Source organism: Papaver somniferum, chromosome 10 (assembly GCF_003573695.1).
Source record: "Papaver somniferum cultivar HN1 chromosome 10, ASM357369v1, whole genome shotgun sequence".
Taxonomy (NCBI): domain Eukaryota; kingdom Viridiplantae; phylum Streptophyta; class Magnoliopsida; order Ranunculales; family Papaveraceae; genus Papaver; species Papaver somniferum.
Window position 1 is genome coordinate 137,277,743 of NC_039367.1, and position 143,472 is coordinate 137,421,214.

A 143,472-nucleotide genomic window follows, 5' to 3' on the forward strand; every position below is an offset into this window, starting at 1 on the left:
GATAGTAAAGAAGGTAGTCGGACAAGAAATCGCGGAATGAGACACATGAGGCACATTTTCCAACAACTCTCCATCATGAGCGGAGCCCTTTCCATATGCAGATCCTTCCTTTGACATCAGATCCTCCTCCTCCCTGACTAAACCCCCAGCTTCATCGAACAGATATTTATCATCTTCATCATCATTAGAAAATACAAGTACAACACCATCGACGATAGTGACACCTCTACCAGTAGACTGCTGGGGCACAACCTTCCCTGGGCAGACTAATCAACCTTCGATTCCTTACCCTTTCACTGGGCTTACCACCTACAACGGTAGACGAAACATCATAAGTTTTCTGAGGCGACCTCCTCATGAAATGAGATAAAGGTAGTCGATCCTCGGGATCCTCAGTCACCATCTTTCGATCCTCCAGGTCCTCCCTTATCAACTTTTGACTTCTGCACATGAGTCTTCGTTAGATCCATTCAAGGCAACAAATAGGGGCAAGTACATGTACTGTGAATAAAATAGTATATTTGTTACCTTTCCTGTCTCTTCCTCGACTCCTGTGCTAGGACCTCTATCCTTCTTTAGAAGGCCGAGAGCCTCAAGCTGGCTACTCTGAGACTTGAACTACAAAATAAAAATAAATTAAAACATCATTCCACTGAACTGATAGGGCTCGGCCGGAGGAGGAAACTTGCCACTAAGAAGGGGACCATGAATAGCAAGAGGAACCCTATCCCAAGATACATCACTCGTATGACGGGCATGCTTATTAGTTGTCTTCCCCTCGGGGTCCTCGTCCAAGAGAAGCTTCTTAAAACCCTCAGGGAGAATATTGTTGCGATGAGGACTAGTAGTGAAGCCAGCAAGATCAGCATTAGTAGAAGTTCCACTCCGGTTGTTGGCAGCAAAACTGGAGGGAGTATAATCGCCTGCTTGAGAAGAATCATAGGTCGACCAGGTAGTGGGAGTGCATTCGCCTCACCCTCGCCTCTCCCACTCGTTTATGAGATGGAAGGTGTTTCCATTCCATTGACCTAAAGCACGAGATGGATGAATCTTTGAAAGAGCTTCATACATGAAGGGACGGCTAGGATCGTACAATGGAAAGCGTAGCCCGAGCTCCAACTGACCCTTGGTGATGACGGTCGCCTCGGCCGAGTGAGGGAAATTCATGATGTCACCTTTTTTTCTTTCCAAAACACCTTTTTGGCCCGATAAGAGTCTGATGTCATAACCATGGAGATCAAAATCATCTTTTAACTTCTTGATGAAATGTTCATCAGTCAAATCCTTGGCAACTCTCTTGTCATTCCTACATGAAAATGAAGGAGAACCATCAGAAAGGATAGAGTTAAGGGCGCGATGATCACGGTGCGAAGGGATTTCAACAATAAACAAAGAATCAACGGAAACACCTTCATCATAAAAGGTATAACTAACACACCTCTTCTCTGTCATGGAGGGAGTCGAAGAAGCCATGAAAGAAATTTTGGGGAAGAAACCTCGAACTAAAGAAGGTAACAAGCAGAAAAAATCGCAACAGCAACAAGGGGAAAGTAATGGAAGGATCAAAGGGTGATTGAAGCTTTTAGAGGATTAGAAGACAAAGGTATATCAAAGCAGCAGTTGAAATAAGAAACTAAGGAAAGAGAGTGCAAGTTTTTGGAAAAGGTAAAACTGAAAAACAAAGGGTTGATGGCTTGAATTTGTAGTCTCAACAATTGTAACCGGCGAAGAAGGTCAACAGGTCATAAAGACGAGTGTAGTGGGAAACAACATGGCGTGAAACACGGCATGGCAGCGGACGTGGAAAGCGAAGCGGTTTCTTCCCCTCGTGTCAATAACACGAGTGAAAGAAGGGGAATAAATGTAGGTGTAAATAATCCAAATATCCAGGTGGAGCAATCCTAGGTAGTGGGGCATCGACAACAGATGAAGTGTGAAGCACCAAATCATTTTACCGGGCCTTGGCGCGAGAAAAGAAACACCAAGGGAACCCATGAAGACAATACGTGTAAAGGTCGGAGGTGACGGAAGAGATAGCCATCAAGTACAAGAGCAATAAATGAACTGATGAAGTAGTTGAGAAGATAAGGATAATCTGGTCAAAGTAAGACTCGGCTAAGAATATCAAGGGAGACATCGTTTATACTCAATAAGCGATCGATATCGAATGAATGGATGTCGGGAGAAGATATCACTAGGCTTAGCCCTACATATTAGAAAAGATATCGCCTGCTACCCGAGAAGGACATCAAGGAAGATACGCCGCGACTCACACTGTAACTTGGATGTATCATCACTTGTAGATATAAATAGAGAGCCATGTAGAGAGCTATAAGGGAAAGTAATCAGTGAGGGTGGAGAGAATATCAAGAACTTGAGAGAGTGAATAGAGTGCTTTTTAGTGAGATACATACTTTGTAACCTTGAATCGAGTAATAAGATCATCCTTTTACCCCCATGGACGTAGGTAATCATACCGAACCACGTATATCTTGTGTTCTTGTGCATCTCTTGCTTTTTTACTTCATTAGGTGTGTGTTTGTGATTCTTTATATGTAGTTCTAGGATTTTCCACATCTACACTCATATAACACACTATAATAAAAATCCCTGGCGTTGCTTATATTCTTCCATGTTTCCCAAGGATAAAACTTGTGCAAAAAAGCTCAACAAACGGCCGAAACACTACATAGAAACCACCTTCTCACGGTTCTTCAAGTGGTGGGGCCCAAAAGTTCCCCTGCTAGCTCAAGTGGAGTGGGTCCCATGTGTGGAGGTGGTTTTCACTCGGTTTTTCTGCGCGATTCATGTAGAATATATAATACATGAGATAAAATCGATACATAAATACTCCCATGTTTCTCGAAAAAATTACTTTCACTTTTTCAATTTTACCTATTTTTAGACTAAAATGAAAAAAATGAAAGTACCTCTTTTTCAGAAACGGATGTAGCATAATGCCTAATGGAACATATAATTTCAAAATTTCCATGTTGCACATTAGGTTTTTACCATCAGGAACAATGAGTTTAGGATAAATCGTCCGAGCATCATCATGTTTTAGGGGGTCTGTACGTACGTACCAATAATCAATAAGAAATTAATTCGAAAAATAGATTCTTATAAAATAAAAAATATACTTATATTAGGGTTTAATAAGTTCACAAAATTGGTCAAAAAGACCAAAACAGAAAATTCATGGGTGAAATAGACTCTTAGGTTTAAATACTGTTTATATAGCCAAAAATTAGAAAAATACTGTTCATTTAGCCAAAATGGATATTTGACTCAGAATATTTTTTATTTATTAACCTGAAGAGACAATTATGTCCCTATCTTCTACAAATGTTTACTGGGATGGAGAAGAACAAAGAAATTTATAAAAAAACAGAGTATAACAACAACAAAAAAAACAGAATTAGTTTGCTCTGTTTTGCTCTGTTTTACGAGTTAATTGCAAGCAAAACAGAGTACTCAAACAGAGAAAGAAAATAGAGCACTAAAACAAAGTAAAAAACAGAGCTTGTACAACAAAATACATAGTACGTAAAACAGAGCTTGTACAACATTCAACCACTGTAACTGCAAAATCCTTCCAGCTTCCCTGTAAGCAGTTACAAGACCACCTGCAGTTCACTGCCTTCTCTGCCAGGTTATGGAGTGTAAGAATATAGTGTTTCAACAAAGATCAAAATTCCAATGTACTGCAGGTGAACATGCAAAAACCTCATGATAGGTACCTAAAGATGTAACGATAGAATGAGCATGTTTATCTGCAATTATACTAGAACTGGTTTACCTAGAACCACAATGAGCATTAAGAAAATCAACATGCTTCTGCAAGTTATATCGAGGAAACATGCTAGAACATCTAATTATGTCGACAATTGTTCCAGCAACTGTGATATGAACCAGGATGATCACAATCATGACACGACTAATGTTCACTAATAGACAAAGTAAGAAATAATTGCACAACAAAAGTCGTCTTCAAAAAGGGTGTCTCACAAAGAAGGATAATAAACAAAGTTGATCAGAGAATCTAATCACGTGGCGTACCTTGGGTACAGGAAGCTAGTTTGATCTGCACCATTCAGGTATTCCTGAAGCATTTGGGGATGATACTCCAATATCTGTTGATTTTAAGAAAATAGTTATATTACAAAGCATCTATCAAATGAAAGATGTAAAATAATTGAGATCAAGATGTTCAGATACCTCTCGGTAAATTAATTCTCGTACATCTTCCTTCGACAATTTCATCCTTTCAAACTCAAACTCAAATTTTGAGATGGGTTGCGTTGATGGTTCACGGTCCACATTTGCCAAACCATGAAAATATGGATCAGCTAATGCCTGTGATTACAACCAACAGTTAAAAAAAAATAAGCACATAAATAATTTGGATGATACGTTTTTTCATTCAAGGAATCAACTTTGTTATACATATTGAAATATATCGTTTATAAAATCTGAATTCTTCAGCGGTTTAGTATAAGATGAAACCGTTTTCATCCTAGTTTAAAATGGGTGAAACCAAATTCAACCCAATTTAGTATAGGATGAAACCAATTGCATGGTAGTTTAAAATGGGTGAAACCAAATTCAACCCAATTTAATGTAGGATGAAACCCAGTTTCATCCTTGTTTACAATTAGTGATACCTAATTCAAAAATCATAGATTCATCCTACCTATAGATGAAACTGATTTCATCCTATTTTAAAATGAGTGAAAGAAAATTCAACCCAGTTTCATCCTTGTTTACAATGAGAGAAACTAGTTTCATCCTTGTTTAAACTTAGATGAAAACAACTTCAGCTCAACCCAAAACAGGATGAAACCAGTTTCATCCAAGCCTAATTCAATTAATCTCAAACTAGTTTAAGCAATTCAATCCAAACCATAAACATGGATGAGAAACAATTCAATCAAATTCAAAACATGATGATGCCCATTTCATCCATGTTTAAGTAATAAGGAAAAATAAAAAGTCTATAATGCATTCATCTCATAGTTTTTGGGTTTAATACAGGATAATACCGGTTTCGTCTATAACAAGATGATACAAGTTTCATACTTATTTAGACAGGGATGAAAGTCATTTCAACCAAATTCAAATTAATGATAACATTTGCATCCAATTATTTCTGACTTGAAGCTTGTATGTAGAACAAAATCACTTCATAAAGTGTTTATGCAAAATAGCTAGATACATGCATATCTCTGAATCTACATCAAAAAATTCAGTTTTGTAATCAATCTAAACATCCAAAAAACCCTCTAATTTAGCCTTAATCTTTCGCACAATCTCATAGATTGACAAAAAAAAACTATCAATTCATAATAAATAAATGAAGAACTTGTAATCACTTACCTCGTCAAAGACGAATCAACGAAATTTATCATCATCAGATTCAAGATGGAACCATCTTATTCATCTTCATCGATCGATTGCAATTTCTTCACTTCTCTAAAACAAACCCATCCATCGATCCCATCTCAAATTCATCTTCTTTGATTCTTACAGCCAAGAACTGAATAACACCACCACTAAATCAAACCAAATACCACCATAAAACTTGAACTCTTTTCTCCTCACTGCCATCAACACAATCCATGACAGCAGCTTCAAGTCAGATCCCAAATTCGATACCCACAACATCGACCACCAATACCATTATTCTCCAATAATCAATATCACACCCTACTTCTCCACAACTTAACCTATTCATCAAATCGCAGTAGCAAACCCTAGATCTTTTAAATCAATCAACATGAACAATATAATTTATCAGATTTAAACGCAGATTTATTTTCGGTGGAGAAGATGAAGAAGATGATACTTGTTTTGTTTGGTAACGGAGATGATGGAAAACAAGAAAGATGAGGTGCACAAGTGATGGAAAATGAGAGATTTCTTTTGGGTTTTTTAGATCTGGTTTATGTTTGAGGAGACGGAGAATACGAGAAGAAGATATCCCTTCCAAAAGGGTATTAACGTAAACTCCTCTCCATTGGCTATTTGACCCAGGCCGAATCCTAACTGTCTATTTGGCCCAGGAAACATCTAATTTTGGCTATATAGCCCATTTCCTGTTAAGATTTTACCTGCAGCGGAAGAGAAGCCAGGTTCTTGGTTCGTCAATTTCGACTGCTCGATGTGTGTTTCAGTCAACGTATGAAAAAACGATCGACTGTCCAGATTTTTTCTCTTTGTCCAGACTAAAAATAATAAAACCACTATACATACATATATTATATATTGTGAAAAATCCTTGGCATGTCCGCCATGCCATGCCAATTTGTTTATGAGTTGCATGCTATAACAAGTACAAAAAAAAAAAAATGTATAGATATATATCCCTCCATTTCTGGAAAAGAGATTTTCAATTTGACCTATTTTTAGACTAAAATGAAAAAGTGAAAATATATCTTTTCCAAGAACAGAGGGATCATTTTGAAACGGAGGTAATATATACTAGTGACATGAACTCTTGGTAAACTAGAATTATCATCAAGATCTATCAAGTGGTCCATGTTCTCAAGCTTCCTTTCAAAAGGGAGGTTGGGGATTGTTGATACATGAAAATAGTTACCTCGTAATAGGAAACGGTTTTTTGGGGACCAAACTTTTTCTGTGGGACCATTGTTTTATTTTGGGTAAGACACTAGAAGTAAATCTAGGTCACCCCTTATCTAAATATTTTTATTAATACCAAAAGTATCTTCCTGATTATTTTTGCGTAATGATTAGTTAGTGTGATTAATCATTGGTTAAAGTTAAATTAATAGATGATGTTTTTTTAAAAAGAAGTAGAATTATTGAGTGACTAAAGTAATGGAAGAAGAAGAAGATGGAGAAAAAAATTATTTTGAAATGGGTGAATACAGAGAAAAAACATCCTCTAGGTACTGCAGTATGCTTGTAACTAAGTGAATGTTGCTATAAATGACTTAGAGTATCTTCAAAATCAAAATTGTAACAAAAAATTTCAACAAGGTAAACAAAGTTCGGTTGTATTATATGAAGAACATGTAACCGAACTTTCTGCAAATGCAGTTCGGTTAATAAATCCAAAATCACAGGCAACCGAACCAGAGCTTTAATGGAGTTTTTGTTTGTTCGGCTAGATGATGAAAAATCAAATGTAAACAAACTACTATGCTCGAGTTTACAAAATTTTGTTCGGTTTAGTCGACCCAACACGTTGTAACCGAACTTTAAGCAACAAAGTTCGGTAGGTTCACAAAATCTCTACGAACCAGTCATTCAGCCGAACCCTTAGTTTTTCCGTGCACTTAAAATCTATAAGTTTGGCATGATCACAACGTTTATAAAACATTTCCGAACTCTACGTTCGGTTAGAAGAAAAAATTGCGAGTTGACCGAACTCATTATGTAGGTTTTCAGAGTAAAGTTCGGTTAGGTTTTTTTTTTTTTTTTTTTGCGATTAAACCGAACTCTACATTTGTCTATACAGAGAAGAGTTCGGATTTGAAATTATTTTTGTGACTCAACCGAACTCAGGTGTTCGGTTAGGAAAAAAGAAATTCTTAACCGAAGTGTTCTTCGTGTTCTTCATTTTTAAAAGTTCGGTTGTAAAACTAGGGTTTTTGTCAAAAATATCCTAACCAAACTTACTACTGTAACCTCCAAATTCGACATATTTTGATGACTACTGCTCAAAATTTCAATCAAAAACGAATTAGAAGTAATGGGTTTGTGGGAAAATACTTATAGACATCTTTTTTTTATAAAATATTGATTAATCGACGATGAAAATTCAATGAATCCACGACGATGGAAATTTGATGATTTTGATTAGATTTGTATATGATCAGCTTTAGATGATCATAAATTTATGAAGAAGAGAATAAGAAAAATTGTAGAATAAAGGAAGAAGAAGTTGTAGATTAGTTATAATTTAAATTAGGTCAAAGAGTAAATTAGTCATCTCTACCTTTTAGGAAACCCCTTATAATTATAGGGAAAGTGGCCTAACCAAATTGTAGTGATCTACACTAAAAATTAGCTTAGAAGCAACTCAGAATCTGTAAGGATAGATATTAGACTGGGTAGAAAAGAAATTGAGAAAGGAAAGTATTTTTGATTAATAATTTTTCATAAGCCAAAGAAGAATCCAAAGAACAAACTTGTACCAACACACAAAGCAGGTGTGAACATGACGTGTGAATGGCACAACCCAATTAACAGTTAATCAAATTTTAAAACAACATTAATTAAAATAACTAAAAGGTGCCTAAATCCGCTGGGGTGCCCTTAACTAATCAGGCATGGAATAGATTCATGACAAACCCCCTTCCTTCTCCAGATTCTTGTCCTCAAGCATCAATTTTGGAAACTGTGCTTCCATGAAACATTTATCCTCCCAAGTGGCTTCATTGACATTCATGCCTTCCCATTGAACAAACACTTGAGTCACATCTTGGTTGTTCTTCATGGTCCTTCTAGTATGCAAGAGTAGCAATGGCTTTACTTTCATCTCCCCATCTTTAGTCATGGTTGGCAGCTCTGTCTGGGGTAAGATTCCATTTCCTAGCTTGGGATTCAGTTGAGAAACATGGAATGTATGGTGAATTTAGACCCCACTGGTAATTTCACTCTGTAATCTACTTGTCCAATCTTCTCTTCAACTTGATAAGGCCCAAAAAACTTGGCTGAAAGTTTGAAGTTCCTTCTTAGATGTACTGATGTTTGCTTGTAGGGTTGTAGGCGTAGATACACCCAGTCTCCCACCTCAAAGGACCTTTCTGACCTCTTCTTGTCATCCTGACTCTTAATTCTATGATGAGATGCCTCTAAAGATTCCTTGAGTAAGAGCTTCATGGATTGCCTTTGGTCTATGTAATCATCCACATCAGTACTAACACCCTGAGCAAAAGAAGAGACTCCAAACTGTGGGGGTGCACAACCATACAATGCCTTAAAAGGGGTGAAGTATTGAATCCTTTGTGTTGTTGACAGATATCACAGACCCTAAAAGATTCTTGGATATCTCCCTTCATCCCAAACCAAAAGAAGTACAACTTGGATCTTTGATATGTAGCTTGCACCCCTGAATGCCCACCAACATAAGATAAATGTGTGGATATTATAATTTTCTGTCTCAAGTTTCCATGCTTTCCAATGTAAATCCTTCCCTTGTACCCTAGAACACCATGTTGGTAGTTATAATTATCTACAACTCCTTCTTGTACAATCAGCTGGGGAATTAGAGATTCAGCATGAGGGTATTCCTTGTAACTCTCTTGCACCTCCAGGTACCATTCAGGTTGCAGTTGAATTAAGCTTTTGCAAGAGGCTTGATCACCTAAGTGAACTCTTGATAAGGCATCAACTACCTGGTTCTCAGTTCCCTTTTTGTACTTTAGAACATAATCATACCCCACTAACTTACCCAATTCCATTTTTTCTCCAATAAGGTATGCATTCTCTGTTCCATGATATGTCTAAGGCTCTGGTGATCTGTGTAGATAGTGAACTTGTTTCCAAGTAGATAAGATCTCCATTTTGTTACTGCCATCACTAATACCATTAGTTCCTTATCATAAGTGGACATGGCTAAGTACCTTGGCCCCGTGCCTTTGCTGGAAAAAGCCATGGGCCTTCCTTCTTGAATTAATACTGCTCCTACCCCAGTATCACAAGCATCAGTTGATAATTCAAAGGGCTTACTGAAGTCTGGTAACACCAAGACTGGTGTAGTTGTGACTGCACTCTTCAACTTTTCAAAAGCCTCTTGTGCTGTAGTGACCCATTGGAAGTTGTTTTTCTTCAACAAATTTGTCAATGGCTTTGCTATGAGCCCATAATTCCTTACAAACTTCCCATAGTAGCCAATTAGACCTAGGAAAGCCCTTAAGTCTTTAATGGTTACAGGTACATGCCATCTTGTCATGCAGTCAACCTTAGATAGGTCAGCAACTACTCCTTCACCATAAATTATATGCCCTAGATACTCCAGTTTACTTTCACCAAATGAGCACTTGCTGAGATTTGCACATAACTGATTATCTTTAAGGGTCTGCAGAGTCAGCTGTAGATGCTTCTTATGAGACTCCATGTCTGGGCAGTACACTATTATGTCATCAAAGAACTCCAGTATAAATTTTCTCAAGTAAGGCCTGAGTACATCATTCATTAAGGCTTGAAAACTGGATGGGGCATTAGTCAACCCAAATGGCATAACCATAAATTCATAGTGTCCTTGGTGAGTTTTGAATGCAGTCTTTTGGGTGTCACTTGGGAAGACTCTGATTTGATGGTACTCAACCCTTAAGTCAATCTTGAAGAAAACAAATGATCCTTTGAGCTCATCTTGTAATTCCTCAATCACTAGAATGGGATATTTGTCCTCACTGTTATCTCATTAACCTTCCTGTAGTCAACACAAAATATCCAACATCCATCCTTCTTTTTGACTAATAGTATGGGTGAGGAAAAGGGGCTATGACTAGGTTTAATCACTCCGAATTTGAGCATTTTTTCTACCAATTTCTCCACTACTTCCTTCTGTACATATGAAATCCTGTAGGGCCTTTGGTTAGGTGGAACTGCATTGGGTTAGAGGGGAATATGGTGATCATGAGTTCTTAAGAGAAATCATTGGGCTCTTGGAATATGGAAGAGTATTGTGTGAGAAGTGGTTCAAAATTTTTTGGAATCTCAGGTTTGGGTTCCACTGTTGTAATGGAGAATAAGTGGCCTGTAAGACCATGTTTTTTCTTCTTTAAGTATTTCTGACAAGATCCCACTAACATAGAGGATACTCTCACTTCTTCATTAATTCCCTTAAGCTCCACTTCCTTTCCTTCCTAAGTGAAGGATATTGTCATCTCCTTGAATTCAAACTTCACACGGATGATGTTTTTCATCCAGTCCACTTCCAAAACCATGTCATAGCCTCCCAATTCTAAGACCCTAATATAAAAAAAAAAGGGTGCCCTTGCATCTTCCAGCTAAATTGTGGGAACTTAGCATCACTGAGTACCTTAACCATCAGCTACAACTACTTGTAAAACTGTTGTGGGTTTTATCGATGCCCCACTAAGCCTAGCAATTTCTGGATCTATGAAGCTATGGGTGTTGCCACTATCAATCAAGACAGTAAACGTCCTCTTATTTTTAGTAGTTCCCTGAATTTTAATAGTGTTGTGGGACACATTACGAGATAGAGCATGTAGTGATACTTCCACCTCTTCTTCCAGTTCTTGTATGACTTGTGAGCTTCCAGGAGAATCTTCTTCAGTTGAAGATGCTTCCTCTTCATCATGCCAACCAACATATAAAGTTGTTTCTTAGTACATTTGTGACCATATTTTTACTCTTCATCTCAGTTATGGCACAATCCCTTCTCCCTCATTTTCTTCATCTGAGCATAAGTCAATTTCTTGATGGAAGGTAACTTTGAGGTGCTTCTATCTTTGGGAGATGGTGAATTGGACTTTGGAGGAGTTACAAAGCTTCTAGAGCTGCTGCTGGCCATTGAGATTGGAGGAATCCTTGAGACAAACTTGGCCTTCCTGGCGATCTTCTCCAACACAGCTTCCTGCATCCTAGCCAAGTACATGGCCTGGTTAAGTGTAGATGGTGAGTGCATTTGAACTGCCAATCTGATTTCTTCCTTAAGCCCACTGACAAAGCTGGATGTAAAGTAAGCTTCATTGAAATAACGATTCTTAGAAATCATAGAGCCTTGAGCTCTTCAAAAATCTCTTGATATTCAAGAACCATACCTTCCTTGCTGAGTTTGTTGAATTCACCCACCACATCATCATGACATAACTCTTGAAATCTAAAATTGATATCATCCCAGAATTCTTCCCATAATATAATCTCCTTCCCTACTTGATAATCCTGACACAACTAAAAGGTGCCTAAATCTGCTGGGTGCCCTTAACTGATCAGCCATGGAAGAGGTTCATGACACAATCATGGTCCCCCAAAAACACAGTGGTGCCCAAAAAACCGTTCTTAATAGGACTAGGGAGTCCTAAAGAAAAGACAAGCCCATCGGATAATACGGGGACCCATGGAGTATGAGGGGTAAGGATGGAGTTAATAGAGAAGTTAATGGTTTTCTTACGAGAGAGAGGTGGCAATAATGGTAAATAAGAAGGTATCTATGACATATGGCATGACATGAAAAGAAAGGACACAATATAATGGAAAACAATCTCTCTCTCCTACTATTCTAGGAAAAGGTGTAATCATTATTGTGGCTAAGACATACATGACCTATATCATATTTACGTCTCAACAGGGATCAATCCCTGTCATGCTGCTGCACGAGACATGGCAAGAGTATGGAGAAGAGACAGTAAGATGAAGTTGTTCTGCTGACCTTCAAACTTGTCAACTGTAGTAACCTTGTTAGGTGGTCCAGTGAAGGGATGTGCATACCGATATACCCACTTGCTATTTACTCAGCCTCTCCTTCATTTTGATGAAACCAAGGAGATGGGGCACTTTCACCTCTCCCGTGATATTCAGGAACATCTAACAGCTGATAATCATAACAAAAACCGGCATTTGCTGCTTTGAATATAGCTTGCTCTTGCACAATTGGCAGGTCTCCAAGATCCCTGTATCTCCAGTTATACAGCGTGACTATATTTGGCCTAGCTCAATCAGTACATTTCTCTGAGATTATAGTTGATCCATCTGTCAGGAATTGAAAAAGGAAAGGTAAATTAGAAACACAGCAACCGGCCTTTAAGTAGAGCCGACTTTAGTACCAGGAAACTATGGAGGTAACCGTGGAAGATGTAAATATAACAATGAACCTCTCCCTGTTCATTGTTAAAAGCTAATAGGAAAAATAAACCCGTATCTACGATCCCAATTAGTGAATTAGGAATTGGAAAAACAAAATCCTACAGGGTACATGATCTTAAGCACATAATGGATTGTTTACCAATATATTTATATAAATATATACTTGTGGAATATCTATTGATATCAAAAGAATATGAAATCTAAACTAGGCAGAATGAGCAACACGGATCATAATCATGTATGACGAATGTTACTTGTAAAATACTTGCTTTTAAGGCCAAATCACAATTCAAAAGTTGCAACATTTCTACACACTTACGGTAGATTGCTTCAGAAGAATAAGACCATGTTTGCAGATAAGAGGAGAGGCCTTTCTAGCAGGCATGAATCCTAGTATGTAATAAAATAACAGAAATAAAGAGCCATGAATCCTAGTAGGCAATAAAATCTTAAGCACATAATCCGAGAGGCCTTCCTCACAGCCATGAATCCTAGTATGCAAAATGGTGGTAAAGCAGTTACCTGCTTCAGGATTCTGGTTTCCTCTTATACTAAATTATAGTAGAATGCCTGTAATAAGGAAATAAAAAAACATGGTGGTCCTTACTGTGTGTTAGAGAAGATTGGAAGCGTTGCTTATAAACTGGACTTGCCTTCCCATTGCAGGGTCCATCCAGTTTTTGAAACTCAAACTGGGAGCTAATGTTACTGTTGATGTTTCCCTACCTACAACCGTTGACCATTTTGAATGGGAGCCTGAATCAATTTTGGAAAGAGGGATGTTCAAGCGTCATAATCATGCTGTCACTCATTGGTTGATTAAGTGTCAGGATAGCCCCATTGAAGAAGCTACTTGGGAGGATGCTACTGAATTCCTACTCCGGTTTCCAGAGGCTTGAGGACAAGCCATGTTTACAGGGGGTTTCCTTACTGTTAATTCGTGTTCTCTTTATTTAGTGTCGGCAGGGTATTTTCTTTATTTAATGTGATTGCTTTATTTAGACTTGCTTGGATTAAGATTTGCTAGACTATATATATATCTATGCTGTAGAACATAATTCAAATATTAAAGCTTGTCTTATAGTTTTGGTGCAGGATCCTAACACAACCCTAAGATAAAAATATCTTCTCAAATCTCTCAAGAAAGATTTTTTTTTTTTCTTTCTTCTAACCGTCTTTTATCTCTACAGAGAGGGATTAAAAAGGGGTTCGATGGATCACTTCAAGATTCTTCCATTGGAGATTGCATTAGATATTTTGACTCGTCTACCAATTGAATCAGTGCTTGATTGCGAATCAGTATGCAGAAATTGGAGAAATCTTGTTTGTCATCCATCATTCTCCAAATGCACTTACATCATCATCTTACTTATCCTGCTTCTAATTCGGGTAAGTTAGGTTTTATTGCTACGAGTAATGCGTATAAGAAACCAAAATATTATTATTTTGAATATAATCAGAAACCCATTGAAAGAATTACAAGATTTAACTTAACCTCTCCCCTTGAGTGTAGCAGCTTATTGCTCGGTTCGATTAATGGGTTCATCTGTATGGCTCCATTTTGGTTAGGATCACAACCTTGTATCTGTAGCCCTATTACCAAAGAATATGTTGAGCTTCCAAAAATCAATTGTGACATTTCTCAGTATGCTGATTGCTCGTTCGGGTTTGGTTACGTTTCTTCCCGTGACGAGTATAAAGTTGTAGGAGTACATATGTTTAAGGAGACCCGGATTGTACAAGTCCACGTGTATACTCTAGGTGGTGGCAATGGATGGAGAAATCTTGGGAACTTCAATTTTGGAACCTCCGAATATTAGGGAGAAGGTATCTTTGCCAATGGAGTTGTTTATTGGATGTGCTTAGAATCAGAAATGATCATTGCTTTTGATTTGGCTGAGGAGAAATTTTCTGAAAATCTTTCACCACCTCCTTTGCCACCAGACAGTTATTGGAGTCGAAACACTATGGGAGTTTTGGATGGCTGTTTGTTTTTTTGTGTTTATCTAGATGGGGTATGGGGAAGAAGACGAATGTTATGAAGTATGGCTACTAAGAAGGAAAAATGATGATCATGACATGAAAGAGCGAAAGGAACATCAGTCATTTATTTGGTGTATAAAGAGTTTAAGGTTGATAATAGCGATTTATTCACCGTTACGAAGACTAAAGGTGTTTTAACATACATTAAGAACTATCTCAACATTTACGACACTAAAGCTTCAACCTCAAAAAGCCTTGTGGATTTTAAGGAAGAGATTTGGGGAGTATTTCTCCACACGAACGCCTTAGTACCTTAGTTTCTTTGAAAGAATTAGGGAAAAAAGATATGAAGATAATGGAGTTGATTGAAATCAAGGAGACAGAAAGTCGTGATAAGCCTTCAGTTATTGGTGGACGAAATCCCTGCATACATGCTTATCAACTAGTCAGATAATCTTTCTTGAGTTTCGTTTTGAAATTAGATAACAAGTAGCTTTTATGTTAACCTAAATGTTGTTGACATCGACTTAGTGATATATGTAGACGCCTATTATATTCTATCTTTTTATCATCTACCCAACTGTATGCGAGTGTTTTTTACTATGTTATTTTGCTTCGTTAACTCTGCACTTTGTTAATTACCTCATTGGGATAATATGATGTGTACTTTAGTAATTTAATTCGTTTATGCATGGGAGACGAATAAGTGAATGCAGGCATAGTTGTGGAAATTGAGGGCCATTTATGTTACTGTTGTGCACTAATGTTTGTCTTCATTTATTCATAAAATTTCTCGTGGGTGGGTCTGATCCTGGATCCAGCAACATAAGCTGCTTCCCCAACCCAATTATATTTGGATAGTTCTAGAAAAAGGAAGTCTTGAGTGGTATCTGTTTTGGGAAACCTCCTCCCAAAACTAAAGGAATTATTTATAAATATAGGCCAACCTTTTCACCCTAGGTTACAATTCTAGGCCACTTTTTTTCGCATTACAAAACTAGACCTCCATGCATGATGCCATCCAAATCCGATAGTTTTGTCAATTTCTCGGTCAATTCGGTCAATTTCTCCTCATATGAGATGAGATAATGACGCTCAAATTACCCATATACCCTTTATACATGTGTATGGTTAATGATGTTTGATCTTATAACAGGGTGGATCTCGGAAAAATTTAACGGGTTAGATTAGATGGAATATAAGATCGCCACGTGTTGTAAGGATAGTACATCTCTACGAAATGCAGCTGCTCCCAATCTAGTGTATCTTATCAACAACTTGTGAAGGATCCAGCGAAGACAAATTCTCCGAGTCGATTCAATATTTATCATTAAAACCCAAATATGAGTATCAATTAGCACTCAATTTAGCGACATTCAACATGCATACAACCTTAAAATCGGCATCAACTCGATTTCAATCTCCTGCTGTACTTTTAATTTAATCGAATATAATGTACGAACCAACATCGTGTTGTAATTGACTTGAATCTATGAGTGTTTATGTAGAGATTGAAACAAGAAAATGAAGATCTGAGATGTTTAATGATGAACAGAGTGAATCGATGCTGCTGACAGTCTAATCAATGTTTTCATTAATGGGTTTCTGTTGATGAATAAGAAGATGGGTATCTCAAATTGAGTTTGAAACCATAAGATTTTTTGATTTCAGAAGGATGTTTGATTGATTGTTAGTGCAGAGAAAGATAGTGTTCGCTGCAGAAAGGGTGGTTCATATCGAATACAAGCTGAGAAAGGGGTTTCAATTGTGGTTGTTATGAATTTATTACAGAATTAGAGTGAAATGGTTGTTGTGGTGGTTGAGATCGATGGGATATGTGCTGCGGAGGTTGAGATCCAGAAGAGGTTGTGTAATTTAAGAACCAAAATTGAGACATAGATGAAGAAGTGGAAGTTGGGTTTCAATTGAATTGAGAGATCGAAAAGGTGTTGGTTGTTTGACCTTGAAGTTAAGAAAAGGATGGTGCTGTAAGAGAGTTGTAATGATGTTGATGTGAAATAGGTGATGGTAGAATTGATTTGAGACCGCTGTTGTTGTTCCGAGCAGTATCTGAGAGAGGGTTATGTTGCTCAGAAATGTGGAGAGCTGATGGTTTGAGAGAGAGAATGGATGTTACAGAGGAGCTGGAGGCACTTGTGCAACTGCTGAGTGGGTGAGGTACTGTGTTAATTGAATGAGTGCAGTTTATAGTGAACTGGTGGGTAAGTTTGATGGATGAAGGGATGAACAGGTGGAGTTGTTGATGCCGTGCTGCAGGAGTTCCTGCTGTGTGCATCACTGATTTCAGCTGAAATTGCAGGCATGTTGCAGCTGCAGGAATTGATATTAAAAGGCTGGTTGATGTTGGAGTTGTGCTACAGAGAAGTCACAACTGGTGATAAATGGGTTTGTGTGTTGTGGCAGAGAATGTCAGATCTAAGAAAACGGAACAAGCAAGAATTGGCTTTTGTTGTTACAGGAAAGTCTGTGGAGAATAGTTGTCTTGTGTTATTGAATTGAGTAGGAAGACAAAGATTATCATGCTGGGATGGTCGAAAGAACTGAAGCAGTTGAAGTGCTGCAGTGAACAAGTAGTAGCAGGTGGTATTGCTAGGTGTAGCTGGGAGAACAAATGGTGCTATGAGTCTGAGATGGAATTGCAGGAGAAGGTGTTAGCAGTGATGTTGGCTTGGAACAGAACTAGCGGTGCCAAAAAGGTTGAAGTTGAAGTTGCTATCGATATGTATATGGATGGAAAGGTTTTGATCTTGACCGAAATAAGAACCAGGTGATACTAAGTTTTTTAAGTTCATTTGTCTTCGTGTTTCTTTTATTGGCAGTCATGTTTCATTTTTTGGCAGTCGCGCACTGTTAACTTGAATTTGTAAATCCATTATAAAGTCAGATAGTGCTACTGTCGGGTTTGATGTGGGGTCCATTTTTTACTGAGACGTGGCTAGATTGATGATGTGTACTAGTACACGTGTATACCCAATCTGAGTTATTGTGCAAAGTCGGCGAGTTAAAATGCAACTCGACTTGTTGAATGATTCCAAGGGCTCATAAGTATTTTTGCCACAAACTAACGGTGGCAAAAAGGTGGATAACCACTGTTAGCCATTTTGGTCAAAACTGGCCTAGTTTTGTTATGCGAAAAAAAAAGAGGCCTAAAATTGTAACCCTCAAAAAAAAGAGGCCTAAATCTGTATTTCACCCAAAACTAAAAATAAGTCGTGAGTCGGTACTAGAGCTGCCAAACAAGCCAAAACCCGCGGGTTTGCCCGGCCCGGCCCGGCCCGTAAAAAACCCGCACCCGGCTCGGCTGGTGTCTAAACAAGCCGGATTAGAGTTGAAGAATTGTCGGCTTGTGAGTAAACGGGTTAACTCGCCCCGGCCTGTGAAACCGCGGGTACAACCCGTAAGCCTGTCAACAGTAACTAATTAATAATTTATATATAATCCTGTCCGTAGGGTTAATCACATCCATACGTTTAATGTATAAAAGGTGAAACCCTAAAACTAAATGAAGAGACACCTTTTTTTTTCTCTCTCTCTTTTCTTCTTCTGCTCCTTCCCTTCTTCTGCGTTCTTCGACTGGTGGAGAATTAGAGATGGTAAAGAGAGATTGAGACCCAATGTTGAGGGGAAAGGTTCAATTGGTGTTAGTAATGGTGTTATTAAAGTTAATTAAGTAAAAAAGATGAAGAAGTTGTGAATTGAAAAGGAAAGAAGTTAGAGTTTTCTATGTGTTGGTAGAGAAGAAGACAGTGAAGATTTTTTAAATCATTATCGTCTTGGAGTCAGGTTCGATTTGATTGATATTTCTCAATTGAGAAGCAACATCGGCGGCGTCAGGTTCGAGATGGGTTAATTTTTTGCGATGGAAGAATTAGATATCTGATATGTTAGTGACAGTGGTGGTCTCTCTATTTATTTGCAACAGAAAAATGGATTTGGGATCTCGTATGGTCTTAAATAGGGCATAAATGAAGTGTTATCATGGTTGCAAGGAAGTGTAGATGAGTGTATTATACAAATGCATTTTGTGTGTTGGATTTATGTGCAGTATTTCAGGCGTAGAGGGAGATGAAATTGTTGCCTGAGATGGGATTTTTAAGTCAACAACGATGGAAATTAATTGGGAGTTGTTTAATGGTCTGGGCATTTCTATTTGGCAACAACAAGACATGAGGTTGGTTGTTCTGGATGATTGAATGGAAGGTAGTGGTGATGTTACAAGTACCTGGAATGGGTTTGTCTTGCTGGTGGGGATTGAATAAGGTATAACTGGTCATCATGAACTCTTGGTTCTGTTGATCGCACAAAGATGGATTTCGATGGGACCAAAAGTGGGTTTAATTGATAATTCAATAGAAATGATGCCAAGTTGTTAACGGAACAAGAAGGATGCTGTCTGTGATTGGATTTGAGAAAGCATCGAGCTGATTTCATAATTTTGAGTTTAAGTCATAAATGTAATTGATTTTCAGCTAAACCCCTTTGATTAATTTGGGAATTATGTCATAAAATTATATTAACGAAGTTTTAATTTTTAACATTTAATTTACGGGTTAATCCGCTACGGGTGCGGGTTGAAGAAATGACCACCCGTGAAGAAAACAACCCGCAAGCTTGAGCCCGTTCTAACCCGTAAGCCGCGGGTTCGTAACAAGCCAGCCTGGCCCGCCCGTTTGCCAGCTCTGGTCGGTACGGGAGTTGTATATAAACAATCCATGCCGGTCTTGTCCTTTACTTTTCTATCTCTCACTCAGCACATAAAGTCTTCGTCTCTCTTTATTTCCATTAATCACAAGATAATCTACTGAAACCCTAAGCCAGTTCTAATCCAAGACCTCTTTTACACAGCCCATTCAACAGAGGTAGAAGAATCACAATTACATCTTAAATTACCCTATTCTCATAATGCCTAAAATTCATGGAAATGATACAAACTCATACCCTTTCAAACGGCAGCGAGTTTCTGAATCAATTGTTTCAGATTGGATTACCCTAGGCGACATCCAAAGAGATGATTCAACGAAGTTAGCATCTGGCAATTGGTCGAAAACTAGTGCGGAGTTGAACAAACCTTTTGATCCTGATTTGGTGAAGCAGATTTATGAGTCTGAGCTTTTGGCGAAAGAAGGTGATCATAAGACTGTTTCCTTACATAGAGTTATGATTTTAGAGGTTTCAGAGTACTTAGAAAACTATCTCTGGCCTAATTTTGATCATGAGACTGCTAGCTTTGAGCATGTTATGTCGATGATGCTTATGATTAATGAAAAATTTAGAGAGAATGTAGCTGCTTGGGTGTGTTTGTGTGATAAGAAAGATTTGTTTACATCGTTTTTAAGAAGAGTTCTCCGGCTTAAAGAACAGGGAAGGGCTTTAAATATAGCGGAGAAGACCAACTATTTGATTTTCATGATAAATGTCTTCCAGAGTTTGGAAGATGATACTGTCAGTCGTACAATATTGAAGCTAGCTGGTCTGCCGGTATGGAATTGCTTGTCATTGGGCCGGTTAAAGATGGAGATGTTCCACAATCCTGAATTACTGAAGAAATTGGAAAGGATGAAAAAGAAAGAATCCAAGCTTGAAGTAAGATTTGTGAGGAATTTGATTCAGGAATTTTTGGAGATACTCGATTCTCAGGTTTTCCCCCAGAAGCAGTCGGATCAGCAAGTTGACATTGGCTGTGTGTTGTACTGTGAGAGGTTCATCGAGTTTCTGATTGATTTGTTAAGCCAACTGACCACAAGGAGGTATTTGAGGGCTGTTGTTGCTGATGTTGCTGTTATCCCCAAATGTCATTTAAGTGCTCTTTATAACCACCCAAAGGGAAGGCTTTTCGCACAGTTGGTTGACATGCTACAGTTTTACGAAAGGTTTGAGATTAATGATCATACTGAGACTCAGCTGTCTGATGACGATGTACTTCTTGCTCACTATTCTAGCATACAAGCTTTCCAGTTATCATGTTCCAGACAGTTCCCAAGTTGAAAGAACTTGCATTGGCTAATGTTGGTTTAATTGAAAACCGTGCTGATCTGGTTAAGATATTATCCGTGCTTTCTCCCGGGGAGCTATAAGACCTGGTTTGCAATAAGCTCGAATTAGTGTCTTGTAAAGATCCCTGGGCTCAGAGGGTTGATTTCCTTCTTGAAGTCATGGTCTCCTTTTTTGAGAAACGCCAGTCTCAAAAGGAGGCCATAAATGCACTTCCATTATACCCAGATGAACAGATAATGTGGGATGAAAGCCTTATTCCAAGTGCTAATTACTCTGGGGAAGGGTGCCTGGCACTCCCAAAGTTAAATCTTCAGTTTCTGACATTTCATGATTATCTTCTGAGAAACTTCCATCTTTTCCGTCTTGAATCAACATATGAAATTCGAGAAGACATTCAGGAGGCAATCCCACGTCTTCTTCCATACATAAATGTTGAGGTTGAAACTTCTTTTCGAGGTTGGTCAAGGATGGGAGTGCCGATCAAGGAATTTAAGATTAAAGAGGTTAAAAAACCCAATATAGGAGAGGTCAAGCCAGCCTCTGTAACGGAAGATGTTACATTCAGCATTTCCAGTTATACAGCACAGATTAGGTCTGAATGGAATTCTCTTAAGGAGCATGATGTGTTGTTTCTGCTCTCCATCCGTCCTTCATTTGATCCTCTCAGTTCAGAGGAAGCTGCAAAATCAACTGTGCCAGAGAGGCTTGGGATCCAGTTAGTACGAAGCTGTGAAGTTATTCGCGATGAGGAGGGAAGTCTGATGAATGATTTCACTGGGAAAATCAAAAGAGATGAATGGAAGCCTCCTAAAGGTGAATCGCGGACTCTTACTGTTGCCTTGGATACAGCCCAGTACCATATGGATGTGAACTCCATATCGGAGAAAGGTGCACCAGATGTCTATGGGACATTTAATATATTGTTGAGGAGGAAGCCCAAAGAAAATAACTTCAAAGCAGTTCTGGAAGCTATAAGAGATCTAATGAATGAATCTTGTACTGTCCCCGACTGGTTGCACAAGATATTTCTGGGCTACGGGGACCCTTCTGCAGCACAATTTAAAAATATGCCTGACCTTCTTGATGCAGTAGACTTCAAAGACACGTTTCTTGATGCTGATCATTTGACAAGTAGTTTTCCAGATTACCAGGTTTGCTTTACAGGTCCAGATGGCAAGGAGGTTTCACATCCAGAACCGCCGTTCAGGTTGAAGTTTCCGGAGTCCCTGAAATGCAGTACTCCTGCACTTCCAGGGAATAGAAAATCAGATGCAGAGAATGATGTGCATATGGTCTAGGCATGCTCCGAGCTTGAAAAGCTAATTGTTGAGGCATATGTTCCCCCTGATCCGGCTCCATATCCTCAAGATCAGCGTAGGAAAAACTCTGTTAGATTTACTTCCAGTCAAGTTGAAGCCATCATCTCTAGTATACAGCCAGGTATGTACTTCTCCAACACAGTTCAACCAGTCTTCTCAGGACAGTCCTTCGAAAAAGACATGCGTGCAGCTAAGGGATATTTCCGTCATCTTCAAACAGTGTGCACGTCTCAAACGCTGCATATTGATTGGTGATCACCACCAGTTCCTTCCAGTTGTGAAGAATGTGGCTTTCCAGAAATTCAGCCACATGGACCAGAACTTGTTTACAAGATTTGTTCGTCTAGGTGTACCGTATATTGAGCTTAACGCACAAGGTAGAGCCAGGCCAAATATCCAAGCTGTATAACTGGAGATATAGGGATCTTGGAGACCTGCCAATTGTGAGAGAACAAGCTATTTTCCATTGTAGTTGTGAGAAATCTCACAACCACACCCTTGATAAAATGTATAGAACAATCTAAGTAATCTCCATGAGAATCACAAGAACATTCATTAAGATCTTCAAATTGGATACAAAGTGATGAAGAAACCCTAACTTGCTCTCCAAATAATCTTTCTCTCTCCTAAATATCTTGTCTAAGCTCTCCAAAAGATCTCTCTCAATACAAGGTCGCTCGGCTCCTTATATAGGAGTTTACATAGTGGATGACAGCTAATAAAGCCCCTAATTTCGGATCTGACGTGCGTCAATGTCGCGTGGACTTTATCCTTGACGCACGACTCTTCACACTTTACTCGTGATTAAGCTTACGTCATTCTGGATAAGCTTCATGCGGTTGTCTTCGCTCTGTCTTAATGATCATTATTTTGCATGCTTATTTGGTGTGCGGTATTTTGTATCCACATTTTTCCTCTTCTCATATCGTTCTTTTGATAAAGAGAGCGGTATGATAATTTCCAATTTATTCTGCCGCACCTGTTCACCTTTTCGTATTCTTATCTGCCGACACACTTCCGTGATTTCAGTTTAACCTTCTACACGTGTTGACTTCCTTCCCCTTTTACTGGCACGTCCGAGTTTAACCGGTCAACTTTTCACCTATTTATTAACTGGGTTGAGGAGAGATAATCTTTTTTCTGCTTCTTCTTCCCTGCTCGTCTCTGTAAATCTTCTGCAGTTCCTCTCCTTCTTCATTTCCTGCAAAATTTTGATTTTCTTTATCCTCTCGGAATCTTAATTTTCATTTTGCTGATGTTGTTATGGATTCTCTCCCCAAGTTAGTATATCTTATCACCATTGTTTTTCTTTTTTTTTCCCCTTTCTTCATTGTTGTTCTTCTAATTCCCATACTGGTTGTTTTTGCAGCAAAAGTTCTTCCTCTGGTAACACCGAGATTACGATTTCTAATCCTAGAATTTTTTCGAGCTTGAAAGACAAGGAATCTCTCAAGAGGAAGCCTTTGCACAACAAAGGAGTACGAAATACTGTCTTTTTTGTAGAACAATATTGTTGCCTCTATTTCTTATCTACGTTGTTCTTCACATGATTCTGAATGTGAGATTGATGGTGGGAAAAAGATAAAGATCAAAAAGGTTCGCAAAACCCCATTGCTCAACACTAGTCTTGTCATTCCCGATTTGTATTGTAAAGAAAAGGAGATTGATACTTATCCTCACGTCAATGTTGATGCTCCCATACAAGACTTGATTGCCTCAACTCCTTGGAATGTTTCTACTTCTCCAAAGGAAATTTTCGCTCCTAAAGATGATGCCCTAATTGACCATGCGGTAAAGGAAATCTCCGCTTCTGCGACTACGACCGCACCTACGGTGGATCAGAGCGTTTCTACCTTTATAAATGTTTCTTTATTTGCGAATATCCCCGTATCTGTGGAGAATATTGCTATTGCCGCACCTGTGGAAAACATCGCCTCTTCTGCATCCGCTCCTTCTTTTTCTAAGGTCATTTCTTTTTCCGTTGAAGATGCTCGCTTGGATAATGAGAAATTGCAGCACCACGTAGATCAATCAAACAATGATCATTCATACTCGCTTGATCAGATTGAAAATATAAAAAATGAAAATCTTTGTTTAGCTAGTCAAAATGAGCTGCTTGGTTCTCAAGTTTCCCATCTATCTGGATTATAATATAGTGTTGATTTAAGACATCAAACTTTATCAAATGAGAATCAGGTTTTGTTCAAAGAAAAGCGGTCTTTCTTAAAGAAACAAGCGATGTTTACGCGTCAATATCTCATTCTCCAAAAGATTTGTGATGACCAAGAGGAATCTCTTCGCACATTCAAGAATCAACATGATGAATCGACGAGGGAATTAACCATTCAGAATGAAAGGATTATTCAGAGTAAGATAAACTTGACTGTGAAGATGAACCAACTTCGAGAGCAACACACGTAACTAAAATAGTCTCATGATACCCTTATGAAAGAAAAGGCCTCCATTTCTTCGGATGAAAAGAAGATTCGATACCGTCTTAAGGGTTTGGTTGGTGATGATTTTGATAAGGCTATGTATAATATGAAGAATACTGGTTTCTCTTTAGCTCAATATCTCCTTTCTTAGAGGGAAGGTAGTCACACGGAGCTGACTGCCTCAATTTACCTGTCTTTTTTGATTACTTATATCTTGATGCTGCGAAAATTTCGCTCTGGTTATAATTCTATTTTTATTCTTTTGTAGAATCTGATAAATTGCACCAGTCCACAGTCTCTCAGTTGAGGTCTGATCTGTCCATAGTCCGTAAAGAACGTGCGAAACTCTCAGTTGCACTTACCTCCTCTCGAGACCGAGCGAATAGGAGATGTTCATATCTTGAGATCTTCATGGAGGTTGGCGTCAGGAATGCTGAGAAAGGTGTCGCTCGTGAAGCTCATGTTAAGGCTCAAGCTTTTGTAAACAAAATTCTCCTAGACAACTCACTTCCTTTAGTAAACGTAGCGCCTCTTGACATAAGCGAAGACGAGAAGCTTCCTGAGCCTGACATTGATTATGAATATGTAAGCGATTATGAGGAAGATCCTGAAGTGCCCCTTCAAGAAAATCAGCCTGAAAAGGACGAGTCTGGTGATGGTCTCTCCAAATATCCAAGTTCTGATATCAATCTCGGCAGCGAAGTTGACGCTGAATCTTCTGCGATTATCCAAGATGCACCTTCTAATGATGCTTAGATTTTCCCCTTCCTTGGTCTTTTGTGTTTGATTATGAGGTTTTGCAAATGTATTTTTGAAGCACACTCTTATTTCTGCTACTCGTTTCTTAGCAAGGAAGATAATATCTCTTTTGTTTAAATTCCCATACTTGCCTCTTATTATTTTCCTTGCAAGAAATATTCCTCGACTTTTCATTTTGTGGGTAAGTCTGTGCGGCATTTTCCCTTTCAATATCTCCTGACAAAACAATGTTAGTGCGAATTATATTTTTATCTTGAGGTCTTATTGGTCCTTCCTAAGTAAAGGTCTTATTTAGCCTAATATGTGATTTTTGCTTCTGTGCCAAGACGAAATCGCAGGCAGTCCTTACATTTTCATGTAATGACCCATTGATCTCGCCTTATCATCTTCTTGTATTATTGCCTCTGCAGGTTTTATTGACGCGCAAATACGACAAGCCTTAGGACCCCCGTGAGTAAAAAGCCTCATGATATTTGCGTCTTTTGACACAATTCAGCTCCCTAATTGAGGGTACCGTCCTTATATTCCCCCTGGTTGCCCCTTCAAAGGAGCTTACCCCTACCGGGTTGGGGTGGGCTCTTCCCATCCAGTGATGCAACAAACAGTTGTTTTCGCGGCCTCTTATCCCTCCGCCGATATGGCTTGTGGTTACAAGACCGCACCCTAAGTGGGGTTTCTTTGGACCGAGTGCATCATAGTCAATACTTGTCAAGAGCGGCCACGTACGCTCCAAACGCCCCAGGCACTCTTGACTCAACCGTGTACCCCGGCGCGCTGATCGAGTTTCTGCAGTCCTTAGGAGAGACCTTGTCACCTTAATCTTTCGATTTAGGCGCATCTCCTGGATGGGCTTTCATTTCACCCCAAATCTCCATGACTCAGGTTTCAAGGTCGGTGTAGATTTCCCCTAAGTCATGCTAACTAGGTTTTCCCCAATAGTGACGCGCGTTAGGACTTATTATTGCCTCTTGTTGTATGCGAACTAGGGTGCACGCCACAATTGGATGCCTAGCCTCCCTAGTTAGATTCTTTACTTCTGTTGCATTCTATTAAGGTCTTATTTTAAGGTCTCATTTTTTCCTTTTTATTAAGATATGGGTTATGTATTGAAAAAGCGGGGGCACAACAACCACACCAATATTTCGCTTAGAAATATGTATGGAAAAACTCCAATATACTTTCTAGAGAATCAACTAGACAGTCAGACTCAATCTAGATAAAAAGTATATCAAAGAGTATATATCTCAATCTCTCGATTTGGTATATACTCAAGCAAACAGAGATCTCCGAGTCTTTATCAAATACTAGAGAGATAAATTGGATGGTACCAAAGAACAATATCCAAGTGTCAATCAATTTAAATCAACAACCAAACGGTCGGATATTCTTATTGAGTGAACAACGCACAACCTTTGATATTTCAGTTATATTACAAAATATAATGCGGAAAAGAAATAACACAGACACCAGAATTTTATTAACGAGGAAACCGTAAATGCAGAAAAACCCCGGGACTTAGTCCAGATTGAAGACACACTGTATTAAGCCGCTACAAACACTTTCCTACTCCAAATTAACTTCGGTCTGGACTGTAGTTGAACCTCAATCAATATCACACTGATCCAAGGTACAATTATGCTCCTACGTCTCTGATCCCAGCAAGATACTACGCACTTGATTCCCTTAGCTGATCTCACCCACAACTAAGAGTTGCTACGACCCAAAGTCGAAGACTTTAATAAACAAATTTGTATCACACAGAAAAGTCTACGGTTATAGATAAATTCGTCTCCCACGAATATACCTACGAGTTTTGTTCCGTCTTTTCATAAATCAAAGTGAACAGGAACCAATGGATAAACCGGACTTATATTCCCGAAGAACAGCCTAATATTATCAATCACCTCACAATAATCTTAATCGACGCAGCGAAAAAAGATATTGTGGAATCACAAACGATGAGACGAAGTGTTTATGATTTCTTTTATATCTTGCCTATCGGAGATATCAATCTCAAGCCAATTATTATAATTGTACTCTTATGATAGAAACAGGAAGATCAGATCACACAACTATGAGAAACTAGTATCGGTCTGGCTTCACAATCCCAATGAAGTCTTGAAGTCATTAACCTGGTTTAGAAGAAGAAACCAAAGGTTAAAGGAGATTCGACTCTATCTTAGCACAACTAGTATCACACAGAAGGTGTGGGGATTAGGTTTCCCAGTTGCTAGAGTTCTCCCTTATATAGTCTTTCAAATCAGGGTTTGCAATCAATGTTAGCTTGGTAACAAAGCATTCATTATTTACCGTTATATGAAAACCTGATTAGATTCAAGCTAATATCTTTCAACCGTTAGAACGAAAACTAGCTTGTTACACATAAATTAAATGCACGTTTACATGCTTGTGTATCCGTACACAAACTTGTACATTTGTTGGTTCAACAATAGTCAACCAAATGGTTAGCCATATGATCACTTTCATATCAACCATATTCTTCTTCACCATAACTAGTTCAAGTGACTCAAATGAACTAGTTAAAGATTTGTTCAATTGCAAGGAAATCTTATGTAACTACACAATACACAATTGAAGCAAAAATGATTTGATTCAATCGAATCGGTTCATGAACTATATAGCCACGGTTTGCAATTTGCATTCCTTAGTTTATATAAAAATAAGTTCACAAACATCATTTTTAGATATAACCTACTCAAGTTCGCGGACTTGGCTCACGCCACCATGTCGGTTCTCTTGATCAACAAAGTTCGCAATCTTCGGTTCAAGGAATAAGGACTTATACATATATGTGTTTCCACAACAATGCTTATATCCTCCAATGGTTATATAATCTAAACTCTCATTTAAATCATTCAAACATTCTTAGAGGACGTTGATATTCTATAATTGTTATTCACAAACTATTTTTCGTCAAAGTAAGCAATTTTCAAAGTGATTGAAACTTGTCATGACTTTCGTCACTAGGTGAAGATGAACTTGGCTAAAGCGAAAGCTTACCAACACATATTTCTAGAAATAAATAGGCGAGATAAACTCGGCTCGAAATAGCAAATGTGTATAATCTAAGTCTATATAGAAAAACGACTTTTGTCTCAAGATAGGAGATAAATAGACTTTTGCGTGATAGATAAGTTCAAGTCTCCACATACCTTTTAGTCGATGAAGATCCACCGGTTCCTTGAGCAGTCCTTCATCTTGTATGATGATTTCCATGGAGTTCTTGAGCTCAACTACACTTTCTATCCTAGTCCGAGACCTTAGCTATAGTATACTATAAATCAAGACTTATAGTTTTGATCACTAACATTGATAAACATGCTTGAGATAGCAACGCATGCGAGTTCGACCGAGCAATGCTCTAACATGTATAAAAGATCAAAGTCTTTATTTTTATTCATATGCTTGAATATTACATCCTTGTGGAAAAATTTGCATCTTCATGTGCATATACTTCACTTTCAGGTGCATGGGATTGCCTTCTCCATGTGTGCGATGACTACCACATGACTTATGGATAGTATTTCTTAAAATATAATCTGTTCCATGGATGCTCAAGCTTGCGACCCATGTTTCTTCCCTCAGGATCCATCAACTTGTATGTCCCATTTCCAACTAACCTCTTTATTATGTATGGTCCATCCCATCTTTTCTCCAGCTTTCCATCTCCTCCTCTCTGATAAGGCGGTATCTCTCTCAACACTAGCTCTCCTGGTTGAAATTATCTTTCTTTGACGCGCTTGTTATATTCTCGAGCAATCCTTTTGTGGTAATTTTCCATATGTTGTAGAGCAATTTCTCTATTTTCTTCTTGATCATCAAGTTTTGTTAAAATTAAGTCCGCACTCAAATTCTTTTCCCATGCTTCTTTCTTAGTTGTAGGAATGAAGACCTCAGTTGCAAATACCGCTTCTACTCCATATTTCAAAAAAAAGATGCGATTCATGTAGCTTCTCTTTCTTATGTATGCCCATACTTCATTATGCACTTGTTCGCACCACCCTTTGTTGTATCCTTCCAACTTCTTCTTCAGTATATCTGTAATTGTCTTGTTAGTTGCATCTACTTGTCCATTACTATGTGGATATAAAGGAGTAGATTTTTCGCTTTGAATTTTGAATGTGTTAAGCAACATTTATATGTTTTCGCCCTCGAACTGTTTTTCATTATCAGATACTAATTGCACGGGAATGCCAAATTTGCATATGATATTCTTAAATATGAATGTGAACACATCTTTATCCCGAATATGTTGTACTGCTTTCACCTCTGCCCATTTTGTAAAGTAATTTGTTGCTACTATTAGGTATCTCCTTTGCCCTGTTCCTGGTATAAATTGACCTACAATGTCTAAGCCCCATTTTCCAAATGGCCACACACTTGTTGATGAGTTTAGCATCGCTCCAGGTGCATGTATCTTTTTTCCGTGACGCTGGAATTCTTCGCACCGCCTCGATACTTATTTTGCATCCTCATGCATATAGGGAAAGTAATACCTTGTATCTTTGTTCTGTATGCTAAAGACCTTCCTCAACTATTATTCCCAGCATCTCGGTAGTGTAATACCTTCAATATTTCCATTCCCTCTTTTCGTGTTAAGCATCTTAGGTATGGTCCAAGGAATGATTTTCGATATAATACACCATCTCTTAGTTCATAATTTGTCGCTATACTCTTTAACTTGTGTGCCTCCAACCTATTTCTTGGGACTTCTAGCTACCTTCTTTAAGTATAAATGAAGTTGGGTTCTCCAATCTGCGTATTTGTTCGCTTGCTCTTTTGCTGTGTTTTCTACTATCATTACGTCTGCGTATTCTTCCTCTTCCCTCTTAACTGAAGGCGAAAAAAGCATCTGTATCTTTATATACCTTGCAGTTGGATCCACTAGCATAGAAGGAAATTAAAGCCAGTTCGTCCGCGAATCGATTGTCTTTCCTGCATATGTGCCTCCAACTTATTTTTGGAATTTGTGCTACTAACTCTGTGACTAGCTTCTTGTATTTCTGTTAAGATGGCTCATTTGTGCTATATGTTCTTTCTATCTGAATGAGTAAGTCATTCTTGCCCCTGTTGGTGAAATAAAAACTATTCCAATTCCATTTCCTTCTCCATTTGATGATCCATCCACCAGTATCTCCCATCTATTTGAATTATGATCTGTCAATAAATCTTTAGGATTCCCATGTTCTTCATCCACATCCATCATTTCTTCAACATGTTCATCCTCTTCCAATGGAAATTCTGCCAAGAAATCTGCGATGACTTGCGATTTTGGTGAAGATAATATTTCATACTTGATATCAAAGTCCCCTACTTGTGCATTCCATCTTTCGATTCTTCCTGATCTTTTTGAATTTTTCATCACAGACTCAATTGGTACTTTTGTCAATACCTTAATCTTGTGGGCTTGAAAATAAATACCGAGTTTCTGTGTTGCATAGACGTGCGAGAATTAGCTTTTCAATCTTTGAGTAATTTTTCTCTGTGGCATTGTATGTTTTACTTATGTAGTATATTGGATTTTCTACTCCTTGATCCAAACGTAGCAAGACAGTAATTAATGCGTGCGATGTTGATGCCAAATATATTAACAATTATTCTCCTGGCACTGCTTTCTGCAAAATAGATAAATTCATTAGGTAATTCTTTATATTTTGCAGTGCTTTGTCGCATTCTTCCGTCCATTCGAACTTGGTCCCCTTCTCCAAGATGTTGAAGAAGTGTTTGCACTTGTCTGATGAACGCGAAATAAACCGCCCCAATGAAGCTAACATTCCATTCAATTTATGTATATCTTTCACAGTCGCGGGTGATGGCATGTCACGAACCGCTTGTACCTTTTCTGGGTCGACTTCTATTCCCTCCTTGGATACAATATAACCTAAGAATTTTCCTGACGCAACTCTGAAAATGCACTTTTCTGGGGTTTATCTTGATGTTGAATTGTCGTATCTGCTCAAAGATTTCTCTCAAGTTGTCAACATGATCTTCCTACTCTTCACCAACATATCATCGACAAAGACATCCAATGTTGTATGTATCCATTTTGTAAACATTTGCTCTACCATTCTTTGATATGTCGCTCCTGCATTTTTCAGACCGAAAGGCATTTTTGTATAACAATATAATCCTATGGGCGCGAAAAAAGCAGTATGTACGTTCTTTGTCTTCCTCATCCAAAGGAATTTGATTGTAGCCTTTATATCCGTCCATTAGTGAGAGACTATCATTTCCTGATGCTGCTTCAACCATTTGTGGTATGTATGGTAATGGAAAGCTTTCCTTTGGACATACCTTGTTTAAGTCACTAAAGTCGATGCAAATCCTTATTCCATTATTTTTCTTTGGTACCACCACCATATTTGCTATCCAATTTGGGTATTTTGCTGGCCTTGTTATTCCTTCCTCAAGCATCTTCTGTAGCTCTGCTTCTATTTGAGGATGATATGTGGTTGCTATCTTCCTTATCCTTTGATTGAATGGTCGTGCGTTCTTGTTGATTTACAATTTGTGGCATGCGACAAAAGGATCTATTCCTGACATTTCTTTCATGCTCCATGCGAAAATGTCTTTGTATTCGCGTACGATGTTGATTGTTCGCTCTTCTTCTTCTTTGCCCATCTTTGTTCCAATTTTTAATATCTTTGGTTCATCCTTTGTTCCAATATTTATTTATTTTTTCGGCTCTGCTGCGGTAAAGTACGCTTTTGGTTCTCCTAGTGGTGTTGGTTCTTTTATTTTTTGCGTCGGTGCGCCCTATTCTTCTGGAATTTCACTTGGTATTCCTCTTCCTTATCGTGCTCTTATCATATATATTCTTAATTCTTCTTCCTTTCTTAGCTCCTTTGCTTTTCTATACCGATCTTTTCGCTTCCTCGCGCCTCCTTCGTAGTTTTTTACATCTATCTGGCCGTAGATCTTCGCACTCTTTGTATCTCCTTTGATTTCTCATATTCCACTTGGTATCGGGAATCTCACACATTGATGGAGAGTTGATGCTGCACCTTTTATCACATGCACCCATGGTCGCCCCAATAGCATGTTGTATGGTTAATCTACATCGACCACACACAATGTTACCTGCATTTCTAATTTCTCCCAATAGTATTCACACGGTTATTTCACCTTTTGGTTTTGTTATCTTTCTGTTAAAACCATGAATGTTGTATGTAGAACGCATCATATCCGCGTCCTTGTATCCCATACCTTTCAATGCGCGATAGAACAAATTAACTACCGAACTACCCGTGTCTACTAAGGTTTTGTCTATCGCCCACTATTCTGATTCTTTCGCTCCTTCATTTTTTTCTTTTCGCTCTGCAGTTATTGTAATCACCAAGGAATCTGTTCGCCTTAAGTTTTCTTCCGTGATCTCGTCCGCTGCAAAAGTTATCTTCCTCTTTTCCCATTCTTTTAAGGGAGATATTTTATCCACTGTCATGATCTTCCTTCCTTCATAATCGCGCTTGTGTATTCTTCATGTTATTCCTGCATGGAAATATGCATCAGAGATATTCGTTTTAGTTATTGAATTACATTGTATACTTCTGCCTCCACCTTTCGTTCTGACTATCCTTATTTCCTCTGTAGATGCTTGCCGTTCCATCTTTGTTTTCTTGTTAACAAATTAACGAAAATTTGTCCCTTAAAGAACTGAAAAACTGAACAATGAAGATTTTTTTTCTGAGATTAAAACATTTGGTGGAATTTTTTAGATCTAAACTTCAAAAACTTTCAAAGATTCCTAACGAAACGTTGATATACTATGAGGAATTCAACACTTGTTTTTAAAGAAATTCACCAACAGGGTATATCATTCCGAATTGTTTTCTAGCGCCAAAATGTAATTGTGAGAAATCTCACAACCATAGTCTTGATAAAATGTATAGAACAATATAAGTAATCTCCATGAGAATCACAAGAACATTCATTAATATCTTCAAATTGGATACAAAGTGATGAAGAAACCCTAAATTTCTCTCAAATAATCTTTCTCTCTCCTAAATATCTTGTCTAAGATCTCCAAAATATCTCTCTCAATACAAGGTCGCTCGGCTCCTTATATAGGAGTTTACATAGTGGATGACAGCTAATAAAGCCCTAATTTCGGATCTGACGTGTGTCAATGTTGCGTGGACTTTATCATTGACGCACGAATTCTTTACTATCGCACGACTCTTCACACTTTACTCGTGATTAAGCTGACGTCATCTAATACGTCATTCTGGATAAGCTTCATGCGGTTGTCTTCGCTTTGTCTTAATGATATTGTGGAATCACAAACGATGAGACGAAGTGTTTATGATTTCTTTTATATCTTGCCTATCGGAGATATCAATCTCAAGCCAATTATTACAATTGTACTTGTATGATATAAACAGGATGATCAGATCACACAACTATGAGAAACTAGTATCGGTCTGGCTTCACAATCCCAATGAATTCTTGAAGTCGTTAACCTGGTTTAGAAGAAGAAACCAAAGGTTAAAGGAGATTCGACTCTATCTTAGCACAACTAGTATCACACAGAAGGTGTGGGGATTAGGTTTCCCAGTTGCTAGAGTTCTCCCTTATATAGTCTTTCAAATCAGGGTTTGCAATCAATGTTAGCTTGGTAACAAAGCATTCATTATTTACCGTTATATGAAAACCTGATTAGATTCAAGCTAATATCTTTCAACCGTTAGAACGAAAACTAGCTTGTTACACATAAATTAAATGCACGTTTACATGCTTGTGTATCCGTACCCAAACTTGTACATTTGTTGGTTCAACAATAGTCAACCAAATGGTTAGCCATATGATCACTTTCATATCAACCATATTCTTCTTCACCATAACTAGTTCAAGTCTCAAATGAACTAGTTAAAGATTTGTTCAATTGCAAGGAAATCTTATGTAACTACACAAGACACAATTGAAGCAAAAATGATTTGATTCAATCGAATCGGTTCATGAACTATATAGCCACGGTTTGCAATTCGCATTCCTTAGTTTATATAAAAATAAGTTCACAAACATCGTTTTTAGATATAACCTACTCAAGTTCGCGGACTTGGCTCACGCCACCATGTCGGTTCTCTTGATCAACAAAGTTCGCAATCTTCGGTTCAAGGAATAAGGACTTATACATATATGTGTTTCCACAACAATGCTTATATCCTCCAATGGTTATATAATCTAAACTCTCATTTAAATCATTCAAACATTCTTAGAGGACGTTGATATTCTATAATTGTTATTCACAAACTATTTTTCGTCAAAGTAAGCAATTTTCAAAGTGATTGAAACTTGTCATGACTTTCGTCACTAGGTGAAGATGAACTTGGCTAAAGCGAAAGCTTACCAACACATATTTCTAGAAATAGATAGGCGAGATAAACTCGGCTCGAAATAGCAAATGTGTATAATCTAAGTCTATATAGAAAACGACTTTTGTCTCAAGATAGGAGATAAATAGACTTTTGCGTGATAGATAAGTTCAAGTCTCCACATACCTTTTAGTCGATGAAGATCCACCGGTTTCTTGAGCAGTCCTTCATCTTGTATGATGATTTCCATGGAGTTCTTGAGCTCAACTACACTTTCTATCCTAGTCCGAGACCTTAGCTATAGTATACTATAAATCAAGACTTATAGTTTTGATCACTAACATTGACAAACATGCTTGAGATAGCAACGCATGCGAGTTCGACCGAGCAATGCTCTAACATGTATAAAATATCAAAGTCTTTATTTTTATTCATATGCTTGAATATTACATCCTTGTGGAAAAATTTGCATCTTCATCTGCATATACTTCACTTTCAGGTGCATGGGATTGCCTTCTCCATGTGTGCGATGACTACCACATGACTTATGGATAGTACTTCTTAAAATATAATCTGTTCCATGGATGCTCAAGCTTGCGACCCATGTTTCTTCCCTCAGGATCCATCAACTTGTATGTCCCATTTCCAACTAACCTCTTTATTATGTATGGTTCATCCCATCTTTTCTCCAGCTTTCCATCTCCTCCTCTCTGATAAGGCGGTATCTCTCTCAACACTAGCTCTCCTGGTTGAAATTCTCTTTCTTTGACGCGCTTGTTATATTCTCGAGCAATCCTTTTGTGGTAATTTTCCATATGTTGTAGAGCAATTTCTCTATTTTCTTCTTGATCATCAAGTTTTGTTAAAATTAAGTCCGCACTCAAATTCTTTTCCCATGCTTCATTCTTAGTTGTAGGAATGATGACCTCAGTTGGAAATACCGCTTCTACTCCATATTTCAAAAAAAAGATGAGATTCATATAGCTTCTCTTTCTTATGTATGCCCATACTGCATTATGCACTTGTTCGCACCACCCTTTGTTGTATCCTTCCAACTTCTTCTTCAGTATATCTGTAATTGTCTTGTTAGTTGCCTCTACTTGTCCATTACTATGTGGATATAAAGGAGTAGATTTTTCGCTTTGAATTTTGAATGTGTTAAGCAACATTTATATGTTTTCGCCCTCGAACTGTTTTTCATTATCAGATACTAATTGCACGGGAATGCCAAATTTGCATATGATATTCTTAAATATGAATGTGAACACATCTTTATCCCGAATATGATGTACTGCTTTCACCTCTGCCCATTTTGTAAAGTAATTTGTTGCTACTATTATTTATCTCCTTTGCCCTGTTCCTGGTATAAATTGACCTACAATGTCTAAGCCCCATTTTCCAAATGGCCACACACTTGTTGATGAGTTTAGCATCGCTCCAGGTGCATGTATCTTTTTTCCGTGACGCTGGAATTCTTCGCACCGCCTCGATACTTATTTTGCATCCTCATGCATATAGGGAAAGTAATACCTTGTATCTTTGTTCTGTATGCTAAAGACCTTCCTCGACTATTATTCCCAGCATCTCGGTAGTGTAATACCTTCAATATTTCCATTCCCTCTTTTCTTGTTAAGCATCTTAGGGATGGTCCAAGGAATGATTTTCGATATAATACACCATCTCTTAGTTCATAATTTGTCGCTCGACTCTTTAACTTGTGTGCCTCCAACCTATTTCTTGGGACTTCTAGCTACCTTCTTTAAGTATAAATGAAGTTGGGTTCTCCAATCTGCGTATTTGTTCGCTTGCTCTTTTGCTGTGTTTTCTACTATCATTACGTCTGCGTCTTCTTCCTCTTCCCTCTTAACTGAAGGCGAACAGAGCATCTGTATCTTTATATACCTTGCAGTTGGATCCACTAGCATACACTAGTACAAACCTTCACATAGGCCACGTTTTTTAGTGTACAGTCCAGCCACGTTTCAGGTTATTTGTGTGGCTATTGGTCATCAGTATAACTATAGCCACATTTTGTTTTACCATGTAGCCATAGTGCACCATTTAGTCATGGGTTTATTCCTAAACCCATCAACTGTATCCATAGGGTATCGTTTGGTCATGGTTTTCAGTTAATCCAATCACATGTAGCCATAGATGCGTATATGGCCACATTAAATAATTTTGTATGTGTCAAAAGTGTCGGATGACAATAGACACACCTTTTAGACTGTGACGGAAAGAGGATTTATGTAGCCACATTGGTTTGTTTATGTGTCCATAATATCTGGTTTATTAGACATGCATATACTAAGGAATTGACACATTATATCAAACATGACAAAAGATTGACATATGGTTACTCCATATTTTTTTTTGGGAGGATTATGATATGGCTACACGAAAAACAAATTGTGAACATAGCGTCGGATCCATTAGACACATGAGATTGAATTTTAACTTTTAAAGTACTAGCCATGGTTGTTACCGAGTCTTTTCTAGGCCAAATGCTCCTAGTATGCTTAATTTTCAAGCAACATATGCTAGGGTAATGTTTATGCATGTTCACTGCAATAAAGAAACCTCAAGCTCTGGTGTATAGAAGGATACATTACAAGTGATTGTGGCTTCCAAGGTAATTGCAATACAGCGGGTGCAGCCGGGTGTTTTGTGAAAATAAAACATGTATAGTGGAGTTCTGTTGTGTTACTTTCTCCCAAAATTCCCGATATATAACCATGCCAAAATCCAAAATAGGAAACCATATCTTAAACTTTTCATACAAATCTAGAAGGACTGCAAACGACAGGAGCCATCTGTGAGACCAACCAAACCTGTTTAACTTATCAATTCACAAAAGCTTTATATTTTTAGCCAATATATTTAATGAAAAAATTTAGATCTACAACCAATATTTTTTTATTTACCTCTTTCCAAAAGAAAAAAACAAAAATATTACATCAAATTGATTTTGGAGCCAGCCACTCCAAAACTACGATTGCAGTAGGAATGCATTTCTTTTGCTCTTTATATAACAAGACAAAACAATCCCATAATCAAATTCTTGATGTTTTAGATGCAGAGTTCGTGTCCTACAATTCGAGTGTCAAACTTATAGAGGCATCTGATGGCATAAAAATGACTTCGTCAAAGCTCAGGACAATGTAGAGTGTTGAATAGCCACAACGAACCTGCAACAGGAAAATAGGGTTCTGAGTTCAAAAAAAACAAGGAAGAAAGAACGAGGGCACAACAATTAATACAAGGTGTCAGCCCAACTCAACATAAATTGTGGTCAAGACTTCTTACAAAGAGGACTTTCACAAGATATGGGAAAAACCCTGTCAAGTATGGTATTCAAAACGGTTGAGGGTTAAATTGGAACAAGGAAAATGAGATTAAAATTCACTATTCTTCACAGGCTACACAATACAAACTCCTCACACAAGCAAGTGAACCGCTCCATGCAATTCACTTAGGAAAAAGCATCAGTCCGCCCCCAAATGCTTTCACCATAAAATTGAGAACCATAAGACCTTTAGCACCATCATTTTAAATGTTTTTTTTTGTTAATGAACTGGAGTTTCCATCATATATCTACAGGGTTACGAATCTAATTTGGGTACTTGGAATTCAATTTCACCATATGCTTTGAGTAATGTTATGAAGTGTATAAAAGATTTCTGAAATACAAGTACAACATGTAGTTATAGTGCATGTGCCCATAAATATATTCAAGCAATAGGACAAAAACATACCAACTCTCATTCTCTTGGATATCTATTTAAAAGTGACCAGAGTAGCAAGTTGTAAAGTACAGTAAGAAATTTCAATTGAAGTTCCATATGAGACACGGATAAAATGATGTTATTCATTTTACAAAGAATAAAGCACGCAAACATACAGAAAGCATGCTAAGGAACAGGATTAAACATAAGTTCCATCTTTATCGTTCTTTCAATATCATGTCACTAACCGAATAACCACAGATTAAAGGAAATAAAGCGATGTACCTGCGGGAGTGTGTCATTTTGGCTTGCGTATAAGTAAACCTCGGCAGTCAGTTCGGAAGTAATCATTTCGGGATTCTTTACCCAAGTCTTGTGGATCTACAGACGGCAAGATATTATCATTCGCAGAAAAGATTACTGTACTGAATTCCTCATCGTTGCCATCGTCATCTCTATAATTTTTGGGAGGTGTCACAAAAACAATAGACTTTTTCTTATCTAACTGGTCTTTGACATAAAATACCTGCTTAGCTTGTGAGGCTAAAATAAAAGGATCATTTTTGTATCCCAACATAGTAAGGTCAACAATCTTGTAGCCAAGAGCATCTCTTTTGACCCCACGTTTATTATCAACCCAATTGCACTTGAACAGATGAACTTTTCTTTCACAGTAATCTAACTCCCATATCTCTTGCAAGACACCATAATAAGAGGCTTTACCATATGTAACATCATCATCTCTAGATATGTGCATGTCATTTGCTGCAACGCTAACCCCACTATTCTGGTGAATTCTACCATCACGGGATCTTGTGCGGAATAGATATCCATTGATGCGATATACAGTGTATTTCGTTACCTCGTAGTGCGGGCCGTGTGATATCCATCTTAAGTTCTCTGAGATACTTTCTCTTCGTCTGCCAACTCTTTTTCAACCTGAAATTCATTATTAGGATGAACCTTGAGTTTAAAGGAATATAACACATCAAACAAGACACTTTTTCTATGACCTATTACCTCATTTTTTAACCAAGCGCCAAAAGTGTTAGAGTGCTCTTTCTCTAGCCATGCTCGCTTTTTAGTAGAATAGTTAGTTTCCAAATATAGCTTGTGTCGGCTGGTATGTACAATAACCAAATGTTATTATACTTTGTACAAAAAAAAAACAGGAAAAAAACAGGAAAAAAAAAACAAATTAATACTTACTCTATGTAAGGCTCAATTTCAGGCGTGTTCTGCATTACATAGAAATGTGCTTGTCTCAACTGTTCAGGGGTAACTATACACGGCTCTTCAGCTGATAACGGTTCTCCCTCCTGAGATGTATTATGCCTATCTAGTGGAATACCAATTGTCCTGATGCTTTTATGGTACTCACAATATATCTCAATCGTCTCTTCTGCAACATTCTCTTCGGCAATGCATCCACAAGGTTGATTCTTGTTTCGCACATGCCCCTTTATAACCTTCATACACCTTTCGAAAGGATACATCCATCGAAAGCAAACCGGACCGCATAACTTCACTTCCCTGGTAAGATGTACAGTTAAATGAATCATGATGTCAAAGAAGGATGGAAGAAAATACTTCTCTAGTAAGCATAACGTCACACAGAGATCCTCTTGCAATTTATCTAGCTCTTCCACCATGATTTCTTTGGCAGATATTGATCTGAAAAAGAAACAAAACCTGATAATAGCATATCTCACAGGTGTAGGCATAATTGATCGAATAGCGACGGGCAAAAATTGTTGCATAAGCATATGGTAATCATGTGATTTGAGTCCGATCAGCTTACGCTCTTTTAGGTTCACAAGGGTGGAAAAATCCGAACAATACCCTTCTGGAACTCTTAACTCGGATAGTGTCTCCAAGAATATGTCTTTTTCTTCCGTAGTTAATGTATAACATGCTGCGGGAAGTATCGTTCCTTTGTCATCTGTCTTAGGGTGTAACTCCGATTTTAACCCCAAACGCACCAAATCCTTTCTGGCGTTTAATCCATCTTTTGTATTCCCGTTGTGCAGCAACGTTCCAACAAGACTTTGTCCCACATTCTTTTCGACATGCATGAAATCAATACAATGTTGGACATCATTATAGCGCCAATATCTAAGTAGTCGCTGCCATATGTTGTACTTGCTCCAGTAAGTGGTTTCCCTGCCTTCCTCTTCCTCACCTGACCTATCGACTTCTTTTGATATTTTTCTGATGCGCTCAATTTTCGTTTTTCCGATGCGCTTCATCTTTCCACCTTTTCCAGGTGTAGCCTGCACGTCTTCCCCTTGAGTATTCGTCCCCTTCTTTCCCCATGAATTCTTTATACATTTTACCTCCTCATATATTTCTTCCCCATTGGTCATTGGTTCTGGAGCAGTCTCCCACTCTTGTTTTCCGCCAAATGCCCCCTTCTGCCTTCTGAACGGATGCTCATAGGGTAAAAATCTTCTATAACCAACATAAACATTCTTGTTTGAGTCATGAAGCCTAATACTGTGCGTTTTTTTACGACACACCACACACACCATGATATCCAGCGTAGCGACAACCACATAGTGTACCAAGAGCAGGATAATCGTTTATCGTCCACAAAACAACTGCACGTAGAGTAAACATTTCTTGGGCATATGCATCCCATGTTCTCTTTCCCTTCTCAAATAAGAATTGAAAATCTTTAACAAGAGGTTCTAAAAAGACATCGATGTTGTTTCCTGGCGCACCATCTATAAGTAACGACAACATGATGAACTTTCTCTTCATACACAGCCCCGGTGGAAGGTTGTAAATCACAACCAAAACTGGCCATACACTGTGATGTTTGGTGCCTGTGTTTACATCAACTCCATCAGCCGAAACAGCTAACCGCAGATTTCTTGGATCACCTTTAATTTCTGGGAAATTGTTATCTATCTCTCTCCAAGCATGTGAGTCTGCCGGATGACGTAAAACACCGTCTTTGTTTCTAGTGGTATCGTGCCATATCAAATCTTTTGCTGTGTGCTTCGATTGAAACAGCCGCTGAAATCTTGGGATGATGTCGAAGTACCACAATACCTTTGCTGGAACATTCTCGTAAACTTTACCATCCCTGTCAACTTTCCATCTGGGTTCTTTACAAGTAGGACACACTTTTTCATCCTTGTACTCATTCCAATAAAGAATGCAGTTGTTGATACATGCATGTATCTTTGTGTACCCTGAACCCATTGATTTCAATATTTTTTTTGCCTGATATGTACTCCTCGCCATTAAATTACCTTCTTTGGGAAGCATGTCCTTTAACAAGGGTAACAATTCATTAAAAAACATGTCTGATGCACCGTGCTTACTCTTCAACTTAAACAACTGCACAATTGCAGACAACTTTGTGAAGTTGGGACATCCTTCGTATAAGGGCTTTTCAGCATTTTCAAGTAACTTTTTAAACTTTATAGGGTCATCTGCGAACTCTTCTGCAGCCTGCATCATATCTATAGTGTCTGGAGCATCAGTGGGAGTTCCCATTCCAAAATCTTCGTCTGGAGCATCAGTGGGAGTTCCCATTTCAAATTCAGCGTGCATACCATTGTTGACGTTAACTGGCTTACTACTAGTTATTGCCTCATCCTTTTCCCCATGCTTATTCCAAATAGTATACGTTTGATCGATTCCATTTACGAATAAATGATCTTCTACGTCGCCAACGGAGCATGCACAGAGATTTAAACAATTTGTACACGGACACAACATAAGAAATTCATCATATGTCTCACCCTCCTCCTTGAGATGGTTGACAGCATACCGCAGAAACGCCGCAACTCCTTCTCTATAACGTTTCTTCGTTCTATCAGTACTCATCCAGGATTTATCCATTCTGAAACGCAAAGAGACCAGTAGATCCATCAGTTGCACTCCAATGAAAGCAAAAACTGATAAATCAATTCAGAAATACAAGCTTAGCATTAACTAATATATGTTTCATTTCAAAATAATAGTTATCCCCTAACTTGACAATTTAGACATACAAGTCTTGAAATTACCAATAAATTCAGCACCATTTGAAACATAAAAAATTTATATGGACAAACATGGTAATAACAGATGAAACAGGCAATATGCAATTTCCCTCATACAAACCGATAATCATGCCACACAAACCCATAATTAGACATCCAGTATTAACTCAGGAAAATTGGTCTAGTACTTTCAGTAAATGGAGTCATTTCAAGTTTTGGAATAACACATACTGAAGGGTCTGTATGTCAGCCGCAGTTGGGAGATTTCGCGAGAATGAATTGCAGCAGCTCTAGGGTCAGTGTGTTTGTTAAATTAGAGTAAACACTGATCTGTGCTCTAATTGATTAACTTAGAAATCAAAATGTCATTTCAAATAAGTACTCTAATTGATTAACTTAGAAATATCAGATCATAAGTAGTATGTCCCTAGTTCTATAATTGACATAGTTGGCAACTTTTATATCTCTGGGAGCTCAAATCTTCTTCTTTAGACAGATGTGAAGTCACATCTGTCGAGAAAGAGCTCTAATGTTCATGAAGAATGATTGCACAATGACAATGAGAAAAAAAATACGAAGTACTTAACACTGGTGCATAGTACATCAAGGCTTGAAAAACATACCTATAAGTAACTTTGAGTCAGTTTTAGTGATTCAGTTTCTGTCTCTCATGGAACTGGAAACTCAATGCTTTCACTGAAGAATAATGACACCCCTGAAACAGATTGAAAACAAATACATGTACCTACAATACATCACCCATTTAGCTACAGATTCAAAAACAAATAGGATAACATCAACCATTTAGTTTTATGAAACATCACCAGATTGAATGAAACATCACCCATTCAGCTACAATACATCACCCATTTATCTGCCCATTTTACTAGTCCCTCTAATAGGATAACATCACCAGATAAGTTCTATGAAACATGCTCACAGATTCAACATGATGTACTGAACAACAAAGCAATAGTGAGCACAGATTCTATATGTTGCAGGAAAAAAATAGACACAAACTTTAGTGCAGCGAAAAAGAATTTTAGTGCACAAACTTCAGACACAAATTTTACTCAACAGATTCTATATGTTGCAGGAGTTAACAACATTTCAGGCAAACATGGGGTATATCATTCAAGACAGAGCATGAAAAGTTCAGAGGTTTAACTAAATTACAATGAGGTTACAGTTCAACAAGCTATCATGATAATTATCAGAGATAATAACTTTAAGGTTTTAGAATGATACCTCCAGTATAAACTGGGTTTAGGCACTACCACATATTGTGATGCTCCTTCTTACCCCCTCCTTGGTTTGTATTTCAGCCTCACAAGTACCTGGTTGCTCAAAAGAGATTGTCAGGACTAACAAATTCAGAGAGCATCAATGTTGACTAACATCAAGGGAACCAGATGAAGCTAACACAGAGTGCAATGGGTTACAACAAAATTCAAAAAGCTAACATAGTAACACTTATTACTACGCAAAAATCATCTAGTATAATGAGAATTTCAGCAATCTAAGAATGAATGCTACAACATACCTAAGATGGGAGTAAATCAGACTGATTTTAGGGTTGAATCTACAGATATTCTAAAACATCAAGGGGCAATAATCCCGCCCAAAAGTTATTTCTTTTGATTTCAACCCCAAAATAAAAAGGTTAGGGTTCAAATAAAAAAAAATTGACTGGGATTATTACCGCTAGATGTTCTCAATATTCTTGATTTCATCAGATTTTCATCCTATGGAGGTGCAGAAATATTTCCAAAATTGAAGACTAAATCTTCCCTAAAAATCCCCTTATTTTCTGCCAGAATATCAGTTGGAGAATTTTTTTCCTTAAGATAGAGAGATATGGATGAATGAATTAAGGATTTTAGGGATGAACTGATAGGCGTACATGCCTGTTTGAGAAGATACCCATTTTACATTGTTAACATCAAAACCGAGCATGTGTTTGTCTTTTTTTTTTAAAGTTAAATTATTTCCCCACACAAATTTAATTAAATTAAATTATAGTTAATTATAAATTATTCAATTAAAATTAAAATTAAATTATAAATTATTCGATTAAAATTAAATTAGTACTCGAACTCGTTCCGAATCAATCAATATTTCAGGTGAAGTGTCGAGTCTTGATTATGTAACTAAATTTTGATCATGTTATAACCAAATTTTGATTATGTAATAACTAAATTATGATTATGTAATAACTAAATTTTTCCGTGTCTCGATTCCAAAGGACGAAGTTCCGTTTTCATCAGTTTTACTCGAACTCGTTCCGAATCGATCAATATTTCAGGTGAAGTGTCGAGTCTTGATTATGTAACTAAATTTTGATCATGTTATAACCAAATTTTGATTATGTAATAACTAAATTATGATTATGTAATAACTAAATTTTTCCGTGTCTCGATTCCAAAGGACGAAGTTCCGTTTTCATCAGTTTTACTCGAACTCGTTCCGAATCGATCAATATTTCAGGTGAAGTGTCGAGTCTTGATTATGTAACTAAATTTTGATCATGTATAACTAAATTTTGATTATGTAATAACTAAATTATGATTATGTAATAACTAAATTTTTCCGTGTCTCGATTCCAAAGGACGAAGTTCCGTTTTCATCAGTTTTACTCGAACTCGTTCCGAATCGATCAATATTTCAGGTGAAGTGTCGAGTCTTGATTATGTAACTAAATTTTGATCATGTAATAACTAAATTTTGATTATGTAATAACTAAATTATGATTATGTAATAACTAAATTTTTCCGTGTCTCGATTCCAAAGGACGAAGTTCCGTTTTCATCAGTTTTACTCGAACTCGTTCCGAATCGATCAATATTTCAGGTGAAGTGTCGAGTCTTGATTATGTAACTAAATTTTGATCATGTTATAACCAAATTTTGATTATGTAATAACTAAATTATGATTATGTAATAACTAAATTTTTCCGTGTCTCGATTCCAAAGGACGAAGTTCCGTTTTCATCAGTTTTACTCGAACTCGTTCCGAATCGATCAATATTTCAGGTGAAGTGTCGAGTCTTGATTATGTAACTAAATTTTGATCATGTAATAACTAAATTTTGATTATGTAATAACTAAATTATGATTATGTAATAACTAAATTTTTCCGTGTCTCGATTCCAAAGGACGAAGTTCCGTTTTCATCAGTTTTACTCGAACTCGTTCCGAATCGATCAATTATTTCAGGTGAAGTGTCGAGTCTTGATTATGTAACTAAATTTTGATCATGTAATAACTAAATTTTGATTATGTAATAACTAAATTATGATTATGTAATAACTAAATTTTTCCGTGTCTCGATTCCAAAGGACGAAGTTCCGTTTTCATCAGTTTTACTCGAACTCGTTCCGAATCGATCAATATTTCAGGTGAAGTGTCGAGTCTTGATTATGTAACTAAATTTTGATCATGTAATAACTAAATTTTGATTATGTAATAACTAAATTATGATTATGTAATAACTAAATTTTTCCGTGTCTCGATTCCAAAGGACGAAGTTCCGTTTTCATCAGTTTTACTCGAACTCGTTCCGAATCGATCAATATTATTTCAGGTGAAGTGTCGAGTCTTGATATGTAACTAAATTTTGATCATGTAATAACTAAATTTTGATTATGTAATAACTAAATTATGATTATGTAATAACTAAATTTTTCCGTGTCTCGATTCCAAAGGACGAAGTTCCGTTTTCATCAGTTTTACTCGAACTCGTTCCGAATCGATCAATATTTCAGGTGAAGTGTCGAGTCTTGATGTAACTAAATTTTGATCATGTAATAACTAAATTAGTATGTAAAACTAAAATGATTATGTAATAACTAAATTTTTCCGTGTCTCGATTCCAAAGGACGAAGTTCCGTTTTCATCAGTTTTACTCGAACTCGTTCCGAATCGATCAATATTTTCAGGTGAATGTCGAGTCTTGATTATGTAACTAAATTTTGATCATGTAATAACTAAATTTTGATTATGTAATAACTAAATTATGATTATGTAATAACTAAATTTTTCCGTGTCTCTCGATTCCAAAGGACGAAGTTCCGTTTTCATCAGTTTTACTCGAACTCGTTCCGAATCGATCAATATTTCAGGTGAAGTGTCGAGTCTTGATTATGTAACTAATTTTTGATCAGGTAATAAAAAATTTTGATTATGTAATAACTAATATGATTATGTAATAACTAAATTTTTCCGTGTCTCGATTCCAAAGGACGAAGTTCCGTTTTCATCAGTTTTACTCGAACTCGTTCCGAATCGATCAATATTTCAGGTGAAGTGTCGAGTCTTGATTATGTAACTAAATTTTGATCATGTAATAACTAAATTTTGATTATGTAATAACTAAATTATGATTATGTAATAACTAAATTTTTCCGTGTCTCGATTCCAAAGGACGAAGTTCCGTTTTCATCAGTTTTACTCGAACTCGTTCCGAATCGATCAATATTTCAGGTGAAGTGTCGAGTCTTGATTATGTAACTAAATTTTGATCATGTATAACCAAATTTTGATTATGTAATAACTAAATTATGATTATGTAATAACTAAATTTTTCCGTGTCTCGATTCCAAAGGACGAAGTTCCGTTTTCATCAGTTTTACTCGAACTCGTTCCGAATCGATCAATATTTCAGGTGAAGTGTCGAGTCTTGATTATGTAACTAAATTTTGATCATGTAATAAAAAAAAAAAAAAAGAAAAAAAAGGAAAAAAATGAAAAAAATTTAAGTAAAAAATGAAAAATAATGAAAAAATTTATGCCACATTTATGTCCAGCCCAGTCAATTACATGGTTTAAGCTAACACTCCAGCCCAGTCCATTACATGGTTTAAGCTAACACTCCAGCCCAGTCCATTACGATTTTACTTATGTTATTTCAAAATGCATCGAATAGGATGTCCATAGTAAATCTAACGGTGAATATATTTATCACAAGCCCAACCAATAGTTAGATTAATAGGGAAGAACCTCTTATCTTACGCTATGTAACACCTCAAAATTCTGTTCGTTTTATCTTTCCTCCTAAACCAGAGTTACAGAGCGGAGAGAACTAGAGAAACCTAAGCAGAGTAAAAAGGGGATAAAGTTCTAGGCTTAAAATCAGGGAAACATTGAGATTTGTTAGAGTAAAAAGGGAAATCGGATTTCTAAAGTTTGGAAATATTTTTAGGTCTACCGTAGGATCAAAATCAAATGGTATTTTCTTAGGAGATTTTTCCGAAAAAAGGAAATCGTAGACCAAACTCAATCGATTTTTCAGTTCACCCTAAATAATTTTGAGCGGGATGAAAATGAAACGCAAAATATTTTCGGCGGGATTATTCAATCTGTGCGACTTTATAAAGGGCCGTATGGTGTTGAGGAATTGCATGGCTAAATCTTATAAAGGTATATCCTGTTCTCAATCTTTCTTTCGTCTAAAAAGCTTAGTTATTCAAACCCTAATTGATTCAAACCTTAATTTTTGAATCAGACCCAATTGATTCAAAGGTTAAGTTTTGACTCAAACCCTAATTCTTAATTTTTGATTCATTGAAAGCAGGGTTTATGCACCTGTTTATTTCTTATTAAGAAGAACAATGGTGTGCATGCATGTTTAAGCTTTTCCTATGTTATGCTTAGGATCTTTATGCAGATTGTATTCTAAGTTGCATAGTGGCTGGATAACAACTCAGTCTTCTATGGTTATGGAAATGCTATTCTTTTATGTTTTTTTCTTTCTTTTCCGATGAATCTGATTAATGTTTTTCACACTGCAAACAATAGTTTAAGCTTCTGTGGTTCTCCCTGAAACCACTCGACATCACATTCTTATCTCATTTAGCTGGCCACATTCTCTGTCGTGTATACTCCCGTGTCATTGACGTTTTGTATAATGGGATTATAATTATGTCAGAGCTAGGTCAATTGAATGTTATTCCTTGGTTTTTTTATCTGTCTATTCTGATGAATGTTTTTCACATTGCAAACCAATAGTTTAAACTTCTGTGGTTCTCCCTGAAACCACTAGAAATCACATTTTTATCTCATTTTCATCAACTTTAGCTGGTCAGTAAGCTTCCGTCGTGTATACTCCCGAGTCATTGACATTTTGTATAATGGGATTATAATTATGTCGGAGATCGGCATCCGTCGTTTGTTTTTAGGGAACTTGGTAGGTTTACATAATTGTGTATGTTTGAACTGGAGTCTTGCTTGAGTTCTTTCAATGCTCTAGTAAAAACCTCAGCGATTAATAATTTTTTAATTGTTATATCTTTTAACAATTCTGAGACGGCATCCTGCTCTTGCATCTAATCATACTAATCAAGACCATGTTAGTACTGACATAATCAAGACCATGTTAATTGACTGTTATAAATTTTGCTTGTGTCTAGCTTAATAACTTTTGACTTTTGATTGAAAAGAATTCAGACCTTATTTGATTGAATCATATACATGTATATGCAGTTTCCTATATGACTACACAAGAGAATTCGAGTTGGGAGCCAGAGTATGATGATGATGAGTATGCTGAAAATGAGACTGCAGCCCTGGAGGCTCAAGCCTTGCAGAATTTAGGAGAGTCAGAGGATGAAGACGAAGATTCCGATGGTAGTCGCACCGGTTCCGATGGTGATAGCTCCAGTTCTGATGATGAATCGACTGAAAGTCCTGAACAGCCTGGTAATGCTATACTAGCTTGTCTGTTTTTGTTTGCTTTGGACTTAAAAAATATGAGTACACTCTTACACCATGTTTACTCTTATTTTGGGTTTTTGAACTATAAAAAGACACAGGAGCTCCAAACAATACAGTAGAGTCTAAGGAGAATAATGTTCGAGGTTTAACAAGATTGAAGAAGCTAAAGAAAAATTTTGACGGCGAGAAGCATGTGATAGAATTTGATAAGTTTGGTCGATTTAAGGGGAAATATAAAGCTGAAATTGCTAGTTACATGGGTGTATTGGTACGTCGAGACGTTGGTCTAAGGCACTTGAAGTGGAAGGAAGTGAATTCAGTGATGAGGGATAAGTTATGGCACGAACTATTGGTATGTATATGCTGATCTATATTGATTTTTAATACTATATTTGTTATTAATTTGTTACCTGCCGTTAACATCTCCATATTTTGGCAGCGGTTTTATGAAATTGAGGAGACTATGAGAAGACAAATTATGAAATATTTTGGGGAACATTTGCGCAACTTCAGAAGAAAGTTGTATGTAAAGTTCATAGTGCCCAATTTGGGTAAACCTGCTAAACTAAATATTGTTCCTAAACAATATCGTGTCATTGTGAACCAAGAACAATGGGACAAGTTCGTAAAGTGGAGGTTGTCTGATAAATGCAAGGTTGTATATTGCACGTTTTAGTTTGAAAATATTGATATTAATTTCATTAATTAGTCTAACTTTTTTATGAATGAAATTCTTTAAATCTGTATGCTCAGGAGTTGTCCATTAGGGGAGCTAAGGCGCGTAAGAACCACAAATATAACCACAGGACGGGAAGAGCAGGGTATGCAGGGCTGTTGGAAAAATTAGTAAGTCCAGTTTGTTATACAAAATTATTATTATTTCCAGTTTAAATTATAGTATTATCTATCTAATTTTTCTTCTTGTGTATTTTATAATTACTAGATTAATGAGAAAGAGATCCTTGAAGATGAAAATCCTTCACGGTCTTTACTATGGAGGAAGGCACATCAAAACAAAAATGGAGAATACGATGACGATGATGTTAGGGAAAAAGCAGCTCAGCTTGTAAGACGACTGAAACTATCTAGCTATTTGTTTTGTGCTTGAGTAAATGTGAAAATAATTTTGATTTAATTGATTATCACTTCTAATCCCTTAATTCTTTTTTTGTGCAGGAGGATTTTGATAAGCAGCTGGAAGATGGAACTTTGAGAAAACAACCAGGCAATGATTCTATCACCCTTGTGTTTGGGGAAGAACATGCTGGGCGTGTAAGATGTATAGGCAAGGGAGTGACTCCAACAACGTACTGGCACCTGCCACGGAAAGGAGCATCCAAGGAGCACATTGAACTGAAGAAACAACTGGAAGATGAAAGACGCGCGAACCAAATGGAGAGAGATAGGAAGGATGCAGAAATGAATGAAATGAAGGCAGCAATGAAGGCACAAGAAGAAATGATGAGCAGCTTAATGTCTCAGCTAAAATCTCAAGGCATATTGAAAAAGAAAATCAAAAGCAAAAAGGCACGGGTATGTTTAACATCATCCAAGTAATTTTGATTAAGTATGTATTTCCTAATAATTCTGCAGTATCTAATATGTCAACTGCACTATATAGAAATCTCCTATTAGAGAGAAGTCTCTTATGCTTGAATTCCCTGTTACAAGCATTTCTCCGACTGAAAGGAATGAATCTAATACAAATAGAAATGACCCTGAATCTGAAAATGTATCTCAGTCTACGGGATCGAAAGATAGTTCTGAACTCCAAATGGTATGTTTCTTTTGCAGGTATTTAAAATATATAGTGCTTTGAGAGTTCCATTTTTTGTTGATGTTAATATAGCGTATATTTTTGTAGTCTGGAAAATACAAACAAAAGTCTCCTGCATCTGAGCATCTACCCCTTAGTTCACCAGACAATTCTCAATCGAAAGACAAAACTGAACTTTCAACGGTATGTCCTTCTCACAGGCATTTAAGCATTTTGAGATTTGAATCTGTTGATTTCAATATAACATTTCTGTTTTGCAGATTGGTAAATGCAAACTGGCTCATGCTTCACTGAGAAATATCATTGCATGGGGTTCGGTTCTTCCATCAGTGCCAGGTCAGAAGGTTCATGGAGATCCACTCCGGGATGATTGTGTCAGAGTGACGGTTGAAAAGTCGATATTAAAGAATCATTGTTTGCCAGTCCCATCTACTCATCTCAAAACAGTAGAGGATGCTGAAAAATCTATAGTAGCTTGGCCTAAAGAGTTTGTGATCTCTTGCTCTAGTGTAAGTTGCTTTATTATACATGTTTATTACCTTCTGCATCCTTACCATATAACTGTTAACATGGTTTTTTCCCTTAATTATACATCCACTGGCTTGCTGCAGGGCCATCCACTTTCAGACCCCGGTGAACATGATTCTGACCCAAACGATGAATATGATTCTGACCCAAACACTATGAAGACAAAGAAGAAGAAACCTTCATATATGAAGAGCGGGGAACTAAAGTCTCGGAGATCCAGCAAGAGACTCAAGACTGCAGCCTAATTATTAATAGAAATAATCGTGGACTATAGGATTTGGATGTTTAAACTTTTAAGTCTCTCTTTGAAAGTTTGTTTTCTCAAGGTTACTGCACAATTATCAGATTGAGATGTTTATTATATTGTGAAATGAAATTATTTTGGTACAATTCTAATTCTAGTCTTCATTAATTTTTTATGGATGGTTATTTAGGTGATTTTTGAATAGCTACATTGAAAACACTTGATGTGTCCAAAAGGTGAACAATAGCTACATTCAAAACACTTGATGTGTCCAAAAGGTGAACAAAAGCTACATTCAAAAAACTTGATGTGTCCAAAAGGTGAACAATAGCTACATTGAAAACACTTGATGTGTCTAAAAGTTGAACAATAGCTACATTCAAAAAACTTGATGTGTCCAAAAGGTGAACAATAGCTACATTGAAAACACTTGATGTGTCCAAAAGGTGAACAATAGCTACATTCAACACACTTGATGTGTCTTTCGAAAAAATTTAGCCACGGTGCTACAAATTTTTAGTAGCCATAACTTATTAATTGGCCATGTAAAATGTTTATCATGTGTCCAAAAATATGGATGGCCATGGTACCATAGATTAAACGTGACTACAAATCATGTATTAGCCATGTTAAATTATTTTCCGTGTGTCCAAATGATAGAGATGGCCATGGTTGAGAAAAATTAGTGTGACCGCAACTCATGAATTGGCCATGATAAAATGAATTTTGCGTGTCCAATTGATGACAAAGGCCACGACTATAATAAAATTTACGTGACTTTAAGGTAAACTTTAGCCACATATAATTAAATTGTGTGTCTATAAGGATCCTATGGCCACGGTGATAGTGAAAATGCTTAACTACCAAAAAAATATTGAGTACCATATAGACACAGTTTTAGAGTTATGGCCATGGTTAATCATATTTTATAGCCACTCAAAGTTTATGCAGCCATAGGGATACCTTTTTGTCTCGGCACCTTATGCCACATTTTTGGAGTGAAAAAAATCCATGACCAAAAGCCTATGGACACGGTGATTAAGTGTGGCCAATGTAAAGATTTGTACTAGTGATAGAAGGAATGAAAGCCAGTGCGTCCGCGAATCGATTGTCTTTCCTGCATATGTGCCTCCAACTTATTTTTGGAATTTGTGCTACTAACTCTGTGACTAGCTTCTTGTATTTCTGTTAAGATGGCTCATTTGTGCTATATGTTCTTTCTATCTGGCGGATTACCAACTGTGAGTCACTAGTTATTCTTGCATCTCCTAACTTCATATCAAATGATAACTGTAATGCGTGCACCACCACCTTATATTCAGTTTCGTTATTGGTGGATGCGAATTCCAACCTGAATGAGTAAGTCATTCTTCCCCCTGTTGGTGAAATAAAAACTATTCCAATTCCATTTCCTTCTCCATTTTATGATCCATCCACCAGTATCTCCCATCTATTTGAATTATGATCTGTCAATAAATCTTTAGGATTCCCATGTTCTTCATCCACATCCATCATTTCTTCAACATGTTCATCCTCTTCCAATGGAAATTCTGCCGATAAATCTGCGATGACTTGCGATTTTGGTGAAGATAATATTTCATACTTGATATCAAAGTCCCCTACTTGTGCATTCCATCTTTCGATTCTTCCTGATCTTTTTGAATTTTTCATTACAGACTCAAGTGGTACTTTTGTCAATACCTTAATATTGTGGGCTTGAAAATAAATACCGAGTTTCTGTGTTGCATAGACGTGCGAGAATTAGCTTTTCAATCTTTGAGTAATTTTTCTCTGCGGCATTGTATGTTTTACTTATGTAGTATATTGGATTTTCTACTCCTTGATCCAAACGTAGCAAGACAGTAATTAATGCGTGCGATGTTGATGCCAAATATATTAACAATTATTCTCCTGGCACTGCTTTCTGCAAAATAGATAAATTCATTAGGTAATTCTTTATATTTTGCAGTGCTTTGTCGCATTCTTCCGTCCATTCGAACTTGGTCCCCTTCTCCAAGATGTTGAAGAAGTGTTTGCACTTGTCTGATGAACGCGAAATAAACCGCCCCAATGAAGCTAACATTCCATTCAATTTATGTATATCTTTCACAGTCGCGGGTGATGGCATGTCACGAACCGCTTGTACCTTTTCTGGGTCGACTTCTATTCCCTCCTTGGATACAATATAACCTAAGAATTTTCCTGACGCAACTCTGAAAATGCACTTTTCTGGGTTTATCTTGATGTTGAATTGCCGCATCTTCTCAAATATTTCTCTCAAGTTGTCAACATGATCTTCCTACTCTTCACCAACATATCATCGACAAAGACCTCCAATGTTGTATGTATCCATTTTGTAAACATTTGCTCTACCATTCTTTGATATGTCGCTCCTGCATTTTTCAGACCGAAAGGCATTTTTGTATAACAATATAATCCTATGGGCGCGAAAAAAGCAGTATGTATGTTCTTTGTCTTCCTCATCCAAAGGAATTTGATTGTAGCCTTTATATCCGTCCATTAGTGAGAGACTATCATTTCCTGATGCTGCTTCAACCATTTGTGGTATGTATGGTAATGAAAAGCTGTCCTTTGGACATACCTTGTTTAAGTCACTAAAGTCGATGCAAATCCTTATTCCATTATTTTTCTTTGGTACCACCACCATATTTGCTATCCAATTTGGGTATTTTGCTGGCCTTGTTATTCCTTCCTCAAGCATCTTCTGTAGCTCTGCTTCTATTTGAGGATGATATGTGGTTGCTATCTTCCTTATCCTTTGATTGAATGGTCGTGCGTTCTTGTTGATTTACAATTTGTGGCATGCGACAAAAGGATCTATTCCTGACATTTCTTTCATGCTCCATGCGAAAATGTCTTTGTATTCGCGTACGATGTTGATTGTTCGTTCTTCTTCTTCTTTTCCCATATTTGTTCCAATTTTTAATATCTTTGGTTCATCCTCTGTTCCAATATTTATTTATTTTGTCGGCTCTGCTGCGGTAAAGTACGCTTTTGGTTCTCCTAGTGGTGTTGGTTCTTTTATTTTGTGCGTCGGTGCGCCCTCTTCTTCTGGAATTTCACTTGGTATTCCTCTTCCTTATCGTGCTCTTATCATATATATTCTTAATTCTTCTTCCTTTCTTAGCTCCTTTGCTTTTCTATACCGATCTTTTCGCTTCCTCGCGCCTCCTTCGTAGTTTTTTACATCTATCTGGCCGTAGATCTTCGCACTCTTTGTATCTCCTTTGATTTCTCATATTCCACTTGGTATCGGGAATCTCACACATTGATGGAGAGTTGATGCTACACCTTTTATCACATGCACCCATGGTCGCCCCAATAGCATGTTGTATGGTTAATCTACATCGACCACACACAATGTTACCTGCATTTCTAATTTCTCCCAATAGTATTCACACGGTTATTTCACCTTTTGGTTTTGTTATCTTTCTGTTAAAACCATGAATGTTGTATGTAGAACGCATCATATCCGCGTCCTTGTATCCCATACCTTTCAATGCGCGATAGAACAAATTAACTACCGAACTACCCGTGTCTACTAAGGTTTTGTCTATCGCCCACTATTCTGATTCTTTCGCTCCTTCATTTTTTTCTTTTCGCTCTGCAGTTATTGTAATCACCAAGGAATCTGTTCGCCTTAAGTTTTCTTCCGTGATCTCGTCCGCTGCAAACGTTATCTTCCTCTTTTCCCATTCTTTTAAGGGAGATATTTTATCCACTGTCATGATCTTCCTTCCTTCATAATCGCGCTTGTGTATTCTTCCTGTTATTCCTGCATGGAAATATGCATCAGAGATATTCGTTTTAGTTATTGAATTACATTGTATACTTCTGCCTCCTCCTTTCGTTCTGACTATCCTTATTTCCTCTGTAGATGCTTGCCGTCCCATCTTTGTTTTCTTGTTAACAAATTAACGAAAATTTGTCCCTTAAAGAACTGAAAACCTGAACAATGAAGATTGTTTTTCTGAGATTAAAACTTTTGGTGGAATTTTTTAGATCTAAACTTCAAAAACTTTCAAAGATTCCTAACGAAACGTTGATATACTATGAGGAATTCAACACTTGTTTTTAAAGAAATTCACCAACAGGGTATATCATTCCGAATTGTTTTCTAGCGCCAAAATGTAGTTGTGAGAAATCTCACAACCACACTTTTGATAAAATGTATAGAACAATCTAAGTAATCTCCATGAGAATCACAAGAACATTCATTAAGATCTTCAAATTGGATACAAAGTGATGAAGAAACCCTAACTTGCTCTCCAAATAATCTTTCTCTCTCCTAAATATCTTGTCTAAGCTCTCCAAAAGATCTCTCTCAATACAAGGTCGCTCGGATCCTTATATAGGAGTTTACATAGTGGATGACAGCTAATAAAGCCCTAATTTTGGATCTGACGTGTGTCAATGTTGCGTGGATTTTATCATTGACGCACGACTTCTTTACTATCGCACGACTCTTCACACTTTACTCGTGATTAAGCTGACGTCATCTAATACGTCATTCTGGATAAGCTTCATGCGGTTGTCTTCGCTTTGTCTTAATGATCATTATTTCACATGCTTATTTGGTGTGCGGTATTTTGTATCCGCTTCCATAAAGCAAATGCTGGATTTTCTTATGATTATCAGCAGGTAGATGTTCCTGAATATCATGGGCGAGGTGAAAGGGCTCCACAACCTGTGTTTTATCAAAATGTAGGAGAGGCTGAGTATACAGTAAGTGTCTACATCTATATGCGGTTGCTAGATTATCCTGCAAGTAAGATTTCCATATTAACAACCTACAATGGTCAGAGACTGCTGATTCGTGATGTTATCTCTAGACGTTGCTCAGATCCCTTGATTGGTCCACCTAACAAGGTCACGACAGTTGACAAGTTTCAAGGTCAGCAGAATGACTTCATCTTACTGTCTCTTGTCCGTACTCGCGCTTTTGGGCATCTTCGTGATGTTAGAAGATTAGTTGTCGCCATGTCTCGTGCACGACTTGGGTTGTATGTGTTTTGCTGCCGATCACTGTTTGAACAGTGTTATGAGCTAGAACCGACTTTCCAGCTTCTTTTTCAACGACCTGATTGACTTGGTTTAATCTTAGACGAGACGACGTCAGACACAGATCGTGATGTTGGAAATACTAGAAAGGTCCATTTCGTTAGTGGCATTGAAGAAATGGCTAAGATCGTTGATGGTCAAATGTGTTAGGTCTATGAGGGAGACAGGATATAAGATTGGGACATTAGATTACAATGGTGAATAAATGTAAAAAACGAATTTGTATTTTTTTTAAATGATCGCGTATTATTTTTCATCAATGAAATTAGCATTATGTATTTTGAAGTTTAATTAGTGTTAAATGTGTAATGTTCAAGTCATTCTGCAGTATGGGGACTGAGTCTGAGATAATGGCTTGAGAACATGACATAGTTTATGTTCTTCAGGTGAGATGATTTGAACTCCATTCAGACGAAATATTACAAGGCATTATAGTTAAGATTTCTCAGTCCATAATTTTCTACTCCAAGAAGTAACGGCAACCGTTTCTTAAGATACAAAATAGTCCCACATTGGACAAGGGGATTATAGGAATCTTGCATATATCAAATTCAGATTACACTCCTAATCGCCAATCCGTGATGGTTTGGATGCCCAACTAATAGTCCGACATGGGCTATCAGCCAATCTACAAAATTTTCAAAGGAATTGAAACCCGGGCCTCTCCAACTGTTGCTGATTGGTTTTTGGCAAACCTACCAAACCCTGGCGTTGCGATCCTGCAATTTCTCTGTCATTTCAGTGTAGTTTTGATGTTGTTGTATGTATGTGAACAGGAAACATCTTGTCTTCGGGACTCGGCACCAAAAAAAGAATACCTAGATTTGAATAAAGTATGACCATTAATGGAAGAAAACATCTGAATCTTATGATCTAAATCGTCCCACATTAGGATTGCAGCGCTAAGGCGCAAATTATCTGATGACTAAAGAAGGAGAGGCTAAGTATATAGAGTTACCTAGAATGGTCAGAATCTACTGATTCGTGATGTTATATCTTGACGTTGCTCACATCCCTTCGTTGGACCACCTAACCACAGTTGACAAGTTTCAATGTCAGCAGAACGACTTCATCTTACCATGTCTTCCTTTGGCTAATAAGCTAGTCATTTTTTTTTTATACGAGCTAATTAGCTAGTCATTGAATTCCGTCTCCTTGCTAGATTTTTCTCTTCCACAGAAAAACCGTAGGAAATTCTAACACATATCGGAAGCCACAGCTAGCCTTTCCCTCGTCGACTACCCAACATAGAGCTGCATTGAGAAGGCAGTAGCGTCAGTAAACAACTAAGGTGTCAAACAAAACTTTTATATTCTGATTCATAAAATCGAAGGGATGGAATAAAATTTTGAAGTTGGGATTTTCTTCCTTCTCTTCCTTTGGTTAATGAGTCATTGATTTATCTGTCTCTTGTTAGATCTTGCTCTTTCACCGGAATTCATTTGCTTCGCATCTTCTTCACCTAATGCTTTCAATGACACTAAGGTGTTCTTGTGAGGGACTTCAGGAATAAAATTCTCACCAAAACTCACAAGCATTCTAGCAGTTGAAGCTTCTGGATTCTGGAGCATAACATTTTTGCCAAGGTATTTGTACCATAAAAGCCCACACTCTTTGTAAAGGTGATCCGCCCGACCCTTGGATCATTGATGGTAAGTACCAAGAAGCGGAGTTGGATTTAAGTTGGATTACAATGGTGAATAAATGTAAAGATCCAATTTGTATTTTTTAAATGATTACGGTTTTTATTTCCATCAATAAATTAAGCGTTATGTATTTTGAGGTTTAACTAGTGTTAAATGTGTAATGTTCAAGTCAATCTGCAGTTGTGTTTGCGAATGGAATTCTTTGTCGAATTATCTGAATTTTTCCCCAATTCTTGACATATTAGATTCAGGATATTGAGGGACCATTTGTGTGCTTGTTAAATCTTGTTGGTAACCTCAGTTTCACCAAAAAATGGACTGCCAAGTGCCAACCCGACGGCTTATCATGATGCTATTATAAGTAAGGATTTCTCAATCCATAATTTTTTACTCCAAGTGCTAACGGAAACCATTTCTTAAGATACAAAGTAGTCCCACATTGGACAAGGGGATTGTAAGAATCTTACATATATCAGATTCAGATTGCTTTCCTTCAGCCAATCAGCTATGGTTTGTTTGGATGCCCAACTAATAGTCCGGCATGGGCTATCAGCCAACCACCAACCAACTTTGTGGAAAAAAATCGGGCCTCTCCATCACTTGCTGATTTGTTTTTTTGGCAATCCTGCCAAACCCGGGCCTTGTTGTTTCTATTGCTGATTGGTTTTTTGGCAATCCTGCCAAACCCGGGAATTGTTGGATGAGTTACTACAAGGCATGCATTCTGATACAAAGTGAAAATCTTCAGACATATATAGGAGTTTGTGCAGAAGCTAGTCTGCTAACTCCAAGAAGTAACGGCAACCGTTTCTTAAGATACATAGTAGTCCCACATTGGACCAGAGGATCGTAAGAATCTTACATATATGAGATTCAGATTGCACTCCTAATCGCCAATCAGTGATGGTTTGGACGCCCAACTAATAGTCCGACATGGGCTATCAGCCAACCTACAAAACTTTTCAAAGGAATTGAAACCCGGGCCTCTCCAACCGTTGCTGATTGGTTTTTGCAAATCTGCTAAACCCAGGCAGGTTACTACTGATTCGTGATGTTATCTCTTGACGTTTCTCACATCCCTTGATTGGTCCACCTAACAAGGTTACCCTTTCTTCCTTCTCTTCCTTTGACTAATTATAATTAGCTAGTCATTGAATTCTGTCTCCTTGCTAGATCTTGCTCTTTCACGAATTCATTTGTTTCGTATCTTCTTCACCTAATGCTTTCAATGCTCAATCAAACTCCTTAAAGGTTAGCGCCCAAGAGAATAGGCAATAAACAACTCTATTGAATACAACTTTTGCATTATGCCTTTTGTCTGTAAAGGCTCTCTCATTACGCTCTTTCCAAATGCTCCACAGTATAGTTGTAGGAATCATATTCGAGATTGCAGTACTGACCTTATTGTGCCGCAAAAGATGCCAAGCATGAACAGCTGCAGTAGTTTCACCAGGCATAGAGAAAAACCAATGAAGCTTACCCAAAATCTCTTCCCAAACTGATCTAGCAAAACTGCACTGCACAAAGAGATGGGGGATGGATTCATTCTCATTACAGAAAAGACAAGTATCTGGTACATCCACGCCTCTTCTAATGAGAAAATCTCTCGTTGATAATCTGCAATGAGAAATGAACCATAAGAATAAACTGATTTTGGAAGGACGCTTTAACTTCCAAATATGGCCAAAAATTGAGTTAACGGGACCATCATCATTCTCCTGAGTAAGAGCATCATATAAAGATTTTACAGAAAATTGCTTGTCTTTTGTCAGAGACCATTTCAGCTCATCTTCATCACACTGATTAAAACTGAAAGAAGCTAAGTCAGAAGAAAGCAGATTCAACTCCACTCTAGCTGCAACATTCATTGAAATCCCAAATAATAGAGTTAGCAACACAACACCCATTTCAGCGATAGATAAGTGTTTTCCTCTAGTAAGAGCATAAAAGTTTGGATAACAGGTTTTAATTGGATGATCATACAACCAGTTATCATCCCATAATCTGGTTTTAGAACCATTGTTCACATTAAATTTCACATACATGCTGAAAATTGTGTTGTATTTCATAATAGTTCTCGAAACAGAAGTTCCAAAAGAACATTTTGGAGACCCAATAAACTTCACCAACACAATATTTTTCAGTCGCAATGGATTTCCATAAAGCATTTTCTTCAACTACATATCTTCAAGACCATTTAGACAAGAGAACCAAACTTCTTCCTTTCTTATCATGCCAAAGAAAGTTTGTCAGTATCTTTTCCAACTTCTTAACAACAGAAATTAGCATCTCAAACAGAGACACACAGTACACAGGCAAACTACACAAAACATTGATGATGAGAGTGATAAAGTCCGCAAATCTTAATACCTTCGTTTCATAGTTAATATTTTTCATTAATTGGGCATGCTATTGGCTATGAGCCTGTTCAGTGATAGAGTGGGAAACTAATCATAGGGCATGCTAATGACTATGGGCCTGTGCAGTGATAATGTAGGAAACTAATCTTTCGACTCATAAGGATTCCCGGGTCTGTCCTTGCCCCGGATCTTTCAAACTTTTGAAGCGAAAAGGTATGCAATAGGGTACTGCGTCAGCTGATGAAAAAGATTGTGCGTGGGATGGGGTATGGGTGTAAAAAAAACATAACTTGGATTAGCTCGTGGGTGGTTCCCCAATTATATTTGGATAGTTATAGAAAGGAAGTCTTGAGTGGTATCTGTTTTGGGAAACGGTCCTCCGAAAACTGAAAATAAGTCGGGAGTCGGTTTGGGAGTTGTATATAAACAATCCATGCCCCCTCTTGTCCTTCACTTTTCTATCATTTAAGAAAACAAATTTTATATCCAAAAATATATTTCTTTTATATTTTTGGAAACATAATTCATGGGAATCAAAGACATGTGTCAACATATCATTTGTCCCCCATGTCCCCTTCGAATTTGGCCCCATCAAAAATTTTCTCGCTCAATATGACAATGTTTGAGTGCTTTGTAACGTTCATGGTCAGTTTATTCACAACCCAGTTGAAACCATTAATCATTGTTTCATTATTTGTTTGATTGTCTATGCTATGCTATGTAACCTATGTTATAAATTCAAGAAATCTTTTATGTTTTATTTCATTGTAGACTTGTAGTTAATTCTCTCGCTGAAGTTGTTTATTTTTACACTTTTAAATAGGCATCTTCAACTTTCTTTCTTTTTTTGAATCAAAAGGAAAATTCATTGATTATCAAGTAGTTCTTACATGAGTTTCCTTAGTGATCCATTCTTGAATATCAAGAGGGGAACTATCTAAGAATACAAAATCAGATTTTGAAGTTCTATCCTTCTTGGCAATCTTATCTGCCACATTATTGGACTCTCTTTTAACTGAAACACATTTCCAGCTTCTAATCCTACTCAACAAGAACTTAATATCTAGAATGAAAACTTGATTCATCCAATGAACACATGAGTTTGGTTCATTAGTCGATCTTACTAAAACTTCACTATCAGACTCAAAAATAACATTGCTTAAGTTTCTTGAGATTTCCAGTAAAACAACTTGCTTCATAGCCCTGCATTCCAACTCCTCTACTTTTATTCCTTGCTCCATTCCTCCATTAATATATTTCCCTTGCACACCAATGCAGGTACCTGCAAAATCCCTTATAATTAGTCCAATTCCACCCTGTAAATTTTCCTTAACAAATGAAGCATCAAGATTAATCTTTAGATGACCAGCATCTGGTGGTTTCCATCTCTGCATCTGCAATGAGTCATTCATTGTTACTGTAGTATTAACATTCAAAAGCACAAGTTTATTGATGTTATCAATTGAGAGTAATCTGTTTGGAATATGGTTCTGAAAAACTTTTGTGAATCTATCCTTCCAAATAGTCCAAATTGCAACCATTAAGACTTTATTAATTTCTTGCCTATTTATACCTGCACCAAAGATTATTTTATTACCTACAGAGAACCAAGAGATTACCCAATTTCTGAATGAACCATGATATGCTAAGATATGTCCTACATTTATTAAGAGCTAACCACAAAGATCTAGCATAAGGACAATCAATGAACAAATGATCACTGGACTCACTAGGATGGTTACACAGGCTGCAATGGAGGTCAATACCATGTTTATAACTATAAAGCCTGTCCCTAGTAGGCACAATATTCCTAATACACTTCCAAGCAAACAATTTAACCTTGTGAGGCAACTTGACCTTCCAAAGTTCTTTCCAAACCTGAGAGGGAATTTGATTAGCACCAGCAGTAGTATTAGGTTGACTAGATAAAACTCTATAGACACTTTTAACTGAAAAGATACCTTTCCTGTCTGGTAACCAAACAAGTGTATCATTCCAAATAGCAGGAACATACATGTCAAGAATTCTATTAGAAGAATATGGTGAAAATAAGTAGTGAATTAAAGCAAAATCCAATTTATAGTACCTACATGAAACAGGTCCGCAACATGAGTATAAGACTTAATGTTCACTAAACCTTCAACAGGAACAGGGGGATGATCAAGACCTATAACCCATTTGTCCAGCCAGATATTTATTTTTGTACCACACCTCACAGCCTAGAAAATATTCTCTTTAATTGTTTCAATACACCTATAAATGTTCCTCCATATCCAAGAGAAGTTTTCATTCAGCTTTTGTAGATGAAGAATACTACAGCTGTGAAAGTACCTAGAGCTCAAAATCTGAACCCATAAGAGGTCTTGTTCATTTATAATTTTCCAAACTAACTTACAGATGAGAGTTTCATTGAAAGTTTCTAAGTCTCTGAAACCTAGGCCTCCAATTTCCTTGGACTTGTTAATGCTTTCCCATGAAATAAATTTGATACCTTTCCCAGTTTTGTGCCCCCACCAAAAGTTCAAACCGCAAAGAATCAAGTTTTTTGATCAATGTAGAAGGGATTTTAAAACAACCCATTTGATAAGTAGGCAAAGAATTTAAAACAGATTTAATTAAAGTAGACCTACCAGCTTGATTAACAGTAGTACCAATGTAATTATTTAATCTAGCTTCAAAAGATTGAGCTATACGATCAAAGGATTTTACCTTGGAATGACCAAGCAATAAAGGTGCACCAAGATACTTTTCAGAATCAGTGACTAAATACATATTAAGAGCAGCAGCAAGGTTATCACAAATATCAGGGTCAAGATTCTTGCTAAAATAAACACAAGATTTATCAAAGTTAAGAATTTGACCTGACAGCTTACTAAAGTCTTGAATAATCTGCAGAATTTTTTCAATGTTCTTCATATCATCTTGACCAAAAATTAAGATATCATCATCAAATAATAAATGGGAAATAGTAGGGGCTTTCCTAGATACCTTTATACCAGTGATGTATTTATTAATTTCAGCAGCAAGTAAAGACCTAGAAAGGAATTCCATGGCAATAATAAATATATAAGGGGATAGAGGATCCCCTTGTCTTATGCCTCTAGTAGGATAGAACTGCTCACAAGGGGAGCCATTAAGAAGCACATTAATACTTGTTCTAGAAACATATTGCATGATTAAATTGCAGAAATCTTTACTAAAACCGAAACTCTCAAGAACTTTATTGAGAAAAGACCATTCCAATGTGTCAAAAGATTTTGACAGATCTAATTTAATAGCCATAGTACCACTGAGACCATCTTTATGTTTCATGGAATAAACCAATTCATGAGCAATAATAATATTGTCATGGATGGCTCTACCTGGCACAAAAGCAGCTTGACAAGGGGAAATTAACCTTTTAAGAAGTGGCTTGATCCTGTTAGCCAAAATTTTAGACACAATCTTATAAGAAACATTACAAAGGCCAATAGGTCTAAATTCAGAGGTTAAGACTCCTAGGCACCAATAATATCATTACCCACAGTAGACCATTGTGATTGATAAAATCTTGCTTGGAATCCATCTGGACCAGGTGCACTCCAAGCAGGCATGTTTTTAACAACATTTTCAATCTCAGATTCACTAGGCATATAAAAAAGAACCACATTATCATCATTAGTAACAATTCTAGGAATATTAACAAAATAATGATCAGGAAAATCAGGATTTGAAGAACAAGAAACAACACTAAAATGATTAGTCAAAAGCATACTAAGATCATTCCTATCTTTCAGACAATTCCCATTAAGATCACAAAGAGCACTAATATTATTGATATGAAGTCTTTTGTTAACCATGGTGTGAAAATACCTAGTGTTGTTATCCATATTAAAATTAGATTTATCCCTAGATTTATCACTATAGAATTCAAACTCTATTTTATACCACTTTTCCAAATCATTAGTTAACTCCCTGACTCTATCATGCTGATTACTAGAACTGGTATCATTTTGAGTATTTTCAAGCATGTTCTGCAAATTTTTAATGTTCAACTTAATATCTCCAAACTCCATTCTATTCCACTTAGATAAAGAAATTCTAGCACTATGTTGTTTCTGATTCAACTTAAAAGCAGGGCTACCATAAACATCTACATTCCAAGAATTCTCAAATTTTTCTTTAAAAGTTTCATGTTCAATCCAAGCTCTAAAGAACTTAAAAGGTCTCCACAAATGCTTTGGTATAGGATCTGTAATGAGCAAAACAGGGCAATGATCAGAAGCAATAAAGTTCAGATGTAAAAGTTTAGCACTAGAAAAATTTATGGACCAATCATTATTGTAGAGAGCCATATCTAATCTTTATTTTCTAGTTCCAGTTCCAGAGGAGTTTCTAGCTAGTCCAAGTATAATCCTTACCCTCATAACAAATATCAATTAACCCAACATCATTAACTCTATATTGAACCCATTTATCAGATGTATTGTTATTACAATCTAAGTTAAAATTTAAATCCCCAATAACCAACCATGGATGTTGAATATCCTTTCTAAATTCACACAAAAAGTTCCATTAGGTTTTCTTAGGTTCAGTATAAGTTGAGCCATACACAAAAGATATAAGAACTTGAGGTTTACAAGGATCTAATTGAATCAGAGCATAGATAATGTTATTTTCACAGCCAATAACTTCAATATCAATGCCATCCTTCCACATAAGAACTGACCACCAGCCCTTCCTACTCTGTCTATGCAAGCAAAGTTATAGTAATGAATAGACTATGCAATTAACCTCATTCTACTTTCATCAATCTTAGTTTCACAAAGAAAAATAAAGTCAGGATTTTAGGTTTTAACTAAATTTTGAAATTGCTGCTTTGTGAAATTGTTAGCAATAACTTGAACATTCCATGAAATTATTTTCATTTTCAAACTTAAATAGCTTAAATTCAAAATAAAATTGAGATGAAATTTTAGAATAGATACCTCAGTCCCCTTAGTGTTGCATTGATTGATATCCCTTGCTGTGACCATGTGAGTTGTATGTGTGTTCCTCAGATTGCCATTACTATTATCTCCTTGTTCAAAAACATGAAAAACTGGAAAATCATTTCTCTTCCTTTTACCAAGTCTTTCACCTTCAGTATTAGACCCTTCAGCATTTTCACTAGCAGAACTAACAACATAACCATCCTTAGGTGGAAAAACGGTAATACCCTTATTAGATTCCTTCTTGGAGACGATTGGAACATGGTCACCATTCCTAGCAATTACTATCTGCTTTACTTTTCCTTTCCTAACCTCACCAAAGAAATGAGGTTTAGCATGAGCCTTAACCAGGTAATCAACAGCAGCTTTACAAGCTCCTTTGGTATGATTAATGGTGTAACATTTTGGACAAATTTTGTGTGGATGCTTCTCAAAAAAGAACTTAATCCATCTTGTTATGTTTGCATTAGTAATGGCCATAGCTCCCCTACTCAAAGGATAGTTTAAATCCACTTGAACACAAACCTTAACAGGATCACCACCAACTGGAACACCATCTTCAGGTTCAATTGCCAGAACTGAGCCCATAAGTTTACCAATTTTGGTAATGGCCTTGACATTCATATGTTTTGGCAAAATCTTCTTTATTTGGATTCAGAAACACTGCTTACTCCAATCCAGCTCTTGATGGATAACTTCAGAATTGTAGTAGCGAAGATTAATCAGAAAACCATTTATGCTCGATGGTCTAAAATCAAAGACCTTCTTGCGAGTATCTTCATCTTTAAAACGAAACTCAATTATGTTGTTATCCAACTCAAAGACTTTAGCATTACCAGATGAGATAAAATCCCAAATGGAACCAAGAAATTTCTCCACTGTGCTCAGACCCATTTTCCCCTCAATAAAATTTTTGCCGACCAAGCTGAATTCTTCACCATTGTCTTCCTTCTCTTCAGAATCTTCAGCTTGATGATAGACAACTTCTTGAACATCACCCAGATCCAGCGCAGCTTGCATAAACTGAGCTGCAAGATCCTTAATTGAATTGGAATTTTCTTCTGCCATTTGAAAAGAAGAGGATTGCAAGACTAGAAGAGAACTGTTGAGATGAGAAACACTATGAAAACCCATATTTATAGAACTGTAACCCTAGAAAATCTTGGTTAGCATTGACATTGTAGTTGATATTATTCCTGATATCTCGTGATTGAAAAGATATCCTTGACTGATTATCTCCTCTCAACAGATTGGGCGCTTCCGAGAAAAGTAAGTGATAACTGTAGATACTACCAAGAATAACGAGAGTAATTAACGGAATTTCTTTGTCACAGAATTTTTGAATTTTGAATTTCACCCGAACGTGGCCTTGCCAAACCCACTGAGTTGCAGCAACGATTCGGCAAAGAAGATATTCCAGTTGAAAAAACATGGCAATCATGAAGAACACAGTAGCTTCAAAAAGCTTCAGAACAACTTTGGCAAACGCTTCAATCACAACTATGAACCTGGTAAACACCATATGGGATAACAACAACTTCAAACACATTAGGAGAAAGAATTTAGTTAGCCATCAAAAATAAGATCTAAGAAAATATCAAATTAAGGAAAAGAATAGTTTTAAATGGAAAACTTTTGATTTACTGGCATAAAACAAGTGAAACCGATTAAAAACAATACTGATGAAGATTCAAATCATTAAGAGAAACCAAAAATCTTTGAAGAATCAAATTCTAGTGATGAAAAAATAACTGAGTTGATTCAGTTTACTCGCGGATCCTCAGAGCTTCAACTTGGTTATAATAGTTTGGGGCAGGGATTTGACTCTACGCAATATTCATTAATATTTGCCTATTTGTAGCCGTTCTCTTTGCTGATTGGTTTAATTAGTTGGGTTTCTTGTCATATTCATTCAAGATGCAATATCTTCGATACAGTATAACAAAATTTAGCAGTTCTTCGGTTTAGTGGTAAGTCTAATTAATTTCTGGGACATGGTGTTCGATGCTTTGAGTTGTGCAAATTTTAAATCCTTTATATTGGTTGTTTGAGTATCCAAAACTCTAAATCTGGAATCAACAAAACTCTCCTTTTTTGGTTGGTATAGGCTGGAATTTCAGGTTTCGTTAACCGTCAGAGTGTATTCTTTTTTCTTCAGATTTTGTTAGCATGTAATTAGTTATCTCCCTTGGTTTTCTGAAAGGTTGCAATGTGTTGTTTACTCTTCGTGCCTGCTTGCCACATAATACGGTGAAATATGCAATCATAAGGTAGATAAATGGGACCGAATATGGATCTGTTGCTAATACAAAAACGCAAGGATACTGAAACATGAGAATTTAAATAGTCACTAAAAGGTGAAAGGACTTTTTCATGAAAATCTTGACTCCTACCTCAGTGGCACAATAAGAAACCAATTTCCATAGACGCCACCGGAGACCAACACGACTTTCCAACTCAATGGCTTGAAAAGTTCGATTCTTCCCATTCTTCAGGATTGTGTTCGGATACCAATTTCGATTAACTGCAAAAGTTGGTGAATATTGGATGCTGCATTACAGGGCATAAAATGTCCGCAAAATAGAAATGTTTTTTTATTGGTTCTGAAGTTCAAGGGAGAAAGATTACAAGAACGGTGACGGAACTTCTAAGTTCTAACACATATCGGAAGCCACAGCCTTTCCCTGGTTGACTATCCAATGAAGAGCTCCATTGAGAAGGCAGTAGCTTCAGTAACCAACTAAGGTGTGAAACAGAACTTTTATGTCCGGCTTCACAAAACCGAAGGGATAGAATAAAATTTTGAAGTTGAGATTTCCACTAATGATCTCTTTCTTCCTTCTCTTCATTCAGTTAATGATCAGTCATTGATTTCTGTCTCTTGTTAGATCTTGCTCTTTCACCCGAATTCATTAATTTGCTTCGTATCTTCTTCACCTAATGCTTTCAATAACACTAAGGTGTTCTTGTGAGGGACTCCAAGAAAAAAAGTCTCACCAAAACTCCCTAATGGACAATATATTTCTGTTACCTTATTTATCTGGGAGAATATACGATATGCAATAAAGTCTCCCAGATTCTCCTGTAACTCTATTTATATGATTTTATGGAATAAGAATAACCAACGGATTGATTAACATCCGATATGGTATCACGAGGCCAAAAAAGGTCCTCCTTCTTCTTCTTCCAAAAATACCAACAACACCAATAATCATCAATGGCAAACAATCGATCCTTACCGAGTAATAAAAACACCTTACATCCGGCTTTCGCCGTTTCCAACATCAAAGTTTTGATTCCTGTTACACTAGATATCAAACAAGACGAATACTCTTCATGGGTTCTCCTATTTCAACTTCATCTTCAAGCGCACAACCTCCTTTTTCTTATAGACAGTTCTTCCCCCACACCAGATCTTGACGATGCCACCATCCTACAGCTTGACGCCCTATGCCGTCAATGGATGTTCTCCACCATGACCAAAGATCTGATGCTGACTGTTCTCAAAACTGGAAAAACTGCGAAGGATTTGTGGGATCATCTCAAACGTCTCTTCCAAGACAACAAAGGAAACCGCGCTGCCAGCCTTGAAAGTAAGTTTGTCAATCTAAGATTTATTGACTGTAACAACGTTGATGATTATTGTGATAAGCTACAGGCACTCTCCAGTCGATTGAGTGACCTCGAGTTTCCAATGGATGAAAAACGACTAGTTATCCAGCTCGTCAATAGACTTCCGGAGGAATATAATACTGTTGCCTCCTTCATTCAACAATCGATGCCATCGTTTGACACTGCTCGATCTCAACTACGCACTGAAGAGATTCGCCGTGAACATCAATCTACATCAAATACTCATGCTGCCCTTGCTGCCGGAACACCGCACACCTCCCATCATCTTCCTGTTGTTGCACAGCGTCATCAACAAAAAGAGGATCGCACAGCGCCGTTGCTTCCAAATCCAACAGGCCCAGCGTTTTCTCAACCGCAGCTCCCTACTGAATCAAACAGAAGCCCACTACTGCCCAACCCAGCAATCCCATTTCCCCCTTACCCACACTGGGCTTATCCGGCTACTCCCTGGAACGTTGCTGCACCTGGCCCATATCCGGCTACTCCCTACTGGGCTTCTCCCTGGAATGCTGCTTCACCTGCCAGCCGCGGACGAGGTCGCCAGAACCGTGGTAGAGGACGAGGACGTGGTCGCCATCCTACTGCCGGCCGATCACCGCAAGCCTACATTGCTCCGACCACAGACTACCTACAACCGTCAGATATCGCCGAAGCCTACAGCTCTATGAGTATTCGGACACCTGATGATGATTTCTATATGGACACCGGAGCAACCTCTCACATTACCTCGGATCCAGGTACATTACAAAAAGTTTTTAATTCTAGTAATGTTCGTTCTATCTTGGTGGGAAATGGCAATAGCATTCCGGTAACTGCTAGTGGCTCTAAGTACATAAATCTTCCAACTCACACCCTTCACCTCAACGACACCCTTGTCGTCCCTTCCATCATCAAAAACTTAATCTCTGTTCGAAAATTTACCACTGATAATCATGTGTCTGTTGAATTTGATCCTTATGGTTTTTCTGTGAAGGACTTGAGTTCGAGGAAGACTATTCTCCGATGTGATAGTTCTGGGGAGCTCTATCCCATCACCACCTCCGCCGTGCAATCCTCTTTTTCGCCACCACCTCATCAATATTCTCTTGCCGTATGCTCACCTACCGTTTGGCATAGTCGCCTCGGCCACCCTGGCAAAGCTGTCCTCGATACTTTACGCACAAAATCTTTTATTCAATGTAATAAGGATAATTCTCCAAATCTTTGTCACTCTTGTCAAATTAGCAAACATGTTCGTCTTCCCTTTTATGACTCTCAGTCTACTAGTATTGCTCCTTTTGATATTATTCATAGTGATTTATGGACGTCTCCGTTGAATATAGATACGGGATTTCGTTATTATCTTCTATTTCTGGATGATTTCACCAATTATTTATGGGTTTTTCCACTAAAATTAAAATCCCAAGTCTTCACCAAATTTTTGGAATTCCAATCTTTTGTTCAAACTCAATTCGAACGCCAAATTAAATCATTCCAATGCGACATGGGTCGCGAATTTGACAATTCCACTTTTCACAACTTTTCTAGTAAAAATGGCATGGTTTTTCGCTTCTCGTGTCCTCACACATCATCTCAAAATGGTAAGGCTGAACGCATGATTCGCCGAATCAATGATATCACTCGTACTCTAATGTCTCATGCCTCCGTTCCTCCCAAATATTGGGTTTATTCTCTCCTTATGGCTGTCTACCTCCACAACATTCTTCCTACTAGACTCCTCAATTTCCAATCCCCAATGTCCATCTTATATAGACGCCAACCCACATATACTCATCTTCGCATTTTTGGTTGTCTTTGCTACCCTAATCTCTCCTCCACCACACCACACAAACTTGCTCCTCGCTCCACTAGGTGTGTTTTTCTTGGTTTTCCACCCAATCATCGTGGTTATCGTTGTCTTGACATTTCCACAAACAAAATATTATTTCGAGACATGTCACGTTTGATGAGAACGTATTTCCCTTCTCTATTTCCTCTTGTCCAAGCTCTCCCATACTCACGACCCACAAACCCATCCTCTCTATTCATTCAGATTCCTCCACCTATCCATCACCTGTGCATTCAAATTCGTTGAGCCTGTACCACGCCCAGCTCCGCTCCACCTCCTGAACAAGGCCCATCTCCTTCGACCTTGTACACTCCTCCACACCGCAGGCTAGCTTATCCCTCTCAGCCCATTTCCACCCAGCCCACTTCCACTTCTACTCAGCCCACTTCTACTCAGCCCATTTCCACTCAACCCACTTCTCCTCTGCCACTTCTATACAGCCCATCTCCCTCGACAGCCCAACAACCTCACAAACTCAGCCCATCTCTGTGCCTACCTCTTCCAGCCCACTTCACCAAGCCACCTTCCTGCCCACAGCTTCGAGCGGCATCCCGTCCAACCACCAGGGCCTCCCGGGGCATCTTCCGTCCCATCCAAAAACTCAATCTTCATGTCCAATCCACAATTCCCATTTCCCCTCTTCCCCGTTCTCATCTTTATGCACTTAGGGACCCAAACTGGAATGCTGCCATGAAGAACGAATATAATGCTATGATTATGACCAACACTTGGGAGCTGGTTCCTCGCCCTAGTAACGCTCATATCATTCGGTCAATGTGGCTTTTCCGTCACAAGTTTCACGCTGACGGAACTTTGCAACGTTACAAGGCTCGACTAGTGGCCAATGGCAAATCTCAACAGGTTGGAGTTGATTGTTTTGAGACGTTTAGTCCGGTTGTTAAACCAGCGACTATACGCACTGTACTCAGTATCGCAACATCTCGTTCTTGGGGCATTCGTCAACTAGACGTCAAAAATGCCTTTCTTCACGGTGATCTGGCTGAAACAGTATATATGCATCAACCACCAGGTTTTGTTGATTCCGCTCATCCTGATTATGTTTGTCGCCTCCGTAGGTCTCTTTATGGCCTTAAACAGGCCCCTCGAGCATGGTTTCAAAGGTTTGCACAATTTATTACTGGTTGCGGTTTTCGTGGAAGTGTTTGTGATCCGTCACTTTTTGTCTATCACTCTGGTTCGGACACTGCATACTTATTATTATATGTGGATGATATTGTCTTAACCGCTTCTAATGATGCACTTTTAGAGCGTTTCATTGGGTTGATGAAATGTGAATTTGCTATGACTGACCTTGGCGCGTTACATCAATTTCTGGGTATTACTGTGACTCGCTCAGATTCAGGATTATTTCTATCACAGTCCTCATATGCACAAGATATTATTGCTCGTGCATCAATGACGAACTGCAACCCAGTCACTACTCCTGTTGATACCCAATCGAAGCTCAGTACTACATCTGGCCCTCCACTCGAGGATCCGACTTTATACAGAAGCTTGGCAGGGGCTCTTCAATACCTGACGTTCACCCGCCCTGATATTTCATATGCCGTGCAGCAGGTTTTTTTATTTATGCATGATCCCAGGGAGATACACATGCAAGCTATTAAGCGCATTCTCAGGTATCTTCAAGGCACTCTTGATCACGGCTTATTTCTCTCCGCTTCCCCTATCACGGGCTTGACTGCATACTCTGATGCTGACTGGGCGGGTTGCCCGGACTCTCGTCGGTCGACATCTGGCTACTGCATCTTTCTTGGAGACAACCTAATTTCTTGGTCGTCCAAACGACAAGCCACTGTATCTCGTTCTAGTGCGGAAGCCGAATACTGAGGAGTTGCCAATGCCGTTGCTGAAACTACTTGGTTACGCAACTTACTTCTCGAGCTCCACATCCCTCTACGTCGTGCCACAATTGTCTACTGTGATAACACTAGTGCTATTTACATGTCAGGGGATCCTGTCCAGCACCAACGCACTAAACATGTGGAGATTGATATTCATTTTGTACGAGAGCGTGTACGTATCGGTGAGATTCATGTTTTGCACGTTCCTTCTGACAGTCAATATGCAGACATCTTCACCAAGGGCCTTCCTCGAGTATTGTTTGTTCGTTTTCGTTCTAGTCTTAACGTGTGCTCCTCTCCCGTTATGACTAAGGGGGTGTAATGGACAATATATTTCTGTTACCTTATTTATCTGGGAGAATATACGATATGCAATAAAGTCTCCCAGATTCTCCTGTAACTCTATTTATATGATTTTATGGAATAAGAATAACCAACGGATTGATTAACATCCGATACTCCCAAGCATTCTAGCAGTTGAAGCTTCTGGAATCTGGAGCATAACATTTTCGCCAAGGAAATCATACCATAGAAGTCCACCACTCTTTGTAAAGGTGATAGGCCCGACCCTTGTATTACTAGTGTTGCTGAACTCTGTACTCCATATCGCATCCTCATAATTTTTATTCTTCTTTAATGACCACAACTCCCAACTTCCACTTTCATTACAGTGATGATAATATGCACATAGAGAATCGCCTAAAACATATAGTTTTAAAGAAAGATTACAACAAGCTCGTGGAAAAAAAGGTAGTGATGGAAGTTTGTAAAACTTTTCATCAGCCAAATCGAAGGAAATAACGTTATTTTTGACGTCCAACCAGTGAATAGCTCCATTCGCAGACACACCATGTCGCCAACTAAAGATCATACCGTGGTCTATGCTTCTCACATTTCTCCATCCAATGCCACTGCCAAGAGTGTATACCTGAAGAATTTTGAAATCTAGGACTTCCAAAGAGATTGATATTCTAACAACCTTGTACTCATTGGTTAAAGGACTGTGTTAAGGATCGAGCAAGAGAGGAGAGCATAAACGCGGAAGCATAAAAGACTACATTGATAATAATTCGGTGTGTCAACTTTCATGGCTCAACAGCCTATTTGTATTGTTCACAAACTTGACGACCACTCAAGGTACTTTCCTAACTAAGATCAAACTCTAAACATAGACACTTTCCTAATATAACTCTCATAACTTAATGTGCATATCTCCTAAATATAGACTCTCATATATTATTTCCTAATACCCTCCCTCAAGATGGAGCATGTAGATCACGAATGCCCATCTTGGACAAAAGAAATTTAACTTCAGTTTTCTTCTTTTTTTTTCAACACTTTTGTGAAAAAAAAAATCTTCAGATCGTAGTTTAAGGACATTTCGGTCCCCATCGTAGTTTAAGGACATTTCGGTCCCATCTTCTTAGTTTTAGGACATCTCGGTCCCCTTCGTAATTTTAGGACATCTCGGTCCCATCTTCATAGTTTTAGGACATCTCAGTCCCCTTCGGAAGTTTTAGGACATTACGGTCCCATCTTCTTAGTTTTAGGACATCTCGGTCCCCTTCGTAATTTTAGGACATCTCGGTCCCCTTCGTAGTTTAGGGACATTTCGGTCCTCTTCGTAGTTTAAGGACATTTCGGTCCTCTTCGGAAGTTTAAGGACATTACAGTCCCATCTTCGGAAGTTTAAGGACATTTCGGTCCCATCTTTACAGTTTTAGGTAGAATACTTCTTGTACTCTTGGTTTCTTGGTTTCTTCGATAGAATACTTTTTGTACTCTCTCGACAACTCATAGGATTTTAACCTACTATTGTTGTTTCTTTTCTTTTTTTTTCCTTTTTTTTTTCTCATCACCTCTTGGTGATTTTTCTTTGTTCTTCAAGATTCTCTCACAATCTTTCTTTTGTTACGCTTCTACCACAAGAAATAACTAACACAAAGTCTGCCACACTTTGTAAGTTTTCCAAGTTTCTGTCACAAACTCTTCAAACACACTTCAATCTTCCAACATGTTTGAGCTTAAACTCCTACCATCCTCCTTAAGCTCAAACAACCACTCACCCAAAGCTTCTTTACCTTCTAAAATTAACCAATGCTCTGCCACAGCAACCCTTGTTCTCGATCATCATTAATTCTGATTTTTGCAACACCTCTTACGGAAAGTGACACACTTCTTCATTGTTATAACCCCTTTGTCACGTTCACTGTCACAACTGTGACACTACTGTTCTTCTGTAACTGCAACACTAACCTTTGTAACACCCAAACTTTTCAATAACACTTTCCCTTTTCCACCAACTCTGCCAAACTCAAACTCAGCTTTCCTGAAATACTCGGAACAGATTTTTGCTTACTTTTGATTTCGCCAGATTCTAGCCACCGACCTACATCTTGGGTTGCTTGCCATCATACCATGGAACACCATCCACGAACGACCATACGATCAAACCACAGCAACAACAACTCTCGTCTTGCCTCTTACTACTTGGCCTCTGTAACAAACCATCAGGTCTCGTGTTGTTCGGATCTTCTAAACAAGCCAATCTTCGGAACCAATCAATCAAACCACGTGATTAACAATCTTCTTCTCTAAACACAATGACAACACTCAACTTCTTCCTTCTCGAACTCACGTACTCCTTGGAATCATGATCAATATCATCGTCTTACTCGTCTTCAGCTCTAGACCTTCTGATATCAGCATCCATCCGTAGGTGATTCATACCTAATTTTCATCATCACTGTTGGTTTCTTAACTCAAGTTCGAATACGCCAGCTAAACCCAACACACAAACCACGGACCCTAATCCATCAAATCCAGGAAACTGATACAACTTCCTTATTTATTTTGACTTCCAAAAGAAGCCCATAAACATTCGCAAATACTAACATCAATCATCGCAGCAACCACTCTCTCTATTCATCTTTGCCACAGACTTTCAAGCACAATGATCAACCCATTGATAATCAGTTTGGGATCTTTCTTTGCAATCACCACCATGATCAACCATGGTTAGCACCAACCTCACAGATTCATGATCGATAACACCAAGCCTTCACAGCGTCGAGTATCTCTCAGTTTTATTCACCTCTAATGGTAATAGCGAAACTATCTTCTATTGCTGTCATCTTCAGCTCCACCAGTCACCGGTTGTGTTATCACTTCCAATCACTCATCGTCCCCATCGCTGCCATGCTCCATGCAGATGAGCATTGACCATAAACACATCAACTCAGGCTCAAACTTTTTCAGCATCAACGAACTCGCCTAAACCAATGTTTTACCGGCGATGACCTTAGCACTTAATCAACAACCCATCTTTGACATATTGAACTTACAGACGTGATTCAATAACCAACGAACACTTCAGCAACAGCAACAAGGCTTGACAAACCTTCAACTTCCTTCTTCTTCACGCAAACAGCAACCAAACAACAATTCTTTTTTTTTTTTTTGATAACCCTAAAACGAAAAACAATAGAACTTTTGTATCTCTTTCTCCTTCTCATCTCTCTTCCTCTCACCTTGCTCTGATACCATGTTAAGGATCGAGCAAGAGAGAGGAGAGCATAAACGCGGAAGCATAAAAGACTACATTGATAATAATTCGGTGTGTCAACTTTCATGGCTCAACATCCTATTTATATTGTTCACAAACACAACGACCACTCAAGGTACTTTCCTAACTAAGATCAAACTCTAAACATAGACACTTTCCTAATATAACTCTCACAACTTAATGTGCATATCTCCTAAATATAGACTCTCATATATTATTTCCTAATAGACTGTAACCAAATCCAGCTAACATATCGTTTCCTTCGGCTTTTGGAAGGATGATATATTCTCTTGTGATTGGATTACAGATATAAGAAGGTGGTTCATCAGTACCGGGTTTATGGAAACAGATTAAACCATTACACGCACCAACAATATAATAATTCTCAGTTGGAAGTCTTAAATCGATCGTTGTTGTTGTTAGAACATGTAATTTGTAATAGTCTAGAATGTTCTAGACAAGTGAAGAAAAATGTTGAAAACGGGTACTCTAGAAGTACTAGAGTTGGTTAAATTAGTAAAGTCATTTGATAGAGTCAATTAAGTATGTCCTAGCATAACTGCTACCAGATTGTTCTAGAGAATGTGAGTCGGTCAAGTACCATAACGTAAAACATGTGAAAGAAATGTTAGTACGTCTTCTAGAGAGTCTGTAAGACTAGATATCTATAGAAGCTTCTGGAGTTAATAGGGTCGGTTGTACCAAGCCTATAAATAGGCATTTCATGTATTCATTTGTAAGTAAGCAAGAAACAATTCATTTCAATAGAAGAGAAAGGTCAAGAAACCACCAAGTCTTGCTTCACAACCTTCTTCACTAGAGTTCTAGGAGCTCTATATGAGCAACGCCGCTATGCTCGTATATCTCCAAAAAGATTTAGAATTTATAACAGTTGTTCTACTAAAACGATTTAAATTCTCATCAAACTTGGTATAGTGAAACTGTCTTTGAACCGGACCTATAGTACAAAATATGAAACTCGACTTACCAGATTCATGAGCAGAACGAGGACCATTGAGATGATGCAAGTGCAACCGTGATAAGGATTGATGTTGAACAAGACTTCTCCATGGCTTAGACACACATTTGCAGTCAACAACATATTTTGATGGTACGCGAGATAAGATTTCTAACATGATCTCTGATGGAAGCATATTAAAGTTCCCCGTTGTGAATCCTTGTTAAGGAGAAGAGATTCGCAGATTAGAAACGGCATAAGAAAAGATTTAGGGTTTTCAAGAGGAAAAAATAAAGATATATATATATATATATGTTATAGGGCTATGCCTAAAAGGGTTCATGTTAGAAATGGTTCAAGATTGGCCGGCCGGCCCGTTGAGTCAATTGTACAGAGATTGAGAGAGATTTCTTGTATAAGAAAGCTAGTATGGTGATCGTCTCGGGTAATTTCTCTGGTGTAACTATATTTTAGTATTCCACGAAGGTATTCTACGTTTGTAACTAACTCTTTGTTAGGAATATATATAAAAAACAAAAACATAAGAAGAACACAGCGGAAGGGGATCCACAAAGTGGAAGAATGGGTTTAAAAGAGATCCTAGGATTTGGATAACCAAAAAAACCCTAAGAAGAACACAGAGAAACGGGAACCACAGATAGGTTTAAAAGAGATTCTAGAATTTGCTATGATATACCTAGAAAACCCTAACACGAAAACTGAGAAAGGGGATTCACATATAGGAAGAGTGGAATCAAAAGCGATCCTTGAAAAAATACCTGCAAAATTCTTTGATAATGTCATGGAAAATGCAAGACGGCCGACGATGCTGTATTTATCTTGTTTGCAGTCTAGAGACTCTAGACTAATGAAAGATCCAGTTATTCTTCCTACTTTTAAGATAACATTTTTCTAAAATAACAGTTGGACATACATTTGTCGAAAATCATTTTCGATATTTCAATGTATGGCTTAGAGTTTTTGAAAATAAATGAAGAACCCCAGAAAAACTAGCTCTCGATATTATGAGACATTATGAATACTGGCATCCTACTATGCTTTCTACTGGTTTGGTGCATTATAACAACAAACCTCAATCCCAGCCTTATTGGTTATTCCCAACAAGAAGCTCGCATAAATTGAATTATGATGCTTTATGGAAATCAACTAATACTAATGTTGGCTGTGGTTTCATTCTGCACAACTGGACAGGTACTTTCAAGGCAGCAGGCATGGGAAGCTGCAAGACTCAATCTGCAGAAGAAGCGGAAGTTATAGCTTTGTTATAGACCACTCAATAGGCTATCAACAACAATCTACAAAATTTGGCAATTGAAGGAGACAATCAAAACACCATCAAGTATTTAAACTCAATCAAGTGGCAATGCAAAGCAATTCTGGATGAAATGAAGAACCTAGCAGAGAAGCTGATATCCTTTAAAGGATTTCATTTCGTGGATAGAAGGGCAAATAGAGTAGCAGACCATCTAGCTAAAAAAGGAAGAAAAGCATCACAACAACTTACAATCTTTACTGAATCTCCTTTGTTTTTAATTCCAACAATAGCTTTTGACACAGTCAAAGCTCAAGAGATATGTAATTTAAACTCCACTCTTGTTTCCCTTGATGAAGAGACTAATCATACCGATTCAGTCATCGGACAGACAACTCATCACGAGCTGATTCCAAATGAGTCTGAATCTACAGATTGGTTGTTTCTGTTTTAATATATCTTGTTATTTAAAAAAAAAAAAAAATTCAATGTATGCACGACATACAAATTACTCGACTCCTTTTATCTATCCTAAAATGTTCTTATGTCTTAATTCTATATTTTTTTTCCTATCCTCTCCTCCTCACAGTGCGATCCATTCAATTCTCAATTTCTTAATATAGTTAAGCTAGTCCCAGATGATGCGTTGAAAGCAGAATTTGAAATTTTTGTAGAATCAACGAAAAAATAATTCACAAGACCAAAGCATGCAGAGTACTACCAAGAAAAAAAATTGTTAAGAATGCCACCTCATCTGCTGAAGACTCTCAACTGAAACAACTACCATGCGGTGGATAAAGAAAAGGACCGAGTATTTTGTGATATCTTTTAGACTATTCATACGGTTCTTCTGTTAGCATTATTATAGCATCTGATGTTTTTGAATAAGTTGTAACAACCATTCTAATCACGCGTATAAATATCAACTCTACTCTATAGTTCCAAGTGTGGAAGTATTCACCAAATATCTTTTCTAACTTGGTATCATCCTTGATCCAAGCTACGCTTCCAAAAATACCTCAAAAACCCAACAAACAACTCAAGAGAAAAAGAAAGAAAAACACCATGGCCACAACAAATAAACTCAGAAGTGTTCAGATTCATCATCTGGTAACACTTAAACTAGCAGAAACCAACTTTCTGCTTTGGCAGACTCGATTCAAGCTAATCCTAAAAGGCCATGGCTTAACATGTTTCATAGATGGCACAAAAGTGAAACCTGCAAGAACACTACCAAACTCAGATGCTGTGAATCCTGATTCCACTGCATATGAAGAACAAGACTCATTGTTGGTTGGCTGGTTAAACTCAACTCTTACTCCTGGGTAAAGTCCAAGGTTTAGACACGGCAAAACAAGTTTGGGATACTCTGGGGGCAGAGTTTGCACCCAAAACAAAGGCGCATCATATGAACCTAAAGAAGCAACTTCACTCAATGAGCAAAGGTAATAAATCTCTCAAAGCTTATTTTAATGAGGCTAATCATTGTTTGCTCAGCTTGCAGCATGTGGTTATGTTGTTACTGCTGATGAAATGAAACAATCCATAAGTAATGGATTGAATCAATCGTTTGATCCAATCGTGACTGCATTGAGCACTGTAGAAGAGATGGATATGCAAACTTTTTATGCAGATCTTCTTACATTTGATCTGAGGCTGGAGCAACATCTGTCAACTATTCAACAACCGATAGCAAATGTGGTTGTTGCTAACTATTGCTCTTCCAGCAAATCTGCACCAAAGCATTACACTACCTCAAATCGCGGACCTTCTCAGCCAAACAACAATCAGCACCAGCGTCGTTCTCAGCCTGGTCATAGAAAGTTTGCACAACCATGTCAAATTTGCAAGAAGTATAACCATCAAGATGATCGCTGTTGGTTTCGTTACAAACCCAACAATAATGAACAAATACAATTTGCTGCTTATATTACTCTGTCGTGAGCTGCACATGGAAATCAATGGGTCACCGACACTAGTGCTACTCACCATATTACTGCTGATGTGAGAAACTTATCGATACCCCATGAGTATGATGGAAATGAAATGGTCCAAGTTGGTAATGGTAATGCACTCGACATATCTAATGTTGGTAATGCTTATTTTACATATAACTCAAGATCTTTTCGTTTAAACAACATCTATCATGTAACTCAGGTCAAAACAAATCTGTTGTCTGTGAGTCATTTTTGTAAAGACAATAATGTGTTCTTTGATTTTCATAAATCTCATTTTCTTGTGAAAGACAAGCTCACAGGGATCACTCTGCTGCAAGGACTGAATAGGAATGGGTTGTACATGTTTGAAGGAGTTGACATGCTAGATCGTCCAGTAAAACCACAAGCACACATATCATCTTCCTTCCAAGTATGGCACCAAAGATTAGGGCATCCAATGCTACGTACTGCGTCTCAAATTTATTCTCAAAACTCTTTTTCAGTTTCCAATAAAAATTTCGACTACTGTCACTCTTGTCATCTTTGTAAGAGCAAGAAGTTGTCATTTTCTTTAAGTAGTACTGTTTATGACTAACCTTTGAGTTTGGTTGTGTCAGATATTTGGGTATCACCCACAATATCTAGGTATGGTTCTCGATATTATCTTCTCATAATTATGTGTTTTCTCATTACACTTGAGTGCTTCCACTTATACAACGTTCTGTTGCTTTCCATACTTTTATCCACTTTCATAAGCAAGTTGAAAATCTAAAGGAACATAAAATTAAAGTTTTCCAAAGTGACAATGCATTAGAATTCAAAAAACTTACAGCTTATCTAAATGCATCTGTTATTTAACACAGGTTCTAGTGCCCACATACCTATCCACAAAATAGGTTAGCTGAACGTCGAATTCGACATGTCACTGAGTCTGGTCTTCCCTTGTTATTTCATGCTCATATGCCCAAAAGCTTTTGGGTTGATGCTTTTACTACGGCTTGCTATCTGATCAACAGATTACCAAAATATGCTACTGAAACTAAAACTCCATTAGAACTTCTTTTTAGCTTAAAACCAGACTACAAATTCCTTTGTGTTTTTGGGTGCTTAGCCTGTCCATGTCTACGCCAGTATAATACCACAAAACTGGAACCCGGGACGCTACTATGTGTCTTCTTAGGGTACAGTAATGCGCACAAGGGTTATTTATGTATTCATCGAGAAACAAATAGGCTTTATATATATCGTCATGTACGTTTTGAAGAAGGTACATTCCCATTTCAGTCTCTCAAGCAGAAGGATTCGTTGTTTTCACAAGGTAATATTCCATTCCGTATATTATTTTTTTGTTATCACCACCATTCACTCGTTCTACATCTTCAGAATCTGTAGAAGCTCTTTCAGATCATACTATGGTGCACACACAGTCAGATCAACAGTCTACACCAGCCGCATCTTCGACACAGAATTCAGTGGCTCATCAAGACTTTTCAAAAAAATTTAGTGCTGATAACTCTGCAACTTCGTCTGCGTCAGCTGTTGTGCAACATAGTGATGTTGTTTCTCTTGCAATCCAACAAGATACTGTGAGGTATTCGATGGTGACAAGATCAAGGGATGGAATTGTGAAACCCATTAATAAACTGTGTTTAACAACTTCTGATCACCCTCTTCGTGATACAGAATACATGGAACCAACTTGCTACAGTATGGCTTCAGAAAATCCTAAGTGGAAGGCAGCCATGGATGTTCAAATAAATGCGTTGATTCTCAATGAAACCTACTCTCTGGTTAAATATGAGAAAGGTATGAACGTGGTTGGTTCTAAATGGATGTATAGGATTAAGTATAATCTTGATGGCAGTATTGAAAAATGTAAAGCTCGTTTGGTAGCAAAGGGCGACAACCAGCAAGAAGGTCTTGACTATGGCGAGACTTTTATCCCAGTTATTAAACCCTGCACAATTCGTTTGGTTTTGTCAATTTCCGTTATGAATCAATGGCATATTAAGCCTCTTGATGTGGAGAATTCCTTTCTTCAGGGTCAGTTAGAAGAGGAAGTTTACATGCGTCAGCTGGCTGGTTATGTGGATCCGGACTATCCAAACCATGTGTCCAAGCTGCATAAGTCGCTTAATGGACTTAAACGGGCGCTGAGGGCCTGGTTTTCAAAGCTAAGTAACTATTTGCAGCAGCTAGGGTTTAAAGGCTCCATCGCAGATAGTTCTCTATTTATTTTGCAGACTCAATCTTACGTTACTTATGTTCTGATATATGTGGATGACATTATTGTCATAGGGTCAGATCCCACTCAAATACAAAAGCTTATATCGGATCTGGGTGCTGTTTTTGCTTTAAAAGATATCGGAGATTTGAGTTTCTTCTTGGGTGTTGAAGTTCTGCGACATTACAAGCAGGTTTGGTGAATCAACGAAAATATGTCACTGATCTTCTGAAGAAAACAAAACTAGATCAAATGGAAAAGGTGAATAATCAAATAGCCAAACCAATAGATGAACAGAGCTGACAACTTATTTGTCATAATCATCTATGTGAACAAATTCGAACTTACAGATTTATGTAATTTTCGTACTGTTTTGTTATTTGCAGACACTTCCCAGAGTAATTCGGGAACTCAGAGCGATAAGGAACAAAATAATACAACTGGGAAGCTCGAAGAAATACCCGAGGAATTTCTGGATCCATTGCAGTAAGTTTCAGTATGGTTTACCCAATGTGACATGATAGACACATTTATGTGTCTATTTTGTTCTCAATATTCTATATTGTTAGACTCGATTAAGTACTTATTGTGTTATTTTGTGTTTTTGTTGATGTTTTTAGAGAAATAAGCGTTTGCGGCGAAATGAGCTCGAAAAGTAGTGTTTTACACCCCAGGATAATGTACCGGAGGCACCTCAGAAATGCACCGGAAGTGTCCCAGAAATGTACCGGAGGAACCCAGAAAAATTAATGTTTCCACCCCAAAATTACTATTTCCACCCCAATTGCTAAAGGGACACCCGTACAAGATTAGGGGGAGGACACTTTTCTTCTCATAATTCAAATTTTGGAAACAGGCGGGAAAATATTTCTTCTCACTGGCAGTTGGGTCGATCGATTTTTGGAGGGGTTAGAGTTCGATTAAACCTCTGATTTTCAATGGGTAGTTGTGATATGGATAGAGGAAGACATTTTGGGTGTTAGGATCGATCATAATTGGTTGGCATCATCGCAATCAAGAAATCAGGAAGCACGTTCAAGAAATGAATATCACACGATCACATCAAATTTATACGTGTACTCATGTGTTTGGAGAGTGTTGAATCAATTCTACAGCGTGTAAGATCATGTTTGGAGTGTTTATACATCATTTCAGCGCGTGGAGAGCTAATTAAAGGAAGAAAATATCCAAAAAAATATTTTCTCTTTAAGCCGAGTAAAGAGAGAATTATCTTGATTTTGGAGTGTAAATAGATTTCTGGTATCACAGAGAAGGGGTGTCGAGAGTTTGGGGTCGATAGGAGAGCTCAGGAGAGAGAAATCAAGAGTTGATGAAACTCTGTTTCTGCTGCTACTGATGATGAAGAACACCAAAAACACGTAGAACAGACTGGCGTAGACAGTCGTTAATCAACAGTGTCTAAGACGCACACTGGAGGGTCGCAGTGCAGTCTCAACATCAGCAGCACCTGTCTCTTATCGTTCTTTTTGTGACGCCTTCTGTGGGTCGTACATTCACTGTTTTACTCATTTTTATCATTTTAATCAACTTTTGAGCAACAAACATTTATTTTGAGCAAGTGATTAATATGAGAAGCTAAATCCCAACACTGGGACGACGGATGGAGCCTTATTTCACGCATGTGGTAATTTTAATAATTCTTTTTATGACTTTTGCACTTGTTTTTAATTGATTTATGGTTCGAATTAATTAGTTATCATTTTATTTGATGGGTCATGCTTGCTTAAATGTTTGATGTTCCATGCTTACGATTTATAACTAATATTTTGAGAATCTATATTGGCAAAGAATAAGAGTCCATATTTTTAATATTTGAGCTATAATTGCATGGAATTATTATTTAATCACATGAATGGAATTTGGTGAAATTCTTAGTCCCAGTACGTCTCGCTCATTGTTAATATTTTATTTTGTATATAATTTTATTAAACCTTTAAATTTAATCTTCACAAATCTTTGAGTTCGAATCCTATTTACTACAACAACGACTCTCAAAAACTTTAATCATGACACATAGAGAGAACGTCATGGAAAATACAAGACATATTGATGCCAACAAGTTTGTACTTATAATTTACACTAATGGAAGACGAATGATTCCAGTTGTTCTTCCTTCAGATCATAGAATTGATGGGGCCTCTATCCGAAATCATATTTCCAAGTTCGGTGTATATATTGCAGTCACATTATTTATCCTTTAGAAAATGTTTTTATTGGAGATATGCATATATATATGTATATTATTGGAGATACGCATATATTTATATTTATGGTTACATAATAAGTTAAGTGAGGAATAATATTATTTTGTGTAAATATGCTAATCAATATGTATTAGGATATCTATCTATTTAGCTTTCGAAGAACAGAATTGTAATCCAAGATTTTGATAATAACAAAACTTCAATTCTCTATCTTGTCGTTTCATGGCATCTGAGCCAGATTCGAAATAAACCTTAAATTGATTCGATTTCAAATTATACGGGTATGGTGATTTCTTCGGTGAAATTGAATAGTGATAATTATGAACAAGATGAACACGTCGTTGTTAATACGACACTTATGAATACTGATGCATATTCAACTGGAAGTTATCTTTCTTCACAAGATCGACTACCACTTGCTAATACACTCACTGATGCACAGTGGAAAGCTATTGTGAATATGTTTAATTCTTCAAATAAGGAGGGCTCGAATGAAATTTTTTCTAGGAAATGGATACTTGATACAGGGGCTTCGAGACATATGACAGGGAGTAAAGAGTTCTTTTGCAAAACATATCAAATAGGTTTTTCTTCCGTAAAACTTCCAAACGGCGCATACACAGCTGCTTCATGTGAAGGCACTGTGGTGTTTGGAAAAAATATGAGATTATAACGTGTTTTATATGTCCCTGATCTTCACTGCAATTTGATTTCATTAGCGTGTTTAATTAAAGATCTGAAATGTATTGTCACTTTGACTGATAAGCTGTGTGTGATACAGGACCGCACTACGAGGACATTGATTGGTGTTGGTGAGGAACGAGACGGGGTCTATATCTTCCACAGTGGAGCACAGACTATGGCACATCGAGTTACTACTGGTGAAAATTATTACTTATGGCATAAGCGTTTAGGTCATCCTTCTAATAAGATTATTTCTTTGCTTCCTGGTATGAATAAAGTTGATTGTTAGAAGTTTCTCAATGAACCATGTGATACTTGTTTTAGCTAAACAAACACGTGTTAGTTTTCCTATAAGTGAGAATAAATCAAATGACATTTTCAGTTTAGTTCATTGTGATGTATGGGGTCCGTATCGTACATCGTCTTCTTGTGGTGCACATTATTTTCTTACTATTGTTGATGATCATTCTCTTTGCATCTGGGTTTATTTGATGGCACATAAAACTGAGGTGGTGAAAAAATTTCGGTGTTTTTGTGCTATGGCTAAGACACAATTTGATAGACATGTTAAGAAAGTTTGCAGTGATAACGGTACTGAATTTCGTCCATTGATTCCATTTTTTTCTGAACAAGGAATATAATTTCAGACTTCATGTGTAGATACGCCACAGTAAAATGGGCGAGTGGAACGAAAACATCTTCATATATTCAATATAGCACGTGCTTTGTGATTTCAAGAAAATTTACCTCTTCGGTTTTGGGATGAGTGCATTCTAACCGCTGGTCATATCATTAATCGCACGCCTACTACCTTGCTCGATGGGAAAACTCCTTATGAAATGTTACATATAAAGCCACCTATTTATACTCATATTCGAGTATTTGGATGTTTGTGCTATGCAAGTATTGTCCCTAGTGATCGTAACAACTTTAATCCACGAAGTCGACGTTGCATATTTGTTGGTTATCCTTTTGGAAAAAAGGGTTGGCACTTGTTTGATTTGGAAACCAAACAATTTTTTGTGTCTCGTGATGTAGTTTTCTTTGAAAACAAATTTTCTTATCATGTTGTTCCTTTGGATAATAATAATGAAGAATCCCAAATTGAATTGGATGGAAGGTTAGAAATCTCTGGAGAACAACCAGACTTATTGTTTTCTGACGGTACTGCTAATCAGGGTAGTTCTTCGGGTACAAGCGGACAGAAATTTTCCGATACAGCCGGACATAAAAAATCCACAGCTAGTGACAGTACACCAACTCCAGGCAGTAATGTACAGATGTTGTCCGGTGACTGTACAATTTGTCCAGGAAGTAAAGAACAGACGTTGTCCGGTAGTGACGACACAACTGTTCCAGTGAAAGAAATGTTGTGCGGGATCCGTATCATAGTGAGGGAACTACTGTACCAGGCAGTAAGACACGAGATTTGTCTAGTGGTGACAGAACTACTACTCCATTTAATAAGGTACTAGATTTGTCTAGTAGTGCTAGAAGTCCAATAGTCACAACAAGTGACAGAATTCCAAAGGTCACAGACGGATCATTAGTTACTTTAGAAGATGGTTTTGTCTCTTATGGGCCCCAGCAAGACATGTCATATATTGCAGAAAGGAAAGATCTGGTCCGTTATTCTTCTGATGCAACTGTAACTCCTGATACTGAAAGTGATGTTATTAGTGCTAATTCTTATAAGTCAGTTCGACGTAGTGTTCGGTCTCGGGTTTCTAATACACGGTTAAAGGATTATGTATGTAACACCATTCAAGCTATAGACCCCGGCTCTTCTACTCCGCACTCGTCAACATTCTCAGGTACGCCTTATCCCATAACTAATTATGTGTCTTGTGCAAAATTTCCGCTAATCATACTCGTTTTTTGGCGGCGATTACTACTTTTAAAGAACCTAGCAGTTATGCGGAGGCTGTTCGTCTTCCTTGTTGGCGTGTAGCTATGTCTAAGGAAATTAATGCTCTTGATAAAAATGGCACGTTATATATTACTGATCTTCCGCCTGGGAAGAAGGTTATTGGTTGTAAATGGGTTTACAAAATTAAATATAATTCTGATGGCAGTGTAGAAAGATATAAAGCTCGATTGGTTGTTCTTGGTAATAGACAGGTTGAAGGGGTTGATTACCATGAAACCTTTGCTGTCGTAGCCAAAATGGTTTCGGTTAGAACTTTTTTGGCAGTCGCAGTGGCTCAAGATTGGGAGTTGCACCAAATGGATGTTCACAATGCCTTTTTACACGGGGATCTTGATGAGGAAGTATATATGCAACTTCCTCCAGGCTATTCGACTACTTCTTCGGGCGAAGTATGTCTTCTTCACAAATCCTTATATGGTCTTCGTCAAGCTCCACGTAATTGGTTTTCTAAGCTTGCAAGTGCTCTTAAGGCTTTTAGGTTTATACAGTCTTATGCTGATTACTCTTTATTTACTCTACGACGAGGTGAGAATTCCATTAACGTACTTGTTTATGTTGATGATTTGATTATTGCTAGGAGTAATTCCGCTGCTATTGCTACTTTTAAGACATACTTAAGTCGGTGCTTTCATATGAAAGATTTAGGTCCTCTCAAGTATTTTTTGGGTATTGAAATATCTCGAGGTACTGATGGTCTATTTTTATCTCAACGAAAAATATACTTTGGATATACTTTCTGAGACTGGACTTCTTGGAGCCAAACCAGCTGCTTCACCCATTGATCAACATCATCGTTTGGCTCTAAATGATGGACCTTTGTATTCAGATTTATCTCAGTATCGCCGACTTATTGGACGTTTGATTTATTTGACCATTACGCGTCCTGAATTGTATTATTCGGTACATATATTGGCTCAATTCATGCAATCTCCTCGAGTTGCACATTGGAAGCTGCTCTTCGAGTTCTTCGTTATCTTAAGAGTCATCCAGGTCAAGGGATTGTTTTACGCAAGGATAGTGCTCTTCAACTTACTTCTTATTGTGATTCTGATTGGGCGTCCTGTCCTCTTAGTCGTCGTTCGCTTACTGGTTACTTTATTTTCTTGGGAGGCTCACCTATATCTTGGAAGACAAAGAAGCAACATACAATATCTCGTTCTTCTGCAGAGGTCGAGTACCGTTTCATGGCGCATACTTGTAGTGAGCTCACGTAGATAAAGGCGTTATTGAAATCTCTAGGTGTGTTTCATTCTCAACCTATGCGCCTTTACTGTGATAGTCAATCCGCTCTTCATATTGCTGCTAATCCTGTGTTTTCATGAGCGCACCAAACACATTGAGATTGATTGTCATTATGTGCGCGATAAAGTTCAATCCGGTGCTATTATTACTTCTCATGTTCGCACAACCACTCAGCTTGCAAACATTTTCACCAAAGCTCTTGGGCGTCCTCAGTTTGAGCTACTTCTTCGCAAGTTGGGCATTCGTGATCTTCATGCTCCAACTTGAGGGGGAGTATTGGAGATATGCATATATATGTATATTATTGGAGATACGCATATATTTATATTTATGGTTACATAATAAGTTAAGTGAGGAATAATATTATTTTGTGTAAATATGCTAATCAATATGTATTAGGATATATATCTATTTAGCTTTCGAAGAACACAATTGTAATCCAAGATTTTGGTAATAACAAAACTTCAATTCTCTATCTTGTCGTTTCAGGTTTTGTTTCATAATTAATTCAACGTTTTATCCTGTCTCCCCACAGATTGATCCATTCAGCGGAAAGTACCTTATTGAAGATATATCTCTGATTATTACTTGAAAGCAAGAGTTGAAGAATTCTCTTTACGATGGAAAATCAAATATGGAACATGTTATGATCATGGCTGAGTAGTAGAATATAATGATCGGGGTGTTAAATAGTGTATGTATATTCCAACAGATTAAAGGAACTGACAACTTACTTGTTCGTAACTATCATTGCGAAAAAATTCTAACATACATCTATATTATAAAAAGAAGTGATGTGTGTAGCCTTACCAATCCGACCATCGATTTCGTCATCCCACGACGCGGATTGATTCGTTATATGTTGTATATAGACGGCCGTCGGATCGTTGGGTTTCCTGGTTTGTCACGGTCCCGTTAGTAATTTGGTTTCCTACTGCGAACCTTGATTCTTAATTTATGAGTACCAACGAAAAAACTATATGGTTTCCTTGAAAAAAACTATTTCCTTGGGAGTCAAAAGTATATGGTCGTCCCTCGGATCGATGGGTTTCCTTAATCCTTCCCAATCGTGGGTTTCCTTTATCAATCCGAACTGTTTGATATTAATAGGGTTTCAGTTCTTTCATGTTTGCAAGCTCAATTGCGACGGAAGAAAATCTAAAACATCAATCTCCTATAGACGGAAGAAAATCATTCATATAACAAGGTTAATATTTTCAATTTCTTGAATTCTACTCTCCTCCCTGTACGCTTTTGTACGCCATCATCTATCGATCTTCTACAACATCAATCTCCTACAACTTCAGAAAATATGAAAAATCAACAGCCTTCTTCAAATTCATGCACGCCGGAAAATAAAAAAAAAACTGCGAGTTCAGATTCTACGTCAAACAAAAGACAATGTTCAAAAAGGGTGCCATCACAGGTAATAATTATAATCATCAAATAAAGAAAATCAAAGTTACATATGCAAACCAAAGTTATACTGACAGATCTTTTTTTCTGCATCATTGTAAACGTTTCAAAACCTCTAAAAACGATACAAGTTGGCTGGTATCTTCTCTAATTCTTTGTTTCTGCAGCAATGGCAGTAGCTAAAGAAGAAGGTTGTGTGTAGCCTGAATATTTGATAGCTTGGTAAAGTCGTTATGGGTTTGTTTTCATTGGACTTCTTTGTAGGGAAACGACTTGGAGCAAGAATCGAGCTGTAAGAAATCTAGGTTATTGCTTGACGGTGAGGACAGGGAAAAAACGTGATCTTGCTGCCGTCTTTTTAGGTCATTAATGGGTGAGTTATCGAGTATTCAGAGTCCATATATGATCTAGAGTTTTGCTCTGGATTCCAATTATTTGCAGGGAAATCGATTTGGAGCAGCCAATCAAGCCATAAAGAGAAAAACAGGACCGCCAATTGAAAGACACACGAAGTGTTCAACAGAAAGTCTGAACCATTACCAGCTTAGTTCCACTGGGTCGCTTCCATGGATTCGTTTGCTGTTTACAAAGAGTTAGATAAGAATTTGAAGTGGAGATGGAACTTAAGATTGGGTAGTATTCACTGATCTGGGTTAGTTTTCAGGGGAGAAATCAGATGATGGGAATGATTTTCTGTCACCGATCCACAAAGATGGATGGAAGAGATTAAGAATGGTTGGAAGAGTTGAAATTGGATTAGAACATGGAATTGCTAATGGATTTGGATAGCGATTTTGCTGTGTTATTTGGGTTAAATCTTGCCGATATATCGGGCTAAATTGCTGTTGCAGTGGCGTTCTGCCGTTGATTATGATATTCATTAATGTCTACTCATGTCTCATTGATTTTTATAGATGATAGTGGGAGATAGAAATCATTCGATTAACCTACAACAAGTATGGATTATTTAACAATCAGATAGGAATTTGAGTGGTCTTTAATAAAAAAGAATGGTAAATTATTTTCGTGCTTCAGTCCAGTGAATACGACAATTGTAAAGAAGGTGAAAAAGAATAGTGTTTCTCTTAACATTGTTGATTTTAGTGGAGAACTAAATGAGAAGCCTGAAAAACGTGAAGCTTTCCTTACTTCTGTACGTAATAGTGATAGTAGTAACATCGTTCGTGTTTCTGTCGGTCATATTGCTCTCCCTTAAGTCCTCATTGGTAACTCTCATAAGTTCTTATGCCACTTTCTACTTCTTATACTTTTTCGTTTAAACTGTTGTTTCATTTTTAGGTTGCAACACATCCATATTCACTGGGAAAATGGAAGGAGATGAGAGTTGTTTTCTAGCAGCAGTGGCATCTGGTGATGGTTGTTATAATACGGTTAGCCTTTTGTTTTAATATCAATATCTACCATTCTTTTCCACAACCTGTACTCTGCTGGTTTTGCGTGTAGGGAGTAAATTCCATCTTATACAAGCATCCAGTCTTATGCAACACATAACAAAAATCAAATGAGTATACTGGCTTAAAACATGTGAGTTGAATGTGTGTTGCCTATATTGGGATTTAATCGATTAGAGACTTTTCTTTGTTTCTATATTGCTAATGGTGCGTTCATCCAGAATGGGGACCTTTCAGGGGCAGAAAATTTGGTGTGTCATGATTTTGTATCTTCTTTCTTGGTACTTGATAACTACACTGGAATTGTGTGAGACATTGGCATGAGGTTTCAATGCATTCTAGCTAATTAATTTATATTGAATCTCTCAATTGGTGGAAGTAGTGGCCACAATTGTCAGTAAACAATAACCTTTGAGGGATAACACTATTTACATGCATTGTAGCGATTACAACAAGCAATTACAGCAAATATGGTAATTGGCATATATAGGCGCGATACTATCAAAATCGTATTGGCGGGATTTAAGGTAGACATGTGTATAGGCGAGAAAGGTAAAAAATATGCAAGAAAGAACAAGGACAAAGATATAAAACACAACAAAACAAGGTTGGAGGGAAGAACTGAAGCAAATAAATTATCCAGATAAATTTGTATTTGGGATTAAGATATCAGGAAGATAAAAAGATTAAAGGAGCTGAAAACAAGAATAGCAGTCAAAAAATTTTCTTATATAAGCACATAAATTAGGAATGAGATAAGATACGTCAATTTTTTGTTGGTTCTCCTATAAATTAAAGTATCTGCATACTGCTTAGTTTATGAAAAATGTGTTATGATGTACTTTGGGTTCCTGTTTCTCGATATTTATGTTTATTCTTTGTTTAAAAGGCTGACTGGACTCTAATTTGTTAGTGTGGCTTAATGAAAACATGTCTTTTCGGAAGGCCTGGACTGCGAGCCCAGGCTAATTTGACACGACCAACAAAACACCAGAGTATGCTTAAGAGGACACGATCAGGGCTGTAAGTCCCGGCTAATTTGACACGACCAACAAAATAATAGGGCATACAACCCCGGCTAATTTGACACTACCAACAAAACACTAGGACTTGCTTTAGAGGACACGGCCGCGGATGTAAGCCCCGGCTAATTTAACACGATCAATAAAACACTAGGGCATGCTTAAGAGGCCACGCCCGGGCTGTAAGCCCCGACTAATTTGACACGATCAATAAAACACTACGACATGCTTAAGAGGCCATGGTCGGGGCTGTAAATCCCGACTAATTTGACACGGCTAAAAAAATAATGGGGCGTACAAACCCGGCTAATTTGACACTACCAACAAAACATTATGGCATGCATAAGAGGACATGGCCGGGGCTGTAAGCCGCGGCTAATTTGACCCGAACAATAAAACATTCGGGCACGCTTATGAGGCCACGGGCGGGGCTGTAAGCCCCGACTAATTTGAACCGACCAACAAAACACTGGGGTCGCAGGCCCTAACTAACTTATAGGATCGATGTTTGATAGTTCTAATCTAATTAGTTTTGTTAATGATTAAAATTTTGTGGGAAAATACTGACCGGCTGACCAAACAACAACAACAAAATCGAAAAAAGTTGAGCCCGATCCGTAGGCCCGAGTGATACCTAGTATTTATATAATAACTAGTTTATCATCCGTGCTATGCACGGGCCTGTTTCTTCCTTATGGTGTCATTATATTTGTTCTGTAAACATGTCTTTTATAATAGATGAAGGTAGTAATTAAGAGGATATTGCATCCAAGACAGATGTGATTACTCCATATACCACCTAAAACAGGTGAACCCTTTGAAAAGGTAATCAGTATACACAGCGGTCAAAATTCAGACATATATTTTGGATAGCTAAACCTCCTCTACTGAGCCGGTCAGTGGATTAACGGGGATATACAGTATGTTCAAATTAATTCCAAGTCATCGGAAGGGTGTGACGATTTGGATTGGGTCCCCGATAATAAGTGTGTCATGACACTACACAGAAATCACAACTGAGCGTATTCTTGTTAACAATAACACAATCGTTCCTATAAAACACAACAGTCATTTGTTAGGAAAAAAGAACTCTTCCCAGTATAAACTAATGTACGTGTGCACTCGATTTTATAGCACAAAACTGGCCTCCCTATGATCACACGGGACACTCTAAATGGTTAGTCTGTTTGGTTTTTCGGTACCCATGAAAAACCAACACATAAAACTGAAAGAACAAAGGAGTGAAGTATTTTAATCAAGGACTGCTCATGGATACTCCGCTGTTAAAAAGACACATCAGCAAGATTCCTGGTAATAAAATGGCAAGAAAACAAATGGTCTTAGCAATTTCCAAAGTTAAATCCTTTTGTATGTCTTCGTGTCAATAAGTGCAAGTGGATTCAAATTTCAGCTCAAATAAAATGACCAGGTGAGCTAAATTATGACATCTTTTACTTGGAATGACTGGCATTGAAGTTATTTTATTTTGTTTCCTAGAGTGAATAGTACTATTAACAAAAAATTAATTTTGTTATAACAAAAGTTAGTTTTTTTGTTTTTTTTTTCCCACTAACGTTTTGCTTTTCTCTAAATGGTTTTTTTGATTTTGTTTTGTTTCATGATTTTGATTTTTTATATATTTTTGTCTTGTTCAGAATTGACGTTTAAAGTTTACCACAACTAATTCTTCTACACACGAAGCTGAAAATTATGGTCGATTGGTAGTGAACTTTGTTTCCAGGTATTTATTTTTTAAATGTCACTAATTTGGGTATTTATTTTTTAAATTTCACATATAAATTTGATCAGTAAATTTTTAATTCAACTCGATCAAAATAATACGCTTCAATCCAAAGGTACGTATCAACAATGTCATCGATCTTGATTATGCATTTTATGTTTTGACTGTAAATTGCAATTACTATTAGTTTAATCAATTTATTTTTAATTTCTTTAGAATTGTAATTAGGAATATTTTAATTAAAAGAAATGTAATTGGCATTGAACATTCGTTTTTTAATTTTAATTCCATGGTTAGTTTAGTTATATGATGAGATCATGATGCCTATTTGAAAGGTAAAATGATGAATAGTATAATTCCGATTTTATTTTTATCATGTTTATGTGTAATTTAATGTTAGGATTTATTTATGTCAAAAATGTTATTTAAGATTTTAATTATAATTTTTTAAATATTTTATAAGATTTGTGGGCCAAAGTTATTTATTTTATTTTATTTTTGTCTAAAATTTAGCTTTATTTTTCATATATTAGGCATTGTTATTCAAAAAGGTGTTGCTAGGTTACCAACTAAAAATTTTGTATAATCTTTTTTGATAAAAAGCTTGATAAAAAAAGTGGGAATGTTATAAATACCATCCATTTTTGCTAACCTTGCACAAATACCCCAGAAGGGTAAAAAATAATCTTTTTGGAGTCAATTTGAGAAAGTTGCTTCCACTTTTTGGAAGCAACTTGTGCTAGTTGCATCCACTTCCGAAAGCAACTTGTGCTAGTTATTTCTGCTTTTCAGAAGATAAGGGTATTTTTAAAAATTGAATAAGGGTATATTTTAAGGGGCGAATTTTGAAGGTTCCCTAAAAAAAAAACTCTTTCTCGTTTCATTGATAGTTCAAAGTTCCGGTCTAAAATTTTATTAAATTACCATAAAAAATTTAAATGTTGGGGTTATAATCAACCAGAAATTCCGACTAATGAGAACGCTCGAAAAAACTCTGTTTTTAAATTGTCTGTATTTCTGTTTTTATACAGACAATAACCGAAGTTGTCCCCGAGACGATCCAAATAATGATTGGGCGAGTAACTTTGTTTAACATCGGGTCTTAACATTTTCCATTTCACCATAATGTTGACCTTGCCTTTTTCTGACGTGAACAGAAAAGTAGTTGTAGTTGTCAAGGAGCAAAATTCGATATAAATGTGAGGCATTATGAAACACCTAAGGAATTACTGGATGCACTTGATGTAATTAAGTTTCATTCAGTCTTCTCTATATTTTTTATCGTGTGTGAGACATTGAGAGAATGTCATGGAAAATAAAAGACATGAAAAGATGCTGACCATTCCGTACTAAGTTTAAAATGATGGTATATCCAGTTATTCCTCCTTCAGCTCATAGAGTTGATCGTAGCGTTTTCTATGAATATATGTGGGAATGCTCTGTATGTATTCCGTACACATTACTCCTTCAATTCCGTTTATCATTTAGGAAACGTAGTTGTTTCTTAATCCTCTTGTTTGCCCAGATCCCACAGGTTGATCCATTCAGCCGAAGGTATCATATTAATCGCCATCGCCTATCAGTGATGGTCTGGATGCCCAACTAATAGTGCGTCATGGGCTATCAGCCATTCAAACTTTTAGAATGAATGAGACCGGGCCTCTCCGTCCATTACTGATTGTTTTTTTTTTTTTTTTTCCTGAACTCCAATTTCAGAATGAATGAAACCGGGCCTCTCCGTCCGTTACTGATTGTTTTTTTTTTCTTTTTTCCCCTAAACACCAAACCGGTCCAATGGATCGAATGTTCACTGGCGGGGTAAAGAGATATCCAATTGGTTGCCCTTATGATTAGTGGGCAGTTCTATGTTATGTTTCTATCCGCGTGAGCCAAAAGCTGCCCAAAATTATGATTAATCATAAGAGCAATTCCTATGGGAATGAACAAACTCAAGCATTTGTTCATCCACCTGGATGAACAAACTGAATTTTTCACGATGGGAAACAAAGCAAAATGAACAAATTGGGCTCTACTAGTGATTTTATTAATATAAACTAATAAGAGTTGGGTCCCACTAGTGATTTTATTTATATAAATTATTAAGAATTGGGAACCAGGAAATATTTAACTAATAAAAATAAATATTAAAAAATAAACCCTAAATATCTTAAACGGGTTTTGGAGAGAGAAAAGCATTGGGCGTTTCTTCTTCCGAAGCGGGCGTCATTGCTGTTGACGCCAGCGTTATTAGGGATAGCGCGCGTCATTACAATAGACGCGCGTCTGTTGTTGCGACTCGATGTTCAAATGAACAGACATCCATTTTCTTGGTTTGTTCATTCCATAGTGGGAGCAAAATGAACAAACTCTGAGTTTGTTCATCCCACATGAATTGCTCTAAGGGAAAGTTCTATGTTACCAGGAGCATAGAAATGGGCCGAACAAGACCAGATGGTCAGATGGTGTAGTTTCTGTTTCTAATTCTTTAATTCGAGTCGACTTCCGTTGACAAATTACTTAATAATAGCCTCTTAGTTCATGATGTGGGTGTGGTGGTATAAAAAGGTGAAGCTTTGGCGAAATGAGTGAGCATGCATCCCAAATGAAAATTTTCTTGACTGACAATGCAACTCAAATAGATAACGGAAGTGGCGGTGGGATTATCACCTTACTGGTGTTTTATATTCCATGCCTTAATAATGTTCCATAATGTTTGGTGTGCCTGGAAATAGATTTTTTTTTTATTAAACAGAAAGATAATAATGCATTCCTTAAAACAACCGAAGATGGATCATTTACCGATCTGGTGTGACAATTGGATTCTGTCTCAGGCCACCTCTACAACCAATTCTACCCTGACCAATCCTTACGAGTTGCATATCTGGTAGACCTAGATTCCAAATCTTGGGACCCTAATACACATCATTTTGCCACTGTTGCTTACTCTTGCCTGAAATGTGTCGGACCTCAACATGAGAAACTTTTTTTGCAACTTAATATGAAGAACTAAAATTTCATCTAGAGTCCTAGTTTGAGACGTGCATGTTAGTATGACATGGGTGTGGGTTTTGCTCGTTGGAGAATTAGACCAAGTCTTTCCCGCATGCACTTGATCCACCCAAGTCCCAAGTATACTGACTTGGCAGCATCTTGATGACCAAAGAATGGCCATCGAAATATACACTTATTTGTACCACCATACATCTTTGCACATGCCATATGACTTTAGCAAAAATAATCCAGAGTAGTAGAGTCAAATATCCTTAAGTCCCACCCAAGCTTGCCAGTAGATGGTATTGTAGTGGTTCGTATCCTGCTGCCTGCTGTGTGGGGATAATTGAGCAGCCATTCAGCAAGACTTGATGCTAATAAAGTTGAAGGAGGGATGAGTAGAATGATGTAGGAAGATTTTCAGATAATATTATTCAAATAGATGAGTAAAATACATAATAAACCACTGAGAAGAAAGCTCACAGTTTTCATGGTTTTCCCTTGATATAACATTATTCTTACCGATGAAGTTATTGTAAACAACATAGAAATTTAAGAACTAACAGTTTTTCTTTTTGCCAATTGACTTATGTTCAATGGATCCATCGTTCGTTATTTTCTGTCTGTATGCAAGCTGAAAATGTGTCTAGTGATCTCCTTCTTTGGCTAATAGTCACTGATTTCTGTCTCCCTGCTAAATTTTCCTCTTTCACACGAATTCATTTGCTTCGTCTCTTCTTCACCTAATGCCTTCAATGACACTAAGGTGTTCTTGTGAGGGACTACAGATTCAAAATTCACACCAAAACTCACAAGCATTCTAGAAAATGAAGCTTCTGCAGCGTAGAGATAGACATTATTATCACCATAATCATAGTATAGAAGCCCACCACTCTTTGTAAAGGTGATGGGTTCTACCCTGGTATGACTGAAGTCATTAAACTCTTTACTCCAAATAACATCCTGATAATTTTTACACTTCTTTAATGACCATAACTCCCAACTTCCATTACAGTGATGGTAATACGCACATAGAAGATCTCCTAAAACATGTAGTGCTAAAGATAAATTACAACCATCTCGTGGATGAAAAGGTAGTGGTGGAAGTTTGTGAATCTTTTCATCAGCCAAATCGAAGGCAATAACGGTTTGTTACTCTTCCAAACAATAAATAGCTCCATTCGCATACACACTACATTGCCAACCAGTTACCATACCATAGTCTATGTTTCTCACATTTCTCCATCCTACGCCACTACCAAGAGTGTATACCTGAACAGTCATAAAATCTAGGACTTCCCTATAGATACATGTTCTAACAACCTTGTACTCATTGGTCGAAGGAGTGTAACCAAATCCACTTAACACATATATTCCTTCAGCATTTGGGAGGACAATACATTCTCTTGTGATTGGATTACAGATATAAGAAGGTTGTTCATCAGTACCGGGTTTATTGAAACTGATTAAACCATTATATGCACCAACAAGATAAAAATTCTCAGATGGAAGTCTTAAATCGATCCTTGTTGTTCTACTAAAACGATTTAAATTCTCATCAAACTCGGTATAATGATGTTTTGAATCCCACCTATTGTATAAAATATGAAACTCGACTTACCAGAATCATGTACAGAACTACGACCATTGAGATTATTCAAGTGCAACTGTGAGAAGGATGGATGCTGTAAAAGATTTCTCCATGGCTTAGACACACATTTGCAGTCAACAACATATTCCGCTGGTACACGAGATAAGATTTCTAACATGATCTCTGATGGAAGCATATTAAAGTTCCCCATTGTGACTCCTTGTTAAGGAGAAGAGATTTGCAGCGTAGTAATGGCAAAAAAAAAATATTTAGGGTTTTGTTCCAGAGGAAACAAAGAAACATATATTTTAGGGCTATACCTATAACGGTTCATGTTAGAAATGGCTCAAGATTGGCCTGACCGGCCCGTCGAGTCATTTAGCGCTCTCGGAAAAGTGCCGAGTGTATTTTGAAACTCGATCGCTCATTGGTAGTCCAACTTACGTGAAAGGAAAGATTAGGTACGGCCCCAATACCAAAAAAACGAAAACTTACGTTTTGTCTAGTGGAAAAGGTTTTCAAAGGATGCAGGAACTTTAGTTTGCAATTTCTAGGGTATTATTGGACGTGTATATGTAAACTATAGTCCACCAACAGCTGCGCCGTCAACACACACCTACGATTAACCAACAAGAGCAAGTATTCTGGGGGTCAAGCAGCTGAGTCTGTATTAAGTCCGAGTCCTTTGTTTATTATCTGTTGTATTCAACCTACATTATTTGAATCTTCCTGTATTAACTCTGAATCTGTATAACAAACATGTACATCGAGTCTTATAAATTGAATGAGAAAATAAAGAGTCTACACAGTTGTGTAAACTTAACAGTATATCTAGATTCTTAGTTCTAAGATGGTATCCTTGTAGATCCTAGGAACCCTAATTTTATCTCTTCCGCTTCATCTCTGATACACAATCAGTTTTTTTTTATCTAGATTCTATATCATCATCATCCCGGTTTTATAATCATGCCTGAAACATATCAATATGTGCCCCCTTCCTCAACTCATCACTCTGAATCATCCAATAACTCTAGGAATCTTGACCTTTATGTCATACATCCTTCTGATAACCCTGCAACAGTTCTCTTTTCTCCTTTACTGCAAGGAGATAATTATGGCGCCTGAGTTAGAGGAATAACCAAAGCTTTGAATGCTAAGGGAAAACTAGGTTTTGTCGATGGATCTTTACCACCTCCGGAGGATGATCTCACACATCGCTGCTGGAAACGGTGCGATGACTTGGTGGGAAGTTGGCTTCTGAGTTCTATCCACCCAGACATTCGTGCAAGTTGCTTATACGCAGCTTCCTCATACGCTCCAATTATGTTTCGTTTGAAGTCTGCCATAGCATCAATCAGGCAAGAGTCAATGTCGGTGTCTCTTTACTATACCAAAATTAAAACTTTATGGGACCAATATGATTCACTTGTGGCTTCAACTGAGGCCTGTATATGTGGTGCTGGGAAGCATATGATGGAACGTCTTGAGAGAGATCGAGCGATGGAATTCTTGCAGGGCCTGCATGGTTTTCCAATCTGCGAAATCAGATTATCATAATGGAACCTTTTCCAACGGCTTTGCGCATCTTCAATTTTGTGCAACAAGAGGAATAACAGCAGAATATTATAGCATCTCCACTGCCAGTCGTTGATTCAGCTGCTATTATCACTTCTCGACATCTTACGTCGTCATCTCGTCCTCCAGCTAGCCACGACAAGCGTACTCGGCCGCACTGTGATTACTGTAACATACACGGACATGTTAGAGAAAAGTGTTACTGCCTCCATGGTTTTCCAGCTCCAAAAAACACTCGGTCAATTGCTGCTGCTACATCCATGCCGAGTGAAGCTCAGGCCATTCCACAAGAGATTCCAGGTCTCTCCGTTGATCAGTATGCACGACTACTGACCTTAATCAATCCCCCTGAACCTGCACAGCTGGAACCACGTTCAAATTTTGCTGGTACGATTCTTACTACCTCTTTTATTACCCCATGGTTTATGGATAGTGGTGCTACGCACCACATCTGCAATTCTTTGCAATTTTTTACTTCATATTCCACTGTGAAGTCATTGATTCAAATGCAATTACCAGATAGTTCTTTTTCTGTGGTTAAGCATATTGGCGAAGTCGTTTTCTCGCCCACTCTTAAACTGTCGAGTGTGCATTACATTCCTAATTTCAAATTTAATCTTATTTCAGTGAGTCAGTTAACTCGCCAGTCGAATTGTATCGCTTATTTTTTAGATAATATTTGTTTCTTTCAGGACCGTGTCACGATTTAAGTGATTGGTCAGGCTAATTTTCACTCCAGCTTGTATCACCTCCAAGTCCACCCGCAAATGCCAGAGACGCACAGAGCCTTATGTAATAAAGTGTCTTTAGATGTTTGACATTGCCGACTTGGACATCCTAGTTTAGATCGTTTCAAATTCCTATGCCGTACTTTCTATTACATTAATTCTAGTTCATCTACATTTTGTGATGTTTGTCCTCTTGCAAAACAGGGTAGATTATCATTCAATAAAAATAAAATTTCTTCTATACGTTGCTTTGAATTAATACATTGTGATATATGGGTCCATTCTCGACTCCCTCTACCACAGGTACTCAATATTTTTTGGCAATAGTGATGATTATTCTCGGTGCACCTGGATTTACCTAATGCACGCAAAAAGTGAAACTTTTAAGTTTCTAAATTTTTTTACTTCTTTTGTTCCAACACAGTATTCACACAATATTATTTGTGTTTCCACGAGTAATTTTGTTCCCTATTTGCCATTATTGCAGCGAGTGCAATCTGATAATGAGACTGAATTCTTATCTCGTGTTATACAAGTTTGGTTTGCTGACAAAGGTATCCACCATCAACGTAGTTGTGTTTCTACTCCTCAACAAAATGGAGTGGTCGAGCGTTAGCATCGTCATTTACTTAACGTAGCTAGAGCTTTACGTTTTCAAGCACATCTGCCCATTACTTATCGGGGCGAGTGTATTTTAACTGACATCTTACCTAATTAATAAGATGCTCACTCTGATTCTTTCCCATAAAACACCTCATGAAATTTTATTGGGAAAATCACCCAATTATCGTCATTTGCGAGTATTTGGTTGCTTATGTTTTTCTCGTAATGCTAATATTTCATCTAAATTTGATACCAGGACAATTCCTGGTGTATTTCTTGGATATCCATATAATCACAAAGGATATATCATTTTAAATATTAAAACCAAAACTACATTTGTTTCTAGAGATGTTATTTTTCATGAGCATTGTTTTCCATTTAAAGATGCTAATCTCCCTAACAAGGATTTCTTGTATTCTCCTCCGCAGGAAGACATATACTATGATGATGTTGCACCATTTTTGCAACCTGTTTTTCCTGTGACAGATTCACGACATAATAAAACTGTTCACATTCAGGATACTCTTACCAGTGACAGTAGCCCTTCATCGAGTGTCCCTTCACCTTCCACTGCCGAGCTTTCTACTTCAGCACCTTCTGTTGTTCCCGACAACATTATACTTGTAGAGAATACACCTGCAGCAAAATTGGCCAATCTTTTCCGGCAGTATCATACTACCTGCTATTCCAACGGCCGATGACCAACTCGTCAGGCGCTCTTCTCGACAAAGTCATCCTCCACCTCACCTGAAGGATTACATTTGCACAGTAACACAAAGTAAGTCCAACTCTCATTATCCTCTTACCGATTATATTTCTTTCGATAAGTTTACTACACAACATCGTGCGTTTCTTTCTTCCGTTATAACTAATGAAGAACCTCGCAATTTTACGGAAGCTATTAAAATACCTGAATGGCGTGATGTCATTGTGAAAGAACATTCCGCTTTGCAAGCCAATGATACCTTCACTAGCACTACTCTACCCCCTGGAAAAACAGCCATTGGTTATAAGTGGGTTTTTAAAATAAAATATAGACCGGATGGCACGATTGAGCGTCATAAGGCACGTCTTGTTTCCAAAGGCTATACTCAACAGGAAGGAATTGATTATCATGATTGTTTTGCCCCTGTTGCGAAATTGGTATCTGTACATGTTCTCATATCTGTTGTTGCCATTAATAATTGGCCTGTACATCACTTAGATGTTAATAATGCTTTTTTACAAGGCGATCTCAATGAATAAATCTACATGAAACTTCCTCCAGGCTTTCAGAAAAAGGGTGAAACTCGTGTTTACAAGCTTAACAAATCCTTATACGGGCTAAAGCAAGCTTCTCGATAATGATTTGCAAAATTTTCTACAGCTTTACTTAATGAAGGATTTGTTCAATCTCGTGCTGATTATTCTCTTTTTATTTTTCACTCTGGTAATATATCTATTTATGTTTTAATGTATGTTGATGACATTGTTATTACAGGTAACAATGAATCGACAATTCGGGATCTCAAAAATAAACTTGAATCCAAGTTTTCTCTCAGGAATCTTTGTCGCTTACAGTATTTCTTGGGTATTCAAGTTTCTCGATCTCCCAAAGGTATTTTTCTATGTCAACGTAAATATATTCTTGACATTGTTCGTGACTCTGGACTTCTAGGTGCTAAGGTTGCTCCTTCTCCTATGGAATAACATCTTAAGCTTCTCCCAAATTCAGGTGATCCTCTTCCTGATCCTAGCATTTATCGACGTTTAATTGGTCGACTCCTTTATCTTCAGGTAACACGACCTGACATTACCTACTGGGTCAATTATTTAAGTCAATTTATGCAGCAACCATGTTCTGGTCACTTGGATGCTGCACATCGTGTAGTTCGTTATCTTAAAGGAACTGTTAGTCATGGCATTTTCCTTTCTGCAACTAGCTCTCTATCTCTTGCTGGTTATACTGATTCTGATTGGGAAGGTTGTCCCACTACTCGACGTTCCACTACAGGATATTTCACAATGCTAGGAAATAGTCTCATCCCTTGGAAATATAAGAAACAACCCACAATCTCTTTATTTTTACTGAAGCAGAATATCGTGCTCTCGCCAAATAACTTCTGAACTTCAGTGGTTACATTATTTATTCACTGATCTTCGTGTCGTTATTCCAAAGCCTATTCGAGTTTATTGCGATAACCAGGCTGTTATTCACATCTCAGAAAATCATGTTTTTCACGAAAGAACTAAACATATCGAAATCGATTGATATTTCGTTCGTGAAAAGATTTTATCTGGTCTAATAAAACCAACTCACATTCCTTCCGCAAAAAAACTAGCCTATCTCTTCATCAAACCACTAGGAGTGGATCATTTTCGGTGCCTTACAAGCAAGTTGGGCGTTCAACCTCATTCGTCAACCGCTACTTGAGGGGGGGTATTGGACATGTATATGTAAACTATAGTCCACCACCAGTTGCGCCGTCAACACACACCTTCGGTTAACCAACAAGAGCAAGTATTCTGGGGTCAAGCAGCTGAGTATGTATTAAGTCCGAGTCCTTTGTTTATTATCTGTTGTATTCAACCTACATTATCTGAGTCTTCCTGTATTATCTCTGAATCTGTATAACAAACCTGTACATCGAGTCTTATAAATTGAATGAGAAAACAAAGAGTCTACACAGTTGTGTAAACTTAACATTATATATAGATTCTTAGTTTTAAGAGGTATGCTCCAAGGATTCTGAATCCCACTGGAAAGTTATCCGATAAAAATCAGTGAGCTTAAGATGGAGATAAATTTACTTACCCAAGTGCTTAGAATTGAATCTCGCTGGGCGGCTGGGGTAGTCTCTGACACAACTAACACGAGGTCCAAAGGGTTTGCAATCCAAATTACATGAAATATCGACTCAACATATGGTGCAACTTAATATTCTCCAAATTTCGGGAAACCTACTAACCTAGGATAAGATCATCTCCGCAGCATTGCTAACTTTGTTCATGATCGATGACATTTCTAATAAGCTTTATTCTTTTTTTTCTTCTCCTTAAAACAAAAAGAATATCCTAGATTTGTTTATAATACGACCACGAATGGATGAAAACATCTGACAATGTTATATACGTTTCAAAGTAATCTTAAGATTAATAATAATACCACATTAGGCGAGGAGATTCCAATATTCTTCTATGTATGAGATTCGGATTGCAATGTTAATCGCCAATCATTGATGGTCTGGATGCCCAACTAATAGTCCGTCATGGGCTATCAGCCATTCATACTTTCAGAATGAATGAGTTAAACCGGGCCTCTCCGTCCATTACCGATTGGGTTTCTTTCTTCCCTTCAAACTGATTCGAGTCGACTTTAGGTCACAAATTTACTTAATAATAGGCTCGTAGTTATTAGCATCCCAAATGAAAAAAATCTTGACTGACAATCCAACTCAAATAGATATTTCTTACTGATTTTTTTAATGAAAAATTTTTCTTTCTTAAAAATTCTTTAAGATTTTTTCTTAAATGGATGGATCATTTACCGATCCGATTTGACAATTCAATTCTGTCTCAGGCCACCCCTACAACCAAGTCGGCCCCGACCAATCCTTACGAGTTGCATATCTTGGTAGACATAGATTCCAAATCTTGGGATATACATTGCAACATCATTGTACCAACTCTTGCTAGAAATGAACTAAAATTTCATCTAAAATCCAAGTTTGAGACGTGCATGTAGGAGCGAAATATCGTACAATACTAAATTATAACCTCGCCTTGGCTTAGACAATCATTAATACGAGGAAGTGGGAAATTAGGCGAAGAGTAATCATGCGACAAAGAGAAAGAAGCACGAAGAGAAACCATACGACAGGCATAACACGATATCAGTTGAAAAGAGTACAAAGCAGGTGAACCCTTTGAAAAGGTAATCAGTATACACAGCGGTCAAAATTCAGACATATATTTTGGATAGCTAAACCTCCTCTACTGAGCCGGTCAGTGGATTAACGGGGATATACAGTATGTTCAAATTAATTCCAAGTCATCGGAAGGGTGTGACGATTTGGATTGGGTCCCCGATAATAAGTGTGTCATGACACTACACAGAAATCACAACTGAGCGTATTCTTGTTAACAATAACACAATCGTTCCTATAAAACACAACAGTCATTTGTTAGGAAAAAAGAACTCTTCCCAGTATAAACTAATGTACGTGTGCACTCGATTTTATAGCACAAAACTGGCCTCCCTATGATCACACGGGACACTCTAAATGGTTAGTCTGTTTGGTTTTTCGGTACCCATGAAAAACCAACACATAAAACTGAAAGAACAAAGGAGTGAAGTATTTTAATCAAGGACTGCTCATGGATACTCCGCTGTTAAAAAGACACATCAGCAAGATTCCTGGTAATAAAATGGCAAGAAAACAAATGGTCTTAGCAATTTCCAAAGTTAAATCCTTTTGTGTGTCTTCGTGTCAATAAGTGCAAGTGGATTCAAATTTCAGCTCAAATAAAATGACCAGGTGAGCTAAATTATGACATCTTTTACTTGGAATGACTGGCATTGAAGTTATTTTATTTTGTTTCCTAGAGTGAATAGTACTATTAACAAAAAATTAATTTTGTTATAACAAAAGTTACTTTTTTTGTTTTTTGTTTTCCCACTAACGTTTTGCTTTTCTCTAAATGGTTTTTTTGATTTTGTTTTGTTTCATGATTTTGACTTTTTATACATTTTTGTCTTGTTCAGAATTGACGTTTAAAGTTTACCTCAACTAATTCTTCTACACACGAAGCTGAAAATTATGGTCGATTGGTAGTGAACTTTGTTTCCAGGTATTTATTTTTTAAATGTCACTAATTTGGGTATTTATTTTTCCGCAACTACATTTTGGCGCTAGAAACAGGGAGGATTATCCTCACCTGCTAGCTAGTAACTAGGAAACCACCAACTCTAAAAACAACTCCATCCTTGATATCACATCAAAACAACCCCATCATCATGAAGTCTCAGCAAATACACCACTGTCTAGTTTGAAAAAGCGTTATCTTTAGAATCACTGAAACCCATGGAGAGAAAGCTTTGACAAGCCAAAACAACAATCAAACCCCTGTCAATTTCCGTAAAAATCATGTCCGCTAGCATCTATGGTTAACAAGATGGTGCGAAACGCGTCAAGAGCAGCCCGCGTCATTGCTACTCGAAGAAGCAACATAGTGGTAGACAGAAGAAGAGCTAGAGGTGAAGCTGAAACTTCAGCTGATGGACATAGACGAGGAGTAGAGCGAAAAAATCGCAACCGCAGTCTACGTTCCATCATAGAAACAGATCAGCGGAACAATGATACCATCCCCCAAGATCCGATACAACAAAACAACCATGGAGAAAGGACTATGTACGAAGAAGGAAGTATGCATACAACTGATCTTGACACTATGGAGGATGAAGAACAAGATACGCAAGAAATAGGTGAAAATCCTAGTAATGAAGACAGTCTATCCATCCGACAGCTGAGCGAACGCCTCGCACAAGACAGGTGAATCGAGAGAGAACTGAGGCAAGGGTTAGAACGGAGTAGGGACAGAGATGCAGAGTTGGCAGAAGAGCGAGCGAACTTAGCAAGATAAAATGCCTTGTTAATGGAAGAAAACCACCGAATCAACGAGAACATACACACGCGAACTCAGACTGGAGAAACCGAAATCCAAACAAGTAGAAGTTCGACGAGAAGAAGGAGAAGACGTCATCGTGAGGAAAGATAAATTCAAAACAATCATGATGAATATGAATGCGAGGTACGCGAAAGAGAAGATGCACGCGACCTAGAAAGAAGGATGAAGGAACGGAGAGAGAGGATAAGGAACTGTGGAAGGAGAGAGATCATAGAACAAGAGAAATATGGAGGGAGAAGGGGAAGTAGCTCAGAACGCGAGAGTCAAAGGTGCAGGAGAGAAACTAGTTCAGAACGGGAAACTAGAATAGCTATAGAAAGTAGTGCAACAGAACAAACAACACTAGAGGAAGTTTCACAAAGAAAAAGAGAACAAGCTAACACCAGACCATATTGCAACAACTTTAGGAACTCAAAACGGCCATAAAAAATAATAATAGACGAGGGGGAGGAAAAATGAAGTTGGTAGAGGCGATTGAGGAAGCAGAACGATCTTCATTCTCGCGTGAGATATTCCAAGCTCCTATCCCAGCGAAATGTGCCTTACCCGCATTCTCCAGCATCTTTGATGGGACAGGTAATTCAGTACAACACATGAAGGCATACAACCTGACACTAATGCCATGGGACCAACACCAGGCGGTACTATGCAAGTACTTCCCGGCGAGTCTGACAGGTGAGGCTTCATTATGGTTCAACAATTTGAGCGAAGGATTTATAACTTCTTTTGCACAATTGCAAAGATTATTCCTAGGGAACTACATAAGAAGTAATCGCACTAAGGCAGGGATTGAGAATGCATTCACCCTAAAGAAAGCGCATGGAGAGAGTCTTCGAAGCCAGGTTACGCGATGGAGGACCATCTGCAGCGCGTCAGCAGGAGAAGTATCGGAGCGACAGTTAATCCCCGCCTTCGTCAATGCTCTGTACCCAACTGATCTCTTATATGTGGAGATATTCCGAGTCAGACACGAGATCGACATGCAAGAGTTAAGAGAATACCAGGAGGAATTTATAACATTGGAAGAAAAAAGAGAGAGATGAGCACCAGCTTGACATCTATCACAGCCGTGAAAGGAGGAAGTGCGACGCTGATACCGCGAATAACAATTAATATCAACAATACTCCTAATGCTGGACAAAGAAAGCAAGTCATGGAGGGAGCCGCGAAAGAAGTATCTCTATCAAGCAAGGATGAAGAATGGTTTCGTAGGGAATATGGGGATAGACTTCACGGGTACAACTATCCAGCAAGAAAATATGATAATCAAGGAGGTCGGTTCAACAAAGACCGAAGAGCTGGATATAACCAAAACCTAAGATTTGAGCGAAGACCAAAATACCCCCCATTTGATGACGTAAAGCTCCCCAAGTTAAACGCCCCAGTAGAAAAGGTATGGGAGGCGGTTATACTAACTCAAGACATACCAGTGTCATTCAATCTCGGGCACGAACCCATACACGGAGCAAGAACTGGCGAATTCTGCACATACCGTCGATTTCACGGTCATACTACCGCCAATTATAGAAATGTGCGAAAATTCATACTAGATCTAATCGAGAAAGGAAAGTTGAACCAATACCTGGAAGAAAGTGAGCCACCAAGGGCACCACCACAACCAGCCGTAATCCATCGTATTGAAATCAGACAGAATTCAAGGCAGATAAACTGAAACATCCCTTCTGCCAAAGACATAAGCAAGTTTCACGATAATGTTCTAAGCCGAGTTTACAAAAGATATCGCAATGGCAAAGAAATACACCTAGTAACCAAGGGGAACGCGCTCGAAGAATGGCAGAAGCAACCAGTCTCTTTCACGATAGAGGATATGCAAACAGGAGTTGGGATGCATTCTTATCCTTTGGTAGTCACCATGACTATGCAACCTCACTCAAAGTGGGAAGAAGATGAAGGTGAAAAGGGGCGACCCCGAACGATAAACAAAGTCCTAGTGAATACAGTGAGTTCGGTTGATATATTATTCTATCATGCGTTCAGAACTATGGGGTATCGCGACTCTGACTTGATCCCTTCCACATATACAATCAATGGTTTCAATAGTGTCGCGTCAAGACCAAAGCGCGGGATCACCTTAACCATTCCTGCTGGAACTCTAGAAACGATAGTCACTTTCTGTGTCGTGGATGTAGAGTCGCCGTATAATGCCATCACCGGGAGGCCTTGGATTCATGGGGTTATGGGAGCCGCGTCAACTTTCCACAGACGAATTAGATTCCCCATGCCATCTGGAATTGGAGAAATCGTGGGAGATTGCATCAACGCAAAAAGATGTAATGAGGCGGACATGCGATAATATGAAGGAAAGGCGAAGCTGAAAAAGAAACAGAAGCAAAATGTGAAGGATGACAGAAGAACGGAAATATTAATGATTAATATGATAAGAAAAGAAGGAGAAAACCAAATAACAAGGAAGGAGAGGCTAAAGCGCAGAAAGGCAAAGGTGATCTATGAAGTCAATCAGTCACAAAATATATCCCAGAGAATATGAAAGAGCCAAACAAAGTGTCAGAGTATGCGTACCACCAGGAGATGGATGACATATCGCAAAAACTGTTTATGAATACCCATGCGCAGCTCGGATTGCTCAGAATGGGGACAAATATTCTCTTCAATCTAAGAAGAGAACGGGGTGAGAGCCTAAAAAAAACTTGGTTTCAAGGTGGAGGATACAATGCGATGAGTACATGAGCTGCACTGATAACGAGCATTTTGATGATCGCGAAGACAAACCTGATAATCGAGAAAACAAGAGAGAAACCATTAAGCAATTACAAGAAACTGAGACTTGTGCTGGGGCAAACAACTGAGAATGGAGGCGATAAAATACGTCATTAAGCACCCCAATGAAATGAAGAAGGCAAGCTGTGTATCAATTCAAAGAAATTCAAATATGAAGCAAGTTCTTTTGATAAGCAAACAAGCAAACCAAAGGCAAAACGAAAACGATGCGACAAAGGTACAAAAATTTCCGTAAGACCTCAATAGGGGGCAGCAAGATACTATTAAAACCTCTATCTAGGGAGGCTGGGATTCCAGTTGTGGCGTGTCAACTTAGTTCGCACTACTGTGCGACCGGAGGACCACACAGTGTGTAAGAGGCGACCCTTAAGCCCTAACGCGCGTCATAACCGGTGTATCCTGGGAAATTTACTTATTAAGGTGAAAGAAAAGCCCATCCATTGGAGGCCACTGACAACGAACCACTCAGCGAATAAGATCTCCGGTATGGGGTGTAAAAGGAGACCAGTGGAGAAGAAGATGGCCTGGCCCTGTGATACACTCGGTCCAAAGAAACCCCACCTAGGGTGTGATCTCATGCCTATTAAGCCACTTAGGCAAAAAGCATTGGGTTGCGACAACACTGGTCGTTGAATAACTGGATGGGAGGAGCCCAAATGAAATGGTTAGGGATGACTTCTTGGAAGGGGCGATTCAGGGGGAATATAAATGGACGACGCCCTCCACTAGGGAGCTGAATTGTGTCAAAGACAACAATGTACTGGGGCTTTTTACTCACGGGAGTATCTAGGCCTGGTATATTGTCGTAGAAATAACCCGAGGAGGTAAGAATACTAACACAGTTAAGGCGAGATCGATGGCCAATGACTCGAAAGAGCACATGGAACTGAGATTTCGTCGCCCTACATGTGGAAGACCTACCCAAGGAGACTATAAGTCCTTTAAAGTTCTATGTGGGGGAAGGCAGTAAGACGTTAATTAGGAGGAAGTTAAGACCTATAAATATCAAACAAGTATAAATTATTCAAAGATGCGCGACGAGAGCTAAGAACCATGCTGAGGCAAGAAGACAACACACACCTCTCGAGCTAATTATACTCAACTTATAATTTTTACACATTCCAGTAACTAAAGCATGATAGGAAGAACCTAAAAACATGACCACATCATCACATTTTCCATGATATCATGTGACATACATCATATAAAAAAATCCACATTATGGAAGTTTGTTTCGCACTAAGGTATCAACATCGAAACTTGTGAGTACGATGAGTCCTGAAATTCATTCTTCCTGTAAACATCTTATCTATATTCGCAAGAATATAAACCCAATTTCGCATAATTATACCATATCATCTTAAAAGAGCATGACCTAATTTGCACAAGTAGAGCTCACATGACTAAAACCACGAACCCCATACGGAGGCAGAAAGCAGTGGCAAATAGGGAAATAATGCTTCCCGCCTCCTTGGTCAAAACATTTAGAGATATGATAAGATTAAAAGTACTTGTTCTATTTATTCTAACTGAAATTGCAGAAATAAAAGGAAACAATCAAGTCAAACTTTGCCCCCTAAGCTTGGGAGCACCCAGAACCAAGAGTAAGTTAAAAACAACAAAGATACCATCTACAAAGAAGAAGCGTCAGATGCAACAACAGAAGAGTGAGCGGAGGTATCAACATCAAGCTGTTGATTCAAAACATCCTCACCAACCTGAGAAGGATTCCCCTTTCTTTTACCATCGCCATCATTCGCGGCATCAGGTGTCACGACATTCGCGCCACATCATTTCTCGACCAGAACCTCCTCTTCTTTATCATCACTAACAGGAACTTGAGGGTACACGTCAAGTAGAAGATTATGCTTCTCGCAAACACAATTAACCGCGATTTGGGACTCCTCGTTAACACGACACTGGGATGACTTAAAGTATTTCCTTTCAGCTTCATCCGCGAAAGATTGATACTCCTGATCCAGAACCAAATAAGAATGCTCCAACTCCTCCTTCGCCCTCCTTAAATCATCACGCTCCTGTGAGACTTCAGTCACTAAACGGGAAGACGCAAAGAACTGTCGAGACACGGAGTCTCGCACCTTAAAAGCTTTGGTCAATCATTCCTGAGAAGACGCCAGCCTTTTCTATAGCGCGGCTACCTCCTCTGCGAAAAGAAATGTCAATACAATAAAATTTAAAGGGGAAGACAAGATTAAGAAAAGGATCATAGCAGCCTCCACAACTACCTTTGCTTCGTGAAACAACTACACGAAAATCATGTGAAATAACAGAATATGGTTAACACTTTGAGATAACCGAAGATCTTCTAAAGCTTGATCTCTACTCTGACTGGCTTCATCCCTCTCCTTCGACAGTTTCGCTAACTCGGACGACAGATCATTTGGTATATCCTTTTGAAACTGAAGGGAATTCTCCAACAAATTACGATCCCTAGAAAGCCAATAGTATGCATTATCAAAAGAAAGCTTGTTATTCTTTAAACCGCGATTGTCATCGGATAAAGTGTGGTTCTCATCAATGGAGAGCACGATTCAACATATTAGACACCTCTAGAGATCTCGCAAGTTGACCAGATAGAGCACAATGCTGACCCAAACGAGCACCCCAACCAGAATTGTCTATTTAAAGACCTGATACCCGACCGCGTAGACTCATACGATCGCCCTCCAATTGGGAAATTAGAGCCTTAAGGACATCGCACTCCGCACGAGCATCATTCGCGACTAATTTAAACTCATATCGCTCAGACATACGTTTTCGGTTTAAAGCTTAAGTATGAAGGACCTAAGATCAAAAGGTATAGTGCGAAAGCAAAACTATGCAAAAAATCATGATGTTGCAAAGAATCTTACCTCTAAGCTCTTCATTTTTCGCGCGGAGCTTAGTGACTTCATTCGCTCTAGAAGATAGCTCAGATAACTGCTTCTTTATATCATCAATAATTTCCTCAGCCTTGGACAATTCTTCAACCTCAACCAAACCTCAACCAATTCTTTATATTATCAATAATTTCGCTCTAGAAGATAGCTCAGTTTTGGTTGTCTGGCCTGACTGAATCTGACTAAATCTCAAATCAAACCCAAATGAAACTCAAACCAGAATTCAAATGAGAATCAAATGAAACTCAAATTAGAATTCAAATGAGAATCAAGTAAAACTCAAATGAGACCCAAATTCAAATCAAATTAAACTTGCACAGAAAACATTATTCAATTTAACATTCATTTATTCATTGGGTTCCAATTTCACAAAAAGGATAAAAATCTTGATTTCTGACCAATGTAAATCTTAAAAGAAAAGCCACTAAACAAGTGTTAGAAACCAGCATTATTACCTGAATATCTCTATCCCAATACTCATCATCTCCAACAGTTGCCGAAATTGAGGAGCTTCATTCGCAATTCCAGTGAAGACAAATGGATCTTCATAAGCATTCTTGTTGGGGTCTGATCTTATTGGAGATTCGAAATCCAAGTACCAATGCTTCCTTGGAGATCACTATTTCTTCTGATGTATATTCCGCAAACCCAAGTTTAAAACCTGAAAGACGAAATATAACCTTGAACTTAATACGATTGTAATGAGACTTAGAGAAACTAATAACAACTAAAAGGATAACAAGGAATGATGCTCAGATAGTTTTTTTTTTTTTATTTACCTGAGTCCGCGCAGAGCTTGTCCATTATCTGTGTTTCTCAATCCCCATATCTTATCAATGAAATACCAAGAAAAGCAAGTTACATTCAGAAACAAAACTATGTAATAGCCAAACTAGGAGATGGAACATGTTTGATGGCGAAACAAACCTCAAACTTCTTTGATGAGCTTTGATACAAATGGCACTTTCATATAATCGAATCCGTCTTCAACAAGTAACCCTTGGAATGCACAATAGCATTTAGATTCAACTATTTGCAATAAAATCTGTACATACCCACTGAAGTATTATATATACAATGAACGAACACCCGACTAAAGTATTCTACGAGGCATGAATACTTCCAAGAAGAAAGTATATTCAACATAGTTTTATAAAGAGTAAATATTAAGAACCAAAACTAAAGGAGTTCTTGAAGCTAAGCACTCACTTTATTTTGTTGTGAGCCCCGTGTCTGCCAAGTATAACACACCCCTGAGTACGGCGCATGACTTATCTGCAAAATTTGAGATGAAACTAATCACAATGGTGAACTGAGAATGGAAAAATGGTTACAGAGTTGATACAAAGACAAATTACAGCGAAATGGAGTTGTGTGAAAGAAACAAGAACTGACAAATCCTGACTAGACCCACCTGGTGATACATTCGACACAAAAAATACTTGTGCATAACTCAATATTAGGAACTAAGAGTAGGGTTCAATCACAAGAACCATGGCATGTTATTTAATCCGCTGATGGAATTTTCTTATTTGGTTATCTTACAGCGAAACTAACATTATTCGAGTATGGGAGTATCTTAATCAAACTGCCATTACACAAATTAAAATGCAGTGACATATGGATAGGTGTGCATCCAACGGAGAAATACATAATACACAAAGTTACTAAGTTGCGACAAGAGCGGTGAATGGTTACCTGGGTTGTTTTCAGCACAGCTAGTCCTTCAACCACAGTAGTCAACCTTACGACACTGTCCTTTTTCACTATTTCTTCTGCTATATGTTTCGTAGACCCGAGTTTAAAACCTGAAAGATAAGTTCAAACAAGCAAAAATGAGTAACTTCCCGACAAGTTCAAAAAGATTACAGGGCATATGACACTGTAAGAGTACCTAAACATGAGAGAAGTAGGGAGCAACTATAGGTATATATGCAAGCTAATCCAGTCATAGTAATACAAAAACCAAGAAGAATCAGATCATCATGCACCAGCAATCACACCAGGAAATACCAAATGGGGAACTAAAAAAACCAAATCTACTTAGAAGTTCAAACTTCAAGTTCTGCATTGCCAATCTTCTCCAAAGTTTGAAAGAGACGGAACAGCACCCATAATCTGTCAGCAAGAGAAACATTAATCAATAGTCTTTGCTGCCACTTAGAGAGTACTAAAGATCCATTATGCTACAGACCAATGACCCTCAATAACAAATGATTATGTATCAGTTATAAAACCATTTGTAATGATTATGTATCAGTACAAATGATCCATTATCGAAGTTATAAAACCATCTAATGTAACAGTTAAAATCCGAGACAAAACGAAACCAAGGGTGAGAGGGAGACTTAATGTGGTGTTTTGTAGGATGACAAAGCCAGTGAAAATAGAAGTCTGTGTAGTCATTTAGGACCCAAAGTTAGCAGTCTTGAAACTAGAGTAAAGAAACCATTCAACTTTGAGCTTGGACTTACCGATTAAAAAAACTCTTTAGAAGAGATGCAATATTTATGCATAAGGAAAATCTGGGTCCAGATAGCTTAGTTATGAAAGGGTAACTTCCCAGAACCATAATAGATAAAGCCTTAAAAAAAAACGCAGTCATAAAGTTAATGAAACCAATTACCGCAATTGAACAAATGAACTTCAAATCTTATACAAAGTGTGATACTTGAAAGCTGGAGAAAAACAGGAAATAAGAAATATGTCGTTTTAAGAAGAAGTTTCAATATCGGTGATCTAAGATGTAAACAAGGACCAGGAAGGTCACCACTCTTATGAAGAAGTGTGTGAAGTGTGCAGGAAATGCTTTCCAGATAGTAAGATCTGGAGAGAATGTTACTCTATCGATTACTGCTCTCACTTTTAGGCTCTTTGTATATCTTCCCATCTCCTAACTAATCTCACCCAACCGGAGAACAAATTATTTAGTTTCTCCAGCAGATGCAGAACATGCAAACTGAACAAACACAAACCAGTTCAATTGTTTGAACTATTTAATCAGGTATTTTAGTAGAAAACTATGTCAGTAGCCAGATTAGAATGACCCTTAAATGAAAAACATGCCATATAACTTCATCTATTGTTATAATTAAAATTCAAGGTTATCCCTTATTAAACTTCAAACTGTGACTGCAAAAACAAAGAGTAAACTTTGAAGCTTTCACCTACCCCTTCTACTTCGACAGACGTTGTTAATGCCAAAACAGAAAGTGTGTCAGCTAGGTATTTCTACACTTAGAATATATAAATGAAACAGATGAGTTGTCAACTAATACAGGTAAGTCAACCTAAAAGGGATAAAGGGACAAATTGCACCTTGAACTCTGAATCTTCCAAAACGGAAAGTGTGTCGGCTAGGCATTCCTGCACTTAAAAAGAATAAGTGAAACAAATAAGTTGTCAAATAATCCAGATAAGTCAACCTGAAAGGATAAAAGGATAAATTGTACCTTCAACTCTGAATCTTCCATTGTTAGAAAGTATCTAATGTTCCATAATATGGGCGGAGAAACTTAAGTGGTTTTGTAACAAAACTCATCGAGCTAGTCGAGGTACGTATTTCCTTGCTACAAGATATAAGTACAATTGAGTTTAAAATTGGACAATTGGATATGATAGTTAAATGTTATAAATTTGAAAACAACTATACCTAATGAGTGAATGGCTTGCGAAATAGTCGGTCACCCTGCTGCAGATGACAAATCAACAACCATTAACAAGTTAATCATAGTAACAACTCGTTTCATTGGTTTTCTAATAAAAAAGAGATCATTCCACAATGTTAATCACCCAAGTTATTTTCACAAAACTACATATGTCAAACTCCATTGAGTACCTCACAGTATACCACAGGGAAAACAAACGGTAATAGACGTCACACTCAGTAACTGTGGCTTGTTTTATAGAATCCAGACTCGCAATCCTAAATATAGTCCAAGTATTTTTTCACATTCACATACATCATAACCAAAAACTATTCATAACACTACTACTAAGATAACAACCATTTACATAGTACAAAGAGAAAGAGTGAGAGACTGACCTCAACTGTATAGAATCATCTCCATCACCAAAGAATTTGACATCATAATTAAGCAGGTCCATTATGCTCTTGTAGTAAGCAAATTGGTTCATCCACTGAAGACGATCCATACCAATTCCTTCACATAAACCAAAATAAAATAAAAATACTTACCAATTCTACTAATTTCCTTATAAAAATCTGAACTTTGAGAAAACCCAATACTTTTGATTTGTATTCTTGCTAAACCAAAGATTACAAAATAATAATAAAAAAAAAATCTTAAAAATAGTACATAATCCATCAGAATATAATCTAGAATATGTAAACAAACTAGAAATTTCAATGACTATAATGGAATCAAAATTGAGCTCAACCCACCAATGATACCCATTTCATAAAATACCTCAAAATCACCACCTGAACAGAAACAATGAAATTCCTTCTCAACCACCACCCAAACAGAAACAACATCAACTCATGATATCAGAAAATCCCTGAAAGACAAGTTGAAGAAACAAAAAATAAACATCACCAACAAGCAGTGTAACGAGCAATCTTCTAGTAAATCATTCCACTAAAAAAAGTAATTACCTGACCTCACAAAATAGACAACAGTGTAACGAGAAGTCTTCTTAGCAAACTGACCATCTTCTGCTTCATCACAACCACCACACCATCATCATCAGGAATCACAATAGGAACCAGTTGAAGTAATCCGCACCCTAATCAAAAAAAATAATACTTCAATCGAAGGAAAAGCAAGAGCTTGAAAATTTACTCTAACCCTAATATTAAAATTAAATTTCTGTAATTGAAGATGATGAAGAAGAATGAACCTTAGATAATTACCCAGTTGGTAGCGAGAAGGATTTTACAATTGAAGTCGATTATCTTTTGAGGGTATTGAGTTGTACTCCACCTTCCGGATCTGAAGACTTTGTAGAAAAAGACGATGGAGGAAGGTTGAGAAGGAATAAGGAAAAATATGAGAAAGGAAGTCAATGAGCAGACTCGATCTCCATGAAAACTTACAAAGAAAAAAACCAGAGAGAGAGGTGAGGAATTCCGCTGAGAAAGAGGTGAGAGAGATGAAAAATGAGGTGACAAAGTGATAAGGTTGTTTGGGATTTAATGTGGAGAGAACATATTTAATCACAGCCCTAGATCAGTGAGCAAATTCAATCTCGAGAAAATCTAACCACAAAATCATCTAGGCTCAGCGGTCGCGCCATCGGTAGTTGGAGTCTTGGAGAGGATTAGTATGGTAGTAAAAATTTGTTATTCAACGACCGTGTTTAGCCATTAAAGATTTTTTTAGTGTTTTTTATTAAATCCCTGACCATCTTCACCGGTCCACGGTCAATTGACCATCATTGAGGGTCGGGGCTGTAGGTTAAGAAAACCCCATTTTCCACTAGTGAGGCATCAAAGTTAAAGGGCTAACAACATGAATCAGAGCCCCGCTACGCGAACCTCTTCTCTTGAGCGAAGGATCCTCCTTACCAGGAGAAAGTTTCTTCTTATAGGAACCCTTCTTCACAACCCTTCTCCGATCAACAGCAGGGTCAACCGGAGGCTTAGACATAAGAGACCTAAGATAACAGATAGAAGCATGAGAATACCAAAAGAAAAATAAAATATCAAGATATGAAAAAACTCAAGCAACCCGGTAAATTAATAAAATCCAAGAAGATATAAAAATACTGGGGGGACGATTCGCCGGAAGAAGGGATGGAAGATTGGATCGACATAATGATAAACTCTATAGATGAACAAATTCCGCAGAGGCAGGTCCTTTTTGAGCAAGAAAGAAGAAAGAATAATGAAATGAAGAAGATGAAGTCAAGTTCCTCTCTCCAGAAGTATTTATTAAGATAGGCGAACCGACTGTAACCGTAGCCGGTCATCATAAAACCTAGATGTGTCAATCAAGAAAAGAAGGAATCACTGCACGTGAAAATAACCACACGGAAAAACCGGAAGCATGTCGGGTAAAGAAATAATGCCAAATACGAAAATCGAGCAAAGAATTCTTGCATTATTCCTCTTGCAGAAGAACTACGCGAGAAGAGGCAAAATATAAGGGCGAAATATCGCACAATACTAAATTATAACCTCTACCTGGCTTAGAAAACCATTAATACGAGGAAGAGAGAAATTAGGCGAAGAGTAATCATGCTACAAAGAGAAAGAAGCACGAAGAGCAACCGTACGACATGCATAGCATGATATCAGTCGAAAAGAGTACGAAGCAACAACGTGAAAGACAACGACATCTCCCCAACAACGTGAAAAGAGAGAATCCATTAGGGTTTAAACCTTTCACTCATCATCTCCATTGTTATGTGTTTGAATCTTTATAATGTTTGTAAGAACATCACATTCTCAATAAAAAATCTCGTTTGAAGATCATATTTAGTGTCAAGAGGTGTATAATATCATTAATGTTTAAGTATATCTCTATGGCTTAAATTTTGTGTTCTTATCACTTCATTAGGTGTAGTTGTGGGATTTTCCGCAACTACAGTGCATGGTGGAGAATTAGACCACGTCTTTCCCACATTCACTTGATGCACCGAAATAAAGTCCCATGTATACTGTCTTGGCAGCATCTTGATGACCCAAGAATGACAAACTAATAATACATGAAATGTATTCATAGAGAAGACGAGTGAAGGGATTCTACTTAATGAAGAAGAAAGGATACCAATGGTTAGAAACTCTATGTACGAGACACGCTCAGAACAAAGATCTACCAGATTAGTTCAAGTAGTCATGGTTAGAACATTGGTACTTTTATTAGAGTTTTAAAATATTATAAAAAAAAGTTATTATTTGATTCTTTTCAAAAAGTTAATAATGGACTGAACATTCCTACATTTCCTGTGCAATGTTTGTATCAACTAGTGATAATTCAGTGGATATGATCATAAGAATCCGAATATGTAACGAAGAAAGATTGTGTCGTCATAGAAGACACACAATTTCGATATCTTTTCTAGTTGACACCAGAGAAATAAAAGAAAATATTCTCAACCATTTCGGTTTTGTCTAAAAATGATGGTAAGAAAATAAAAGAATGGCGAAATAATAGAGAAACAATACAGGATGCTAGTATTTTTGAAAACAAACAAAAATCAGTATATGTGGTGCTGAAAGGATTATCCTTTTTTCCCAGTACCTCTTATTCACTCTTCAAACTCTATATAAACCAAATTGTCGACAACTTTTCTCTTCACCTTAAATTAAATTCATTCATCCAATCTTTCACCATGTAAGAAGTATCTCATACAGGAGATAAAAACTGTGTTTCCAATGGAGGCCAGAAGGGACGACTGCTGAAACCTTGAAGAGGCGCCAGATGTTTTTAGATAAAACTATTTGAATCATACTTCAAGTAGATTATTAGTATGTACATCGTTAGCATTATGAAACTCATACTAAAATGATTCTGATCATATACCGTAATATCATGTTATTTGGTGCTACTCATCAGCCTCCTTATTTTGGTCTCTACTGAGTGTTCATGTGATCTACAAGAGGATTAATTAGGTACAACGAAGCACACGTACATAGTATGGATAGTTGTTTCCTACAGTATATTCATCGTCATAATACGGTGTACTAGTTTCTTTTAGATGACACGAACACTCCGTAGATACCAAAATAAGGAGCCTGAAGTGTACCATTAAATAGCAGTAGTACGTATACTAGTAATTTTTATTCAGCTAGCAAGCTAGGTTTGCAAGGATAGGAGCATATATAGGCATGCATGACTACGAAGTCGACGATGAAGGTACAGGGAGAACCCGACAGGATAATCATATATGTATGATTTAGCTAGGATTTTCCGCTGAAAAGCATAAGCTCAACCATGAAGAAACCTCAATTACTTAAATGTATGATCACTCTATTCCTTTCCTTTATTTTTGCTAGTCCTTTGCTGTCTCTTTCTTTTGTTAGATAGAAACATATAATATCTAAACAAATGATATTACAACTTTACAACGTCTCTTTCAGATTACGCATAATTAATTGCTAAGCAAACTCATCATCCATATTATGTACGCAAGAGCAAGCACTCTTAACTTAGCCAAATTCAATCTTTTTGTTCACTTTTTGCGCAACACAAAGCAAAATCAAAACACAACAAAAAACAAAAACTGGGATCACATTGTCATGTTAACTGAATGGTGGTTCCAACCTTTTTTGGCTTCTACATGCACTATGAACATGAACCATACTTATGAAAAAACCAAATTTGCCAATAGGGGGACGGCTCAAACTGCCTCTTCATTTTTTGAAGGAATTCCAACCTAGCACGATACAGTTTCAAGCCCACTTAGCCAAAAGAGACATACAGCCTGCTCCTAGCAAAAGTGAAATATAAGCACCTAATTGAAGTCTACCACTGCTTTGCATTGTTGGATTCATGAAATCTTCTGCAAGTAAATCAACGAGAGCCATATAGATAAGTATTCCAGCCGATGCCGAGTTGAAAACACCTTCGACTATAAGAGCAGTTGTGCTATTCTCTTTGTAAACATTTGATATTGCTATACCAATTCCGATACCGATAGGGGTAGTTAGTGAGAAGAACAATGCCATAATAGTAACTGCTTTACTCTTAAATTTTGCCTGCAAAACAAACATTTAATTAGTTGTTTTTATCATGCCTAAAATATCATACCGTGCAATGTTGGAGAGTTCTTGCTACACTAGTGAAGAATTAGTACTGTCCGAAGAATAACTCTACTTTATTTCCTTATTGGTTAGAATAACTCTACAGTAACTTACACTAGCTACTAGCAAATGAAGGAATCCAACTTGGATTAAAAAAATGGCTCTGAAAGCATAACAACACCCACAAACTTTTTCTTGAAATTAAATGATTTGTGTGATAGAATTTTAAAATTGGGCCAAGAATACGACATTGAGCCAAAATGGTTGGGAAATCATAATATGGAAAAAGTAAAATCGATAGAACGGATATTGGGATGTTATGTATATACCTGTGAAATGCAACCACCAAGTCCCATGCCTTCAAAAAACTGATGAAATGTCAAGGCAGCAACCAGAGGTTTTATTGTTGAAGGACTTTCAGAAGCGCCTAGAGCTATTCCAATAATTACTGAGTGAACCACAATTCCCAACTCCAATACCTACAATCAACACACATTTCCATAAACACAACGATCGATTCCAAGAACAATCAAGAAGAAATTGATCTAATTCAATCGATCCCATGTAGATTTTGAAGATTGGACAACTCTTGGACAGAGTTATTCAAAGGAAATTAGAAGAATAAATATTAATAAAATATAATTTCACAAGAATCCGTTAACACAGACAATTCTCAGAAAAGGAAGAAAGAAAGAGAGAAAAATCAATCTTACTTGTGATATAACCCGATTACGAATAAGTTGGGAAGAAGAAGAATCAGAAGTAGTATCATCAGCAGAAGAACCATGAGCATGACCATGAGTAGCATGAGTATGAACATGAACATGACCAGCATGTTCACCAATCTGTTCCTCATCTCTAGTAACAGGTAAAGCTTTATTAAAATGTGATCTTTTATAATAACTGGTAGCAAATGTATCCACCATTAACGTACCAATAGCAGACATCATAGCTATAAAACCAGTAAATGGAAAACCCCATGGATCTTCTTTCAAACATGGCGATGTTAAATTCTCAAAAGCATCTGGTAATACATGTATAAACCCTGTTGCTAATATGACTCCACCTGCAAATGCTTTAATCATAAAGAACAAACTGTTCTCTGGCCTTAATGCTGATATTCTTTTACCTAGAATTGGTATACAAACACCAATCCCACTTGCTATTAATATCGATGCTATTGCTGTTAATTTGTATGTCAAAGCTTCTTTCCTGTTTCGTTTCTCGCCATTTTGTAAGTCACATGAACACTCCGCAGAGACCAATACTGGAACAATTAATAATATGAGTAGCAATTTGTGTTTCAACCGAGAAGAGATTGTAAGAAAATTTGTCATGACTGACTGATCAAGAACGAGATGAAAAGGGAAGAGTTAGAAAGAATTATCGAGTGTAGAAAACTAAGGGGGTGTTTATATATAATGTATTCAGAGAGGATTGATTACAACATAGTAATACAAACTTTGAGCAAAGTTGAATTATAATGGGGCAAAGGCAGCCTCTTTATACTCCTCGCTTGTAAAATAAATCATATGACTTTTGTAAATTCTATTTTTTTTAAATTTATTCGCTTATTAAAATTGATCAAGACTTAATTACTGTATTGGAGGGGTCTGTATACATTTGTTTGGTTCACTTTAAATGACTTTATGGACCAACAAGATTTGTTTATAATTGTGTTTGTGGGTCTCTGATGGTTTCTTTGTCAGTCATCACTTTATTGATCAAAAATATTCGACTAGAATGACTAGGATAAAGTCAATTTTCACCGTGCTCTTTGGGTCGTTGAGTAGTTCATAAACAACAACTCTGCCTTTTAGAGCTGGCAAACAGGTGGGCCGGGGCGGGCTGGCTTGTTACGTATTACACGGGTTCTGGTTAATACGGGTTAAAATTCGCGGGTTGATATTCTTCACGGGTGGTCATTTCATCAACCCGCATCCGTAATGGATTAAACCTGCGGTTCACGAGTTAACCCGTTTATGGTGAGTCAACTCACCAGAAACCGATTTGAGAGAGTTTCCTCTGATTTATGAATCAATTAACAATGCCCTTACGAATGTATGAAAATCTAGCTACATAAGTTGCAACTGAAACAAGAAATATGAAGAAAGCGATAGAATTTAACTTGGAAACAGATCAGATGTAACGTCCATCACTTCCAAATGGGCTTATCATTTCTAGATTTAGGAGTTTTGACGGATAACCCGACAGTGCAATTAAAGGTTATTATCCTACTGCCTCGAACTTGCATGCGCTTTTTAGTTAATTGTTTCAAACATTTATGTACTTAATTAGAGTATTATAACCCGACACAGTAGGATAATAACCTTTAATTGCACTGCCTGTATATCACTTACAACCAGACATACAGAATATAGTCAGTAAAGGAGAGTGCATTTCGCGTTTGGGGAGACTAATAGGGGAGGAAACTATGAGGACATCGAGAAGTAGAAAGAGAGTGCGTCAATATAATTAGGGGGGCAAAAGCTGAAATCAATACATTTTTTTTTATTCTTTGAAAATAAAAATCAATACACATTGAAAGTTCGTTTTGTTAATAATAATTAAATGTTTGGTGGTATAGTAGTGCTAATGCATGGTGTTGACATATGTTGTCATATAAGCTACCAAAGAGGTTGCTTTTTAGACCTTTTTAGGTTTTCTGTTTCATTTTGGATATCAAAAATGTCGATATTATGTCATCCTTTTTCATTTTGGATTTCAAAAACTTCTGTCTTAAAAAGTTTCTAGACTATAAGTTGAGTTTCATAGTGGCCATTGCTTTACCTTCTCGTGTCATGTTTCTTTTCATTTCACTCTTTTCTGTTCTTTTTGAGAGCCAATACGAAATGCATGTCGTGTATCATCCATCCACTGTGATCGATCATAAGACATGGAGAATTTAGTTAGGTGTACTACTATGGTTGTAATTTGGATGTCGACATTCTTTGCAATCATACAGCTTCCGTAGAAGATTAGGTCAATTTTATTTGTCTCCTTGTTGCTCTGTATACATGGATGGTACAGCGCAGAATACATAGTGACATGCTCTGCTATGTTTAGCCTGGGTCTGAGAGAGCCCACATATGCCGACTCGACGAAGAAAAAAAAACGGCATGGATCTGGTTAACATTCCACTAACACATGGCCCTGCTTAGCTTCAAGTAAGATAAACAAAACAAAGGCAGAAAGTTAAGACATAGTAAATCCCGATTTCAATAATATAATCATTCAATCAGTCCGTATCAGTGTATCTCTGAAACAGAAAACAAAGCCAAAAAGTTAAGACATATAGTAAATCCCGATTTCAATAATATAATCATTCACTCGGTCCGTATCAGTGTATCTCTGAAATAGACGTTCCATCTTAGTATTATAGACCAATGTCTGTCTGATTCGAGAAAATCTTACGACTACACTCCACCATAACTGATTCAATTCAATCTTTAGATGATCATTATGAATTCTTGTTTTATTAATTGAAGATAGGAAATGTTTACAAAATAGATTCAAGTATTACAACAATTCTACTTGAAACCTAGATTCACTTTCTCCCTCTCTCCCTATTTCTTGATCAAGACTTACCTTAGAATCCTCCTAGAAACAATGACCTCTCCCCTTTATATAGAATTTTACATAGTGGATGACAGCTAAGAAACCCATTATTTTCAGGATCACTATGCGAGACATTCGCTCATATACAATCGCTCATATTCGCATAGCGTACCTCCTCACGCAGTTCTTCACACTTTACTCGTGACTTTGCTGACATCATCTGGTGCGTCATTTCAACTTTGTTGTGTGCGACTTCGCTTGATTACTAACGTGTGCGATATTTAGCTCCTACATTTTCCCCTTCTCATATTGCTTATTCTTCAGAGTGAGCGATATGAGAAATTCCCCTCTTGTAATTTGCACATGCTTATGTTTTTTCATTTTACTTTGCCGACAATTTTTCCTATCTTAAGCTCTCCTCATGTACGCGTGTCCTTTTAACCACTCATCTTTCGACACGTCCTTTTTAACCGTACATTTTTATTCGTTCATTTCTTCGCATTAATGAGAATAAATCTTGAAAAACGGGTCGCTCTTTACTATATATTCTCTTCTACCTTTATCCTTTTATTTCTTTCATTCTTCTTCACCTTCTGTGCAATTTTATACTCTTCATTCACATTCTTCAATGGATCCTTCTAGTAAAAAGATGGAGATTGAATTTAACAGATTAAAAACTGACTTCAGCCAGAGGGGTTACGAACTCTCTCTTCCTCCTTCATAAAACTTCGCATCCAAACTTAACCTTGATCTAATCAAATCCGATCAATGGAATAATCAAAAAATCATCGTTGCATTAGGTCAACTTCAATTTTTACCAATTCCATTATATAACCCTGAGATTCCTCTCTTCTATAGAATTCTTGCTGACGAAATATTCGCACGAGGAATATTTCAATTGAGTGGTGATGCCATTAGAATACCATTAGAGTATGCTCGTCGCGCAGCTGGTCTTGGAAATTCTTATCTTGATGAAGTGCGAAAAGAGGGTCATCGTGATAAAATTATAGATCCTGCTGAGTATACTCTCGAAATTTTCTTTAAGAACTATTACGTCACTGTTATGAAAAGTAACGTGACTAAATGGGCTATTCACATAAGGAGAATGGATGGTATCGCTGAAGATGAGAAAATTATGCGAGATGTTGATTGGAATTCAAATTCGAATCGCGCTGCTCGCAGATCCAATGATTCTAGTTGGCTCAATTGCCCTGTCATCTTAGAAGGGTCCTTTGTATCTGGTAAAGCTGTGAATGGTTATGACAATCCTCTACCCGAAGATTTCCCTCTTTGCCAACCTTGGAAATTTAAATTACTCGCAAACGAGGAAAAGAAAGTAGCGGTATGTGATCCTCTTGATCCAATTTGTGAATTCTCATAACTTTCCTTCTCTTATTATTTTTTTTTTAATACAGGATGCCAAAAAGGTCAATATTTCGCGCAAGGTATCAGCTTCGCAGAATAAGGAAGTAAGAAACACACTTTCTAATTTTAACAATATTGTTGCCTCTGGTTCTTATCTTGATTATTTGCGTAGGTGAATGACAAAACTTTAGGCAAAACTCTAGGCAAAAGCACTCCTAAGAAACCCACGTCAAAATCTGGACCCAAGAAAACTTCATTAAAAAATGATGTCTCTAGGAAGCGTGCGAGATATGATTCTTCCTCAAGTTCGGAATCTTCAGTTGGAGATACTTTTGTTTCTGAAGAAGAGGTATCGATCGATTCGTATTGGAAGAAGTTGTCTGATCTTTTTTCTGAAGATGCTTTTGCTATTCTCGAGGATGATGAAACAGATCGTGCCTTCAAGATGATCTCAAGGATCTGTACTGCTTCAGATTGGGGAGATCGATTTCTTCGTGGAGCTGCCTTTGCGATGAATGGCTTGGTAATATTCTGCAACATTTGTCTTTTATCTTTTCCTTATTATTTCTTCTTTTTCTTATAATGCTTCTTTTACATTTCACAGAGTGCTCACATATCTTATGCGATTTCTTTAGACAATGAAAGAAAGCTTCGCAAGTTGCAAGATGAGAATGCTACACTGAAACATGAGAAACCTATTCTTTCGAATGCGAATGCGAATCTTACAGGCGAGAATACGAAACTTAGAAATGAGAATTTAACTAATTCTCAATTGGTTCTCCGAACTCGAGAAAGAAACAAGGAACTCATTGGTACGCAATTTATATTTTCGTACTCCTTTTCTTTTATGCGATCGTTCGCACTTCTAACTTAATTATCTTCGCAGACTTGTTTAACCTTTCAGATGAAGCGGCTAATCTTCCCGATGCTGAAATTATTTTAGAGCATCTCAACTCCTATTTAAATAATTATCCTACTCGAGGATTTGAAAACCTCAGCTTAGAAGAGTTAAGATTAAAATATACTACTCTTAGAGAACGCCATAAAAGTGCATTATCCACTGCCAATAATTTTAAACGACGTTTTTATGAGGAGAGAGAAGCAATTCAAGTATTTGAGGCGAAGAAGAACAAACTTATTATTGAAAAAGATGAGATCACTCTTAGGGGTGCGAAAACACTAGAACAATTTAAAAAATCCCTTATTGAGGTTAAGATAGTACGTGATTCAGCTTGTCGTGAGAGGGACGTTCTTATTGAGGAAAGAAATTTAATTCGAACTCAACTCCTTGTAGAAAATGAATCTGAGTTTAACTGGGATGCTAGAGTTCTGAATGATGCTAGAAATAATCTAGGTGCAAATGTTAGCCTTCACACTGAACATTCTACACTGGTCGCAGACATTATTTCCAATTATGAAGGTCATTTGTTGTTCTTTAATCTTCATTCATATTCTTTAGGAATAATTGTCTGTTATCTTAACTCTTTTGTTGATGCTTCGCAGAGAAAGAGAAGGAATATCAAAAGAGAGTTGCATATCTAGAAACTCGCTTGGCTGCTAAAGAAGAAGAATTATCTGCTCGTAACTCAAAGTAACATCAATTGAAGGAAAATTGGTTTAATTTAGTCCAAAACAATGGTATCTGCTCGTGAGGATGTTGTTAAAAGAGTTTGTCTTGAGAATGGTATTCCTTTGTCGAAATACAACTTTCCAGCGATTCCTGAAAATGTACCCATTCCTGATATCCAAGTTACTGATGGAAAAGAAGATTCTGAAGAAGAAATTAGTGATTCTGAAACTGAGCAAAATGAGGGAGATGAAAATTGATTGCTTCTTCTTGTTGTAATAATTCTTGTAAATTCTTGTAAATTCAGTTTTCATCTTTTTAATATGATTCTTCTTTTCTTCTCTTCATATTTATGACTTCTTCATGTGCATATAAGACTATCAAAATGGGGCAAATAACACCTCTTTTGCATTCCCATTCTTGCCTCTTGTTATTTGACAGATCTTGATAGACCAAATATGATTTGTATCCTTTATCATGAACTTCTCTTGGTGCGAGCATATTTTAAACGTTATGAATAATTCATTTTCTTGTATTATCTATGAGGTCTTATTTTTTCCTTCCTATGTAAAGGTATTATGTTGCCTCTGTTTATGTGCGACGAAATCGCAGGCAGTCTTTACACCGTAGTGTATTGACCCATTGATCTCGTATTATCATTTTCTTGTATTATTTCCTCTTAAGGTTAATTCGCGTAAATATCACAAGTCTTAATACTTGTATGAGTTAAAAGTATTGCGATATTTACGACTTTTGACACAATTCAGCTCCCTAATGGAGGGTGTCGTCCTTATCTTCCCATATATGCCCCTTCAAGGAAGCTTACCTCTATCATGTTAAAATTATGGCTCTTCCCATCCAGTTTTTCAACAACCAGTTGATTTCGCAATCTCGCATACACTACCTATAGGGTTTATGGCATCAAGATCGCACCCTAAATGGGGTATCTTCTGACCAAGTGTATCATACTCAGGACTTGTCAAGAGTGGCAAGGTACGCTCCAGACGTCCCTGACACTCTTGACTCAACCGTGTACCTCGGCGCCCTGATCGAGTTTCTGCACTCCTTGGGAGAGCCTTTCTCACCTTAGGCTCTCAATCTAAGATTACTATCTTAGACTGAAAATTTAAGGTATCTCTCCCGGATGGTGTTATCGTTTTATTCTCACCCAAAAATCTCCACAACTAAAGTTCTGGGCTCGGTGTAGCCTTCCCTTGAGTCATGCCTTCTAGGTTTATCCAACTATGACGTGTGATAGTTCATACTATATTGCCTCTTGCATATAAGCGAAATAGGGTGCACGCCACATTTGGATTCCTAGCCAATCTGATAATAAATATCATTTTCTGTAGCCTTTTATAAAGGTCTTATTATAAAGATTTCTCTTTTTGTTTTCTTATTGAAATTTTCAACAATCCATCTTACAGATGAGAATGCCTATGTTACTCCTTAGTACATAAATGCCTTTATCGAATCATCTTGCACAAAAAAAATCAGATCCACTATTTTAGTACATAAAATCATTTGTCTTATGCACTTCTTGAATCTTCTTAAGTTCGCATATGTTTTCCAGAATTTTCATTCGCGTAACCATTCAATTGGCTGTGTATGAACGTCATTGTACCCTTCAATTTTTGATATCTTACCTCTACGCTTTTTCTTTCCATAGAAATTTTGTTAATCTTGATTAACATTCTTTATTCGCATAAGAATATATTCCAACACTTCGCATACTTGTTTCCCCAACTTCGTACACCGCATCAACCATTAGTCTCTCTACTCTTTGACTATCCACTGCATATGTTTTCCAATTCCGTCGTTTGAATTCTCTTGCTTCGCATTTGTCAATATCAATTTCTTGGCAATTTTTACTTTCAATTGTATCTCCTCTTATAATGCCAACACCTTGAGGTAAAGGAAACTTAATGCATTGATGAAATGTTGATGCAGCAACTAATATACTATGCAGCCAAGGTCTTCCGATGAGAGCATTATAAGGCGATTCGACATCCACTACATAGAATGTGATATCTGTTGGTAAATTTTGTAAAAGAATTCGCATAATCACTTCTCTCTTTGGTTTATTTGCAGAACCATTAAATCCATAGATTTTGTATGTTGAAGGGACTAACTCATCATATCTTCCACCCATGGTTTTATATGTATGATAAAACAGAATATCTACAGAAATTCCAGTATTTATAAGTATTTTATTTATCGCCCAGGTGTTTTTCTCATTTTCTTCCTCATCTTCTTCCGATGGATTCGGATTAATTCCCAATCGCACCACCAATGGACATTCATGTGATTCTCATCCTCCTGGTGTTTCATCTGCTCTGAACGAGATTTTCTGCTTTTGCCATTCTTTCAAGGGTGATATTTTTGCCAAGTTAAGAATTTCCCTTCCTTCAGCATCTCTTGCATATACTCGACTTAAGACATTATCATGAAAATCTTCTATGGTTTTGAACGAGTGTATGATCGAGTTACAATATAAATTCTTTGCCTTCGCACCCACTTCAATAACAAATGTATTCATGTCCTTCTCCTTTGCATATGTATTTCCTTGAGGTGGAGGTGGTAGTGGTGGTAAATTCCTTGGTTGTTTTAGTAAAAAATGGTCCAACTTTCCTTTCTCAATCATTCACAATATAATCTTCCTCACATTTCTACAGTTGCTTGTTGTGTGACCATGGAATCTATGATAGACACAAAATTCTTTACTCCTCTTTCCTGGTGGTGGATCTTCGCCTACATTATGTGGTTCTGGAATATCATCCATTAGGAGAGCAGCTTCCCATACTTTATCCACTGTAGTGTTCAACTTCGGCAAATTTATCTGTTCCCACACTATCTTCCAACATTCTTGTTATAATGTCTTTGTTGTCCTGCAGAACTTCCTGGTTGAACTGTGTCAGTACCTCCACGATTTTGAAGTTGTTTGTCTATGTACTCTTTATCAAACTCTGCTTGTTTTGCACTTCCCATAGCCACTAATTTTTGTTCCATATCCGCATTATTCATTCCTTGATTACCCTGCGATGTACTCGGAAGTAAACTTGTATTTCCACATTTCGAATCAGATATTGCAACTAGGTAAGATTTCATATCTCTTTGCGTTTCCTCAAGTGCTATGTATTCTTCTTGAAATCCGCGCAGTTCCGACGTTGTGATTGTATCCTTTACTATGAAGATTTGGGTATATAATAGGTTTGTTGCAAAGAGATCATTAATGAATGCGAGAATAAGATGTCTCTCATCCACCCGTCTTCCCATTTCACTACACATTATTCTCCAACATGTCGTTAGATGACGCAAACTTTCATTTGTTCTTCTGCGAAGTCCAAATGCAGTCTCAATCTCTGGTCTTGATAGATTATTACTTACGTATTGCCCCAAAAATACATTTTATAAGTGATGAAACAAACCAATGGATTCTACAGGTAGTCTTTCAAACCACTTCAAAGCTTCACCTGCTAAACTTGCAGCAAAATACTTGCACATTACTGCATCATAATTTTCCCACTGCAATAAAGATCTTGCATAAGCTTTCACATGTTGTATCGTACATGCACTTCCATCAGATATATTGTAAATGCCGGTACACTGCACTTGGATGGTATCGGTGCTCTTTGAATTTCTTTTGTAAATGGATATTTTCCAGCTTCCTCCACTGCTTCCTCTAATTGTCTTCTTCCATCATTTCTTTTTGTAGTCATCATTTCTCTTAATTCTGCCATCTCCTTAAGAGTTTATTCGCTTAATGATTGATCCAAATCCTCTCGCATGGGTCTTTTTAATCTTTCTTGTCTCAATCTATTCTCATGATTGTTTTGGCGTATTGCTTCTTGTATCTCCCGTTGTTCAGTTTCTTCTCTTCTTCTCCTACGCCTTTCATTATTTGCTTCAATTTGTACTCTATCATGTCTTTCTTCACTGTCTGTGCGATCATATCGATGTCTTTATATTTCTCTTTCTTGTGGTATAACTCGAACTTGATCTATATCATCTATGCGATGACGCTCGCGTCCTCTTACCCGATTATCAAAATGACGCAATCCGCTTTGTAATTCTCTCTCTTCTAATTCTTCCCTTCTTCTCTGTCTATCTCTTGTACGTGCAGTCTCTCGTTCGCGCTCATAGTTGTCTCTTAATACTTCTCTGCCATGTAATATCTTTTGTCCTTGCCTTGGATCTTCTTCTTCCCTTTCAAAATTAATATGTTCACGACGAAGAAGTTCCCGTGGATATTCATACCGATTAGTTGCTAAGTCAAATATACGTATGATTTCCCTTTGATCTTCCAAATTTTTATTTTCTTGCGAGTTTTCTTCAATGACTTCCATATGCTGCCTTCGTCTATCATTTCTTTGATTAGATTGACTTTGTATGGAGGAACTTCTACTTGATCTTGACTTTGAACGTGTATCACTCCTTGACCTTTGTTCTTGTAGTCTAAGATTCTCTTCTCGTAAATCATCATTTTGACGGATTGGATTCGCGCGCTCTTCTTCTTCTCTCTTTCTTTCAATTAGTAATATTTGCCTAAGCTCTGCAATCGTCATATTTCCTTCACTCGCTGTAACTGGTTCTTCCTTCCCAATTCTTTGTCCTTCCTCTGTGGAATTCGTCATCGCAGTATGGACACTCACTCTATCATAATCTATATCATTATTCTGTCCTTGTGTCTCGCTGTGATCCAATTGGAATTTCTGTTCTTTGATGTTCTTCCGTTTTTTCCTCTTGTTGCTCAATATTTATAATTCGTCTTCGTTCAACAAGTTTGTTACTTCTTCTAGTTGTCATTCTTTTTTCAACAATAAACTCGATCCTTACCATTTCTAAATTTTTAGATCTCACTTTTTTCCTTAAAATCTATGATATACTATTAGGAATTATCATCCAGGGCTGTTTTCTAGCGCCAAAAATGTAGTTGTAAGAAATCTTACAACTACACTCCACCATAATTGATTCAATCTCTAGGTGATCATTATGAATTCTTGTTTTATTAATTGAAGATTGGAAATGTTTACAAAGTAGATTCAAGTATTACAACAATTCTACTTGAAACCTAGACTCACTTTCTCTCTCTCCCTATTTCTTGATCAAGACTTACCTCAGAATCCTCCTAGAAACAATGGCCTCTCCCCTTTATATAGAATTTTACATAGTGGATGACAGCTAAGAAACCCATTATTTTCGGGATCACTATGCGACACATTCGCTCATATACAATCGCTCATATTCGCATAGCGTACCTCCTCGCACAGTTCTTCACACTTTACTCGTGACTTTGCCGACATCATCTGGTGCGTCATCTCAACTTTGTTGTGTGCGATGTTGTTCGCTTAAGTTATATTCTTTACTTCGCTTGGTTACTAACGTGTGCGATATTTAACTCCTACACTATGCTCCGACAGAAACCAAATCAAACTGATCCACATAATGAATACACTAAATTTTCATCAAGATGCAAGGTACTGCAGAACAGTACATGCATGTAACACAGTGCATGTATTGGATTTAAGTACCTAGCCATCATCCTCCACAGGTTTTCCGTAGGATTTGTCACTCCTGGACATCCAAGCATGACTAGATATATTTATAAAACGTTTTTTTTTCTTATCTATAGATATTCCCTGCTGAATTTCATGCACCTATGATTATAAGATCGAATGAGAAGATGTTACTATAAAAAAGAAGGAAAAAAAAGCAGAATAGATTTCAGAACAGGACCATACATATTCCCAAAACCTGTCTAAATTGGGGCCTACTGTGATTTTGTTAGAGGGAGAGCAAAAATGGATCCCGGGAGAGCGAAAATCATGCTTGACTCGCTGATTCGAACCTATTCAATATATTTTCTTGAGTTAGTCAAAATTATCCTTACGAAATGCATCCGCTCACCACAGAAAAACTCACACCCATTTTTGAAGCAACTCAGCAACCATCTTCTCCACCCCGGAGTACCATAAAAGAAAGCAGAAAAAATTGTGCTCATGACTAATTCAATATTCTTTTTTTTTTTAAACTGGAAAAATATATTGATAGTTAAGAAATTACATAGCTAGCATCCTCGGCTAGTTGATTAGAAATGTTACTAGGAGGTGCAGAATCCAAACTTTGTTTAATCTATCAATTCTAGATGTTTTGGACAGAATATCTGACACTTTATTTCTCTCTTTAGGCGCATAGGTGCAATGCCAAGAATTAAAAAAATTAAGAAGAACCTTAATATCTCTAAATAAATTGTGAAGTGTTCAGTCAATGTTGTAAGAATCCTTGTTGACAACATCTGCAACCAGCATGGAGTCTACCTCAAAATATACATCCTTTAACTTTAGATCCTTAGCCCACTTTAGAGCTTCCCATAAAGCGCTACACTCTGCATGCTCAGGTCCAAACGACTCCGCTAGATAGATGCACCTTGATCCCTTGTGAGAACCTGCAAAATCACGATATATTAGTCCAATACCACCTGAATTATCTAGGTTAAAATATGACCCGTCAGAATTTATTGTAAAATATCCTCTTGTAGGAGGTAACCAGTGAATATTAGTTCTGATCTGTCTAGCAGGATTAGTGGGTTTTCTATGAAACATGTCTTGAAATTCAGAGATGAACTTCCTTCATTTATGGATCAGTGAATGTAGAGTTGGTTTAGCACTTTTGAAAATCTTCTCGCATCTTTCTGTCCATATACACCATGCGACAATAGCCATCTTGCAGATTAATTCCTCTTGTAATAAACCTTTTAAAAGATTGTCGAAGGAGCTACAAACCTATTCCGTAAGATTTATATTTTGCTTAAAGTGTAATCCCAACACAGCGAACCAGACTGGCTTAACAAAGTAGCACTCCAATATGCAATGAGTTGAAGTTTATAACCCTTGGTCACAAAAAGGGAAGCTATAATCACCGTTGAGTATTACATGAGAAAGTTTGTTTCTGGAAGGTAAAATGTCCTTTACACACTTCCAAAGAAACTGATTAATTCTCGGTAAAAGTGGCAGCTTCCATAATTTCTTGTAAATGCCTTTCATTCTATCAGAAATAGAAGAATTTAGTTCTTCAAACATCTTTTTGTAGGATGACTTGACTGTGAAGGGGCCATTTTTCTCAAGGGTCCACACCATTTTGTATTCGTAACTAAAGTGGATAGACATTCTGAGAACGAGATTTGCAGTATGTGCTTCAAACAGGGAGTAAACAAGATCAACATTCCAATCGACATTCTAATTCAATATTCTTGAATGATAAAAAAATAATAGCAGCTAAATCGCCATTGTTTTTGAAGGATTGACATAATGAAAATCCCACGAATAATAGCAAACAATGAAACAAATGTATAGGTTTACAAGCAAAACAGATTCGTAAGTGTAAACAAATATGTAGAACAAACAACAAACTAGTCAAACAGATGTTTACCTAAATAAACTGTTACAACACCAACACCTTTCCCTGTTTCCTTAAAATACTCTTACCTATTTTAGCTTGTTAGTTTCCTGGTTTAGTTAGACTTCTCTTTATTAGTTTTGCGTGTTTAACCTTTCTAGTTTGCGTTGCTTGCTACTCAAGTTTCTTAAGCTATAAATACTTAGCTGCCGATTGTATTAAAGAATCAATTAAGAAAACTCAGTTTATTTATATTACTTACTTTCGTATTTGGTTGCTCACCCCAAAGAAAAAGGGTTTTATCTGGTTCTTAACTTGTTTCTTGCTTGACATCCTTGTTAGATGTCTAGTACCCTAACATCTGAATCAGAGCCGTTTTCGATCAAAAATACACCAATTTTTTTTCAGGATGACGTATAAAGAGGATTTATCAGCTTTACAGGAGAGTATTACTGGTGTTGCTGAGAAGTTGGATACTCTCACTGAAACTATCACCAACTTCTATGTTCTTGATGAAGATGCACAGAATAAGAAGGCAGTTGAAAAGCTTTTGCAAAAAGAACAAGAAGGCACCGCTCTTGCTGACAGGCTTACCACATCCTTGCGTACTCTATTCACAGAATTTTTTCCTCCAAATCATCAAAATAATGGCGTTGCGCCTCCTCCACCACCTCCGGTTAATCATGGTGTTCAACAAATGCCACCTAACTCAATTAATATCAAGTTCCCTACTTTCAATGTTGAGGATCCTGATGGCTGGATTTTCAATGTTGATCAGTACTTTAGTGTATATAACAACTCTGATACTCTCAAAATGATTGTTGCTTGTGCACATCTAAAAGGAGAGGCTAATATTTGGTATCGATGGAAGAGAACCAGAGTTGTTGTTACAACCTGGGTAGAATTCTGCAATTTAATTCGTGCTCGATTGAACCCTGAAAAGTTTGTTGACGCTCGCCTAGCCATTAACACCATGGAGCAAAAAGGTACAGTTCATCAACATATCTCTGAGTTTGAAAAATTATTGAACTTTGTTGAATTTCCACACGATTACTTGATAAGTTGTTTTATCCATTCACTTAAACCACATATTGGGTCTGTGGTAAAACTGCTTGCACTCCAAACTTTGGATGAGGCTTATACTAAGGAAATATATCAGGAAGTATCTTATGCAGCTACCAAGTTTGTCCCTAAACAACCATATCGTCCACCTATACTCAGAAGTCCAATTCCTCCTCAACCAGGTAAACAACATCAGCAAAATTTTCCTCCGGGTTATAGGAGATTATCACCAAAAGAACAAAGAGAAAAAAGATCTAAGGGTATTTTCTTCAAGTGTGATCAGACATACATACCAAATCATATATGTGTTAATCCTCAGTTAACTATCTATGATATTGAGGAACCTACAACTGAACTTGTAATACAAGTTGTGGTAACTATTTCTGCGACTGAAGTTGATAATTCATTAGAGGATGATTCTAGGGTTGAGGATGTTCCTTCTATTTCTATGAATCCACTCATGGGTTCACCCTTTCCTACTACAATGCGTATTACAGGTTCTTTTAAAGCTCAACCAATTACAGTTCTAGTAGACTCTGGTTCTACTCACAATTTTATTAGCCCATCATTCACCAAACAATGTGGTTATCACATTCATTCCAAAGATAATTCTTTTCGTGTTACAGTGGGTGATGGTGGCCATATACACACTCAAGGAACCTGTTTAAACATACCAATTCAGCTACAAAATCACCTGTTTTCAATTGATTTCCATGTCTTGGCTGTTAGTGGATGCGATGTTGTTCTAGGGGTTCAATGGTTTCGCAAGTTAGGACCTATTGAATGGGATTTTGAAAAATTATTAATGAAGTTTAAATATGATGGAGCAGAAATTCAATTATTGGGTAATAACTCTTCTACATTGATGGTCTTGGATACTGCTCCCATGCAGAAATTGCTACGTAAAGAGGTGTATGGGTTCTTTATACAATTAATTGCAGTACACAATTTTGCATTAATTACTCCTTTAATCGAAAACCCTGAAATTAAGAAGTTGCTATCTACCTTTCAAGATGTGTTTGCAACACCAACTTCTCTTCCTCCGACAAGACTGCATGATCATCGCATTCCGTTGCTACCATATTCCGCTCCTGTTAATGTTCGTCCATATAGATATCCAGATTTTCAAGAGGATGAGATTGAAAAGATTGTTTCAAAACTCAAGCAAGCAGGTTTCATACGCCCAAGTTCTATTCCATTTTCTTCACCCATATTAATTGTCCGTAAGAAAGATGGGTCATGGAGAATGTGTGTAGATTACAGGGCTTTAAACAAGTTGACAATTAAAGATCGATATTCTATTCCTATGGTGGATGAGTTGTTAGATGAACTGCATGGTGTCGTTATTTTCACAAAGCTTGATTTACGTTCTGGATATTATCAAATACGTCTATATGGACCTGATATTCCTAAAACGGCGTTTAGAACTCATGATGGTCACTATGAGTTTATTGTCATGCCTTTTGGGCTCTCCAATGCGCCAGCTACCTTCCAAAGCTTAATGAATCATATATTCAGACCATATTTGAGAAAGTTTGTGCTCGTTTTTTTATGATATATTAATTTATAGCTCCAATATGCAAGATCACATTAAACACTTATCCTTGGTGTTTGAAACACTTCGCCAACATCATCTATTTGTTAAAGAATCCAAGTGCACCTTTGCACAACCATCAGTAGGATACCTTGGCCATGTTATCTCTTCTGAATGAGTTGCGGTTGAGCAAGACAAGATTGATAGTGTACTTTTTTGGCCACTACCTACAACAATGAAGAGTCTAAGAGGATTTCTTGGATTGGCAGGGTATTACCGAAAATTTGTGAAGAACTTTGGTATGATTTGTGCACCTTTAACACAGCTGTTGAAAAAGGATGCATTCTTATGGACTGAGGAAGGTACTTCTGCTTTTCAAGCATTGCAACATGCATTAACAACTACACCTGTTTTGATACTTCCTGACTTTACGAAAGAATTTTATCTAGAATGTGATGCATCAGGAACTGGTTTGGGAGCTGTTTTAATGCAAACTGGTCGACCAATTTCTTACTATAGTAAAGCATTGGCAGGTAAGAATCTTAATCTTTCTATTTATGATAAAGAGATGCTTGCAATTGTCTCTGCAGTCCAAAAGTGGAGACCATATTTGTTGGGCAGGCATTTTAAAATTTATACTGGTCACAATAGTTTGAAGTACTTTTTGAATCAGCGTATATCCTCAATTGAGCAGCATAAATTGGTTTCTAACTTCTAGGATATGATTATGAAATCATCTTTCGCAAAGGGAAAGAAAATATTGCAGCTGATGCTCTTTCTCGAAATCCTGGTTTAGCATTCAATGCTATGACTTCTCTAGTGTTTGAAGGAGTTAATGAGATCATTCAAGAAACCAATGGTGATCACAAATTAGGAGCCTTAATTGATCAGTTACGGCGCAATCCTACATGTAAGACTAATTATTCTCTTTTTAATGATGTCTTAAGATACAAGGGACGCATTGTGGTCAAATCAACATCTGCCTGGTGTGCTAAACTCCTTAATGAGTTTCATTCCACTCCCTTAGGAGGTCACTCTGGATTTCTTAGAACATACAAAAGAATTCAGCACAATTTTTATTGGAGAGGATTAAAAAAGTCAGTTAAGGATTTTGTTTCTCAATGCGATGTTTGTCAGAGAAACAAAGCTGAAGCCGTATCACCACCAGGATTTTTGCAGCCTTTCCCTATTCCTACTGATATTTGGTTAGATGTGTCAATGGATTTTATTGATGGATTTCCTTCTTCCAACCGTAAAACTTCAGTATTAGTGGTGATTGATAGATTGTCAAAATATTTACATTTCATTTCTCTTGTGCATCCATATACAGCTGCTGACATTGCAGCCATTATTTTTCGTGAAATTGTTCGTCTACATGGAATGCCGAAAAGTATTGTTAGTGATCGTGATCCCATATTCATGAGCAATTTTTAGGAATCCTTTATTGCAATGCACAATACATAACTATGCCGCATCACTTCCTACCATCCACAATCAGATGGCCAAACCGAGGTAACTAATCGAACTCTAGAATGTTATCTTAGGTGTTTTGCAAGTGTCAAACTTTCTGAGTGGGTTAAGTGGTTACCATGGGTCAAATTGTGGTACAATACCAGTCACTGTTATGCCATTAATATGTCTCCATACCAAGCTCTGTATAGTAGAACTCCACCAATAATCTCTAGTTATCTTCCTCGTTCTACAACTCTGCATGATGTTGACGTAATGTTACGAGCTAGAGATCGTACTCTGAAGATACTTAATTTTCATCTTCAAGCTGCTCAAACTCGGATGAATACTTATGTTGATGCTCATCGTACTGAAAGGAGTTTCAACATCAATGACTGGGTATTTTTGCGTTTGCAACCATATAGACAATCATCAGTGTCTGCTGAACCATTCACCAAGATTTCTCCTAAGTATTATGGTCCTTTTTTTGTCATTGAACACATTGGAGAAGTTGCTTATAAGTTGCAATTTCCGGCAGAAAGCAGTATCCATCCAGTCTTTCATGTTTCACAACTGAAATTAAAGCTTTGGCTCTTCTGTTAATGTTGAGACTATTTTGCCTACTATCATTGACTATGATAAGTGGGAACCTGTTGCTGTTTTGGATCGAAAGATGTTTAAGAAAGGCAACAGGGCTGGTACTCAATGGTTAATTCATTGGAAAGATCGTGTTGTAAAGGATGCTACTTGGGAAGATGCAGATGAGTTACTCATGCGTTTTCCAGATTTTGTGCCTTGAGGAGAGGCCATTTTTCAGGCGCGGTGGGATGTTACAACACCAATACCTTTCCCTGTTTCCTTAAAATACTCTTACCTATTTTAGCTTGTTAGTTTCCTGGTTTAGTTAGACTTCTCTTTATTAGTTTTGAGTGTTTAAGTTTTCTAGTTTGCGTTGCTTGCTACTCAAGCTTCTTAAGCTATAAATACTTAGCTGTCGATTGTATTAAAGAATCAATTAAGAAAACTCAGTTTATTTTTATTACTTGCTTACGTATTTGGTTTCTCACCCCAAAGAAAAAGGGTTTTATCTGGTTCTTAACTTGTTTCTTGCTTGACATCCTTGTTAGAGGTCTAGTACCCTAACACAAACCTAGTGATTCGCAACAAACGATGAGAAGAAAAACCCTAACTGTAAAAAGCAACATCGTAGAAATTATAAACAACGAACAACTTATTGAGTAGATGGAAATCATAAGATGAAAGGTTTTGATAATCGTGGTCATTATAAAAATATTCTTACCTGATATTTCTTAATTTTTTAGTAATTTTTATTGATTACTTAAAGTTTCTTCCTATCTTTCTTTTCTGATTCTAAGTTTTCATTTTCCGAAACAAACTGAGTACTGCACAATTCAAAGAGGAAAATTTTCTTAAATCTTGGGAAAGGCCATTCTCTGTATATGTATATACAGATGTTCATGGTGGCGACAGATCCTTCCTAAAGAAACTCATAAAATAATTTTTGGTTTTGTCGCCGGCAATTGAGCAGATGGTGGTGGAGTTGCCTAGAAAATGGACTTGACTTTTATGCGGTAGGTGTACCTAGTAAGGGTAGTTTTGACTGAGTAAATGAAATATATTACTAGGTATGGGTTAGCGATTTGACCACGATTTTTGTTCTCCTCGGATCCCATTTTGCTCTCCCTTTAATAAAAATCATTAATTTGGCCCTACCACTACAAGACAAAAAGGAAAAATTTGAAGTAAAATGGATAACCTATTATCCAATTATTTTACTAAATGGAAAAACTACCCCTGATTGATTAGTGCTAATTTGGGTGAATAAATGATGTTCAATCAAGTTAACCCTGAAATCAACTACCATTAATTCATCATCAAAAACTTGAAAAAAATTAATTTTTCTTTTCAAAACTCGATCCAGAATCGGTTGATGTTAGTGCATTTGTAAACCGATTCTGGGTTGAGTTTTTTCAAAGGATGAAGTAAACCAAGAACCGGGTTTTTTCAATACATATATAAACCGATTGTAGGAATCGGTGTTTATATATGCCCACATAATCCGATTATGCCCTCCGAGCACGTCGGTACAACGTCGTATTATTCTTTGTGGTGAATGAACTTAGTTTCCCCATTAAGAATTCTCCATATCCCATTGAAACGTTCCAGCTGAAATTCAACGAAATCTTAAATGTTAGTATGCGAACTTTTAACGATGACATAAGTATAAATATTACCGGGTTACTCAATTTTTCCCTAAGAGGAGCTCGTGGGTGATAGTCGTACACCATATTTGTATCTTTTACGTACTCTCATTGCACTTTTTATGTAGTTGAATCGAAATGCCAAGTCTCTCCATTTGCTGTTATTGAGATTCCTGGTATGCCCGTAAAAGAACTCTTTAACTCTCTTCCAAAACATTGAATAGATTTCATTCGGACGATTAGGGAACATATTAGCAAACGATTTGACGAGACACAAATTTTCATGCGGTTCCCACTCCATTTTCTAGGCTAGGTGTGATGTGAGAGTGGCTCAAAGAGGTTGTCGTTATATAGATAAAGATTCAACGGCTATTTTTTTTCAAATTCAATTCAAACAATCGGAGTTTAGGTATGTTCACATAGTCTGATTGTCTCCTTGAAAAAACATAAAAATTGTGCCTCTCAATAATCGGATTTTAATATTGCACACGTAATCCGATTCTTGGCAAAAAAAATTACAGAAGAACTGCCACTTTTCCTTGCAAGAATCGGATTACATGCGATCCCAACATAGACGGATTATAAAAGTTGTCAAAAATCTGCCTCTCCATAATCAGATTTAGTATATCACTTGTAATCTGATTCATGGAAAAAAAATATACATGAACATTGTCAACTTTCCTCACTAGAATCGGATTACATTGAACGCACACATAAAACGATTGTGAAACTCTGGGTTTTTTGTTTTGTCAGAATCGGACTTTAAAGGTATCCTTATAAACCGATTTCGGAAACTTAAAAAACAGGTGAACAAACTTTTGAGAATCGGTCTATGTGGTGAAACTTCAAAACCCGATTCTGAAATTGTACTCTTGGAGAATTGTCAAAATATGATTTTATACATGTTAATGTAAACCGATTGTGGCAGAAATAACTTCCAGAATCATGCATTTTTTGCACACACATTGTAGTTGGTTCTTTTGTCACGCCTTAGACAAACACAAACAGTTTTCAAAATAAACCAGATTCAGTCATTCATAAACTAGGAACATAACCAAACATAATTCGACAATCAGCTACACCGGTTACCCAAATTTTGTGCCCGCTTCTACATTTTCGAGACTGTTCAATTCATCAATCAGCTTTTCATTGGCCT

General features: G+C 37.4%; 4 protein-coding genes, 1 long non-coding RNA gene and 1 pseudogene across 46 annotated transcripts; 3 read left to right on the top strand and 3 right to left on the bottom strand.

Moving 5' to 3' along the window:
- Positions 1 to 19,707: 19,707 nt before the first annotated feature.
- LOC113316276 lies at positions 19,708 to 59,058 on the top strand (annotated as a pseudogene).
- A 39,238-nt stretch (positions 59,059 to 98,296) lies between these two features.
- On the bottom strand, positions 98,297 to 99,432 carry LOC113316277 (F-box protein At2g23160-like). Its single transcript, XM_026564490.1, has 2 exons — positions 99,252 to 99,432; positions 98,297 to 98,673 (listed from the first exon to the last, which is right to left on the bottom strand). The coding sequence occupies exons 1-2, from the start codon at positions 99,430 to 99,432 to the stop codon at positions 98,297 to 98,299; spliced, it is 558 nt and encodes a 185-aa protein (XP_026420275.1).
- Positions 99,433 to 108,249: 8,817 nt separating this feature from the next.
- Positions 108,250 to 108,837, top strand: LOC113316278. The gene has a single exon (XM_026564491.1). It carries the CDS (start codon positions 108,250 to 108,252, stop codon positions 108,835 to 108,837), a length of 588 nt encoding a protein of 195 aa, XP_026420276.1.
- A 3,210-nt stretch (positions 108,838 to 112,047) lies between these two features.
- On the bottom strand, positions 112,048 to 118,567 carry LOC113317601. 42 transcript variants are annotated; one of them, XR_003343742.1, is made up of 15 exons: positions 118,331 to 118,567; positions 118,073 to 118,203; positions 117,885 to 117,975; positions 117,500 to 117,617; positions 117,107 to 117,145; positions 116,907 to 117,023; positions 116,773 to 116,825; positions 116,626 to 116,685; positions 115,498 to 115,572; positions 115,153 to 115,262; positions 114,664 to 114,729; positions 114,382 to 114,453; positions 114,234 to 114,283; positions 112,801 to 114,115; positions 112,048 to 112,718 (listed from the first exon to the last, which is right to left on the bottom strand). It is a non-coding gene; the product is annotated as an uncharacterized LOC113317601 (long non-coding RNA). The 42 variants fall into 42 exon arrangements; XR_003343741.1 differs by having other exon boundaries at positions 115,468 to 115,572; XR_003343736.1 differs by having other exon boundaries at positions 115,929 to 116,685.
- A 2,906-nt stretch (positions 118,568 to 121,473) lies between these two features.
- LOC113315195 (zinc transporter 1-like) lies at positions 121,474 to 123,642 on the bottom strand. Its single transcript, XM_026563502.1, has 3 exons — positions 122,878 to 123,642; positions 122,494 to 122,643; positions 121,474 to 122,119 (listed from the first exon to the last, which is right to left on the bottom strand). Exons 1-3 carry the CDS (start codon positions 123,499 to 123,501, stop codon positions 121,814 to 121,816), a joined length of 1,080 nt encoding a protein of 359 aa, XP_026419287.1. The 5' UTR covers positions 123,502 to 123,642; the 3' UTR covers positions 121,474 to 121,813.
- A 12,816-nt stretch (positions 123,643 to 136,458) lies between these two features.
- LOC113316283 lies at positions 136,459 to 138,666 on the top strand. The gene has a single exon (XM_026564495.1). The coding sequence runs from the start codon at positions 136,459 to 136,461 to the stop codon at positions 138,664 to 138,666; it is 2,208 nt and encodes a 735-aa protein (XP_026420280.1).
- The last annotated feature ends 4,806 nt before the right edge of the window (positions 138,667 to 143,472 follow it).

Bases quoted from the DNA above. Each gene is read 5' to 3' on its own strand.
- LOC113316277 (XM_026564490.1), bottom strand. From the start codon at position 99,432: ATGGGGAACTTTAATATGCTTCCATCAGAGATCATGTTAGAAATCTTA. The intron at 98,674-99,251 runs GTAAGTCGAGTT...TACATGTTTTAG, and splicing joins TAGTTCTGTACATGATTCTG to GAGATCTTCTATGTGCGTAT.
- LOC113316278 (XM_026564491.1), top strand. From the start codon at position 108,250: ATGAAGTTGGTAGAGGCGATTGAGGAAGCAGAACGATCTTCATTCTCG.
- LOC113315195 (XM_026563502.1), bottom strand. From the start codon at position 123,501: ATGACAAATTTTCTTACAATCTCTTCTCGGTTGAAACACAAATTGCTA. The intron at 122,644-122,877 runs GTAAGATTGATT...TGTTGATTGTAG, and splicing joins GTAATCGGGTTATATCACAA to GTATTGGAGTTGGGAATTGT. The intron at 122,120-122,493 runs GTATATACATAA...TTTGTTTTGCAG, and splicing joins TTGGTGGTTGCATTTCACAG to GCAAAATTTAAGAGTAAAGC.
- LOC113316283 (XM_026564495.1), top strand. From the start codon at position 136,459: ATGACGTATAAAGAGGATTTATCAGCTTTACAGGAGAGTATTACTGGT.